General features: G+C 36.2%; 1 protein-coding gene and 1 long non-coding RNA gene across 3 annotated transcripts in view; one reads left to right on the top strand and one right to left on the bottom strand.

Annotated features, from left to right (window-relative positions):
- Positions 1 to 3,605, bottom strand: part of CAV2 (caveolin 2) — a 7,509-nt gene extending 3,904 nt beyond the window's left edge. Inside the window, exons 1-2 of one of the 2 annotated variants that reach the window (XM_036931544.2) lie at positions 3,226 to 3,523; positions 2,678 to 2,865 (exon numbers count right to left, since the gene is read on the bottom strand). In XM_036931544.2, the coding sequence (XP_036787439.2) occupies positions 2,678 to 2,865; positions 3,226 to 3,375 (338 nt within the window). In that variant the 5' untranslated portion in view covers positions 3,376 to 3,523. Of the gene's footprint in view, positions 1 to 2,677; positions 2,866 to 3,225 lie in introns of both variants that reach the window. The other variant, XM_036931545.2, reaches the window with a different exon arrangement.
- Positions 3,606 to 53,552: 49,947 nt separating this feature from the next.
- LOC130684304 (uncharacterized) lies at positions 53,553 to 120,759 on the top strand. Its single transcript, XR_008998534.1, has 4 exons — positions 53,553 to 53,694; positions 105,376 to 105,542; positions 110,798 to 110,900; positions 120,235 to 120,759. It is a non-coding gene; the product is annotated as an uncharacterized LOC130684304 (long non-coding RNA).
- The last annotated feature ends 23,420 nt before the right edge of the window (positions 120,760 to 144,179 follow it).

The raw sequence follows: 144,179 nt of genomic DNA, 5'->3' as shown, positions 1-144,179 counted from the left end.
TCTGATATCAAACAAATTGGATTCTCAACATCCTGAATAGTTTCCCTTCTGAAACCCTAGGTAGTTTGAAGTGACCCAAAACTTAATTGAGGCTCAATGTGACCAACCAAACACTTCTTAAATAAATATTATAACTCATGGACTTATATATTCCTCTACTGGAAAACTGAGCCCTTAGGGCAGAGATTTTAACTTTGTATTAACTATAGTGTCATACAGATTGTACTATCATAGCAATTTACTATATTAAAAGCATCTTCTAGAAATGAGGTTTCTACTACTGCATTTCCATCAGTAAGACCATCTATTTGAATTGCATCCCAGCAAAAATTAGTGATAAGGGAGCTCAGGCACCTTTCTTTGGTATGATCCCCTTATGGTTGCCAGCAGAGGCTATCAGTGGTATGGAATCAAGCATATTCACTGATCTCTAATGACCTGTACTTCTAGCATAGGATCCAACATCACCAGACTGAATTCTGGGTGGTTGTGTTCTTATTTGTTTGTTTAAGGAATCTAAATTCAGATCTCTTGTGATGATATGATGTGGTTCGAATATCTATCACTGCATATTTTCAGAGTTTTGGTCACCAACTACTTGATAAAACAATAAACAACCCCTCTAACAAAAAGAACAAAGAAAGAACAGAAGGAAGAGGCTTATTACTCAAATAGGTTTGCTCCTCTATAAAGGTTCTCCTTGATCCAGTCTTATCATGTAGTAGGAATGTAATCCATTAATAATAAATCTATTTCATCAAGGTATAAACTAAGTTAAGCATTTTGTTTGAAGTTACTCCTCTACTTGTAATCACAGCTGCCATTTGACAAATGTATAATGGTTAAATATTAATGTCCCACATGAATGTAATTTGGAAACATGCTGAAGTTAAATCATACCTTTTATGTGGCTGAGAAAGCAGTGGCTTGGTGATCCACCATTGGCAGCATTACACAAAAAATCCCTTCTGTTCTCAGGAGAGCCAGGTGGAAAGAACATCATTGGTTTTACTTATATAATTTCCACTATTTAGTAAATGAAAACCTTTTTGTTTTCAATTCTTCCACAAGCACTTGAGGAAAGCCTAGCTTTGTTGACTATAAATATGGCACTCTGTATTTCTAAATAGCTTCATAGCCAACATTTCATAATATGCTATGTGGTCACTCAGGTTTTTCATTTTTTTGAAAGTGAAACTGACACAGAGGTTAGATAATTAGTTTTAGTTGATTAGGAATAAAAAATCTTATGTGCTTAGGTCTCTTTTAAAAAAATTCATGTGGTAATGTCAGAATATGAGCTAACTGGCCTTTGTGGGTCTATTCCTATATATATAAAGGCAAAGATTTTCATTTTTTTGGCAGTCTTTAGGCACTTCCAACATAGTTTAGTTGTTCACAATTTTTAGTGATCAAATTACATTGGTGTTCTTGGTTTGTTCTTTAGTTATTTAGTGAATTTTTATTCTTTAAGAGCCTATTTAGACACTTCTCTCTCTACAAAGTCTTCCCTGTGGCTCTTCCCTCCTTGAGAGATTTAACTGAGTTTCCCTCGGCATCTATTTCTATACCTAGCCAACTGCCCTGATGTGCTGTAACCTGAAGACAGATCCTACATCTTATTCATCCTGGGCCCAGTGCCCAGCATCAACTAAGCACTCAATAAATTTTCTTGGTTGAACTAATAGGCTAGCTAACTGATGAAATAAATTGATTCACAAGGTAGAGGGGAGTGGAGAATAATTTCCTTACTTCTAACGATGGACACAGCATGTTTTAGGGTGTGGCAATACCATACAAAGTGATTACAACACAGAGGCATCTAGGGTTATACGTTTCACCAGGACTGCCCTAAAGCACAAGCTTGACAACTTGTGATACTGGGGATGATCTGAATGATCTCAGAATAAAGTGGGTATCTTTTAAAACAGCAACAAAACTTCTTGGTAAAACATGCCATTTTCCTTAAAAATTTTTTTAATGCTTAAACATGCCCTCTGAGGTTTGATAATACATTTTGAGTTTGAGTACGGTTACTCAAAACATCCTATCAGTGTCCAGTAGGTTTCCTTCCATATTTACTTTCCCTTTAACTTGATGCCATTCCCAATGGTGCCTCATAGGTGGAAACAGTACTTTGGAGGCATTCTCATTCCATCATCCTGCAGCTTGAATTTTTTCATTCATTTGTGCTGGGGCCCCTCACTTTAACTACACACAGCTCACATCTCTGATCCCAACCTTGCCTTCTGTAGGTGGCAGGATTGGAGCAGCACCTCCATAGTACTGCTTAACTACATCCCTGTCTAATTATAAGCCTGGCCCAGAACCACAGGCACAAGTCCTAACAAGGCCCTATGAGAGAACAGCCTGTGGCAGGAAGTGTGGCCTCCAGGTCTCCACCTCCACAAGTCAGCTGGGCCTTACTTAGCATGAAGGAAAATCACACCTCAGGACAGAGGAACATTACTTCTTTTATGTAAACTCCTCTCTCAACCTATGATTCTTAAGAAAGCACACTGCTCTTCAGGGCCTCCCATACTAGCTAATGCTTCAGCAAGTATGTGCATACCTCCTTCTATAAGCTGGCCTAGGAAAAAGGGAGGGCAGAAGACAGGTGGCAAAGAACATTCCTACGTTTCAGAAAGCCGGTCCGCCCCGGTGTGCCCCCTCTCACCAGATATGCAGACAGCTGAGGGTGGCAAAGAGAATCCCCGCAGCGAAGGCCAGAGGGATGGCCAGGAACACTGTCAGGAACTTGTAGATCACGTATTTGCTGATTTCAAAGAGGGCATGGCTGCAAATCCACACTTTGTCAAAGGAGTGCGAGGACACGGGCTCTGCGATCACATCCTCGAAGCCCACCTGCGGGGGACAAGGCGTGGGATCCCGAGCTGTCCATAGTACTGCTTAACCAGGTCCTACATCCCTGTCTAATTATGAGCCTGGGATCCGAGCTGTCCCCGAGCCAGCTGCCCCGGTAACCCGGCGCGCTCGGGGCGGGGGAAGAGAGAAGGGAAGACGGCTGGGGTGCCCCACCTTCCTTTGGGGTCAGGGTTTGGCTAGGAATCCCTGGCTACGCCGGTGGCTCCGCGGCGGGTGGATTCCGGATCTCGGACCCCGCGGGGTGACCCAGTGGCGAAGGGAGGGTTCGGGTCCTGGATGGGAGAAGGCGACTGGCACCCCCTGGCCATGGCTTGGGCTTGGGCCCGCCCCAAGCTTCACCTTGAGATGCGAGTTGAGCCGGTGGGGATCCCGATCCGAGCCCGAGTCCGCGAACTTCTCGGGGTCGCCGTAGTCGACGCCGCTGTGGCGGCTGTAGGAGTCGTCGTCCATGAAGAGCTGGACGTCTGCCTTCTCGGTCTCCAGTCCCATGGCGGCGCTCGGTGAGCGGCGGCTGCAGCCCGGCTGGCGCGGCGCGGCGCGGGGCCCGCGCGGCCTCCCCTTCCCGTCGCGCCGGCCCCGCCCTGCCTCGCCTCGCCCCACGCTGCCGGGGCGGCCGTCTCTCCGAGCTGCCGGCTCCTGCGCGCCGCCGCGACCCGACCGAGCCCCGCCCCGCGGCCAGGCCTGGAGGGCGGGGGCCGGACGCAGCCGGCGGAGGGGCTCCCGCCTCTCCTCCCAGGCGGGTACCATCCTGCTCCCGGGCCGGGCGCGCAGGAAGTCGTCCCGAGCCAGGCACATCCCGGCCCCTCCCGGGTGGACCAAGCGTGCCGCGGGAACGAGGCCCCGCATTCACCCGGCAGAGGGGCAGGAGGACCTCTGGAGTCACGTCACTGGACGTCTTGAACTGCGATGCTTAAGAACTGGCAGGTTGTCCAGGATCGATGGACTTAGTGGAGGGAGGCAGCTAGGTGGTTAGGAAGGCGCCACAGAATCAGAAGTTCTGTCATCACCTGGCTCTACCAGGTACCGTGTGTGCTCGAACCTCAGCTGCCCTCTTGTAAAATGGGAGCGATGGTACCAGCTTCAGAGTTGTCGTGTGAGAATTAAATGAGTTAATTCACGTAACACTCTTACATGGTCCCTATCACACACATTGAGCTTCCAATCAACGTGTTGCTGTGGCAGTGTGAGATCAGGAGTGCTGGGGAACCTAGCAAGCACAGCTCTTCAGCTATCCCAGCGCTACAGAATGTGTGAGCCTGCTGGAGGCGTGCTGAGTATATGCAACTGGGTTACTTAGCTCCCTCCGCCTTCAGACCCAGAGAAGAAGTCTGTTTTCTTTTTCCTTCTAAATTAAAACTCTTAATTTTCCCTTCAATCAAACGTTATTTCAGAATTTCAGGTACCTCTAAGGTGTGTTCACATCTGCAACTACCTTGCAGGGACCATGTAACAAACCTTAGCATAAAGTCACACTGCAATAGATAAACCAGCCTGCTGACTACTCACTCAAAAGCTTTCAGAATGGAGGAGTTTGCATGTTCTTAAAGGGTTTAAGATCTGGTTGACTTAAGTGTGTTTGGGGAGTAAAGACAGTGAAAATTTGCTAGAAGCAAAATAATGGGTCCTAGACTTGAGGGGGAGCCTGCAGCTTGCTCAGAGCCTAAGACATAGTAGAAACACAGCAAGTACTGCTGAATACAGTGCATTTGGAACTCACTGCCCATATCAAATTCCCTTATGTGAACTGGATTTGAACAATTGCTTCTTCTGAAAGAAAAGGACTACTTTAGAAAAAAATAAAAAGTTTTTAAAGAATCAGGATCTGAATTGGAAAAATATTTTGGAGCCAAAACTCAGCATTATTTCAAATAATTAAATACTAAGTTCACCTGCTACTGTTGCACATGGATGGCAGTGCTGTAGTATGGTAGAGTGTTAGGAGGTTCAACCGCAAGTGCATAGTGCCTTTCCCCTCCCAGGGGTGGTCCTGCATGCCCACTGCCCCCTTTCTTACTTTTCTTCCCCAATTTTATTTATGTTCAGTTAATTCTGAAGTGATGACTTAGACATTCTGCTTACTGTTTTTTTCTGCACTTCTCTATCTCCTGCATTCACCAAGCAGACTGACTTTGAGCGTTGGGACTCTGCTAGAGTTGTTGCCCAACAGCTGTGTATCAGTGTGAATAGGAGACATTGATCCTTAAGGAAATTTTACCAGGAAATGGAAAATAAGTGAGTTTACAGCAAAATAACATTTTGTAAAAAATGAATTTTCTTTAAAATTGTAGTCCCAGATTTCAAGATGCTTCCTTTGAAGAATAGCCATTCCTACGTTGCTAGAGTAGGTTTAAGCAGTGGCTAAAAATCTGGTATTAGAGCTTTCCTCTTTATCATTCTTAAGGATTAGTAAGAGATTTGCAATAGTTATCACAAGCAGTTGACTCATTTTTCAGGCAGGGTGCTAGCAGGCCAAAAAGAAGGAGAAATTAACATGGGACAACTTAGGTTATAGGTTCATATATAAAGTGATAGGTAGTTTAAAAAAGTGCCTCTAAAACCTAAGTTAAAAGAAACCTATCTAGGTTTGTTGTATCTAGCATAGAGCTTTAGAAAGGAGGATTCATTTGTTCATTCAGTGACAAATTGTTACTGAACACCAGCTCCCAACTCCATTGGTTGAGTCTATGTGTGTGGTTCTTATTTTGATGAGAATTTTGAATCCTGTCCATTTCACTATTTTACTACATAAGATTTTTGAGAGGAACAATAAAAATGATTTTGCTTATTCTTTTAGTAAATGCTTAGAAATCTTAGCTACTGTTAGTTCTTAAGGAATTTAAACCAGAGTGATTACCGCAGCAAATGATATCCTATTCTTATCAGGAAAGGGAGAAGAGAGGAGGTGGGTTGGAATTAAATGGCTGAGCACAGTCAAGTATCTCCCAGACCACAGGTTTGCTCTCCAATAATAGCTTAAAAAATTTTTTTTAAATTGCCCTATAGCCAAGGGAACTCAAAAGTTTTGTAATAAATCTATACTGGTACATTCATCTTCTGACTATTATCATAGTTTCTGACAAAAGGGCTGATTTTCAAATGCTATATTAATATATTTCAAAAATAGCAAACTTGATAATAGATTAGGATTTGTGAGTAGGATAATTTGTAACTATTTTGTTTCTCACTTTTATCAGCAGTCTAAAAAGTTTTTTTTTCCTGGTTTATTGAAAACTGTATGTGAATGCTTTTATGAATAAAAATATATAATCTTTTCCTTTCAGTTTTTTTTTCACATCACAAATGTGTTAATTTTTTCCCTGTAAGAATTTATATACAACTTTAGGCAGGGTCTTTTTTTTAAACTGCCTTTGTGCAAATTGGTTATTAAAAATAATGACTTCTTGATTTCACCATTATTGTTTAATAATATTTAGAGCATTTGGATTAGACCAGGATTTCTCAACCTAAAAACTATTGACATTTTGGGCCAGATCATTCTTTGCTGTGAGAGGCTGTTTACATCCCTGGCCTCTATCCATCCACAATAGCACTCCCCAGTGTTGATAACCAAAAATGTTTCCAGCCATTGCCAAATCCCCCTGTGGGCCCAAATCACCTTTTCCCTCCTTTCCTGGGCTAAGACCCATTGGATAAGACATTGTTGAAACGTTCATGTGAACAGAGAAATGTAATCTCTAGTTGTCCATTACAAACCCATGCTTAAGATAAATCTCAGAATTGTAATACCAATTTGTCAGAAACTCCAGGAATTTTTAAAATTAAACTTGAAGATATTTGTTTGGCCTTCAATATTTTCAGAAGAACCCATTATCATTAATTAATTGCAAAATTTCAATACAATGCAGGTAATATTTGAGGGATACAGCTATCAAATGGAGACCAACAAGAAGCAACTGCCAGGGCTTGTCTACCATGCAGCCCCCTACAATTTCCTCACAAAGGGAGGACTGTTTGAATAAATACAAGTGGAAAAATGGAGATTTAGGACTTCTGGTTCCATCTTAGGGCTGCAAAATTTAATCAATTTTGATACTCTTCAGCAATTCAATAGCTTTTACAAGTTTTAGGTGACCTTAACTGAGAAGTCCATGGATTTAGTAGAAGAACCGGGTAGTTGCTTACGAAGTCCTTTAAGCATCCCTTCCCAGGCTTGCTTACTGTCAGCAGGGACAAACCTGAGAAATGTGGGAAGACCTGGTGTCCTGGAAGAGCCATTCACTCTGTGGATGGTAGGCTCTGCATAAAACCTTCCTGGTATGACTCCCCATCTCCTACTCCTCCTTCATCAGTGTATCTTTTCATCTTCTCCCCACTCCATCTCCACCCTTCAGTTATCCCCTCCCCAGTGCCCCGGAGAGCCTCCCACAAAAAAGTTTCTGGTATGACTCCCCATCTCCTACTCCTCCTTCATCAGTGTATCTTTTCATCTTCTCCCCACTCCATCTCCACCCTTCAGTTATCCCCTCCCCAGTGCCCCGGAGAGCCTCCCACAAAAAAGTTTAAAGGATCAGATTTAAAAAATGTCTCTGTTAAAGTTATTCAGTAATCAACTTTTGTGGAGTGGTACCAGATACTTACATGGCATTTCATGAAATCTTGTTCTGTTTTTCCCCTTACCTATCAGTTGTCTTTTTGTACACATTCTGGATAAAATTAGCCTTGTACCAGTGAACCAGGAAATTTTTAGTTTAATATTAAGGCACAGTAGCTTGTTTGTAAGTGATGCCAACTTAATCTTTTGGCAATTTCAAATAGCTCCTCCCCTGGCTAAAAATCCCTTTTTATACACAAGAATTTCCAGAATTAACTTTTGTTTGGGAAAACTTGGCTATTAGAAATAGACAGAGAAGGTGGTATACTCTTGAAAAGTCTATATTTATGATTAGAACTGCTAGGATAGGTCATTCCATTCTCATTCAAAACAATATATAACAATTAATTTAAGATTTATTTTATCCTGCTTTTCATAAGTAAAGGACATTCCTGTTTGTTCTTTTGAGTATCCCATTGATTTTTGCAATACTGTATATATAAATAAGACATCTCCATAGGACTTTGATATTTTATCTTTCCAGAACATGAAATAGGCACTAACTAAATTTTGATGAGTACTAACTTTCAGGTTAAACTCTTAAGTACAACTTCTTCTGCATTAGAATGGGAACGTATTTCTGCAAAGCTACAGTTACGTGTTTTCCAAATACCAACTGAATTGTGCACAACAAGATTACTAGTTACTTAAACAACAGATCTAGAGTTTGTTTTTTTTGACTTGAAGTGTAATTTGGACAAAAAAATTAGTATAGCTCAATCTGAAGCCTTTTTTCTCTGGTAGTTCTTCTTTTCACAAATGTTGTTCTAAGTTCATTTAGAGTAAATGCCAATTAAAAAAGATAACATCGCTAATTTGTATTAGCCAAGAGAAAAAAGGATGGGAAGTTTTGTTTTGTTCTTATAAACTTTTATCTTACTGCATATTTCCAATAGAAGAATAAAGATAAAAACACAGAATGCTTTCCACTTGGTTTTTGTAAATGACTATTTTGGTGTCTGCTAGGTGACCTTCAATGCTTGAGGGAGTTATCTTGGAGTTAAGAGCAACGGGAACCCACCTGCATGGAGCAGATGGAATACTGGGACGGCACCCAGGGGCTGGGCAGAGAATTTTTAGATTGTGTTTTCCTATCAATAAATATCTGGGAAGAATTTGGTTTCCAGAAAGTTTACTGAAAGGACTTTTGTTTCTGTTTCATGGTTACACGAACCTGTAAAGCATATTTCTACACTACTGAAAGACATAAAATAAATTAGACAGTTTAGGTGTCTTTATCCACTCTTTCTGAGTAACTGAAGCCCAGTTAGGCCCTGTTTGCCAACTGTTATTAACTTCTTATTATTAATAACAGTGCCAAACTGCTTATTAACTTCTAGGTTCATTGTTTAGAACAGTAAGAGGACTGAACCTAAAGGTAGATATTACAGCTATTAAAGAATATTAAATTTAAATACATCATAAATGGGACTATTGACATTCTTGTGTGTCTGAATAAGGTAATTCTTCTCTAGTTAAGCAATTGGGATATGAGTAAAAGTTTGATTTCAAAAGTAATTTTAGATGTTTGCATTAAGAAAAAAAGGAATCCTTTACAGCATTCAGAACATTCTCATGCTGACCTCAAGGGAAACAACAAACTTCACATTAAAATATGCTGTTTCCTATAACATCTGTATTTATGTCACCATCTTACTTTTAGGAAATGATAACAATTATTTACCAAATAGAATGACTATTTTCCCCTTAAGTGAATGAATATAAAATTCTGCTTGTCACTTATTATCAACCTATATACATTCACATTAATTATACATTTTACTAACAAATATGCTTTTTTCCTTTCTAAAAATTATTGTGGTTGTTGGATGCTCTTGGATAAACAAGTCACGGAAAATAAACTTAGATAGTAAAACATTCTGGTCCTGAAAAACTGCATGCTGCTTTATTTGGAAATAGTAGACTTTGCAGAATGTTGCTGTAAAGGGCATGCTACTCAAATTACTTGATTCTGAAGACTCTTAGTATGAAAGCATTTTCTGAAGTAGTGGAACATAAATAGCTAAATGTTTGGGCCAAAAAATAGAGTTCTTATTTTATCACTTTGGAAGAGCCTATTCAATTTTACCATGTATGTATTGCGAGCCTTTTTCACTAAAAAAGAAAAAAAGCATAATAGAAGAAGAGAGAGGTGGTGAATGACTGTTAAGCTTAAATTTATAATTTTAGGATGCCAATTATCTATCAGAGTTGGACTGTCCTTTAGAAACAGAATAAAATGCAGGTAAGTTTCTTTTAGGTGTAGGGAGATATTTTAGGATGTTAAACCCTACATGTTTAGAAGCCCACACTCCTGCCATGGAATCTTATTTTCCTTTAAGTTTCTTCAGTGTTTTCTTGTTTGTTTGCTTTTTTCCTGCCAGAGAAAGTGTTTCCTTGATAGAACTATTTCCCTTTTCCTCCTCTTCTTTCTTTCCTCTTTCTTGCTTTCTTGCTCTCTTCCTTTCCAAAATATTATTTTTCCCAGTCACAGTCTTGCTCATTGACAATATCTCAGGGATGGGAAGAACTTTGGAGGTTCTAGACCAATTATCACCCATCACTGAATCTTCCTTGGTGGCCTTACAGGCTCTGTTTGAATATTTAGCAATGGGGAATTTATAAAGCAACCCAAATATGGTTGTTATAAAATTCTTCAGCATTTGTGCCAAAATCATCTATCTATCTGAAATTCTCCCTGTCATTTATCTATTTATCAATCATCTACCTTCTACAGTTTTTAAAAAGTATGAAATGTCAGCCCTTGAAGTGTTGAAAGTATTTTTTAAACACTAACCCCTGCTCTCACTGAATTCCTATTCAAGTCAAACAGATTCGTTTCCTTCAGTGGTTCTTCACATGTCACTGTTTCTAGGTGCTTCTTATAATTTTCTTTTTCTCTAAGTCTGTTCCAGATATCAAAAATCACACTTAAAGAGAAGGGACTAGCAGCTACCAAAGGGGAGGATGGGTGGGGAGGGAGAAGGGGATTAAGGGGCACTATAATTAGCAATCAAAATATAGGTAGGTCACAGGGAAGACAGTACAGCACAGAGAAGACAATTAATGACTCTATAGCATCTGCCTACACTGATAGACAGTGACTGCAATAGGGAGTGAGGACTTGATTATGTGGGTAAATGTTAAAACTACAATGTTGTTCATGTGAAACCATCATAAGATTGTATATCAATGATACTTTAATTTAAAAAATATCACACTTGAAGTATAACCCTTAGTCTGGGGTCTGAGCAGTACAGGGTAAAGCAAGAATGCTACATTACCTTCTTTGTATTGTCTCCACACCATTTGATCCTTTGGCTGCTCTATCCTAGTGCCAATTCAAATTAATCCTATTGTATATGAAAAACTCTGTAAGTCTTCTGTACTCATTTGTAATTTGGTTAGGTCAATCTGCTAGTAAGAACAAATTGATAATTTGAATCTGAGAGGATGATTATATTATTCCTACTAAATTTTATTATGCTTTGATTTTTTTTCTCATTTTTGACAGTTTTCAGAGTGTTATTTTACTGTTAACCTGCAATTTTGTTTATACATTTATCCATAGTCACTGATAATATTTTGAATAAGGGATGAGAACTGAATTATAAAGCATTCCAATTAATGGCTATAAATCCCATCTGTGTGATGGCAATGTAAAGCCTGTTTCTAAGCTTCAAAATTGTATCTCCTGCTGGCAACTTTGACATCTCAAAATTCCTATGTCCAAACAACTAGCTCTTCATTTCTACCACCAAGTCTGAACCTCTGATCATACTTATCACACAATTGTCCTTGGAGTCAATCCTCCATTACCCTCATTGCTTCCTATGCATCAAGCCTGTTAGTTCTGTCTACAAAACCAGTGCTTTCACCTTCCTTTTTCATTTCCCTTCCCCGGTCTAAGATCACATCTCACCTGAACCATCTCAATAGACTCCGTGTTTGATCTGCTTCTGCTTCTCTCCCAGAAATTACTGTCACACAACAGCCAAAGGATCTTTTAGAATGCACAATTTAATGAATATTCTTGTTAAAATGTTTATATATATACATGTCAAAGTGACCAAATCATAAGTATACAGCTCAACAAGTTATCACAAGGAAAACACACCCTATAATCTCTACCCATATCAAGAAACAGAACATTACCAGATGTCAGATGTCTGTCTCATGCCATTCTCTGTACACCCTCATCTCTCCCCAGAAGTAACCATGATCTTGAGGTTTAACATGGTACATTGGACTGGCCTGTTTTAAATTTTTCATAAAGGGCATCACACTCAATACTCTTTTATAAAAAGTCCAATTCATTTCATTAAATATGACTGTGGGATACATCCATGTTGTATAGAGGAGTAGTTCTTTAATATCATTTCATATGATTTCATTGCTGTCTGGCATTTCATTGTATGACTAAGACACAATTTATCCATTCTAAAGTTGATGGGTATGTTGGGTTGTTTCCTGTTAGGAGCTGCTGTGAATAATACTGCTATGAACGTTTCTGAATATATTTTTTGGTGAAGACATAAGCACATTTCTGTTAGGTTTATTTTGAGAGATGATTCACAGAGTTAAAGGGTAAATATGTGTTCAAATATAGTAGATACTTCCATTTTATAAAATAATTCTACTAATTTACACTCCCACCAGCAGTGAATGAGACTTCCAGTTACTCTACATCCTTACCATGAATTTAGATGGTTCAACAATATAAGAAATTATTAAGGTTGACACATCCTTGCTGTTGTTTTTAAATAGATGGGTAGATGAAAAGCAAAATCAAGTACTGGTTTGAGATCGATATTCTTTCCAAGGGGTAGATCACTGGAAAACATACACTCAAAGGAACACAGAATGGCCAACATAATCAATCCAGCTAAAATGTCCTTTTGGGGAATGGAAAATGCATTCTTATTCAGTCTATTTACTGTGGGCAGGGGAAAATAGCAAGTGTTAGAGGAGACATTTTGCTTTTACAAACTGTCTTTTAAAATATCTTGTTAAGAGTGAGTGGATTGTTTTTTTCTTCGTATGTTGATGCATTCAGTTGCACAATACTTCATTTACATACCATGACATCTCTATTTCCCTTATGTTTATTGTCTCTTCAGTCTAATTTCTCATCTGGCTTTATCTTCTCCAGACATATCTTCTCCAGCAAAATAATACATTTTCTTTTAGCTTATGTATACAACTTTTGGAAAGTTTATACATTTTTAGCATATTTTAAAAATCTATGATTTTGATGTCTAGTGATAGACAGTTGATCTAATTCCTTAAAGATTTAGATTAATCTTCCTGGTGTAAAGCCATTGTTAGCATTTCAAGTCCAAACCAAAATGTTTCTGAGAGTGAGAGGACGGCTTTGTCGAGAATTTAATCAGGACAACCAGCATAGAAAGAGACCTTTCTGGGAAAATTGGGACCTATTATCATTGAGCTTGACAACAGTCTTCAGATCATCTTCCCCCATTTCCAGGGCTAAGGAAGGTGGACAGTGTAACTTGGCCTTAAGGGGATCAGAGTTGTTCAGAAGATTGAGGAAAGACTTCCTCCCCAAAAGTATCATGTAGTAGGAAAAACATGACTTCAGAGTTAAGTTTTAATTCTTGTTCTAAAAATTACTAGCTGTGTAGCTTTCTTTGTTATTCACCCTCTCTTTTATCCTTGGGTACTTCATTATAAAATGGTAATGAAATAATGAAACAAAACGCCTAAGGAAATATTTAACTCTGCCATTACAAAAAAAGATACATTTAAGTCTCCTTCGAGGGTCAATGCTTGCTGGTAAAAGGCAGCCAAATGGAGGGGAGGTGACCTCATTCTGAGTAAGGTCCATATCTTTTACTCAACTCATAATTCTAAATATTGTATGTCTTTTATTACTTTTCTCCAAATAGTTCTACATTTGTTATCAGAACTGTCCATGAGTTAGGTAGGGCAATTGTTATACCCATATTAGAGACAAACTTTGGCTCAGAAAAGTTCATAGATTTGACAAAGTTTCTATATTTACTGAATGTTAGGTCCAGGATATAAATCCATCTCTTGAGTCTTGACCCAGGCCCTTTTCCAATATGTCAAGTTCTTCCTGCTTCTTTTAGGTAAATGGATGGGGAATTAATTAACTCTGGTCCTGAGTCTTGCAATATCACCTTGATTTGAAAGGAGCCTTTAAATAAATACATAAGGTGTATTTGTTTGTATGATTCACTCTGCTTAGTTTTTTTGATTCAAGTGAGATGTTGATCACAGTTTTGGAAGCAGCTAAAGGATAAAACCACTAATCTTCCATTATTTGCAAATGTATTACACCTTTTATGGTTATTCTAAAACAAATGTTCAGTTCTGCAGTTGCTTTTCCCAGAATACTAGAAATGCCTCAGATAGTTTTCCTTAAACCCTCTATCCAGTGAGAGAATTATGCTCTGGGAGGGCTGATATTATATCCAAAACTAAATTAGTAGTTTCATCTATGAAAAAAAGCACATAAATTATTTCAAAGGCAAATGAAAAGTAAATTGTGGGCCAACTATTCTTTAGAATATTCTCCATTGCCTTCTTCAGTTGATAGCATTGGGAAGCTAGAATTAACCTTAAAACATTTGGAACATAATAATCAGGATATTGTTAGCTCTTCAACAACAAGGGAAAGGAGGGGGAAACAGGTGGACAATGTTCCAAGTCAGTTGGAGTGGTTTGTGCCTCTCCAAGGGGGTGGGCTGACCCTGCAAGGGATGAGGCCACCCACATGGCTTCAGGTTTGGCCCAGATAGCTCTGAAGTGCCTCAGAAAACACTGAACTGTAAGAGTTGAAAGAATGCATGTAACTTTTCTCTCTTTGGGAGGATGGTCTAATTGGAAAATGGAATTCACAAGGAAAATACTGACATACTTTTAGGTTTCTTTTTTTAAGAACAGCTTTATTCAGTTTTAATTCACATACCATACACTTTACAAATTTAAAGTGCATAATTTGGTGATTTTTGGCATATTCAGAGTTGTGCAATCATCACCACAATCAATTTTAGAACATTTTCACCATCCCCAAAAGAAACTCTTTACACATTAAAATAGCATCCCTAATCCTTCCACCTCCCCAAGACCAAGACAACCATGAAATTACTTTTTATCTCTATAGATTTGCCTGTTCTTGCCTGTTCATTATATTTCATATAAATGAATTCATACAATATGTGTTTTTTTATGATTGGCTTCTTTCACTTAACATAGTTCCAAGGTTATCCATGTTGCTTCATAAATCAGTATTTTATTCCTTTTGATTGATGAATAATATTCACTTTTAATGTTATTTATCCATCAGTTGATAAGCATTTGGGTTGTTTCCAGTTTATAAGTATAATGAATAATACTGCTTGAACATTTATTTACAAGTTTTTATAGAGACATCTTTTCAATTCTCCTCCATTTATGTCTGTACTGGGTGTTGAACTGTTGGATCAACTCTATGTTTGGTCTTCGAGGAGCTGCCAAACTCCTTGAAGTGGTTTGCACCGTTTTACATTCCCACCAGCAGTGTATGAGGATTCTAGTTTCTCCACATCCTCATCAACACTTTTTATTATTTATCTTTGTGACTATAGTCATCCTAGTAGATGTTAAGTGGTATCTCAGTGTCCTTGTTCTTTTGGATGGCTATAGCAAAATAGTATAGACTTGGGTGGCTTATAAGCAACAAATATTTATTTCTCACAATTCTGGAGGCTGGGATGTCCAGCATCATAGTGCTGGCAGATTCAGGATTTGGTGAGCAATATGTTATAAAGGAGCCATTTGCACTACCCATAATCCGTCTTATTCAGATAAACATTTCTAATACATTTTTCTTTTAATATTCAGGGTTAGTTCATAGATATATGATTTTTTGCTATGTCCTCATGTGGTGGAAGGGACTAGGAAACTTTGTGGGGTCTCTTTCATAGGAGCAGTAATCCCATTCGTGAGGGCACAACCCTCATGACCTAAGCACCTCCCAAAGACCCCTTCTAATATCATCACATTGGGCATTAGGATTTCAACATATGATTTTATTTTTGGGTGGAGAAACACAAACATTCAGACTGTAGCACTCATTGATTTGCATTTTTCTGATACCTAATTATAGAATTCACTTTTTCCAGAATGTTAATATATTTGTACTTCAGAAATAGTATCAGACTTCTAAAATGCAAATTTGAATAATTTTATCTGGAAATATTTTCTCTACTGTGGAAGTACTTAGTCCATTTCATGTAATTCATATTCCATGGTTATATTTTCCCCTGGATTTGCCATGTGGCAATTAAGTTATAGTCTATTTATTATATTACACTAAATTGTATTGTATTTACATATTGTATCAAAATATAGTGTAGAGCCTTATTTGCTACATCTTTTCTGGGAAAAATGTATCATTTTCTCTAGAAAGACTGTAACTCTCAGGGGACAAGATCTATGCTTCTTCTTTATTTTGAAACCCTTTCAGGACCTAATACAAAGTTAAGCATGTTATTTGGGTTCAGTAGAATTTGTTTATTTTCTAATTCAGTTAATTGTTAATTTTTGCTAGGCTGTTTTAAATTAAGTTAAAGCTAAAAAGAAAATAACTGAACCAATACACACCATGAAAAAACTTCCAAGTATTGGATAATTGGAATTTTATCAAATTAATTTTTTAAAATACATAGCTTAACATGGGGAGTTTTCCAAGACTATCAATAAAACAAATAGGGTCACAACTATAAATTCTATGGGGAGATATTCAGAGGCTTACTAAATGTTATGTGAGCAAAAGTAATTTTAAGGGAATCAGTTTTCATTTGTTTGACTGCTGTTATGTACTCTACCAAAATCAATTTGCTTGATAACTCATCTGTCACTTTCCTTTCTACCTCCTGATTCAAAATTGCTCTTTTTCTATTTTGTACTGAAGAGGTGTAGAACTCTCATCCATTCTGAACTCAGTGCTGCTGTGCTCAGTGCTGTAAAAGCCTCCAGGAAAGACAGAGTAGGAAAGGATAAATTCAAAATACTAGTGTCGACAAAGTCTTCTTCAATCAAGGAGCCATTTGCACTACCCCTAATCCATCTCATTCAGATAAACATTTCTAATACATTTTTCTTTTTATGTTTAGTAATTAGTCACCAAAATTTGTGAAATACTTGTATTGTCTGATCAATTATGTACTACTAATACTTTTAACAGTAATTATCTTTATTTATTATTATGTACTATTAATAACTGTAACAATATTACACTCCAGAAGGAAGCCTATAATTCTTGGATGTTGAAGCTCATAGGCAATAATAAAAAAGAAAGAAATTCTGCCATTTGTGACAACATGGATGGACCTAGAGAGTATTTTGCTAGGTGAAATAAGCTAGTCGGAGAATGACAAATGCCATAAGATTTAACTTATATTTAGAATCTAAAAACAAAACAACCAAGGCAACAGTAGACTCACAGACACTGACAAGTGACTGGGTTTCCATGAGGGAGGGGGTGGGGAGAGTGAGTGAAATAGGTAAAGGGGATAAAGAGGTACAAAATCTCAATCATAACATAAATTAAGTCATGGGGATGAAAGTACAGCACAGAGAATATAGTCAATAGTTTTATAACATCTTTCTATGTTGACAGACAGTAACTACACTAGTTGGGGTGAGCATTTAATAATGTATGTAACTATCAAATTACTATGTTGTGTACTTGAAACCAATATAATATTGTACATCAACTATTCTTCAATAAAAATATATCAAAAAAGATCACAGGCAATAAAAATTTCAACTTACAGACATATTATTGTTGCAAATAAGTATATTAAGTGATCAAAAATACTTTCAAGCATCAAAAAATTACTTCAAAAGGTAATATTCTATAGATACTGTAGTGGAAGTCACATGAAATAATTGTTTCAAGAACATAAGGGTCCAAGCCAAATTTTCAACGGTTAAAGAAAAGCTTATCATGTATTTGTTCCTATTTAGCAAAATAGATGATGATGGCATCAAACTGACATAATATTTCTATTACATTGGCCACATTAAAAACAGTAATGTTAGTATTTATAATATTCTGGAAATTACATTTTTTGAAGCTATTTAAACTGTGGTAAAGAAGACAGTCTATATGTCAACTTAGAAATTTGTGAAGGGTTACAAATTATATTCCAAACTTTTTCAGGGGTATTGAGAAAAAAAATGAAGTAAAGAATAGTGCTATGGATCAGTAGGGTAGGGTACTTTCCCATTGCACAAGCTTTATTTTTATAACTTACTTTCCCCTCTGATGTCCATAATGTTAATTTTGATCCTGATTTTATCTGAAAAATCTGGTGTTGGGGGAGGGTGGGAGGCAAATGAACAGCAGCTGCCCAGTCTCTGAGTACATTCTGCTTCTGGAAGCCATCCCAGAAGATGTTCCTCAGTGCTTGCAGTGAGATGTGAACCAAACCAGCTTTTCAAGACTTTCTAAGAAGGCTCTTATAATTCCCCTCAGAGCCATTTTCATCATTTTGGGGGTTTTCTTTTTTTTTTTGTCAATATATTAAAAGCACTTAAAAATATTTTCAAGGTAGAAGTTTAGATCTAGTTATGACTAAATTATAGCTCATAAAATTTCAGAAAACTGGTTACATTTAAACATTATAAGACTGTTGCAAGTTGGTAAGTATATTGCAATGTTTGATTTGGCAGCTGAATAGCAAAGCTTTAACTGAGAGTAGGATTTTCATTTTTTCAAGCCAAATATGGTCAATTTTTAACTCTTGACAATGCCCATCCATATATAGGTCTCTGTTTATAGTGTAACTTGGATTTATCACTCATATAGCTCACTCCTCCATGTGGCAGAATGGGGTTTCCCTGCCCTTGATGTTTCTTGTGGTTTGGCACTTACCCTGCTCCCTCTGAGGTCCAGGGTCATGACAAATTAAGCTAATGGGAAAAGATCTTCAGTAAGATTGAGAATGGAGACCGAATCTGTGTGCAGACAGGATCCTGGAAGGAAATGGGTGGGATCATTCAGGAGAATCCAACGAGAGACTGTTTCCAGGTGTGTGAGATGGGAAAGGGGAACTACCAACAACAGTGGGGGCAGGGAGAAAAGGGTTGGTGACCAGAAGCCAGAAACCATCTGACTGTGTGGTCTTTGGAAAATGCATACAGCTTTTGGTGGGTTTGGGGAAACAAAACCCATATTCATTTTCCTGCAATCCTTTGAGCTTCTGCAGGTGCTTCCAAATGGCCAAATCCAGCTAGGAGGCAGAGGGCAGGGGTGCCCTAGATGCAGTCCATAAGGCCAGCCCTCTGGGGTACAGAGCAGGGTAGGGAAGGGTGGAGAGTGGTCTGAAAACACTTGGAGAGTATCTGGCATGGTAAGAAGAACAATACACTAGTGCTGTAAGAGGTTGTCAGTGTAAGAGAAAATTGTGCCTTACAGCTAAATTGTCCCTAGGTTTCTAAAGGAATTGAGAAGTGTTATGAACTGAATGTTTGTGTTCCTTCTCTCTGCTAAATTCATGTTGAACACTTAGCCTCCAAGGTAGTGGAATTAGGAGATGGGGCTTTGGAAGTAATTGGGTTTAGATGAGGTCATGAGGGTGGCACCCATGATGGGTTTAGTGCTCTGACAAGAAGAGAAGACACCAGGAACAGAAACCTCTGCCATGTGAGGACACAGTGAGAAGGCAATTGTCTGCAAGCCAGGAAGAGGGCCCTCACCAGGAACCTGACCATGATGGAACCCTGCTGTTGGACTTCCCAGCCTCCAAAACCGTGAGAAAATAAATGCCTGTTGTTAAAGGTGCCCAGTCTGTGGTGTTTTGTTGTGCCAACCCAAGCCGACTAAGACAAGGGCTCTGGAGTCCTAAAGCTACTGTCCTTACCACAACATATTCACATATTTTTGTTTGAAAGATACAATCTAGGAAGTTACATGGGCAACAAGAACTTTTAAGGAAGACATAGTATGAACTGATAAGGGGATTGACAGAAAAGGAAATGAACTATTTTGTTTTCTTCACTGTGGACTCTACTACTCAATAGCAATATTTTCTTTCTCATTATGGTTTCTTCTTTTCCATCTTTCCAAATATTAGCAGCATAGATAAAAAATTATATATGTTTATATATATATGTATCTATATGTGTGTATATACATATACACACACAAATACATTTATGAATATTGGTTAACTAATTTTATTGAATTTTAACTTAAAAAATAGGTTTTATTTCAGATAATAGAAACAGTTCCTATGTCTATATTACTTTGAAGTTTATTTCAAAGCATCAAATTTATCTAATACAAAACTATATTTAACTTGAGTCAGAAGTCATGTAATTCTGTGAAACTTTTAACACTATTCTAGCATTTGTACATTTATAAATAGATAATTTTAAAAGAAAAAACAAGTAAGGAAATAGATTTCTATAGATAGCATTGAAATAGGGTCAGTGATAATATGATGACTTTATTTGTTCGCTAAAAGATTATTTTGAAACAATTTGCAAATGCAAGTTTGAACATGTACCTTTCTTTGATCGTGACATTTACTACTTTAGGGTTGTGGTAAATGATTTTACAAGGCAAATTCATGTAATCATGACCTGGAGCAGGGCATTTCCTACTTGTGTTCTTGTCCTTCCTGTTCTTTAGTCATCTTAGAGTAATTGTGCGATGACCTTTCTTACCATAACTTTATCTTGTCAATTGAATTTATTTTATTTTTTAGTGTAAATGTAGTCAACTTCCATTTAAGAGGAAATATCATAAATTTCCATTTTCTTGATTTACTTAAATCTGTGGGTGAATAAATGACTACAGATTTTTTTGAATTACTGCCTACTAAATCGTGGCTAATGCTAATAAGAGAAAGTTTAGTAAAAATATTTTTATGATTACAAATTTTCTGTAAACAATATAAATGCTTTGCAAAATAGATGTGAGATGTTCTTCCTCATATTTTACACAGCACAGTAGATTTTGGTATTTATCTACTTTAATTATTGGCATTAAATAATTTATTATATGGTTCTCCCAAAGTTATTTTCTCTGACATATTTTCTACATTTTTGTTGTCCAACTTGCACATTTTGTAACCCATTATAACCACTTATATTAAAATGACATTTTATTGAGCATCTAAATTATTTACTCTCAGTGTCTTAAAATGGTAATAGTTTTAGTATATTTTAGAGTCATTGGGATTTTGACAATGTTAAAGGATTTAAAAGACAAAATACATATGATTTGAAATGTAAAATATATAGGCACCATTTTGATGACCTCTGAATCAATGCCTTATAAAAGGGTATTTTTCACTGCCTGGATTGGGATGGAGGTATTTCTGAAATATGAAACATCCGCAGCCCTCTTCCTGACCCCATTACACACACACACACACACACACACACACACACCAGTGTGTCTATGATCTGGTATGCATGGAGCTTCTGTTTTGCCACCAAGCACTGAATTTTGTTGAAGGAAGTGGTCATAGGAAACGGGGCAAGCAGCAGGATGGAAGGCATGGCATGGTGTACGTTCCCAGCTTGGCTCTTTGTGCCAGAATTGGCCTCTTGGGGTTAGAAGGGAAGAGCTAGAAGCTGAAAGAATTGTTTTCTTGAAAGACTTGTAAAATTCTGGATATATTGGCTGCCTTGGGACCCATTCTCCTTGACTCTATGGATCCAGTCCTGCCCTGGAGTCCCACAGTTTAATGGCTTTGAGAGCTTCAGGATTCCGTGCACTTGGCACAGGTTTTGGGTTGGTGGGCATCATCAGTGGGGGAAATTGTAAGGTTCCTCAGTAAGGCTCAATGAAATGGTGGGGAGAGAGGATGTTGGATGCCACTAGATGGCTTTAGCTAATGAAGATTTTTCAAATGAAAATATTGGTGGTATCCACTTGAGAGTATTAGAAATAATCAGAGAACACTTTGAATAGGTTAGCATTCTTAATGGAACCATCACAGTTTGGGTATGTAGGTACGTATAAATAAACACTTGTGAAAAAAGTGATAATTCATTTATACTATAATAATAACTTTACATGTATGTGTTTATAACCTAAAAATATGAATTTCTTTGGCATAATAAGTTTATTGTAAAATGTTTTAAATTAATTAAAGTGGTCATATTTGTTGTCTAGGATGTGTGGGATTTTAGAGCTTAGTTAGTCACAGAGCTTTCCACAACCAGTTATAACATGACAATAAGTGTCTCTGTTGAAACACTTGGGTTATAATTACAACACACTGCTTTAGGTAGCAATTTCTGAAGTCATCATACAAACTCCACCTCATCTGATTCTATACTCAGGAATATAGTTCCACCCAGGAATAAATCCTATACCAGGGCTATGTTAGAAAACAAAATGTCAAAGACCAGCTCTAACCTCCAGTAGTAAATAATTAGACAACTGAGCAAAATAATGAAACAACTGTTTTTAGTGGTCGGAGAACAAGCAGCATAAGACTGTGAGCCATGTGAGAAAGGAAGTAATTATGAAGTCTACCATCTTCTTGGCTTTCTGCCTCGAGTCAGTTTTCAACTCTGGGCACATAAAGAGGAGCCCCAACAGGTCCTGGAAGCCTTGCTGAATTGAGAAGATGGAGATCTGAGTCTGGGGAGACTGAGGCAGCTGGAAGTTACAGGGTGGGGTTTGGGAAAAGGAGGTACTCCATAAGAAAGGAGCTCCATAAATCTCTAGTCTTCAAGTTCTAGGCTGCCCATGTGTGAAATAAAGCTTCACAAAGATGGAGAGAAAGTGACCATGGAACTGTAAATGGAAATATTCCCATAGCTCACAAAGGGCAGGAAGACATTTGAGCTCCAATCATCCAGAATTGAGTGTCCTGGATGGTCGTCAGAGAAATCTGACGGAGACCCCAGGAGTCCTGACTTAGAAGCAGGAGTGAACAAACAGCGGAGTAAAGGCCAGGTGGTCGTAGAACCACAACCACCCCAGCAAAATATATGAGTAGTCTTCAAAATGATGAAACTGATCTGCATTTAATTATGTAAAGGAAGAAAACGACATCCAAACACTTAAGAACATAACATTCACAACATCCAGTATCCAATAAAAAATAAGACAAGAAGAACAATTGTGACCCATAACCAGGAAACAAATTAGTCAACAGAAAAAGCACAGAAATGACAGTGTTGTTAGAATTAACAAAGATGTTAAAAATATGAACATGGTAAGGAAAGAAATATAAATTAATAAAAAGGATCAAATGAAATTTATAGGAATAAAAAATACTATATAGGAAAAAAAGAAATGGCCCCAAATTTTCCAAATTTGATGAAAATGATAAATCCTCAGGTTCCAAAAGCACAATGGATCCAAGTAGGATGAACACACACACACACTAACACAGATACAAAAAGGTACACCATAATCAATTTTCTGAAAACCACTGAAAAGGAATATTTAAAGGGAACTACAGACAAAAGATACATTATATACAAAGACACAAAGATAAAAATTAGAACAGATTTCTCATCTCATAATGCAATCCAGGACAGTGGAATGACATTTTTAAAGTGCTGAAAGAAAAAGAAGCTTTCAGTTTAAAAGTCAATAAACAGCAGCATTACTCCCCAAATAAAACCAAATGAAGACATTTTCCAGAAAAAATTTTGAAAAAATTTGTTTTCAGGAACTCTCAACTACAAGAGAAGTTGAAGGAAGTTCTTGAGGTGGAGATGAAATGATACCAGATGGAAATATGGATCAATACAAAGGAATGAAGAGCACTGATAATGCTAAATACGTGGTTAAATATAAATACTTTTCCCCTTAAAAATAATGCAGTGTATCTTGAGAGTTTGTAACATATGTAGAGGTAAAATGTAAAACAGTACAAAGAGAAGAGGAAACAGAGAAAGAAGATATACAAGTGACAAATACATGAGAATATGACCAACACCATTAGCTATTAGGGAAATGCAAATTAAAACCACCATGAAATACCACACATCTACTAGATTGTTTAATTTTAAAAGACTGACCATACTAAGTGCTGGCCAAGATGTAGATAGAACAATTGTAACTACCATACATTGATTTTGGCAATATAAATGGTACAATCAATTTGGAAAACACTTTGACAGTTTCCTATAAAGTTAAAATTATACCTACAATGTGATTTAAAAATTCCATTTCTAGGTTTTTACCCAAGAGAAATGAAAAGTTAAGCTCACAGACTTGTACATGAACGTTCATAGCAACTTTACTCATAATAGCCAGAAAATAAAAATAACCCAAGTGTCCATCAAAAGATGATGTATAAACAAATGATCATATATTTATAACATGGAATGTTTTCATCAGTAAAAAGGAACAAAGTACTGGTGTTGCAACAATATAGATGAAATAAAAAACTATTATGCTGAATAAAAGGAACCAGATTCCAAAACAGTATATACTGTATGACTCCATTTATATGAAACTATAGAAAAGGCAACACTAATTTAGAGTAACAAAATAAAGATCAATGGTAATCTGGGAAGAAGGTGCAGGAGAGGAGGATTCATTAACTTAGAAAGGACAAAAGGTATTTTTCAGAGTCAATGAAAATATACTATATCTTGACTGCAGTGGTTATATAATACATATATTTGTCAAAACTCATGGAAATGTGCACTTAAAATGGGCATATTTTACATGTGTAAATTATACCTCAATAAAGTTGATTAAAAATGGTAAACTGATAAAATGATAAAATGATAAAAAGGAAATTAATTTACTTCTATGTGGCTGAAGAGTGGACACATTTTATAGAGTCTGTGGTAGATTTGTTCAGGCCTGCCTTAAGATTTATTGCAAGAAACAGGATGGAAAAATGTGGAACTATGGCAAGAAAGTAATACACTAATTTGTATTCTTGATTTTGTATATTCTGTTAGTACTTGTTTCTGTCTGAAGTGGAAGCATCCTTCTATTAATTTGGCATTGTCATTTTTGTCCATCTTAGAAACAGTTCTGGTCTTTTGTAGTCTGTGATAGACTAAGTGTCTATTGCAATCATTTATATTAAAACAATTATTCTGTGAATTAAAAATAATATATGAATGTAAGAATAGATGTAGTGGGATAATTAAGTAAAATCTTAGTACAGTAAACACCTAGAAATTACTTTTCCCAATGTCTGAGGCCAGGGAGGATGAAATTACTGCCCAACATCATAAAACTAATAAGAGGCCAAGTCTTGAGTTCTAAGCTGAAATTTCTGCTTTTAATTGATACTGAATTTTAAAACAGAATCCCTTTTTTCCCACTTATTATTCTGTTTTTGTCCATTCTGCCGCTGTATCTTTCTAAATGGGGCTGCTTGCCTTTATCATGCTTATTTTTCCCTGGCTCCGTCTCTGTGCCTTTACTCATATTACTCCCTCCTTTGGAAAATCCTTTTGATTTTCAGGCAGTACAGTTGGTGAGGGAAAGTTGCCATGATGTTAGAATATCACAATGTGCTTCTGTTTCTTATGAAAAATAAATAATATACTTAATAAAATACATTCACCTATATCATTTTTACCTCAATCTTTATGTCCACTATTCATGTTATGGACTGATTGTGCTCCTCAAAAATATTTATTTTGAAGTCCTATCCCTCCATGTGATTGTATTTGGAGATGGGATTAAGGTTAAGTGAAGTTGTAAGTGTGTGACCCTAATCCCATAGGACTGGTGTCCTTCTAAGAGGAAGAGATGCCAGGAGTGTGTGCTGCATGGAGCACATCATGTAACTAGGAAGGAGGCCATCTGTGAGCCAGAGAGGGGCCTCAGGAGAAACCAGCCCTGCCAGGACCTTGATCTTGGATTTCTAGCCTCCAGAACCGTGAGAAAATAAATTTCAGTTTAAGCCATCCAGTCTTTGATATTTTGCTATGGCAATCCTACCAGACTAATACAATTCCCTTTGAGTACTCTCATAGAATTCATCTACTCCACAAAAATATTTATAACCCATAGTTAGTGTTTCCTCTATCCTGAGTATTGATATCATAATGTATTATGTTTATTTGTTTTAGTTTTTATAAGCAGTTATGTTATAAACTATACATAAAATAATGCTGTTAGAAAATGCATTATTTAGTGTCTATGAGCACTTCTGTAATAAACTGGAATTGTTTGTTTGACCTGAGGTCTATGAGGCCTGATTATAGGCATTGCTCTGTTATTGTAAGAAAAAGGTACTTAAATTGAATAGCCATGTTTGAATTGTACAATTGATTTATCAAAGACTCATCCTCAGTTAATACCTCCATTAAAAAATTGTCCAGTAAAACATAAGGTCTTAATTAACAAATTGCTCTTTTTCACAGTAAATGGAAATCAAGACCCTAATTGGGACATTTATTTCCCTTTAGATGTCTTTTGTACACAAATTAATTTAGAATTCTTTTACTTACATGGGCATATCTCATCTTCTGTGGAAGAACACAGCACATTTTAAAATTTCTTTTGTATTATATTACTTACTGAAGGGGGGCAGGAAATGATAGCTCCAGCATTCTGTATGGCTTCTTAATAAGTAGGAAAAACATTCCAAATCCAGAGGTATAGGTCAGTGAAAGATCCAGATAACGTGCAGTACTCAGTACAGGGTGATATACTCAATGTTCAGATTGAAGATGAAAGGGAGTAAAATGCTTCCACATGAGGAAGGCTTAGAAGTAGAGAAAATTATCAGAAAAAAAAAAGTGAGGTATGGAGTGAGTGGTAGAAGAAACGAATGGAGAGAGAGGGTGGACAGGTGATTGGGGAGAGAGGAGACAGGCTGAGAGAAGTACCAGTTGCTGGCAGTTGAAGAGTGTGGGAAAGGAGGTACATCTAACAAGTAGTATTTGAGTGAATTGCTTTTCAAAAGCTATTCAAAGTATTTGAAATATCCATGACAACATGAAGGTGCTATTATATGTAGTATATCCTCATACTTTACTCTCAAGAAACATAGCTTTAGATATTGAATCCGGTTATGTAAGCCCTGAAACTTTGTTCTTTTTCAAAATTGTTTGGGTATCCCACATTCTGTGTTTATATATATGTTCAAGTATTTGTATGTTAGAGTCTAACGTGTGTGTGTTAGAATCAGCTTGTCAGTTTCTATAAAAAAGCCTTTGGAATTGTTGAATGCAATTATCTCGAACTGATAGATCAATTTATGGAGAAAGGGCATCTTAATAATATGGAGTCTCGCAATCAAGACACTTGATCTATCTCTCCATTTATTTAGGTCTTTAAATTTTCTCAGCAGTGTTTTTCAGTTTCAAAGATCCAGCATTGTGCTAAATTTATTCTTGTGTTTTATGTTTTTGATTGATTTTACATGGTAATTTTTAAAGTTTCATTTTTCTAATTATTTGTTTTCAGTATATAGAAATATAACTTATTTTTGTTAATTAACCTTGGATTCTGAAATTTTTATAAGTTTACCATAACTTCTAGTAGTCATTTTGTTGATTCCTTTAGGATATTTTACATAATCAAGGCATCTGCAAATAGCAACATTTCTGGTCCTTCCTTTCAGTCTCTACATCTTTTATTTGTTTTTCTTGTCTTACAGTACTTCTAGTACTATATTAATAGGGGTGGTGAGATTGGTCATTTTGCCTTTTTATCTCCCTATTAGCTATAATGTTAGCTGTGGGTTTTCCTTAGATGCTCTTTATTAAATTGAGGAAGTTCCCTTTTATTCTTAGTTTGAATTCTTAGTTTGATGAATGTTTTTACCAGGAATTGTGTTTAATTTTTGTCAAATGTTTTTTCTTCATCTCTTGAAATAAATGTATGTGTGTGTTTTTTTCTGAATTCTGTTAGTGTGGTTATTTTCCATTAATTTCTGAATTTTGAGTCAACTTTGCATGCTTGGGATAAACCCTACTTGGTTATAATGTATTATCTTCATGTATTTTGCTGCAGTTCACATTTGCTGAAAATTTGTGCTCCTCTATTGATGAGGGATGCTGTTCAGTTATTCTGTTAATTTTGAGATTGAGCTATCATAGTTTACTGTGGCTTCTCTATCTTATTTTGCCTAATTCAAATGCTGATCTGTACCAGATTCTTCAATTTGCTGTTTATCAATTTATAGCTTCAACTCTGGATTCTATGTGCCAGCCTCTAACCAATCCCCACACATGTTTAATGTTGGGATATTGCTTCCCTATTGATTTTGTTTCCTTAATACCAGTTGCAGAAAATCCACAATCTTCATCAATATATTTGCTCAAAATTTACATTAAAATCTAAGATCTTCACTTTACATATCTTAGCCTTTATCATTCCCTGTACCTTTGATCTGGGATTTCTTCAGATATATTATACACGATAACTTTCATATCTGATGTGAGGTATTTTCACTTGGATTATTACACAAATACCTTAATTTAAATGTCTCCCTCCCTTTTCTCAGACCCAACCATCTTCTCCAATAGTTTCTGTTACTGGCAACATCATATATTTTTATTACCCATATTAGAAAAATGTGTTTTTCCCTCTCTGTCATTCTCTATTTTTGATCCATATCCAAATCTTGCCAATTCTGTATCTTAAGAATCCCTCAAATCCACCTTTTGTTTTGTATCCTGTCCATCATTGCCTTCAGATGCTCGCTATTTCTCTCCTGAAATCATCCTCTACCTGGTTCCTTTGCCATTGCCAACCTGTTCTTTACACTGCCACTAGTTTGTTCTTTCTGAAAAGTGGATTTTCTTTTCTAGAACTTAAAATTATTTACTGTCCCTGTACTCTGGCCTTTAGAATAAAACATGAACTTTTTAATATAATACCCAAATTCTTCAAGATCTGGTCCCTATTAAAGAAATGTCCAAAATGGTTTTGAGCTGAAAATGAATTCCACACATCTTAGCAAAGTGAAAAACTATTAACAACTTCTGTACAGTAATTCTAGTCAATATTTCCCCAACTTTGGCACAGTTAAGAATTTTACACTTGGTTCAGCACAGCTAAAATGGTAGGAACTATCTTATTCCCAATCTTGTGTAGGCCAGTAATTATATACTCAATTAAAAAACTGTTAACTTATTCACATTTATTTGGCTCTAAATCCATTTTAGTTTGTGTGAGGTAAAAAGTTCCATGACACTAATGGAAAACTGATCTTAATTATATTCATACAGAAAATTAGACTGCATTTGATGAGATGTCAGTGATTGAAATTAAACAATTATTTTAGCTCAAATGTTTCTCCAATTCTAATTCCTTACCCTGGTTCTAAAGTCAGAAATAATCCAATCTTCTTTTGTGCTCTGAAAGCCCCTTTAAGCTCACTTGCTTTAAAAAATTTGTTTTCTATATATGTTTCCACAAAACATTGATATTTTTGAGGCAAGGACACAATGATATCTTGTGCAGAGTCTGGCTCAAAGATATGATTTAGGAAATGTGAATCAAGTTATGCCAAGACTAAAGTATAGAAGTATAGGCATAGAAGAATTACAAACATGGACATCATAGAAACCTAGCTTTATAAACACTGGAAGGCTTCTCTGTTCCTCCCTGGTCCCCAAACCCAGAGTTTCATGGATTGAGTATGTGCCATTATTAGAAATGCAAATGCAGGAATATAAAAAACAGCTTCTTAGGTATGTATTAGTTAGACTTGATACTTGTTTATATTTAAGTAATTTTTTGCTGAGGTGTTACAGGATAATGTTGTCTTGCCAACAAAACCAATGTATCTTTTGGTTTTTCTATCCCCTTAGATTTTAGGTCTTTTATTTTGATGTGCTATTTTTTTTTATTGTTTGCTATTACTGGCTTAATACTGATGAGAGAAAATAGTTTGTTTTTCCTCATTTTTCATTTTGTCTAACAATAACTGTATGAAGTAAATTAAATCAAGTTTTTTCATATGAGTGGAGAAAAATTTTAATGAGCAATTTAAAATAAATTTTGCATATGGCCACCATATTTAAAATTTCATTTGCTTTTTACTTTAATCTTTCATGTAAGAAAGGCTATCATAAAAGCAGAATCTTAACAGATGTGTGGACTTCACATGTGGTTTATGAGTACAAATCACTAATGACTAATACCAACTTGTTTATTATTTCCATCCCTGTGGAAACTTTGATGAATAGAAAGTTAGATCATGAACCAATTGTAGCTTTCCTGAAAGTAAGCAATTTGTGTCATGGTACAAAAGAAAAATATGAAAATTTATTTAAGTCATATCACTCTTATAGATTTATCTCAAAATCTTAATCTTTCTACATCAAAATAGTCTCTGATAAACTCAATTGTTAAAGCCAGTGAAATGGAACTAGCATATGTAATTGTGGCATATTAATCCAGAATTTAAGTAAGCAAATTAGATAGGTTCAACCCAATATCAGGATGAAACTACAAGAATTAAACTATCTAATAAATTTGGAGAACACAGACACTTATCTCTATGATACTTGGGAAATTGTACTTTTATATCTTTTTTGTTTTAAGATACACTTTTTTAACTGAATGATTTGGGGCAAGTCTCTACATTGTCTCTAAGTGTATTTTTACCTGTGAAATGTGAAAATATGTCTGCCTCATCCACCTTAGTTAATCCAGTGACTATGTAGCTCCTGTTGTGGGGTGTACACTATTCTAGGCAATGAGTAAGGAGATGCACAATAACCACAATAAATAAATAAGCCAACCATAGAGCAAGTTAGAAGAAAGGAAGTGATGTGGAAAAACCAGAGCAGGGTAAAGGCAGAAAGTTCCTGGTGGGAGGGGTAGGTTCATTGCCATTTAAAACAGAGTTGTCAGCACAGGAAACAGAGTCAATAATATTGTATAATCTTTGTCTCTTGACAGACAGCCACTACACTTATCATGGTGAGCATTTAGTAATGTATACAATTGTCAAATCACTGTGTTATGTACCTGGAACCAATATAATACTGTACATCAACTCTGTTTCAATTTAAAAAAGTGAAAAAAATAAAATTAACTTGTCAGGATAGGTTTCATTGAGAAGGTGGCATTGGAGAAAAGACTCCAAAGATATAAGGGAATATTCCAGGTTGAGGGATTTGCTAGGACAAAGGCCATAGGCATGTTTGGTGAGCTGGCAGAACAGCAAGGAGGCCAGTGTGACTAGAATGGGGTGAAGAGGAAAATAATGGAAATCGGAGAGGTAAGGTGGACTGGAGTACATGGGATCATGTGAAGCTTTGTAAGCCTTGGCAAGGACTTTGCTTTGATTCTAGCTGAACATGAGAAGATTTGGGAGGGTCTATGAGAAGTGATAGATTTGAACTGGGTTGTGAAAGGAGCATTCAGACTACTGTCTTGAGGGTATATTATAGAGGGCAAGAGTGGAAGAAAGGAGACCATGTCAAGGCTTCTGGAGTGATCTAAGAGAGGATGTTGGCCAACAGACTGGGTTACTAGGACTGGAGGAAGATTGAAATGCTTGAATTTTAGGTACATTTTGAAGGCAGTGCCAACAGCATCTCCTAATAAGTTGGATGTAGAATGTGAGATGTGAGAGGGAATGAGGTGTCAGTATTGCCTAAATAATTTGACCTGAGCAACAGGAAGGTTGGAATTGACATCACCTCACTTAAGGAACCTTCAGGTGGAGTTAGTTTTGAGGAGGAACCTAAAAAGTTCAGTTTTGGTCATGTTGAGATTGAGATGTCTAATTTAGGATCACCTGAATTATGCTGTAGTTAAAACTAAGTCTCAAAATGTCAGTGGCTTAACACATCCGAGGTTGCTTCTCATTCATGTTATACATAAAACATGGTCAGTGAGGGCTTTGATTCACACATGCATTCAGGGAACAAAGCTGATGGAAACACTGCCCTGGAAACATATGGTTTCCGGGATCATAGAACAGGGGAAAAGAACTAGAGAGTTAATGGTTAGCTTCTAACATATCTGCCCAGATGTGATACCAATCACCTTCTCTTACAACCCATTGACCAAAGCTAGTCACCTAACTGCAAGGCATGGGAAATATAGACTTTGATATATGAGCAGACATTTAGGTGAGAGGTTTGTGCTAGTCATATGAATTACAGAGTGATTGGCCATGTGGGTAGTATTTAATTAAATCCAGGAGATTGTGAAATCAATAGGGATTGAACACAGAGAGAAGAGGAAGAAGGGACTGAATCTTCGGGTGCTCCAATGTTGATAGATCTGAGAGAGCAAGACAAAATAGCAAAGGAGACTGACAAGGACCATACAGTGAGGTGGGAGGAGACTGGGTAGCTTGGAATTCAAGGGAAGGAAGGGTATCAAGAATAGAGAGTGATGGACTGTGACAGATGCCTCTGAGATATCCAGTAAGATGAGAACTGATAATTGACCATTGCATTGGCAAGGCAGAGCTCATGGAGTCCTCCATGTTTTGGAAGTCTTATGAATATCTGAAGAGAATGGATTTAATGGAGAAATGGAGGAAAGGAATTGCAGATGGTAGGTTTCGGCGACTCTTTTGTGAAAATATAATACAGTGGAGTGGCAGTTAAAGAAGGGAGATAAAAAACAATGATTTTTAAAGTGGGAAAGGTAGCAGCACATGTGTATGCTGATGGAAAGAGGGAAAAATTGGTGTAGGAGAGAGGGCTGAAAGGACATGACTCTCTTGAACAAGGGGGAGTAGATGTGTCTGCTGCACAGTGGAAGAATTGATAGGCTTTATCTAGGGGCATGGAGACAAGCAGGAAGGCAGAACTGAAGAGCAAGATGTGGTGATGGGAATCTCTGTACATTTGGTGAAGCTTGTGTGCAGATCTCTTTGGAAATTATGCCTCAGGTTTTGCATGAAACACTAAATGAAATAAGCTCCAAAGTAATAGATGAATTTAAGTTATTTTTAATTGGGTATTAGCTTTTAATAGCTTAGCATTAGTAAAAACTGAAGTTACCAAAAAGAAGTCCAACAGGAATATAGCAGGCTAAGCTTATCTGGAAGAAGACAGTCTATTTAGGGGCTCTTGGCAGGAGAGTACGCAGGCTTTCTGGACCACTCAGCTTTGCAGAGATAATGTTCACCAGAAGAACACAAGGAGAGTGAGGATTACTCTAAATTATTCCTATAGAAAGATGAATAGACCTATACCTCCACTGCTACATTGTATTAGCTCATAAATTAATCTATAGCTAAGAATTACATTAATTGGTTAACTCAGTCACATGGGCCTCATTTTGTATGTGTCACCGACAAGCAAGCAGCAGCCATTCACAAAAGTCAATGCTTCAGGAATCACAGGACTGCATTTAAGAAAACTGCGCCTTATAAATTACATCATTTATTCTTTTACCTGAGAAGATTTACATTTTGTTCTTCTATAATAAAAATACCTTCCTAACATGGGATAAAATGAGCTCTCGGAGGCCCAAAGTGCTACTCAGGGTACTGACAGGTGGTTGACACTTCTGTTGCCCTAGGGGTTATCATTTCTTTTTGGGGCAAAACTGAACAATACAGAGATTTGTTCTGCTGTGTGCGTTTTCCCAATTAATTCAAATTGACAACAACTGACCATATTTGCTCCATGAATCATTGGAACTTTTGTAACTTTTTGGACTTATAAAACCATTTTATTTTAAATTAGTAGATATTATATCATGAAGCTGCTGTGTTCTGGAAAAGCAAGTTACTTTTGCTGCTACAATTCTGACATGTTCAAGAATATTAATAATTATACAATCACAGAATTATCCAGAGCATTTTTATGCTGTAGATTTGTACCTGCAAGATTGAAGGAAGGGATTTTTAGAGGCCACATGGTAGCCCATTGCTATCATCCATACTGCCCAAAGAAGGGAAAGATTGTGAACTGGAATTGCCAGTGGAGCTTCTCTCTTGTCTTGTCAACAAATATTTTATGAAAAACACAATTAATCCATTCTTCCACCCAAACCTTTTAACAGGATAATGGTCGACAAACTGTCAGGCATTATTGGCCAGAATACAAACATATATCACTATGTCATCATAGCTAGTCCTAAACAGGAACTTCTCCATTCTCTAATGCAGCATTTGAAAGCTCTGAATTTTTGGTGCATTTGTCTTACTTTCCCACCTTACTTATTAGACTTAAACTGAACATAAGGAGATATTCAAAACCTTTTACTTTTTTAAACATACATTTAAAATTCTTATAAACTTGCCCATGTTTTAAAATAACATATAGAAGAGCTTATAATTAAAGTCACTAGCTCCATGCCCCATCTTTTCGTACATGTAATTTTGTTTCCCAGAGGCAATAGATATTTTTTCTTTTTTAAGTGTTCCCATCTTAAATGTCTTTGCTAGTTAACTTCATGTATCTACATATCACATATAATATGGCACTATTTCTTAATTTTCCACACATTGTTTATTGACTTTATGATGGATGCACATTTAGCTAGGTTATCTCCTTTACATCCTTGCTGACACCACCACCACTTTCCAGCTTGTCATGGCCCTATTTTATGACTTTTATTGGTTATTTGTGTTATCTACTGATTACAGACAGAATCTCTGGACTCCTCACTTCATAAAGGGACACTAGTGTTCCTACCCATGATTCAAATTTAAGCTCTCTTCTTGTTTTCATCTCCCAAATTACACTGTTTATACCTTCACTTAGATATGTCAAGTTTAAAAACCTTTACATTGTGTTCTGCACCCATAATTAACACTTTTCTGATATATATGTAGGTTGATTATAAAATTGAAAATCACCATATTCTGGACTGTGCCTTGTATTTCTGGCCAACTTCATTAGCTGTCCCGTTTCTTCTACTTTTTATCTCCTGAAAATTCATTGAAAGCCCTTATATCCTGACATTTCATCTCTGGTTCTATTTATTTTCATGTTCTTATAGTTTTATGCATTCTTTAATTTTTTACTTTTAAAGATCTAGAGAAGGAAAGACAATAAACAAATATGCTAGGTCCACCATCTTGCTCCAAAAGCTCCCTTTTAACTTTTTAACCTGATACATATACAAAAAAAGAAGTTTGTACCAGCAATAATCTAGGTAGACTTTAATATTTCCTGCAATGCACTATTGTAACTACATTTTACACATATTATCTTTTTACTTCTGCAGTTAACAATTCATTATTGCTTTGAATTTAGGAAGGACAACATCCTAATCTAAAACACTGTGAGATAGCAAATTAGAAAGGCAAACACATGCTTTGGAAAATTTAGAGAAACATAAAAACAGACTCAATTTTAATTGTCTTTTTACCCTGACATCCTTTAAAAATATTGAAAACTACATGTTTTCTTTTAAAGTATTGGCGTGATACCTTGATTCCTTATTTAGTTGCTTCCAATTAGTTTATAATATGCCTGGCAGGCAGTTGCCCATTTTGATATCTTCATCTGCACTGCAGGGTAAGATAGTAACATGTTTTCCTCTTTCCTTTGCTTTCTGTAAAGCCTGGTTTATAGTTTTAATAAATCCTGGAACAAGTTACTGTACAACATAAACATATATTCCTGTTTATTCAGAGTGACAACTTTGTTATTGCTATATTATGAAAACAATTGTGATTCTAAATAAATATGTTAATAAATTAAAAACCAAGAGATCAATGTAACTATAATATATACACTTCAATTCCCAAGAATTTTGTCTCACAATATTCATGTAGCCTGAAACAGTTGCCTACAATAAAGGTAATATCTGCCTGATTCATATTTTAAAAGTGTCAAATTTATGCTCCCTTTTTTCCTACTGACCCCTAAGAGTACAGTCTTTTTGGATATTTTCATTACCACTTTGTGAGGCTTAGAGCATATCTTGATGTGTCAGCAGGACAGACTGCTCTGTCCTGGACTAAAGGTGGCCTTTGAAAGCCGATTTCAAAAAAAGAGAGGAAGTATGGCTTTATGGTGAAGGGGCTTGGCCTGGAAGCCCCACAGTGGGTGCCTGGCCTGGCTCATCCTTATACTGACTGGGTGACCTTGGACACTTGACTTAGTTTCTCAAAGCTTGTAAAATGGAAACAATAATATTATTTACCTTAGGCAGCTACCAAGAGAATAAAATAAAACAATACATGTAAAACATAGCAAAATGCCCACACTAAATAAGTACACTTAAATGTTATTTTTATTTCTTACTAACTTTACTTGTTAATTATTCAAAAGTATTCATCTTATCTGAGCACACAGAAATATCTACATATGAATTTCTCTTTAAGTTTTTAAGGACCTCAAATACATTCTGAAGATAGCTTTTCATTATTAGCAACTTTTCCTGTTTCCGTTTATGCACATGATTCATATTTTGGGAATTGCTTGTACAGTGTGCAGATGGAAAGATTAAGTTCAATATTTCCCCCATTTAAGAGGTCAAATTTGTATATAGCTTATTTATATCTAAAGCCCTGTTTCCATCAAGGTGACTTCAGTAGCTTAACATGGAGATTAGTTTCATAAAACCAGTTTAACTTTTATTTGGTACAGCAAACAAATCCTTAAATTTCTAAGAGGGAAGTTTGTGTGTCCCTAACTAGCAAAGGAAAGAAGATGAATCATGGGAGGGAGAAGTAAACTAAAGTCTCCATTTAATTCTGGCTCTACCACTGGCTTTCTTTGTGACTTAAGTCTGGACACTTTATTTATTCACCAATTCATGAATGTTTTTCCTGTACTATGTTCCCAGAGCTAGAATAGAGAGACAAGTGAAATCCCTTGTCTTAGGAAACACACAGTTTGGTTTTGAAGACAGACCAAGGACAATAAAATGCATGTGACAATACATACAAGGTGAGAGAATATATACATCTCTGAATGACATTTATGTATATGTGATGTGTGAATGTATCTGGTATAATGTATGTACTATGAACTCTATCTTACTATACTGTTAGCTTTTTCTCATTTTGTGTGTGTGTATATCCTGCTTGATATTTGCTGAGTTACTGGAATCTTTTTTTTCTTTATATCTTTGACCAAATGTGGCAAATTTTCAGCTACTATTTCTTTAACTATTTTTTCTACTCCATTATCCCTCTCCTCTTACTTCTGGGATTATAAATATTTGGTGTACATATGCACACATACAAAGGAATATTTTACTAATTCTCCCACCAATCCTTAAGGCTCTGTTAAATTTTTAAAACATGTTTTTCTCTTTTTCTTTAGTAGATAATTTCTATTATTTTATATTGAGTTCACTGATAAGTATAATTTAAAAAATTAAATAAATCTTAAAGTTAATCCATCATCACTAATCTTCTTATAAGCTGGTCCAATAAAATTTAGACATATACTTTTCAACTGGAATTTCCATTTGGTGTTTTTTTATGGTTATTTGTTGAGATTTATTATATTTGTTCTTTTATTATGAGCATATTGTCTTTTATTGAGCATAGATACAATACCTTCTTTAAAATACTTGTCTGCTACTTCCAAAAGTTAGGGTCATCTCAGTATCTATTTCCATTGATTGCCTTTTTCTTGTGTATATGGGCCATACCATTCTGTTTCTTTATATATATATATATCTAGGATTTGGATTGCATCTGGACTTCACAAATGATATGTTCTAGAGACTCTAGGATCCCCTTATATTCCTCAGAAGAGTGTTCATTTTTTGGTTTTAGCGGGCAATAAACTTGGCCAGACTCACACTCCCAGCTCTGTCTCCCTTTAACGGTTAGCAGTTAAAGTACCTATTTAGTTCTTTTGGCCCTAAGTGGGCTGCTTCTAATATGTCTTATGTGTATAATGCAGGGTTCAGCCAGAAATTTGGGTAGTTTATGTATAGGATTTGGAGCTTCTCTCTCTTGTTCTCTCCTTTTCAAGATTTGCCACTTACTTTGCAGCTTCTGTGGTCACCTGAATCCTGTTGTCTCATTCTTTACAATAGGAAAACCATTGAGTTCTATCAGAATTCTGGACACCCAGCACTGAGTCAACTGGGCCCTATCCTTAGAGAAAAAGCTATAACAAAATGGGAAACTCACCCAGTGCTGACCTTTGTGTAGTCTCCCCCACATCCAGATTCTGCCTGCTTTGGTTTGTTTCGCAGTATTTGTAGATAGCTGTTTTTAGTATTTTACCTATAGAGTGTGTGTGTATCAATCTGCGAGAGGACTGACGAAGTAGGAGCTCCTCAGGAATTACCAGAAATGGAGTCCTCAATTTATACTACCATACATAGAGCTACCATTTATTGGCTCCTGCAATTAGCATTGTATCTCAACAAATACATAGTAAATTCTGTGTTCAGTTTATCCCTTTTTCAAGTATTGAGTGAATCCCACAGGGTCAGGCTGTTGCTTTAGATCTATGAAGTTTAGCCATGCCAAGGTTTAGGATTAGCTAAATGATAACATTTACATATATCTAAGCTGGGTATTGTACTATATTAAGGCTGATAGAAAGTACTTGAATTCACCTTTAAAAAAAATATTTATTTTTAAAATAATGTAGAGCGATGAGAGAAGTTTGTTTTAAATATATGATGTCATATTCTACTTATTTGTATCTCTCTATAGGTGTGCTCTCCAAAATGGTAGCCATACCACATGTGGCTACTTATATTTCTAAGTAAAATAAAAGTTCAGTTCCTCACTTATACTACCCACATACCAATTACTCAATAGCTACATGTGGCTAGAGGCAACTGTATTAGACACAGAATAGAGTATTTCCATCCTCAGAGAAAGTTCTGCTGGATAACGCTGTTCAAGAGAGTGCTGCTCTGTAAAGCAGACAAGTATAATTATAGGGAATTGGATTTGTTCAGTTTGTCATCTGAAATCCACAGGTATTGAATCCATCACCAACTAGAGCCTGATGAACACTGATGTTTACTCTCTTTTGTCACATTAGCTATTTTTTCCCTTCATGGTTTGACAAACTATGTAGATCACTGTTTTGTTCTTGTGAAATAGTTCTGTAATATTAAAGACAGTGATAGTTTTTATGACTCCATTTATTGAAGACTTAACTATATTCTAAGTACTGTGCTCAGCACCTTATGTGCATCATCTCATTTGATCATGTAACAACTTTATGTCAGAGGTGCTGTTAGTCTCTCCATTTTACAAGTGGTGAAGCCAAGATAGAGAGGCTAGGTAACTTGCTCATGGTCATGTAATAGGTGAGGAGGGCAGCCAGTATTTCACTGTGGAAGAAAAAGGAAGGTAGAAGAATTGTATTTTTTATGTAGGAAATTTTCCAAATATTAAAACGTGAAGAAAACTCTGTTTTACTTTTATGAACAGAAATACTGCACAAAAGAATTACACAGATATTAGTCATCTCTTTATACTCATCAGAACTTCAGTTATGTATCATGCCTTAGTCACATAAATTCCTGATTTAGGAGTGTTTGTGGAAAAATATTTATGCTCCTCTCCCTCTTTCAACTCTCCCAAATGCCAAACTTCCTTTCAAATTACCAGCTTTTAAATCACAGAACATCTTTCCAATTCTGACCCACATCACTATCCAGGTCTACGGGCCATCACCCGTCAAGACTGACTGTGGTTTCAATGGGTGTTCAAAGGATTTTATATCCTTTAAACAGTATACTATTTGTTTTTTATTTTCTGTTTAAAGATGATTTACATTTTAATATCACATACCAAATACACATTTCTGTGTTTTAAACTTCTTACTCTACATAGAAGAATTTCTTAGGAAAATACATTTACTTCCATTTAGAGCTTTTCATCTTTTTTATTAGTATGTGCTGATTTTATATTTTCATTGATTGCTCCTCCACCATTAACCTTTCTTATACTCCTTAACATTATATGAAAAATGTTTCAATGGTTTTGAACTCTTCAATTTAACAATGGGGTATAAGTTTCCTTTTCTAGGGAAGTGACCCATCCAGGAAAGGAAGTATGGTGGTCACAGTGCTGAAGCCAGAGCACAGCACCACTTTCTTACTGTTTTTTATCTTGAAATGTGTGCCCCTTCTTGTTACCATAAAATGTGACCTGGTGGTGTCAGCAGCTCAGGCTTCTTTAGCCCTTGTTGGAAGCACAATAGACTAGACTGACCATCTAAAGCCTCCTTAGATCTATATTTGCAATGAAAGAGTAAGATCTGTAAAATACATTTTGCCCAGCAAAGGAAAGCATGACATTATTATTTGTGACATGCTTTCTCTGAGATGTGAATAGAAGAAAAAAGTTCTAAAAGATTCAAAAGATAAAAATAGTACGTATAAGAAATAAGAAATAAGAAAATTTCATGAAATTTCTTTAAAAATATGATTATAATTAGAAATCCAAGCAGAACAAAGATTTTACAGTGGTCTTCAGCCTCAAGTAAATGTAATTAATTTGCCTTTATCCTTATTATATATACCATAATATAAAGGAAGGAAAGTCTGCAGGGAGATCATGTAGGTTCAAATCACTGAACTCAATTTATTTATACTTAGAGACAAAAACAGGAGAGCCCTCATAATTCCATCAAGAACCACAAGAACAATGGCTTTAGAAGCATGCAAATTTCCTTTGATATTCAGCTGCAAGGAGCTCTTTGAAAGAACTTTCCAGTCATAGTTATTTTGGAGATGCAGCTGGATTATTATCCACATGTGGCAGAAGCAGGAAGGCCTCATTTCCTCAACATTTTCCCACTCTGCTCTTCAAAGGGAGTGTTAAAATACTTTAGTAAAAGGATGGGATTCCCTGGGTTTCTTAATAGTTGAAATTAGCAACTCTTCATTAAAATGTTACATTTTTCTTCTGGGGTAGAGTGCCTGTGTTTCTGCTAACTCACTTTTTTTTTTTTCAATTCAAAGAAATTTTTTAGGATTATTTGATGAATGAGCATATTAATATGTGAAGCTGTTGTCGATTTTTGTGAGGCTCACAGCAGATCAACTTATTACTGATTAATAGTCAAGGGAAAAAGTATCTTAAACAGAAAAGTAGAAGAATCAATCATTACTCTACTGAGAAATGAATTTCTACACCAAGGTAACATCACCTAATATAGGGTGATTTATGATTTATTCCTTTTTCTTTTTACTTGTTTGTATTTAAAATATATCAATAGTGAGTATTTGTTATTTGTGTGATAAAGAAGAAAGAGCAAGAAATGAAGCATTTACCATTCTATTTTATGCATGAGACAAGGAAGGTGGATTTAATAACCTGAAGGGCATCAGTCTGGTCTTTAGCACATTATTCTCTTATAGATGTATTTCGCCATTATGAGAACCATCTAGATCAATGTTGTCCAATAGATGTTTTTTGTAATGATGGAGACATTCTTTAGATGCATTGCCTAATACTCTAGCCACATGTGGCTAATGGCTACTGAGCACCTACAACGTATCTATTGTGACTGAGTAACTTAATCTTTAATTATTTAATTTTAATTAATTAAAACTGGTATACATATGTATGGTTAGTGGCTTCCATATTGGGCAATTCAGATTTAGATATATCCAAAATAGTCACAAGCATCTAAAAATATTATAGCATTATTTGTGATTACACAAACCTGCATTTATTTTACATAGTCTTTTTAATGTTTATTTTCTATACAAATGATTAGAGATGTATATAAAATGCTTACCAAAAGTAAACTAGAATTTTGCTGTAACACTATTAGTTATAGGAGGAATTAAGAATAATACAGGTCAGAACTAAAATAAAATGCTTCAAGAATCCTAAAAATCCATAACAGAGTCACAGACCATTGTCATTGACTCTAGTATTTCAGAAAAGCTTGGGTTTATGGTAAAACATGGGTTTATTTATTTCAGAAAAGCTTGGGTTTATGATAAAACATGTTAGACTCTCAACAGCTCTAGTGGTAAGGGAAGGAAATAAGCTAGGAGTAAGTGGGACAGATACTAGTGAAACTCCTAGCTAGAGGACCTGGCCTTTCATGAATAGGAAGAGTTGTATAGCAAGACTGACTGTGTTTTCAATGGGTGTTGTTACGGAAGGAGGTATATGTACATAAAAGCTACTATTATTGAAACAACTGGGCATTTGAGTAGGGAGTCCTTAATTATTATTATTGTTTCTGGTAGGTCTAATGGTTTTTTATAAATCATAAGGCAGAGTCAGAGAGAGACAAGGGGTGAACATTTGGGAGTGGTTGAGGGCTTGAAGAGTAGACCAGGCTATGAATAGAATTCATGCAACTCCCAGAGGGCAATGAACATCATTCCAGGACATATTTTGACATATTTGGCCAGTAGAATAGTTTGCATTTTTTGGCATTGAGAGGAGGGGGGTTGGGGATGGGAAGAGAAATAGTCTAAATTACTAATTGCTAGTCTCTTGATCAACTTTCTTAAATGTAAGTTTCATGAATAAAGAGTCAGTATAGTTAACTGCTTTATCTCTAACACCTAGTGCAGTGCCTTTCACAACATTGGTACTCTACACTTATCCATTGGATTAGTAAATAAAAAGGCTTCTTAAAAGAAGTTAGATGTTGTAGAGAGTATGGACTCATGCATTGGTCTGGATGTCGGACTAGATGACCTTTATGATCTTCCAACTCTGAAATGACATGATTTCATGTATAAACAACATTCAATATTTTAGTTCCAGCCAAAATATCTGTATCTGAAGCTAATGCAATTTCCTAGGACTCTAAGAATTACTTGCAATAGACACATAGGTATTATTTGATCTTTTAAACAATTAACATAAACATGTTAACTGACTTTAATAAGGCATCATGTTTTCAGGATCAAAGTAAGTCAATAAATTCTGGCATTATGCAGTTCAGTGTTTTACTTTTCATTATTTTTCAAAACCCTCTTAGAAATGATTTAGGTATTTCTAGTGTTCTGAATCAGTTAAAAGAAATCAGTAATGGGAAGTTGCTTTGGGATACATTTCATCCTCATTAACCTTCTTTCATCTCTTTACCTACTCTTGTCTATAAGGAAGAACTCAAGGCTCTCAAATTTCCTAACCTACGTGGTAGGTCCAACACTTATTTGACACATGCATTTCATAGCTTCTAACATGTCAGGTCTAAACTTGTTAGTATTTCTTACAGAGCTCTCCAGGTTCTGAGCTCAAAGTCCCTCTGACTTTGCCTGTAGGCAGGGCGAGGAACTTTGTGTTTTCTGAATCTGCGTCACACCTTTTCTTCTGTGTCACACCCCGTCTTCTACACATTAAATCCTTTTTCTCTTCATTGAGAGGTCTTTTTGCCTTCTGCCTAATACCAGTATGCTTGACAAATTCCATTTTATTCTGGAAGCACATCTTTCTCTCTAATCCTAAATCCTCCACTGTTTTTTGCCCCCACTCTGCTATATTTTTCAGTTTCCTGCAGTCTTAAAATTTTTCCTGTATGACTTCAACTCTACTACCAGGCTGTGAATAAGTAAAGGGCAGGGAACATAACTCAGTTACGGAGCTCAGATGCTCACTCCAATGGGAAAGCCATGAGGGTGAGACTGGGTCTGTTTTGCTTTCTACTGTAATCCAAGAATTTAGAACAATTTATGGCCCTCTGTAGTTGTTAAATGAATGTGTCTCTACATCTAGTATCTTTCATAAGGATATATCACACAGTGTCTGCTAATCAGCCCAGTGCAATTTCAGTTCTCTGTTTCATTAAAATTGTATATGCTGTGTTTAAAACTGACTTCAAAGCTAAGTCCAATAGTCATGCATTCATCTGTTCATCTATTCAATGCATTCTTTATTTATTGAGGGCCAAGTACTTGGGGATAGAGTGGTGGTACTTCTAAATTGTATTTGAATTCTCCATGCATTTTCAGGATTTCTTCCCTGAGAGGCTTTCTTCTAATTTGCTCCTTCCTCCCTGACTGAGCCTCCTTATACCCTGCCAGCAGAGCAAATTTCATAAAGATCAAATTCAAGTATACCTTATTTCTGCTTAAATAACTTCAATTTAACTTAGTTAAATTAAATTGAGACCTGTATGAAGATACTTCTTCCTGAGACCTGCAGGAAGATATTTCACAATATATGTGTACATCAAGTCATCACATTATACACATTAAATATATATACAGTTATGTTTGCCAATTATTCCTCAATAAATCTGGAAATACATATTAAAAAAAGACATCTGGACAAAGGAAAGGTCTTATCAAGAAATATAGGGGAAAAAATTAACATTTGTCACTCAGTTTCATCACAGACCATCTGAGCCTCTCTTGAGCTGACAGTTGGCCTACTTGAAGTAGTAGCTCTTCTGTCCCTACATAAAGACACACCATAGCCTACTGTGGAGATCAGCGTTTATGATTCCATCCTGATTCAGACTCAGGCTAAAGGCACATTTGAGACAATCCCATGTAATCTCATTGTGGATGCAGGAAATGTATAGTAATATAGCACAGAAGGTATTAATTTGAGGTGGGGTAACAGGTCAAATACAACTAATGTGAACTTTCTTGTTTTCCTTGTTGAACTGCCACCTTCTTTCTATTGGGCAATGATGGAGGGTGTACCTGTTGCTCAGGGAAGGAAGATCCCATGGGTGAGAACAAAGAACTTCTACATTCTATATTCTATATTCTAAATTATAGTTTAAGCTTTTACAGTCAAAAGGCCTCAGTTTAAGACCAAAAAGGTTTGATGTAGGTCTGTTAACAAGGAAGATTGGTGTGTCTTTCTGCCTTTCATACTAGATAAATGAACTTCATGGAAAGCAGAAAGTTTAGGAAAGTAAGTTACAAGTATTGTTAGGGACCACGTGCTCTGCCACTCCCCCTCATTAGGAGTTTGGTGTGTATGAGTGTGTAGTGTGGGGAGGACATGGTATAATTTACTCTAAGTAGGAATAGAGAATAAATAATCTTGTGCCTCACTACTCATCTAAAACCTTGGATGGCAGCAGCTTCATAGAAGTGGCACATACACAGAGAAATGGTGTATCCGCTTTTGGGAAGGGAGACAAGTTGGCCAAGAGGTCTTGCAACTGGGAATGCAGTAACCAGAGATGTGAGTGGTCCATACCAGCAATGGATAAGAAAGATTGGCAATGCTAAAATACCAGATGACTGACCACTGGCAGTTGCCCTCTGAGTGTACAGTATGCTTCACCCATATTGTTCCATTCCACATGAGTCAAGAAATAATACATCATTAGAAAGGATTTCAGCATAGGCTAGAGAGAAAGGGAGATTGAGAGAAAGACTTACTGTATCCACTATCACTGTTGTTAAGAACTAAGGAGTATGGAATAGGAATAAAAGAGAAGCATATATATACCTTAAATGTAAATGAATACAAACATTGGGATTTGTTAAAGGAATCACTGGATTGAACTGAGAAAACAGAAGTTGACTAAATTGATTTTTTTTATTTCATGCAGATATGGGAGCTTATGCTAGATAATTTTCTTAGAGGAAATAACATTGTATTTTCATCACACTGAGAATTTTGTGGACTATCATGTCTAAAATGTGTACACATATGTAGAACGATAATCAGCTAAAAGCAAGATGGCAGATTATGCATGTGCCTGTGCTTATACATATAGGTATATGTATATTCAGAATAATCGACTCTGGAAAGCAAGGGTTTTGTGAAATTTATGTTAGGAATGCTGTCAGAATTAGATTATATCTGGGCACTTTAAGGTGCATATTTATAAAACTGTATTTGATATAGCCAAGCCAGTTATCTCTTTTCTGTTCTCATGTTTCTGTTGAACTGTGTGGATTTTTTAACAATGTTTTTCCCTGCAATGAAAGATAATGAGCATATGTGTTGGGCCTAGAAGAGAGAGACAGACAGACAGACAGAGACACAGAAAGAGGGAGACAGAGAGATCCTAGGAGCAACAGGAAAACCCCAAACTTGGAACACATGCTGCTAGCACTCTGTGCTTTGCCTGGTAGCATAGGCCACCCTTCATCCATAATGACTGATTGCAAAATCCTGCAATTGCCTGTAACCACAGAGAAGCAAAAAAGGGATTCTAAATACACTAGGAATTACTGAATAATTGAGAGAAATCAAAAGGGTAATAGAACTAATAGAGAAAGCAGAAAACTTAAAACATATCATTATTGTCCTTAAAAGACATTCAAGAAATAGCATATCAATAAAACAAGAGCACAAAGTTCCAAGAAATAAACACAGGATTTCAAAAAATAAAAAATATAAGAACTGAAATATGTATCAGTCAATGTCTAACAAAATATAGTGTAGCAATAGTAATGTCAGGTAAAATATAATCAAAGGAATATGTTTATTTAACATCACTTTCCATTTCATCCTTATTCTAAATTAGTACTTCACACCCTATTGTACACCATGGGACAAAACCTGTATTGTTCTGGCTAATTGTATCCTAGCTAATTGCCTTATACTTAATTAGTACAGGAACTATTTCTTAAATTTAATTGAATTTAACCAAAATCACAGTCTTTTTTTTCACTGAGCTAGATTGAGGAGGCATATAACTTAGTTTTTTTGTGTGTGGGTGATGGGGGATAAATGTTAGTGAAAACTGAAGACTTGTTTGTAGCAATTTCATGTACATAGTGATGTCATTTTTCTAGTTGTATGCCTCATTTATATTTATGCACTTCATAATAGAGTGTCAGCTATCTTCTGGGATGCTATTTTAAATTTTCAATTATTTATTTTTAAAATCTTTACTGAAGTATCATTGATATACAATCTTATATTGGTTTCAATATACAACATAGTAGCTTAACAGTTACCTGTATTATTAGATCCTCACCCCAACAAGTGCAGTTACTATCTATATAGGAAGATGTTACAGAATCATTAGCTGTATTCTCCATGCTGTACTACTATACCCAAGACCAACTTATATTATGTTGGAGAATTTTTGTGCCCCTTTAGCCCCCTTACCCTTCTTACCCACACACCCCAACCCCTTCCCCATGGTAACCACCAGTCAACTTCTCAGTGTCTATGAGTCTACTGCTGTTTAGTTCATTTTGTTTTGTTTTGTCTTTAGATTCCCAAATATGTGAAATTATATGGTATTTGTCTTTCTCTGGCTGGCTTATTTCACTTAGCATAATACCCTCTAGGTTGATCCATGTTGTCACAAATGGCAGGATTTCTTTCTTTTTTATGGCTGAATAATATTCCATTGTATATATATATACCACTGCATTTTATCCATTCATCTGTTGATGGACTCTTAAGTTGCTTCCATAACTTAGGTATTGTAAATAATGGGGCAATAAACATAAGGGTGCATAGATCTTTTCAAATCAGGGATTTTGTTTTCTTCCAGTAAATTCCTAGAAGTGGAATTACTGGGTTGTATGGTATTTCAGCTTTTAGTTTTTGGAGGAACCTCATTATTGCTTTCCATAGTAGCTGCACCAATTTACATTCCCTTGTACAGTTAGGAGGGTTCCCTTTTCTCCACATCCTTGCCAACATTTATTATTTCTTGTCTTTTGGATGGTAGCCATTCTAACTGGTGTGAAGTGATATCTCATCATGGTTTTGATTTGTATTTTCCTGATGATTAACCATGTGGAACATCTTTTCATGTGCCTGTGGCCATCTGTATTTCTTCTTTGAGAAATGTCTCTTCAGGTCCTCCACTCATTTTTTAATCAGATTGTTTGTTTTTTTGGTGTTGAGGTGTATGAACTCTTTATATATTTTGGATGTTAACTGCTTATCAGATGAATCATTTACACATGTATTCTCCCCTACTGTCAGTTGCCTTTTTGTTCTGCTGATGGTGTCCTTTGCTGTACAGAAGATTTTAGTTTGATGTAGTCCCACTTGTTCATTTTTTATTTTGTTTCCCTTGCCCAAGGAGATGTGTCCAGGGAAAAATTGCTCATGCTTATGTTCAAGATATTTTTTTGCCTATGTTTTCTTCTAAGAGTTTTATGGTTTCATGACTCACATTCAAGTCTTTAATCCATTTTGAGTTTACTTTTGTGTATGGAGTTAGACAGTAATCCAGTTCATTCTCTTGCATGTATCTACACAGTTTTCCCAGCACCAGTTATTGAAGAGGCTGTCTTTCCTCCATTGTTTACTCATGGCTCCTTTATCATATATTAATTGACCATATATGCATGGGTTTATATCTGGGTTCTCCATTCTGTGCCATTGATCTGTGGATCACTTGTTGTACCAATCAAAATCACACTGTTTTGATTACTGTACCTTTGTAGCATAGCTTGAAGTCATGAGGCATAATCTCCCCTACTTTGTTCTTCTTTCTCAGGATTGCTTTGGCTATTTGGGGTCTTTCGTGTTTCCATATGAATTTTAGTATTATTTGCTCTAGTTCACTGAAAAATGCTGTTGGCCTTTTGATAGGGATTGCACTGAATCTGTAAATTGCTTTGAGAAGGATGATCATTTTGACAATATTAATTCTTCTTATCCATGAGCACAGGATAGACTTCCGTTTATTTGTGTCTTTTTACATTTCTTTCATGAGTGTCTTATACTTTTCAGAGTACAGGTCTTTACCTCCTTGGCTAGGTTTATTCCTAGGTGTTTTATTCTTTTTTGATGCAATTATAAATGGAATTGTTTTCTTGATTTCTCTTTCTCATAGTTCACTGTTAGTATATAGGAATGCAACAGACTTCTGTGTATTAATTTTGTATCCTACAACTTTGCTGAATTCAGTTCTAATAGTTTTTTGTTGGAATCTTTAGGGTTTTCTATGTATAATATGTCTTCAGCAAATAGTGACAGTTTAACTTCCTCCTTACCAATTTGGATACCTTTTAACTCTTTATCTTGTCTGATTTCTGTGGCTAGGACCTCCAATACTATGTTGAATAAAAGTGGTGGTAAGACTGGATATCCTTTTCTTGTTCCTGATGTTAGAGGAAAACAGTTCAGCTTTTGCCATTGAGTATAATGTTAGCTCTGGGTTTTTCATATGTGGCCTTTACTGTGTTGATGTATGTACCCTCTACACCCATTTTGTTGAAAGTTTTTATCATCAATGGATGTTGAATTTTGTCAAATGCCTTTTCAGCATCTATTGAGAAGATCATGTGGTTTTTATCCTTCTTTTTGTTAATGTGGTATATGACATTGATTGATTTGTGAATATTCTACCATCCTTGAATCCCTGGAATAAATCCCACTTATTCATGATTGATGATCCTTTTGATGTATTTTTGAATTTGGTTTGGTAATATTTAGTTAAGGATTTTTGCATCTATGTTCATCATGGTTATGAGTGTAGCATTTTCTTCCTTTTGTGGTGTCTTTGGTTTTGGTATTAAAGTGATGCTGGTCTCATAGAATGAGTTTGGAAGTATTCCCTCATCTTCTGCCTTTGGAATACTTTAAGAAGGATGGGTGTTAGCTCTTTAAATGTTTGGTGGAATTCAGCTGTGAAGCTATCTGATTCTGGAATTTGTTTTGTTAGGAGTTTTTTGATTACCACCTGAATTTAATTGCTGGTAACTGGTCTGTTCAGATTTTCTGTTTCTTCCTGGGTCAGTCTTGGAAGGCTGTATTTTTCTAGGAGTTTTTCCATTTCTTCTAGGTTGTCCAATTTGATTGGCATATAATTTTTCATAGACTTCTTTACTGATTCTTTGTATTTCTGTGGTATCTGTTGTTACTATCCCTTCTTTGTTTCAGATTTTGTTTATGTGTGTACTCTCTCTTTTTTTCTTGATAAGTCTGGCTAGGGGCTTGTTTATTTTGTTTGTTTCCTCAAAGAAGCAACTCTTAGTTTCTTTGATTTTTCCTATTGTTTTATTCTTCATTATTTTATCTATTTCTGCTCTGATATTTATTATGTCCTTCCTTCTTGCTATTTTAAATTTAACTTTATTATTATACTCCTGAAGTCACATGACTCACAACTATGTTGGGTTCATTAAGGCTCTGGTAACATTGGCTTTAAGCCCAGATAGAAAAAAAAATGCCTTTGACTTCCAGTGAGTAGAATTTCTGAGTCACACATCCTTGCTCTGCTTCATATGCAGATGTATCCTCAGAATATGAGAGCCATTATGAAGAGTCATTTCCCTGTTTTGGTCAAGGGTCTCCAAAACAAGTAAATTATTTAATTTATTCAAAAGGTATTTTTTGTCTTTATGCAATATTATAAGAGGTTCATTTCAAGAGCCTTTGATATATTTTCACATGAGTTTCTAATGAAATTCACATGTATTTAATAAACTATTATTGAGGTCTCAACTTTCTATTCCCTGAGAAGCCAGATGCTACCAACAAGATTGTGGGAGAATACTACAGAGGTTTGCTATGGAATGACTTTATGGTGACAGTGTGCTGACTTATCTGAAAGGCAAATATATTCAGTGAAATTATATCATGTACACAAAAGGGTAATGACTAAAAAAACACATCTACCAAGTGGATGCAGCCAATCTTTGCAATCCAGGTAGACTGTAAAGTTAGAGCTTCCACATGGAGTTCTAAAAGGCTTCTAATAGGACATTTGCAGGTCTCTGCTCTACTGTACTGTATTTATGATTCAATATATCATAGCATCCTAGAACTTTTTCATAGGTTCTCTTTTCCCAAATTTCTCAGACCTTGACATGTCTATTCATTCAATCTATATTTATTGAGTGTCTGCTATGTGCCAAGCATGGCTCTAGGTACCACAGACACAATGATTTTAAAATGCCTTTGTACCAAACAGTCCATATTCTTGAGGGGGGAAAATCATGATCAGATAATTAGAAGCAATCCACTGGTACTGTCATAGAAGTGTGCCCATGGAAATATGGAACTGCCAAGGAAGAAAACCTGGGGATATGGAAAAGACTACCTGTTGGAAATGATAACAGAGATGAATTAGTTAGGTGAATAGTGGGCAAGAGGCCATTCTAGAGAGAGTAGACTGTATGAGTTAGTGTACGGAATCAAGAAAGCATGGTTTATGAGTAACTACATTACAAGTAGTTTGGTGGAATAAGGGAAAGCAGGAAGTAATTAACAATAAGCCTGGAAAATGGGGGGGATCAGATGTGCGGTAGTGGCTTTAACCTTATCTTGTGATTTAGGTGCACTAGCATGGTCATATTTTAATTTTTATTCTTTTGCAGCTGTATCTGTAGAGGCTGGATTTGAAGTGTAATTCTGGAGCCAGGGAAATCATTTAGAAGGCTCTTACAAGGGACAATGAGATGCTAAGCTATGGATGGAGAAGTGGGGGTAGATTGGTGGTATTTTCAAGATGTCAAAAGAGCAGAACTTGGCATTTATTGTGGGATATAATGTAGAATGTGGACTCAAGAGTGACTCTGGAATTTTTAGTGTGGGTGACTGAATAGATTATAAATTAAATATTTGAATATGGGACTCTGAAGATAAATATGAAGTGGAACACTAGTATAAAATTCATAAACATGTAAATCTTAGTACAGTTCATCATTAAGAAAGAAATTGGGGTCCTCCATCTTGTATTCCAATATATTTTCTAAAACTTATATTCCTTGCATCTTGATAATCATCATTTGAGAAAAACAAGGCTATTCTTCTTCCCAATTCTCATACATTGTGGTAGAAATGTACACTGCTACAACCACTTTGGAAAATAATTAGGCAGTTTTTTAAACAGGTAAACAACTTTACCATGTGATTCAGTCTTTCTACTCGTAGGTATACCCAAGTGAAATGAAAGCATATGTTCATACAAAAACTTGTACACTTATGCTAATAGCAAATATACTTATGAAAGTAAAGAACTGGAAACAACCCAAGTGTTCATTAGCTAGTAATAGATAAACAGTGGTATGTCCATGCAATGGAATACTATACAACCAATAGAAATGAACTATATTGATGCATGCTATGACATGAATGAATCTCAAATAATTATGCTGAGTGAAAAAATCCAGACAAAAGAGGACACACAATATAATTTCATTCATGTAAAATTCTATGATGAAATTAAAACCAATATAGAAATAGGAAGCAGATCAGTGGTTGCCTGTGAGGGATGTGCCAACAGGGAGAGGTAACAAAAGGACATAAGGAACCTTTTAGAGGTATAGATATATTTATAATTTTGATTGGGTAATGGTGCCACAGGTTTTTACATATGGCAGATCTCTTCAAATTGTACACTTTAAATGTGCATAATTTATTGTATGTCAAATATACCTCAATAAAATTATAAAAAGAAATAAGAAGAAAATTCCTGTCTGTTTCTCAATGAATGGGTCCTTAAAAAATACTATATTGAATTCCATGAATGAGAGTATATGAATTATTTTCCCAATTTGGCAATTTGCAATTCCTTGACTGAAGTTGAAAGACATTACATTTTGACAAGAACATAGTCTTTGACAACAGTTTTTTTAAAACGTGAAAGATTCAGGTATTATAATAAATTTAAGTGCTTGGGCTGATATATTAGTCATTTTGAAGTAAAATTTAAGTAAGATCTTTTCCACATGGGCTATGGAGTGGGTGACAACAAGATGAGAGAAGGTGTCTTCTGCCTTTCTTCTCATTTTTCAGAAGGAAATTTGGATGAATTTGGCATTTTCTTAACAAACCACACAGATATATTGAACTGGTTAAGAATTTGGGCTTTAGAGTTAGCCTCTTTGACATCAGATTCCCAACTCTATGATTCATCTTTGGCAAGTGAATTAATCTCTCCAAGCTTCAGTTTCCTCATCTTAAAAATGGGGATAATAGTAGCACATGTCACACGGAGTTGTTTTAGGGACCAAATAAGATAAAGCATAAAACACACTTATCATAGTGCCAGTATAACATACAAAAAATGTCAACTATTATCCAAAATCCTTAAAAATGTTTCTATTGACTGTGGGGAAACCTAAACTAAGTAGCCTGACATAGTAGGGGGCAAAGAAGGAAGTTAGCAGAGACCACTATAAAATTATATTTTGGCACATTTCCTTTATTTAGATAGATAATACCACACCACTAGTGTAAAGCCAGAGAAATAAACATGGAGGGAAGTCACAAACATGGTGGGAAATAATAGAGACTAGCTGACATCTGTGCAATTAAATAAGCGAGAAAGATATTGGAAACATCATTATCTGTGCCACTAATGGCTACTTTAAACTTAAGAGAACTTTTCTGGCAGGGGGGAGGTGAAGGTTGTATTCTGAGGATAAACATGGTAGGTGGAGAAAGCAGAAGATCCAGAAATTGATAAACTCTTGTATATTCTTGTATTCTGCACACTCACACAATGCAAGCCCAAGTAGGATCTAATAGAAAATGAAGCAGCCAGATTCATAGGCAACTCCTTTTGCATTTATGTTTTTTCCCTTATCATTTGCTCAGCTACCTTCCATTGCTTCACTTTTAAGTTAAAATAAACTTCCTATATTAATATAATGTGTTTTCTTCATGAAATAGTTTCTCATGAAAACTTTAAAAGGTGAGGCTGAATTCCTTATGTTTCTATTGTCTACACCCTGATTTCTTTGGCATAGCATCAGTTCTTAGGTTTTAGACACTCAAACATATGCTCATAATCATTTGTTAGACTAATCTGGCAAAATTGCCAAAAGATGTCTAACCTCTCTGGACTGGATTGATGATGAACAAATACAGGAAATGCCTAGCATCTTTCCTTCTAATATGAAGTGAAATATATTTTGACAGTTACTCTAATCTTTCCCAATGATAGGATATATGATTAGATTTTTCAATTCTTCCTCCCTTCATTTCATATTTACATTTTTTAATGATGTAATTAGTTTGGCTTGAGATTTTCATTTGGAAATTTTCACAAGCCCTCTCTGGGTTTGTCCCTCTGGAGAACTATGTTGGTAACATATTCTCTGATGATATTACTCTGGTCTGCCAGTGTCATAGTTAAATGTGGATAGCTCAGTTTAGTCATCTCACTTAAACACATGGATTATTTCCTTTTCATGAGTACTTAAAATGTGCCAAGTGCTAGGTGAAATATTTTCTTTTCAATTTTTTTCTTCATGAATGTCTTCTCTATGAGCTTGTCAGCAGCATCTGATTTGGAGGAAGTTTTTTTTTTAATGGGTATTTGCTTCCTGGGATGATGGTGTTTTTAGTGGCACTCTGCCAGAATCCTTGGCAATGATAAACCAGGGAATCATTTTGTATTAACCTGTAGAAGTAGTTTGTGGAGAGGAAGGGGAATGGATTGGGCAATAGTATCCATTGGGGACTGTGTAAAATATACTTTTCTCTGGCCTCACATAGCTTGTGGCTTAAGACATATTAGTAGTTTTACTGAAGGCACACTGGAAGGAAAAACAATAACCAAAACATGCGGTAAGTGCATTTGTAATTGCATATACAATTTTATTGTTCACTTAATTTGTCTGTAAACTAATTACACACGGACCTATATAGTAATACATGGCTTTCTTTTTCACTTCAATTCCCCATCATTTGGTAGGATGGAATATAGACTTATTAGCGAAATGAAATAAGAGTTCCCAGTTATGGTACAAGGCAGTAATATTTACAAGAGGAAGATCTGTTTCTTGTCCATGTGTCACGCTGAAGATCATGTGGTCGTAAAATCTCTTCAGGGATGTGCAGGTTCTGCAGAATATGATTCTACTTCTCCAAGTTGGAGCCAGGGCCGTAGGAGGAGAGCAGAGGGGAGTAATACAGGCATTGATGCTACTAGGTGGATAATTATTGCACATGGAGACACATATTTAATAAAGTTCATGTGTTCTTTTGTATGTGTATTATGCTAACAAAGTCTCTTTCTCTTTAATCTATTTTATTGAAGACTAGGAGTCGTACTGGGGTTGGAGAGATAGAGGAGAAAACCAAGACCTTCTATATAATTAGTGTACATAAGATATCTTTATCTATGATGGTGAGGAAATTGCTCTGTAGTTTTAAAAAATATGTATTGGTTAATGCTGCCATTTTAACTCTGCAATTTATTTAAGTGCTGTCCTTAACTGGGAATAGGTCTTATGTAACATGATACATGCTTCAAGTAAGTGCATACACTCTGAACTGGTATACCCTGAATACACTCCATTCTTTCATGGCCAGCTCTTTTAGGAGAGTTTTTGATTTATCATTCAAGATAATAAAGGGAATTGCTTTTCTAATATAAAACATTGAAATTGTTTGCTCTGAACACAAACACAGTAACATTTCAAACTGGCAAAATGAATATTTACAAACACTTAAAAAGAAAGATTTCATGTTTTCTGGGTCTTCATTACATGAAAAAAGCCATCTCTTTATAGCAAATATTGGCAATGATTAAGTTGTTTGGCATATAGCAGGTAGTCCCTAAATTTGATGACTGAGTGGATGAGTAAGAATGTAGAAACACTAAGGAGTAGACTAAGTCAAAAAAGGATTTTTCTTTCAGAATAAGCATCTGTCTAAAAGAGCTGTTAGCTATGCTACTGATACAAATCCTTTAAAATGTTTTTCAGCTGCAGTTGCTGTGGGACTAATGTTTTCCTTTCCCCCTTCCACCTCACCACGTTTTAAAATTAACAGTATCTGCAAGACAATTGGTCAACATGCTTTAAACCAATTAATGAGGGAAACAATATGCTAACTACAATTAACCCCTCCCAGGCAATGTTTGCCTAATTTCCTGATCCCAAGAGAGATCTGTCTTTGGAAGTGACCCCTTCCTACCTTTAGGACCTGCAGCCTTTTTGTTGCTACCCTTGCCCTGGGCTGGTTCAGTGAATGTGGAGAATTAGATCCCAGGGTCCCACCATCCCAAAGTTAGCAGGTCCACATTCCTGGGCTCATCTCTACTCCCTCTTTTCATTTCTTACCCATCACCCAATACTTAGTTCCTGATATGGCCCTGCCAAGCAGCTGCTTCTCTGTCTGGTCCTTTTATCACATGACCCACCAGATCCGGGGACAATATTTGTAGCTGCTTATCATAGGGGCAAGTCCTTGAGCGGTAAGTGATTGTGAAATAGCACAGAATGGGTTCAGGAACCTGGTTTACAGTCCTGGTTTGCCACTCACAAACCATAAACCTTTGGGCAGGTTATTAAGCTTCTTATTAGTCTTCCACATCCTCATCCGTAAAATAAGATTTAATGCTAGGTAACTACTAAACTCCCTTTTGCATCTAATTTTCTCTGTTAACATAAAATAGTTATTAATGCAATAACATTTCAAGGAAAAGAAATATAAGAGGAAAATTTTTGATGCATGAATTGGAAACATTTACTTGTGTTCATTTTGCATAAATTTTATGAAAAATGTTCTGTGAAAAATAAGCTATTGTTAAATAGTACTGCTGCCTTGCTTAAAAAGAAAACCCACTTTTTAAAGACAAACTTGTGCTTTGTAACCTTGCCTAGTATATTCTCTCATTTTCAGTAAAGGGTTTCAGGACTTCGTATAATTAGCAAATCATTTCAAATTAATGAAAGCCCACCTCAGTGTAAATTAGGAGAAATGAATGTCCTGATTTATTTTGTTCCAGACTAAAGACTGAAGTCTGAAGAATTCATAAATAAGCAAGCAAAATAGACCCCATTGGAAAATCACATCTGTCCACCATCATCAGACAAAAAGGCACATTGTGTGGTCTTGGGAAAGATTACACGGCATCCAAGGGAGGAAGCTTTTTCTTTAAGAGAGAGATGAATAACTAGAAAAGCAAAGGGTTCTGTGGGAAGAATCAAAGATTGGGTGGGTAGAGCCAGATTTAGAGGAAGAATTGAGGCAAGAGGGAAAAATCAAGGACAAAATAGAATTTTTAACTAGATATTCAGGCTTGCAGGCAACATCTGAAATTGAAAAATAAAAAGGATTGAGCCTAGGATATGATTAAGATAGTCATATTGTATGTGTTGAACAAAATACAGTGAAAGAATGAGCATGAAGATTTAAGAGAGAGTATATTACTATTTTTTTCATTCAGTTTCTTTATCTGCCATTGAGCATTTGAATTTGATTATAGAGTATAAGCTCTATATTTGGATCATACCAAGCAGGGTGGCTAGGGCCATCTAAAGATAAACCTGCAGGCTCCCAGACAGCAGAATGCGCAAATTCTATGGAGCAAGGAGGAACTCCCTAACTTAGAAGTGGAAAGTGATATTAGAATTTATGTGTCACTTAGCAAGTGTGATATGCTTCCTGGGTATTTCCAAGAAAAATAAAAACAAATGGGTGAGTTTGAGCCTGGGATCCCTTCTGTGGCAGACACTATGGGTTGCCTTGCCCAGCACTTAATCTCAACTGTTTCTTCCTTTCCAGTGAAATATTTGCTTTCCCAGCCTCCCTTAGAACTGAGGTGGTCATGTAACATGCTATCTAATGACAGATAAGCAGACATCAGCTGGAATCTCCCCTTGCTCTCCTGTTCTTTTTGTCCAAGTGAGGATATATTCCCTATAGCTGTGGCAGTTATCTTGTGACCATGAGGGGAAGGGTGAACGGATCAGACAACAATCATCACATCACTGAACCACTGAACCCATACCATCCAGCACTTACCTTTAAACTTCTACTAAAAATAATTTCCTATTTGTTTCAGCTCCTGTTAACCAAATTTACTCTTTCTTGTAGATAAATGTGCCTTAGTATACCCTCCAGAGAAGCAAATTCTATGCTATGCTTCCACGTTATGTACTCTGATTCCACAGCAAGGTGAGGCATTTTGCTTCGGGCCTCTTAACCTGCTTTCCATGAGCAGATAGAGTCCTTTCCCAGGGCATCTTGGCAGGCAGACATGGGTGCTTACCGAGATCACTCTGACATCCTGTGTGATGAAGGAATAAGGGTAAAGGCTGGCCTCAAAAGCGTAAGTTATCTGCCTCGAGCAGGATTCTAGAACTTGGCTTGTTCCTTCCTCTGCATCTCCCTTCTTCCCTCATCAGTCAGAAAGACAAATAGTTCAGGGTCTCTGCCTAAGGAACTGTGTGTGTGTAGTGTGTGTGTGTGTGTGTGTGTGTGTGTGTGTGTGTGTGTGTGTGTGTGTGTGTGTGTATGTATGTGTGTAAATGTGCACGCGCTTCTATGTTTCTTCTGCTTCCAGTGAGTAAGGCAGAGAAGGTGGGAATGGAGTTCAGCATCACACCAAGAAAGAACAAAACTCACCTTGATATCAGCAATGGAAAGGGGACCTCCCAGCTTGCTGTGACAGAATTAGTGAAGGAAAAGGCTGGTTGTGGCTTACATGAGCTACAGAGTAGCTTAAATATAGTGGGTGATTCAAAAAATAAGTTATGAAATTTATACAGAATAATAATTTCTGTGAGAAAATAGGGGATGCTTACAACAGAGAGAAGCAAGTGTGAAAGATTCTTCTGGTCTCATTTTATTTTCTAGTCATTCAGATTATATTAGCAATGAAAGTAACTGGTCATACATATATATAAGTGAAATTGGAGCCACTTGGGATATGGAGTTAATCCATGTAAGGCTTAACCGGTAGAATCCCCAAATCTGTAAGAGACCTTTCAAATATTAATGGAGAATAACTGGACTACTAGTTCCACCCTCCAAAGGAAGCTTAGTAAATTTGAGCGGAAGATAGCACTCACAGGAGACATCTGACTACCATAATGTCCACACCTAGTCTTAACAGGGTAAGAAAACATTTACCACAGCCTTCTGAGGTGTTGTTCAGTAAAAACTATACAGGGGCCATGATCACTATAGGACAAGCTGAGCTATTTAGGTATCAAGTCATTTTAATTAGTAATAATAATATTATAAGTTTAAATATTAAATTGTAACCTGACATATTATTTGTGCTGAAATAAGATGGTGTCTAATGCTATTATATAGAACATCTGATTTACTTCATTTAACTCAAACACAGTTAAGATGAACTTTTGAAATTGGGGTACATATGACAAAATGCACAAATCTTAGTGTACACTTTAATGAATTTTGACATGTGTATATATACTCATGTAACCATTACCCTCATCAAGATACCAAACATTCTCACTATTTTTTTTCCTTCACCTATTTTACCTATCCCTTACCGTCTCTTCCTATGGTAACCATCAGTCTGTTCTCTGTGTTTATGAGCCTTTCAGTTTTGTTTGTTTTGTTTTTTAAATTCCATATGTAAGTGAAATCATATGGTATTCATCTTTCTCTGACTTATTTCACTGGGCATAATAATCATAAAGGAAATGTTACCTCACTTGTAAAGAACTAAGAGTTCCTATGATCTGAGCTGGAGATCAGATTTCTGATGCTAATTAATAAAACTAACTGATCTATGCATTCTAGACATTTGAGACAATTACATACATGAATTGTCTTTCTGCCAAAGAAATTGTAGCCTTAATGGTATTTTGGGAATTATTTACAAATCATTTATTAACCATCAATATGCTTTTCTGAGAAAATTAAGTGGATTAATATTCCATTTACATGGGATTTAGAGTTGGGTATTTCTCTGTTCCACTTTGGCTACCTTTCATCTTTACCAGTTCTTCCTAGATGTCACTGACTGTTGACGAAGGAGGAGTTTATAAAGAAAATAACCCCAAACCTGAAGAGCTCTGCTGATGAGGACAGCACACAAATTTTCCCAGAGTGCAAAGTTGAGAAGTAGAAATACAAAGCTTGGTCAATATTCTGAACAGTACAGTTTCGTATGACTTAATTGATAGATTTCCCATTGACTCTTTAGAGACTGTCAGGAAACTTTTCTGTGTTTATTCTTCAATTTTCCTTTTCATACTTTCCAATCATCATTCCTTTTTACATCTCTCTATGGACCACCTCCAGCGGTTCTTCATTTTAATGGCATTCATGCTTTTTTTCTATTTCCTGCTTAGTTGCCATCCTGCCAAATTATACCTTTTCTTAATCTTCACTCATAGCTTACTACCACCCACAAAATTTTAATGCTTATCAAACATTTCTTTAAATATGCTTTGTTTTTAAACTACCAGACATGAATGGAGCAGTGCCACTGGCATTACCTAGAAAGTTCTAATTTATGGAAATCATACTACAATGATAAAATCTAGAATTCCACATGACTTTTCCCTGTTGTATTTAACCATGGATTTGTATTTAAGCTCATCATTTGTTCGTAAAGGTCCTTCAATGGAATTCCCCCTGAACAAATACTTTGTCTTTACATTCTTTAAAATAACTCTTTTTCCCTGACGAAAGTTTGAATTGTTCATTTAACATTGTGTGGTATGTGCTGTCTGTATCCAAAATAGTAAAATGAACACACCCTGTACCCTTAGCATTTCTGATATATTTTGTACTGTTTCAGGCACATAGTTTCTGGGATTTCCTCCCAACCTATGCAAGGATAATCTTGGGGCAGTTCTTTGGGGAGTACTTGTGATTCTTATTTTAAGATGACCCTAAGAGTCTTGTATACAAGAAAAATCGCTCATGGAGGGAGATTTAGACTGTTCACTTGAATGTCTAGTCTCTGATAGAGGAATTCAGTGATTGGTGTATTAGGCAGTTTAGCAGAGAAAATACAGGACTCCTTAAATAGCTGGGTAATCCCTTTGGTCATCAGTTTTATTGAGAAATATTATGACTCATTTTAAAAGGAGTTTGTCAATAATAATGTCATGTACAAGGGGTTTGAATAAAATATACAACTGTACATATTCTCTTATCTTCATTTTCTAGTCAGAAGTATCTTAGTCTTGTACTTGAGCATTTAAGTCTTATACTTCAGCATTTAAGTGAGATTTGGGGAGGAAAAAAAGATTAAGATAAAATAGACCTTACTTCAGAAAGCGTAAAATTAGTTTTCTTCACAGGTATTTGTTATCTCTCTTCTCCTTACTCCATCAGTATGGTGAATAAGCCTTCCAACCAGGATGAACAAGGGCTGATTGTGCCTCTGTTCAAGGCGTCCCTTCTAAGCCTTGACTAGCACAGTAGCTGCTATCAGCTGTGAGGGGCTTTGGAGGCCCCCTTGAGGATGTCACCCGTGGCCTCTTGACATCTTTCACAATGCCTTAAGATACTAATTCATTTGGCTTATAAATGGTGAAAAGAGATCATACATTTTAAAACTAGATAATACCTAAATTATATAACTACAGAACTTAAAGAAAAAAAATAACATAATAGAGATCTTTAAAAAGATTGTGGCATGGGACTTAGTTTACTATATCTGTATTATTTTACTATATCTGGGAGTTCTACAGAATTAAGCTTTATAAACCTAAAAAAATGATCAAAGCCCAAGGAAAAGCTTTCTTTAGTTTCCAAGCATTTTACAAATCTAGGGTGTCTCTGTATAAAGTATCATTTGCTTACTTATTGCGTGTTTCCCTAAATGACTGTTGTCCTCTCCCAATGGTTATTAAATTCTCCAAAGTTTCCATTGGTCACAAATGGTGAAAAGTGATCCACTGTAAATAGGGTAAGGTATTTTCATTGGTTTCTGTGATCTACCATGGCTTGCTGCTGTTCCCAAGGGGAGACAAGTTCTGTTCAGCACAGTTGGAAAGTTTCTAGCCTCCAAGTGTCAAACCAGGAGCAGAAATGCTGCAGTTTTCAAAGGAAGACAAAACAAACAGCTGACATATCTATCTACTTTTCTCTTCTAGTGCATATTCTACCACTTCCCCATTTAAATTTCACTCTCACCTCTGTTTGAGCTAAAGCTTGTGTTCATTTCCAGCCAATAAAAACTACAAGAAGGAAACATCTGTATTAAGTAACTGATCCTACTATGATAGTCTAGCAAAGTGAAAATCTAATTAAAGATCATATGGGTAAGATTTCAGTGAATGATGTTTTCAAGGGAGAATAAAATTTGGCACTACAACTATAAATTTCACATATTTCAAATTAGATTCATACCTAATCTATATTTGTATTGTCTTATATATTATAACATTTTGAATGTGTGCTATTCCATGACATTTGATCCTTGAAATAAATTGAAGGATAGGTATGTTACTTAAACTTAGTTTAAGACATATGAATAATTAGTAGCACAGCTGATATGAGACCCCAGCAAATTACTTACAAAAGTTACCTGCTTGTGTTAGAAAACATTGTTGAATTGTAAGTAAGTTATTGAAGAAATTCTCATTGATTTAGTGTTAGGTGTTTTAAATGATATACAGGCTTTCTGGAAGGAAATTTTATAAACTTTAAGCTTTCATACACTTTGAGGAATTCTACTTCTAATACTCTAAGTAAGTAATTACACGTTTGCACAGAGACTTAGCTATAAAAGTTTTCTCCAAAGTACTGGTCATGTACTATTTAGAGTAAGTAACAATAGCTGTATTGTTATTTTTATATAACTATAACAATGAAGCCAAAACATTTTATGATGCAACATACTGAAAAATATTTTTCTTGCTTACATAGATTCCAAAATTTACATCCTTGGTAAGTACACATCCATATTGTTATTCAGACACTCAAACCCCTTCTACCTTGTGATTCAACCGTATCCTAAGGCTTTTGAGTCCTCTGAAGGAGATCCTTTGCCCTTGACTGACCTACATGGAAACATGAATATGGAGGTCACATGGAAGATGCTTTATGCTGAGCCTGCAAGTGGCATAGGTTACTTCCGCTCATGCTTCACTGTCTGGACACTGTCTATTGCTGTCCAATGGTATGGGAGGCTGGGAAATGCACTCCAGCTCTGTTCCTAGGCAATAGAGGAAATAGATTTTGGTGAACATGTAATAGTTTTTTTTCAGCTTATAATTGTGAATACACTTTAAAATAAATTATACATACACAGAAGAATACTGCGCTTTTATGAAGAAATTTTTAACATTGAATACAATGAGAAGGTATCTTGATGTATTGAGTGAAAAGCACTTATTAGAAACAGTGCTTTTGGCACAAGTGTTATTGTTGTTCACATGGTCATTATGACTTATGGAAGACCCTTTAGGTATTGAAAGCTGACAGAGCAAAACTTATAAAATGATTATCATCTCAGTAATGTCATAATTTTTGCTTTACAGAGCTTTCCTTGTTTTTCTTCTCCCCTCTAACCCCACATGTGTTTTGTAATGAAAATATGACAGGGTAGAAAGATTTCACACTGTGGAATCTGATGGATATAGGTTCAAATATCGATTTTGTCATTTATTAGCTGGTTATCTCAAGCCAGTTAATCATTTCCATGAGGTTCCATTTCTTTTTTTTTGTGAAATGAGAAAAATAATAATAATCCACTTTCTAGGGTAATTATGAAAACCAAGTCAAATTTCATATGGAACACACTTAGCAAAGTGACAGCACATAGAATGGAATTTTAAAAATCCTACAAATGATAGAGTGATATCAATTGTTATTTTTGATACCATGTAGCAAGTCTGGTGTTTCCAGGTAGATTTGAAAATATCATATTCAAATGGACTATATTTACCACTGTTCTTTTATCCTTAGCTTACAATAATTTAATGTACTTTAAATGAAAGTTTCCTTGTCTTAAAACCTAGCTTTTTATCACAAAACTTCCAAAATATACATCACAGTCTCAGAATATTTATTCCTAGTTTTTTTAAATAAATATTTTGTTCATATTTTAATTATATTTAACATTGGTAGTCCTTCTCTTCTTGACTAAATACTAGAACTAGAACTGCCTTCTCAAATTAAGGTAAGAGATTGTACAATTTGGCAGATGTTGTGCATTGTCTACCAAACAGCCATTTCCTCTGTTTTCTTCTTCAGAATTACACAAAGTTAGCTTGCCACTAGGGAACCTGAAATGTCGTACTCTGGCTGTCCCAGGCATTTTTGTGGCTAGGACTTAGGCCCATGATCTGATCCTATCAGAAAGGTGTCCCTCGTGTAGTGAATTGCCTGTGGTGTCAGCTACCAAAAACTTCCTTGTACCCAAACCCTTTGCACTGTGACTTCGTTGTTTCCCATAGGAGGTGGAGTCTGGTTCTCCACTTCTTAAATTTTTATCAGTCTTGTGACCTAATTTCAGCAGCAGAGTAAAGCAGAAGTAATGGTGTACATTTTGAAACCTAGCTGCAAAAACTCTTGAAAGGTGATACTTACAGAATAACAGAATAAGGAGCTTGATGGACTTTTCTCCCAGCAAAATAACAATTTAACTGGTAAAATTAAGAAAACAAATAGTCTGAAAATTGTTCTAAGAGCATACAGCACATGGAGAAACATTCATTCAATAAAACCTACTCTGCTGGTGAAAGCAGTAGGAGTCTGTGGAACTGCTGAGGTCACTTTGGAACTATGAGGGGAAACACAGGCAGCACCCTGATGAGAGAATGGAAATAGAGAAAAGGGGTCCTTGATAACATCACTGAATTCTTGAACTGGCTAACTCCTCAACTGTCTACTTACCGATTTCCTTTTATGTGAGAAAGTAAATTTCCTATTGTTTAAGAAATTTTAGTCTGAATATTTAATTACTGCAAACCAATTAATATTCACATGATTCTTTGAACAAGAGAGATCCTTGGCAAAATCATGTCAAGTATAAAGATTGCACTTGGGTGTATTCATTCTAAAATGCTGTGTCCCTACCTCCACTTGCCTGAAAAGGGCTTTATCCTTCCTGGTCCAGTACTCATGCATGTCTGCATGCTCCTACCGTTAGTATTCATGACTCATTCAGATCCCAGGTGTTGAATAACACGCTGTCATCCATTCAAGTAGGATTACTTGTATTTAACATGTTCATTTTAGTTTTTGCATCCTGGGTTTTATTAAAATGTATAGTCAGGTATCATGAGACAAACATGGGGCTCATTAGAGTCCTTAGATAAATGCTGAATGCTGGCTTATTTTCAGAGCTTGTTTTTATTGACCTAGGTGTATGCACAGCAGATTTCTTTGTAGAAGCATCTCCAAGTCATGACACAGCCTATACAAAAGTGAATAATCTAAGAATATAAGAAGCTGTCTGACTCCAAAATGAGTGCTTTCATTGGGTACGGTTGTAGCCTGTAGGTTGGCCACCTGGAGTCCACTTAGACTCTATCCTGGAGGAGAAGTCACCTCTAAGAAGCATTTTAAAATTCCTGCCTTTACATGGTCATAATTACTTCAAAATTTATTGTTCTGTTTACCGTGTTTCTCTTTTCTTTGCAAGAAAAACTTACCATCAAAAGAATATGGACTACAATGGGTAAATAAATATTTAGCAATCAGGCTTTTATCTTTAGTTTTAGTAACCTTATCAATCTATTTTTGGTATTTGAAATACAGATAAAAAGAAACTATATATACATGAAATAAAACAGCTCCCTTGAAAAAAAAACAGTGACATACTGGCTTTTCATTTTTAGTTAATGTAGCTTTTCTAAGTGCGATTTCAGTTTGTTCCTCAATTAAAAAGAAAAAAAATAAAGCTCATGATTGTATGTAGTACCATGTCAGGGACTTGAAAGAAAATAGAGCCTTCTACAAATGTAGCTGAGTAAGTTTGAAACTTTATGTCAGTTTGTGGTCTTTCTATGGGATGCTTGCTCATAGTTTATCACTTCCCTTGTGTTGAATCTTTTGCAGTATCTGGTTTCAGAAATTGCCTCCTAAAGTCTTTGAACTTGGCTGTTGGCCTTCCTTCCTCTCTGTGACTGCTTAGGATTCAGGCAATCTTAAATATTATCTGCTGTTGTTTTTTTAGGGGAATTGTTCTTCATGGGTTGTATTTCACTAATAAAAGAATGCTGACAGCAAAAGCCTTGTATGGTAGGAGAAAACTAGGAGCCAGCAATTTCACAAGCAACTTATGAACCAGAGTTAAGGGTATAACGCCTCACATACCTCTATTTATAAGAAAAGAGATCATTTTCAGATTGAAAATACCTTGCATTTTTCTGTGTACTATTATTCCTCTAGTCATGTCTAGATGTTTGGCACACAGTCCCTACAATATCCTAAAAATTGGCACTAAACTAGGGTTGGAAAAATCCAGGTTCAAGTCTTTTGCTCAGTTGGGGTGATAATGGGACTGATTATAAAGGGAAGACAAAGTGATTGAGAAATCTCTCTTAAAGTCAATGGTAGCATTTTATTCAATAAGGAATTATTTTTCATAATTTTTCTTTGTGGCTTTGAAAAAATAAGCCTTATTTAGTGAGATTCTACTATGCCAAGGATAACTGGTAAATTATTCAACGAAGGAGTTGCTTCATTTTACTAAATTTCCTTTTGGATGATTAAGTTTCTACCTTTGAGTTGTGCACTTGCATTTTTTCACAATCATTGTTATCATCATCAAAACCACTATGGTCATTCTTCTCGTCTAACCAAACTGAGTATGTCTGGCACCCAGAGGCTTCCCCTGGCCTGTACAAGTCACTGCTGTTTGGAATTTAGCCTTACTGTGATGGTGTCAGTTCCCAAATGATGACAGCCATCTATGACTAAGAAACTATTTGATTTCACAGTATCTAGTCTTGCTATGGGAGCATAGGAACAAGTTGGAAGTAAAGAGCAAGCAGGTTATTTGTCTTTGTTTGCATGGGGAGGAGCAGCCTTCATTATGGCCAAAGCATATTATTCATGCTTTGAATAATTTCATCTATAAACCAATTCCCTCTACCTTCATACAAATTTAAAATCATGACCTAATTATTAAAATAAGTACAGAACAATGCTCACTAAAAACATTTGTTAGACTAAACAGAGCAGGCAAATATGAGCTAATTGATCTTGGATGGTTAATAAAGTGAAGGTTTTCAGGCCAACAATAGCAAAAATGAAGTGGTTAGTGCTAAATGGCTAGATGTATAGAAGACTGTAACAAGTATAGAAATGGATACTTGGTTACAATCCAGGCAAAGTGCAAACAGGATTTTAAAATGTCTAATCTTGTACTTCAATGAGCAGCAAAATGATGCACACTTTTGGAGGAGGAATGTGATACAGTAATTTATTTCTTTAATGACCATGTCAGTCTTTGTTATTTGCCTAGCCAATAAGAGATTTCTCCCTTATCCCCCTTCTACCACCTTTCCTCCATGTTATTGGAATCCCAGTTTTCAAATGTCAGGCCATCAATTCCTTCTGACCCCTTCCCTATATCAGGATGAATTTTGATTAATCTAAGCTAGGGGATGGTAACCAACTGCCTGCAGGTTGCACACCTGTTTTGTAAATAAAGTTTATTGAAACACACCACATCCAGTTATTTAGTTATCAGCTATGGATTCTTTCTGGCTACAATGGCTGAATAGTTGCGGCAGAGATTGCGTGTCCCACAAAGCCCAAAATATTTGTTTTCTGGCTCTTTAATAAAAAATTTTCAGGTCTCTGGCTAAGGCAATCATGACAATTCCATTTTTCTTTCAAGCGATTGATTTAGCTTGGGCATGTAACAGAATTTGGCCAATGAGATATGGTGGGATATCAGCTGAAACACACAAAGCACAAAAAGAATATTTTCACTTTAGATGTCATGTGAAGATGTGGTAATGGAAGCTGCTACAACCGTCTTGCAATGGTGAGAAGACAAACTTGAGGACAAAGATAACATTAGGAAGGTGGTAAAGAAGTTAGGTCTTTGATGTTATCCCTGAGCTGTTAAATGAGCCAGCTGAAATGTTCATATCTCAGGAATTCACATGTTGTGAAATAAGAAATGTTTTTGTTGCTGAGGTTATTGTGAGTTGTGTCCTTTGTTAATTGTTGCTAAGAAAATCCTGACCATCACATATAACTGAGAAGTCAACAAAATTATAAATATTGGTATCTTAAGACAAGAGATTGAATAAAGAATAAAAATCATTAGCAAGATATCAAACTGGAAAAGAAAACAACTAAGGAATGTTAAGTAGGAATGACATAAATGCACTGTTATTAGCAGGCTTGTGGATTATAGGATAAAAATTCTGGAGAAATTTAGATTTTTAAATATTAAACTATTACATATGTGCAAGAATGATTATTATGGTATAATTATAATTGAAAAAATTGGACACAACTTAGAAACTAAGCAACGGAATATGTCATGGTTGGATTGTTTCATTGTACAAATATTTGACTAAATAATGGTGTTTCATATGCAGGATACAATGTAAATTAAAGTTCAAAATACACTGCAAAATGTAATGGAAATGCAAAAATACAGTGCAAACTCCCTGTGGAATTGTGCAACACAGTACCCCTGGAAGTAAATGATGGTATATGACAATAAGACTTAATCCAATAAAGTGACATCATAATAGACTAATGACATAAAAGAATCTCATCACAAAGGTTACAAAGCAAATATACACTGCAATTATATTTGTGTAGAAAATACACAGAAAAAGAAAAGGGAAGCAAATACCCTGAAATATTTGTGTAATTATGAATGATTATAATTCTCTTGGTGGTGGAATTATGCATGTTTTTTTTTATTATTACAATTTTTATTAAGATATTATTGATATACACTCTTATGAAGGTTTCACATGAAAAACAATGTGGTTACTACATTCACCCATAATATCGAGTCCCCCCCGATACCCCATTGCAGTCACTGTCCATCAGTGTAGTAAGATGCCACATAGTCACTACTTGTCTTCTCTGTGCTACACTGTCTTCTCCATGATCCCCCTCCCCCATGTGTACTAATCATAATACCTTTCAATCCCCTTCTTCCTCCATCCCCACCTGTCCTCTTCCACCCCTCCCCTTTGGTAACCACTAGTCCCTTCTTGGAGTTTGTGAGCCTGCTGCTGTTTTGCTCTTTCAGTTTTGCTTTGTTGTTATACTCCACATATGAGGGACATCATTTGGTAGTTGTCTTTCTTTGCCTGGCTTATTTCACTGAGCATAATACCCTCCAGCTCCATCCATGTTGTTACAAATGGTAGGATTTGTTTCTTTCTTATGGCTGAATAGTATTCCATTGTGTATATGTACCACAGCTTCTTTATTCATCTACTGATGGACACTTAGGTTGCTTCCATATCTTGGCTATTATAAATAGTGCTGCAGTAAACATAGGGGTGCATATGTCTTTTTGAATCTGAGAACTTGTATTCTTTGTTAAATTCCTAGGAGTGGAATTCCCAGGTCAAATGGTATTTCTATTTTTAGTTTTTTGAGGAACCTCCATGTTGCTTTCCACAGTGGTTTTCCCACCAGCAGTGTAGGAGAGTTCCCCTTTCTCTGCATCCTTGCCAGCATTTGTTGTTCTTAGACTTTTGGATGTTGGCCATCCTAACTGGTGTGAGGTGATATCTCACTGTGGTTTTAATTTGCATTTCCCTGATAATTAGTGATGTAGAGCATCTTTTCATGTTATCTGTTGGTCATCTGAATTTCTTCTTTGGAGAATTGTCTGTTCATATCCTCCACCCATTTTTTAATTGGGTTATTTGATTTTTGGTTGTTGAGGTGTGTGAGTTCTTTATATATGTTGGCTGTTAACCCCTTGTCAGATATGTTGTTTATAAATATATAATCCCATACTGTAGGATGCCTTTTGTTCTGCTGATGGTGTCCTTTGCCATACAGAACTTTTTAGCTTGATGTAGTCCCATTTGTTCATTTTTGCTTTTGTTTCCCTTGCCTGAGGAGATGCATTCAAGAAAAGGTTACTCATGTTTATATTCAGAAGATTTTTGCCTATGCTGTCTTCTAAGAGTTTTATGGTTTCATGACTTACATTCAGGTCTTTGATCCATTTTGAGTTTACTTTTGTGTATGAGGTTAGATAATAATCCAGTTTCATTCTCTGTTATGTAGCTGTCCAGTTTTGCCAACACCAGTTGTTGAAGAGGCTGTCATTTCCCCAAGGTATGTCCATGGCTCCTTTATCGTATATTAATTGACCATGTATGCTTGAGTTTGTATCTGGACTCTCTAGTCTGTTCCATTGGTCTATGGGTCTGTTCTTATGCCAGTACCAACTTGTCTTGATTACTGTGCCTTTGGAGTAAAGTTTGAAGTTGGGGAGCGTAATCTCCCCCACTTTATTCTTCCTTCTCAGGATTGCTTTGGCTATTTGGGGTCTTTTGTGGTTCCATATGCATTTTAGGACTATTTGCTCTAGTTCGTTGAAGAATGCTATTGGTATTTTGATAGGGATTATGCATGATTTTAATAGACTTCTCTACAATCTGTATTTTCCATTTTTGTACACTGAAAAAATATTACTTTTATGATCAGGAAAAGAAGTCCTCTTTTAAATTTTATGGATCACTGGCATGGTACTAAATAGAAATAAAAAAATGGATTCAGTTCTTCTTACTTCTACTCTAATCCTATAAGTGTGACCATATTATTCAATAACACCTCTGTTATATTTGACAAACAATATTCTTCCTGTTTTTTCTCTTGCTCCTAAAATAGTGTCTTTCAGAAGAATCATACCTTTGACTTATTTGGTCTCTATTTCATGTAAAATGCTCTGCTTTCAACAAAACCAAATGCAAAGGTTCTCCAGATATTGGATTCCCAGCAAGAGAAAGTCTCCACATTTAGGAAGTGTGAAACACACAGACCTCAGGTGGCCACCGTGTCCTTCTGAGAGGTCCATTCCCATAGGTATATCATTGCTCACATTTTTGGAAAGGGTGAAAGGAGTTCCATACTCTTCAATGTAAACTCCTTGGTTTGCATCTTCCCAAATGTGAAGTAAACCTTAAAAATGACAGGCAAAAGTTTTTTTTGAAAGAAATACTTATATTGGTGAGCCACTGCTCCATTCTTTATTAAGAAAAAAGAACATTTGGTTATGTATTAGCATTCAGTAATCCAATGGTCCTTTTGTTTTTCTTATCTATGAGAAGTCATCAGCACATTTTAAGGAAGCAGTGTATCATTATCTTTAATCAAGTACTTTGGTATGGAGAATCAAGTCATTGATTTAAGAAAATTGTCCATGAGATTTCTCTAGGAGATCATATTGCTTGGGAGAGCTCAACATTTGTGGAAACTTGGAGAACCTCCTCCTAATCTTTAGGGCCGATCTCACAACACACTATGGAACTATCAAGCATTTCAAAGGAATTAGAGCCACTTGAAGGCAATATAATGTGAATCTTAGGAACTCAGTCTGTTTATCAACGCTGAAAATTTGATAGCTCCAGGAAAAAAAATAGGAAATATAACTAAGAGGTTTCATCTTGTATACCATAAAGAAGAGAACATTTCTGTTTTTAATTAACTATTCATTTCCTTTGGAGAATATGGCTTCAGACAATCAGTGAAATTATATTTAACAATGTCTATGGTTTACTAGCTTATTTCATTAAAGAATCATGATTTTTAAGTCCAAGATTCAGATTCATCCCCAAGTGAGCCAAAAAAATTACTCTAGTTTAGAACCAACAGCTCAACTCCACCCAGATTCAGCCAGCCATCTTGCAAAACTTTTCCTTAGGACTGGTTGACTATGGGAGGCTGGTTCAGTACAAACCCATTCTCATCACCCCCTAGAAAATCCACTCAATACCCTTCATAAAGAAACAGTAGCTTCTTGGTATAAGTGTTGGAAAGCCCAGTGGTTGAGCATATAGACTTTGAAGACAATCTATTTGGGTTTACATCCTGGCTCCAGACGCACTAGACATGTGACTTGGCAAATTATTTAACCCCATCTGCCTTAATTTCTTCATCTGAGAAGCAAGTCAGATAGTAGGCTGTAATTATTGGGTAGTTGAGAGGATTAACTATGGTGACATATTTAAAGTTCTTAGTGTAGCCTTCCTGCACATAGTAACTGCTCAGAAAATGTTACTACAGTAGGTAGTAACATCTTATTTTAGAAAGCAGCTTCTCAACACTCAAGATGGTTGCAGAATTCAAAGGATCATAGATATTGTTCTTGTGGCCCCATTTGGGTTCAATGTAAAGAGTTATCACTATAGATTCAACATGGCCAGTGTTCTCTGGCAGGCTTGGATCTACATTCTTTGTGGAATGTAATGAGTTGGATGTGACCTGCCACCAGCTTATTGCCTTTTAAATGAATGCAAATAGAAACCTAGACTTCTATCCCATGGCTGAGTGAGTCAGGGATTCCAACCCAGCAAATTGCCGGTTTGTGGAATAAATCATTGAAAGCTTTCTCTGTGTGGTATTTTCCAGGTTTACCTGAAATCTGTTCCTGAAGCCAGTGGTAGTCTGACAGAGAGGGTGTATATGAGGCATTTAACCATGAAAAATCTTATCTTAATCTTTTTCAAAAGTGTTCTGTGTCTTGACTACCTCAGGAATTTAATTGGCAGGTTGTCATGAGCCTTCTGTTGCCGAGATTGGAATGTGCCACTGTATGAGACAAACAGATGGTGTGGATCAGTTTTTCCACTTTCTACTGAGAAATTTGAAAAGATGGGGGAAAATTAGAATCACCATTCAATGAGAGAAAACTTCCAGATTCCTTATCAGTTAAAATCATTTTCTGAAGCAAAAGTCACTCCTCAAACACAATTTATGTTTTGTGTAAAATAATTTATTTTCACTTCTGTATTGTTCAAAATTTCACCTAAGGATTAAAGTGAAATCATGTGGTATAACTGCTGTAATTTTGTTGTGTGGAGTATAGCATTTTCCTTACAGTAGTCATTTGATCTATTTCTAAGTAGTTTGTCTGAAATGTGATTTTATTTGCTAGTTTTCATTTATAGCTCAAACATTTCCACAACTGTTTTTATGCTCACATTCTTTTTTTCTTAATGTATTTTTGCTCCATTTGGAAATGTCCACATCAAACCATCTTTCCACTTTTAAAAAATTGAGGTATGGTTGACATATAACTTTGTATTAGTTTCAGGTATACAAGGTAATATTCGGTATTTGTGTATATTGCAAAATGATCACCACAATAAGTCTAGTTAACATCTATTATACATAGTTACAGATCTTTTTCCTGTGATGAGAACTTTTAAGGTTTATTCTCTAAGCAAATATTCAGTAAAGCATAGCCACAATGCTGCATATTATAGTCCCATGACTTACTGGGAAATTTTACCCTTTGACCCCCTTCATCCATTTTATCCATCCTGCTACTCCTACTACATCTGTTTTTTGTATTTATTTGTTATTTTGTGTTTTTCTAGATTCCACATATAAGTGAGATGGTATGGTATTTGTCTTTCTCTGACTTAATTATCTTAGCATAATGCCCTCAAGGTCCATTCATGTTGTCACAAATGGCAAGATTTCATTCTTTTTTATGGATGAATAATATTCCATTGTATATATGTTATATATGTGTGTGTGTGTGTGTGTGTGTATACACACACATGCATTTTCTTTATGCATTCATTGGTCAGTGGACACTTTGCTTGTTTCAAGGTCTTGGCTATTGTAAATAATGCTGCAGTGAACATGGGGGTGCTTATGTATCTTTTCAATTTTGGTTTTGTTTTCTCCAGGTAGATGTCCAGAAGTGGAATTGCTGGATCATATGGTAGTTCTATTTTTCTAATCTTTTGAGGTACCTCAATACTGTTTCCCATAGTGGCTACACCAATTACATTCCCATTAATGGTGCCTAAGGGTTCCCTTTTCGGCACATCCTCACCAACACTTATTTCTTGTCTTTTTGATAATAGCCATTCTAATAGGTTTAAGGAGATACCTATCTCTTTGTGGTTTTGATTTACATTTCCCTGATGATTAGAGGTGTTAAGTATCTTTTCATGTATCTCTTGGTCATCTGTCTGTCTTCTTTGGAAAAATGTCTATTCAGATCCTCTGCCCATTTTTAAATCAGATTTCTAAAAATTAATTGTATGAGTTATTTATATATTTTGAATATCAATCCCTTATCAGGATATATGATTTGCAAATATTTTCTTCCATTCAGTAGGCTGTCTTTTCATTTTGTTGATCATTTCTTTTGTTGTGCAGAAGTTTTTTAGTTTGATATAGCCCCATTTGTTTATTTTTATTTTTGTTACCTTTGCTCTTGGTATCAAAACCAAAAAATCATCACTAAGACAAGTCAAGGAGATCACTGTTTTGCTTTCTTCTAGGAGTTTTATGGTTTCAGGTCTTAGATTCAAGTCTTTAAGAGTTAATTTTTGTGTAAGGTAGCAGTCCAGTTTCCTTCTTTTGCATGTAGCTGTCCAATTTCCCCAACACCATTTAATGAAGAGACTGCCCTTTCCCTATTGTATATTCTTGGCTCCTTTGTTGCAAATTAATTAACCCATACATGTGTGGGTTTATTTCTGGGCACCCTATTCTGTTCCACTGATCTGTGTGTCTGTTTTTATGCCAATATATTACTGTTGTCATTACTATAGCTTTGTAATATAGTTTGAAATCAGGGAGTGTGTTGCCTCCAACTTCACTCTTCTTTGAAATGTGATATTTTTAATTACATTTGTAAACCTTTCCAAACAGCACTATTGATATAAAGACTTGAAGTCCCCATGTAGCTTTTGTCAAATAGTTGAGTCCCAAAATTTTCAGAGTCTGTCTTGTTTTGTATAATAGAAATGATGCATTGGGGCTAAGGGAAAAGATAGCACTGTAATTGTTTTTAAATTTTACTTGTTTGAAGTGCAGTGGCATTATTCTTGAAGACAGTATCTTTCAGGTCCTCCTTTCTTTTTGGTGACAGGGTAATAATGGGAGGCTAGTCTGCAGGACTAGGTGCAGTATTGTTCAAGATGAATAATTGGTCAAGTAGGAACTGGTAAGGTGTGGTAGGTAGAATAATGACCCCCCCCCAAAGATGATCACATCCTAATCCCCAGAATCTGTGAATGTTATCTTGCATGGCAAAAGAGACTTTGCAGAAGTGATTTCATTTTTATCAGCTTTATTGAGGTATAACTGACAAATAAAATTGTAATATATTTAAACTATATAATGTAATGACTTGATATACATATACATTGTGAAAGGATCCTCACCATTTTGTTAGTTAACACAACAATCAGTTCACTATTTAATGTGGGTTGTTTAGTTTTGTTTGTGAGAACATTTAACCTCTACTTTCTTAGCAAATGTCAATGATACCAGACAGGATTATCAACTACAGTCACTATTACATTAAATCCTTAGAATTTATTCATCCCATAGGCCTGCCCCAGTCCCTGGCAAACACCATTCTACTGGGTTTCTATTAGTTTGAATTTCCCTTCTTCTTCTTCTTCTTCTATTTTTTAGATTCCACATATAGGTGATACCGTACATTGCTTGTCTTTGTCTGGTTTTTCACTTTATATAGTGCACTTCAGATTTATCCATGCTGTAAATGGCAAGATATCCTTCTTTTTTTAAGGCTGATTAATATTCCATTTAAGATTGATTGTGTGTATATATGTACCACATTTCCTTTATCATTGATCCAACGATGGATGTTGATGGAATCCAATAAACATGGGAGTACAGATATCTCATTGCTATAGTGATTTTGTTTTCCTTGGATATACACCCAGAAGTGGGATTACTGCATCATATGGTAGTTCTATTGTTAATTTCTCCAAGGACCTCCATACTGTTTGTCATAGTGGTTGCACTAGTTTACATTTCCATCAACAATGTAGTGGAGTTCCCTTTCTCTACATCCTCTCTGGTACGTGTTATCTTTCGTCTTTTTGATAATAGACATCCTAGCAGGTGTGAGGGTAGAGCTCAGGGAGAGAGCCTTTGATGTAGATGTGATTTAAATCAGTGCAAATGGAAGTTAAAGATCTTGACATGGGGTGATTATCCTGGATTTCCTGGGTGGACGCAATGTAATTACAAGGGGCCTTATAAATAAAAAAGGGAGGTGGGAGAGTCAAAGTCAGAGAAAGAGATGTGAGTATGGAAGAATAGGTTAGAGTGATGTGACTGCTTGCTTAAGGATAGAAGGGGGACTTCAAAATGGAAGGCAGCCACTGGCTACAGGACCGAGCTGGCCTCTAGAGGCTGGAAAAGTTAACAAAAAGATTCTCTCCTACAACCTACAGAAGGAACACAGCTCAAGTTGGCACCTTAATTTTAACCCTTATAAAAACCCAATTTGGACTTCTGACCTCTAGCACTATAAGATAATACATTTGTGCTGTTTTAAGCAATTTTGTTTGTGGAAATTGGTTACAATAGTGATAGGAACCCAAACATACAGGAAACAGCTCACAAACTGCACTATTGAGAACCCAGAGTTCTGAGAATATAGAAGAATTTGGCATCTATTGCCACTTAGTGGCCATTAATATTCCCAGCCAAATGGGTCTGTTTTCTGATATCCCAGGGTCTCTGCTGCATCTTTCTGCCTCTACACTAGTGCTCTTACTGTCCCTTCCTCTTGAAATGTCCTACTGTTATTCTGCTCAGATTCTTTTCCAGTCAGTAGGTTCATACCCTTGTCTCTTTGTTCCACATTACAGTCCTTTAGCTTAGAGAAAAATCACTGTGAAAAACCACATACCGCTGTGTGAGGAAAAATTGTAAGCACAAATGTGTCCCATATCTAGTTTCTGCCTAGAGCTGAGATGAGAAAGTTCAATTTCAACTCAATAAACATTTGTTGAACAATCACTATCTTCAAGTCAGTGGGATTGTCTAAGAGGAAATAGGAAGAATAAAGCCTGCCCCTAGGGAACTCACAGTCCTATGAGTAGGAGAGGTTAGGGCATAAGTAAGTGTACAGGCAGTGTGTGATAAGGACTGCAGGTGATGCTAACTGGAGAGAATAGGGACTTTGCCATTAGGACCTGGATTATTTATGTCACTTACTAGTTCTCTGTTGTCCTTGATTTCCTCATATTAATTTTTTATCTGGAAAAACATGAGAGTTGATTCTATTTCACAAAATGCTGTGAGGATTAAATGAGAGGATAGATTGGTTGGTTTACCGATTAATTCAACAAATATATGGTTAGTGCCTGTATGTATTGGACACTCTTTGAAGTTGTGGGAATATAGTTGTGAATGAAATAAAGTCCAAGTGTTTATGGAGCTTGTTTTGTGGCAGGAGGAGGCAGTGCAATAAACAAATAAATGGATAAATGCAAAATCACTTAATTAAAAATGTTATGCAGTTAAAAAATAAAAAGCAAGGTAAAAGTTAGAGAATGACCGGGGTCGGAGGGGGAGTGCACAAGAAGATATCCTCAGCATCAAAGCAAAGTTTCTGACATCGTGTGTTGACCAAATAGATGTAAGTTCCTGTCCTTGAGGAAAGGATTCCAGTTTGTGAATTTAGCGAAATTTGATAGAGGAGGTAGTGTTTGGATTTTAAGGTTGAGGAAGATTTCAGCAGGAAGGGATGGCAGGGAAAGGTACTGAAGCTGGGAGGAGACTACACATCAGCACAGAGATTCTAACGTGTGTGTTATTTCTGAGAGAGTGTGTTATTTCCCATGCTCATCAGGTCCCATTTCACACCATATTTGGGTTCTGTTTTTGAGTAAGGGGCATTAAGGTCAACTGGGGCTTTGGCCTCAGATTGGAAAGCTTCCTATCCTCCAGTGATTCAGTTGATTGCCTCTGCTGCTTTCTACTTCAGCCAGCTCTGCAAGCTTTGGCCAACTTGTTGACCCAAGAAACTGGACCACCAGGCAGGCTCTCAGTAATCAAATTTTATCTTCTCTCCCTCTGTAACTTTCCTTCTTTCTTTCTCTCTCTCTTTTTTTTAAATTTGGCTGCTGTTTCTAGTAGAATGAATCCTTCCTTGATTGCCAGAGGTATTTGCCTAGCTTGTTTTAATAATCTTAATTTGCTAGGTTTAGAATTTCTAAGACAAACTTAGCTTGAGAAGAAAAAAGGGAGAGGTGGGGTGAGGGTGTGGGGTGCCTGAGGGAAGAGAGGGCAGGAGAGGGCAGGGATGTCTCTGGTTTACCACAGGATGTTCAGACTCTCACCAAAGGAAAAGCAAACAAATAGCAAACTGCCTGAATCGTGGTCTTAATAAGAAGCCCACGGCTTTTTCAGAAGGACAGGGAATTCCTAAAGGCTGACTGGTATGGCCTACGTGAGTGTGCTAAATAACAGCTCAATTTTAATTTTCAGTTCTTTGGTATTTTAATTTGTTTTCATAGATTTTTTTGTTTCCTTGAGGAGGATAAAGGATCCTCATCCATCCATCCTATCTCTGTTCAAATTCCCACCACGTGAGCACTTGAGCTTTCCTTTTACAAGAGTAAGATGCTGCCCCCCAGCTTTCTCCCCTCTCAAAGCTGTCTTCCTTTTCCCCATTATTTTTTTGAAGGGCTTATCTATTCATGCCTCCCCCATTGCCTTACCACTTAGTCTAGTTTGCAATCTGGCTCTAGTTTCTGCTCTCATCAGTCTATTGAAATTGTTTCTTCAAATGTCAAAGCTTTGCCAATTTGCTGGTTTTGATGACTCTCTCCAAGTGCTTTTCCCTATTGACCTCTGGGCCACCTGAGTTGTGGTCCCTTCTCTGCCTCTGAGTTTATTATATTCTTTTGGTTTTTCTTTTTATCTAGGTATATATTCAGTAAATATTTGTTCTCTCTTTCTTTGTCCTCCAATATAAGCATTTTTTTTTCTTTTTGAGGCTTTGTTTTCAATTTTCTTATCTTTTTTCTCCTTTGGCATTTTCCCCATTTCAGTAACCCTGACCTTTCCAACTCTAGATCCAAATCCCTAACTACCTGATAGGCATTTCCAACCATGTTTTTCCATTAGCTGCTTAATTTTAGCACATCAAAGATGTTCATTTCCTTCCTCTGATGTCTGTAATCAGATGTCTAAGTAAAAATCTTATATTCAATGCATTTCTTTTAAGCAATATAGATGAAAAATGATACATGAAAACAAGAGAATCAGTTCTTCAATTGCTGGTGTTTTTCATTTTAAGTGTTCCCCTGGCCAATGTTTTAAGGCAGTTTGGTACCCATTTTTAAAAACAATTTTCAGAATGGCATCCAACAGACTCTTTGGAACCTGAGCATAAGAATTAAAGCTTTGAAACCTTTTTCTAGAAGATTCTTTAGAAGAGCTGCTCCATTTTAATACATTTACCATTCTATTATGGAGCCTCACCACATCTTTTAACATGATGAATTTCTAAGTTCCCAGTTGTCTTAGAGTGAAAATTATTTTATTTTGTACTTTCTGCAAGTTCTTTTGTAATTATCACAATTCTCTATATAGCCAAGGGGAAGAACGACGGTGATACAAATATTTTTAAAAAATCACCATTATCCTTTCCATCTCACCACCACCTGATACTTTATTGCACAAACACCACGTTTGGAAATTGTTTTTCTTCCCAAGTCTCCAGCTGCTACCCTGCCAAGCACTAAGCAAGGCTCGTGCGGCTTGTCACAGGCAGGGTTTCCTGTCAATAGGAGAGAGGAAGCAGTACTTCTGGATGAACCCACATTGTCCCGGCTGGAATGGTGATCACCAGGCAGTGATAAGGACCTGTTTAACTTATACCATCTGTGCAAGGCTGACTAACATTGTTAGGGAGAAGAGGAAAAAGGGGGCGGCCACAAATGGTGCTGGGAATACTCCTTCCATGGCCCCTTATATGCCAGAAACCAAAAGAATCTAAAACACACTGATTAAGATGATTCTTTTAAATATTCAGAGTGTTTATGTTGCCAATGCTTTGGATCTTGCTGCTTGCAAAGTGAATATAAAATTACATCATGACATTGATAAGCAAAAAGACAAGTTATTAATAGACTTAATTTTTAATCAAAAATTGGATATTGCAGTGTGTTCTAGTTTGTGTTTGATTTACTTTTATTCCTTTATTTAGCGTAATTCATGAGTTTAGCATCTTCCAGTAAAGAAGGCCATGCCACAAAGTCTCCTTTTGCTTCACCTTTATGTACTCCTCTCCTTCCATCTCATTCTTGTTCCCCTCAAATGGGCCTTACATCTAAAAGATGCTTCTTAACTCTTTGTTGAAAAAATACTTGATACAACAGAACACATATCATGTCTCTCCTCCATCCAAAACTTGACATAAGTATGATATTTTCTGTTATTTTTAAAATTGCTTTTAATATGTCAAACCAAAACCACTATTCCCATTTTCCAGATGACAAAACTGAACCTACAGGAGATTTTGTATGTGTGTGTGCATGTTGGTGAGTCAGTGATCTGGGGAGTGAATTGGTTTGTGGGTAACAACAGTCTCCGACAATGTTGCCAGTGGCCTATGATCCTAAAATACAGTGAAAAGACTCCCATACTTTAAATAATTTTATTTTTAAGGAATATTAACTCAGTGATGAAGCCAAGAGGAAAATTAAAACAGCTAAAAGATGATTTTGGAGTTTCTCTCTTACCCGTAGGAATTTCCAGAAATACACATATATGACCTAACATAACAAATGTAGTATGATACGAATATGGCAGATTTCTTTAAAGTCTTTAAACCTTTCTAAAATTCATTACAAAAAATAAGTAGAACAGCATGTAGGGTAGAATTTTCAGTATGCATCTGGAAAGCATGCTGAATATATTCTATATATGTTCCGCACTTCAGGAGCATGTAATTTCAAATTCATTGAATCTAAGAAATGAAAATGTTGGATCAAATCCTTCAGTTTTAAATGGTTTATAATGATGCTAATACAATGCTATGGAATGTAACACTAAATGGTAGTGTGGTATTTGGGAATATATGTTTGAAAACTATACCGGATGTCTACAGATACCTTCAAATCTCTATGAAGGGTGCCTATAGATGCCTGGCATTATTCCAGATTAGGTACTAAGGTCAGGGGTGCTGGATTGTGTGTGTTTATTGGTCTTCCGCCCCATTTACATCATCTGGCCATCCTCATCATCCTTCCCCAATCCCTTACACATAGAATAGGACCGCTCTGTTGTGCAGCTCAGGAGGGTGACATATATCTGACAGTCTGTGTATGTACATGGTGCCCCTGTAGTTGTGCAGCACTCAGCTTGTTGACCATCGGGAGTAGTCCTATCTGGAAACTGACCAAAACCCAAATACACATCTAAAGGAGTAATGTCAGCTTGGAAGTCCCAACTCATGATGCAAATACTCTCTTCTTAACAAATCTATGTGTTTGTTTAGTAGAGTATACCATTGTGCGCTTTTACACTCTACTCCCAGCTTGCTCGACCTACCTGTACCTCCAGGTGTTAAGTATGGGCATATACATATAAATGTCTTATATCACTGACCGCTTGACGTCTTTAACTATTGCCTTGTTATTTTGTGACATCATTTTGGAAAGTTATTTAATATAGAAAGGTTTTTGGATTGTTTTCTACTTCTTTTTTATTTTAGAGTGGTGAAGAGTATTCTACCTAAAGCTCTTAATATCTCTTGTAATTAAAGATAACTTAATGTATAATCAAAAGAATCACCATTCTTTTGGTTTTGCCAAGACAGATAGAACCGGGGCTTGTAGAAGGGCCTGAATAAACTCCATGCCATCAATCTCAAAAACTAAATGATATACACTAACCTGTTTTACTTTCTGTTCATAGTCCAATTCTCATTTATTATTTATGAGTTGGCTGACATCATTTTATGCTGATGCTTATTTTCCAAAAAGTACAACCAACCAGAGAGATAGACTCTGTAAGTTTTTGATTCATTTCATAAAGTAGATTCAAAATACAATCATCTTGTTTGGTAAAAAAATGTAAGGTCGGTTTTCTGATTTTCTTATTCTTTCTGTACATTGAGATTTACTAGCAGAGTAGTTATTCTTCCAGATAACATGCTATTTTTAGCCAGAAACTACTTGAGGTCAGGGTCACTGCCTTATTTATCTCAGTTTCCTTAAGACCTAGCACAGTGTTTGGCATGTATTAAGCACTGAATGTTGTGTTTGTTGAAATTTAATATCCTTTTTTGGATCTATCCTACTTTTATTATATATTTGGGGCAGAAGAAAAAGATACACAAAGAAGCACTCTGGTTTTAGGTGTCAACTATTTTTGTATGTTTCCAGGGTTATCTCAGTTCTTTTAATTTTGCAGCTAATAGAGTATTATGATAAGATAGCATCATTTTTATTTTTTGAGACAGAATCAAGTCGAGCTAAATTCAAGTAAATATTGAAGTTTCAGTAGGGCAATGTTTTATTGCTACTGAGATATTTTTAACCTTGTTACTTGAAATAATGCATATAGGCTTAAAAATCTAATGTGTTAGTTAGAAGTTATAGCAGCCATGCTTAAATGTGGATAATGATTTACAATTTCTTGCCTACTGTCTCTTTTTATCCAGACAATATTCCAGTGATATAGATACCTTTTACCTCCCTTTTACATAAGAGGGCATTGAAATACACGGAAAATAAATCATTTGTTCATGATTATACAGCTCACAAGGTTATATCTCAGATTATCTGGTACCAAACCAGATATCATTGCTCCTTCCTAGACTTGGGTAAGCATTTATCTTTCTGGATTTCTATTTTTGTATCTGTAACATGGGAATCATAATATTTACCTTTCAGGGTTATTATAAGCAATAGAGATAATGAATGTGAAGTCCTTGGCACTCAACAAATAGTGACTATGCTTTTAATTTGAACATAAAGGACATATGAGCTCAGTCAATGATAATAAAACCAGCCAATCAGAAGTATCTATCTATCCACTTATAGTAGGAATGAGACTGCCAAAAAGAAAAATAGGGGTAGCCTTATAGAGAGATAAAAGATAACATATACTCAAACGAATGCGATACAAAATAATATGCAATCATTGCTAATGCGTTGCCTGGAAGGTACATGCAGTGCTAAATGCAGATGATGGAAACCACACTGCTGTTACCTGGAGAGCTAGAGGACTGGGGCTGCCTTGCATGATGTAAACTCCCTCAGAGAGGGAGATAACATGACATGGTGGACACCCACTAAACATTGGTGGAATGAATAAAATAATCATGTACTGCAAAGTGACTTCTTTCATAATGCTGTCTTGTGTTAGGTTTATAAATCAGCTTTGTCTTCATGAGATATTTTCTGTAATCATGCTTCATCAGCCCATGTAGTTTTTAAGCACTTATGTTCCATAAGATGCCAAGTATACTCCCTACAACATAACAGATGTTCAGTAAGTATTATTTGCTCAAGTGATTGTCAAGAGAATGTGGCAGAAATGCTCTTGCCTCTCTTGTTTAGGACTGTCTTTTAAAAAGTTAGGTTATGGGGTATGTGGAAATTACCCTTCAGTGGCCCATGTTTTCATTCAGTGTAGGTGCTTTCATCAAAGAATCTGGAAATGTTACTTAACATCTGCCCTAAATAGATGTGTCTTCCATTGATGTGATTCTTGGGTAAGTAGCCCTCTATTTTACCAGTAGCGTCCTATATTACTAGATTACTTATTGACCCACTGTATTCCTAGATTTTCCTTATTGCAGGTATGGGACTGGCCAACACAATGTCTGAGAATCACGCCAAGTAGGAAAATGGAGACAGGAGCAGTGATCAAAAAGGATGAACATTTCACCCCTTTTCTATGGAAATAGATAAGAAAATATGTTTCTATGTTTTATGTTTTGCCATCATAGTGAATTATCACTAAATGTGGGACTCTTCTCAATTAGAAAGACTAAGAACTTTTAAAAGAATAATTGTAACTTTTTCATAATTGCATCCTAAAACTGGGAGAGATTGACTGACAGGGAACAGTGACTCCTCTGTCAACGGGGACAGTCACATACTTCAGAGATGGGATCCATAAGATGGGGTTGTTTTTTGAGTCCAGTCCATGATTCTGTCCCTGTGATTGTGATCATGGTCTCTCACTTTATGTTTCTATGAAAGAACTTACCTAAATTTTTTACTAAGGATGTTATGAGAAATTGATCCAAAGAAAGTCTCATGAGAATTAAAACACTGTAACTCACATTAAAAAAAAGTCTTGTCAAGATTAGAATATTGGAGAAGAATGGATGATTGCAATCTGACCTAAGCCATAGGTGGCTTTCGTTTTTGGTAAAATGGGTGGTGCTAATTCTCAGAAATTTAACTTGAAATCATTGTGGGTGGTGGAGAAGAAAGGAAGGCTTTTGGAATGTCTCACTTTCTTCCCTATTAGGCAAAATATAGGATGAACAATTAAATTTTAAGAGAAGACAATTTGACAGTGGTCCGTTTAAGTCAGTTTATATTTGGGATTGGGAAGTGATTTTAGCAATTGCATCAAGAAACAAATAGCTCAATTTGCCAGGAAGTTGAAGCATTATATTTGTTCTTTTTGCCATGATAAAACACGAAAATTTCATTTAGGAAAGGTGATTTACTGTGACCTAGACCCATTAAAGGTCAAGTAAAAAGTAAAACACTTATACAGACTCAACCAAAGCACATAATTTATGTAAAAACAAGACCCCATATTAGTTTTTTTACTGCTGCATAACAAATCACCACACACTTAGTGGTTTAAAGCAGCACAAGGTTATTATCTCACAGTGTCCATGGGTTAGGAGACTTCCAGGTATGGCTTAGCTGGGTCTTCTCAGTGTCACATAAGACTGCAGTGGAGGTGTTGGCTGGAGCTGGAATTACCTTTGGGCTTTGGGGGACTCTTCTAAACTCACTGATGGTTGGCAGAATTCAGCTCCTTGAGGAACTTGCTCAACTAAGCAAGTGGAGGGAGGATGAGATGCCATTGTGGGAAGAGTCAAGGGGGTAAAGGTGGTCAGCAGAACATTATAGAAAACTTGCAAAGGGCAGGAGAGGAGCTGGCCAAAGGGGCTGAGTGATACAGAGAGCGGAAGTACATGCCCAGGGTCAGTGGGTGTGATGGTTAGGAAGTTATCTGTGATCTTTGAGGTAGCAGTTTACAATTGCTAAGAATTAATAAGCTAATGATATCAGGGAATGAGAATAGAAAACAGAAGAGATTCTTTCCCAGTGTTATCAAGTGTGCTAATCAATTACAGCTATTTTGCACACGTAATACATTTGTCACCTCAGTCACCTTCAAACCAAGACATATGTTGTGGGTATGATATTTTCACAGGTCATAGCTAGCTTCTGCAAAAATTTATTTTTCTATAAATGGAATGTATTTCTACTGTCAGTGCCTCCTTTCTGCCTGGTGGTAGAAAAACTCGGTAAAGGTCTTCAAGTGAATTCAATCCATGTGGTGACTTCTTTCATTTCAGGTCTTTAATTTGCTCAAAGGAAGAGCTCAGTGTTCTGTTCTGGGGTCAGGTGGGTGGGGGGTGGAGGTGGTTCAAATACACATAAGACATCCAGGCTTCTGTATAGGAAGGCTGCATTTGGGCCTCAGGTGTTCTCTGTTATGTGCTGGTATGGGCTGAGATGGAAGTGATCTGGTTTGCTTGTGGGTATAGGTGTATTTCTACTGCATCCACTGAGATGTTGTAGTACCATGGACTTTACCGCCAGTTCCATGGAGGTCCATTTCTACCATACTTCCCTCTGCCATTTTTCTCCCTATATGTCAGACCCATCTGGTATCAATTCACTCTCAGCTCCTTCTAACTTCCCCTCAGGGAGCTCAGAAAAATGTCAGAGGCTTGCCTGAACTGCCAAGGGCCATAGTGAGGTAGATGGGGATAGTACATTTCTGTCTCAGTCCTTCACTGCCCAGACCCATGCCACTGGTCCCTTCTACCTGATGGCCGACAGGCATATGGGAGCAGATGGTATCTCTACAGCATTCATCATCTCCTTGGGTTTTGCCTCTCCCCTCAGATAGCCTCAAACATGTCTGGCTGGATTATCCCAGATTATACCCCAGCCCCAACCTGTTGTACTCAGCCTAGGTTGAGGGTATCAGGCTGAGTATCAGAGTATATCAGGGTATCAGGCCCCTTCTCAGGTCTTAGGAGAGTCCTAAGCTGTCTTCCATCCTCCACAGAACCCCTTCCAATCCCAGGCTACCTTTATCTTGTTTGCAGGGGTAGGGTTATGTAGCTCTTCATATATTTTTCTTTTCAGAATATTTGTAAAATGGTGTGAGATTTATGTTAGACTTAGTCTCCTCTAGAGATTAGTCTTTTGAGTTTCAAAATACCCAGATCTTCTGAATTAGAATCCTTCGCTTTCACAACAATGACCCCTGGTATGAGTTGCAAGAACTTATTTGGAGCTAAAGCCAAGAACTTGCCTCTGAGTCTGCTTGCAGCTGTGTCAGTCATGCCTCAAGCCAGGGTGTGCGGGTGGTGTCAGGGCGATGGTCACAGTAACACTGTGCAGTGGGGTGGGGGTGGGAGGAGGGTTGGATTGGTGATGCCAAGGAGTGGAGAACCTCAGATCTCATATTCTTATCCTTTAACACATTTATGCAATATATGAAGTTGAAATGGCTATTTTAATCTTTTTAAAAACTTGCCTTTGACTCCTCTTATAAGGAATTTTTATTTTTAAAGGACTCAGGCCTTTTAGCCTAGAGAAAATTAGCCTCTGGGAGTTGTCAATTGGTGTTGCTGGGTAGAGGAGACAACAAAAAGGAGGAAAAGAAATCTCATGTACTGAGTCCCTATTTTGTACCAATAATTAAAGGCACTTTGTTTCTGTTTAATTAGATTACTCTTCAAAAACCATGTAAGGGTGAGTATCATCACCGTATTTCTACAGCAGAGAAACAGAGGCTCAGAAAAGCTAAGCAACATATCCTTAGAGAAGCAAAATAGCAAAGTGATCACAAGCACAGTCTCTGGAGTCGACTGGTGCTAAACCTGCCTCTGCCTCTTAGTAGGTGTGATATTAGACAATTTGCTTAACCTGTCTATGCCTTGATTTTCTTAATTGTGAATGGGAAAATGATAATACATACTCTTAGGGCTGCTCTGAGAATTAATATGTTATTATATACAAAGTAATTAGGAGAGTGCCTGGCACACATTCCTATAGTAAATGCTATTGAAAGGTTTTTATACTATTATTTAAAATTATCCTACCCATAAAGATATTCAGTAACAGAGCCTGAATTTGAATATACATCAGTGTGACCGTTTGAAAACAAACATTATATATTACCATGCATAATGTAATACTACATATTCATATGTTATATTTTATAATTTGTTCAAGACTTTCCTTCCATAAATATTTATTAAGCTTTTCCTATATGCTAGGAACTGTGCTACATAACATCAAAGAAACAATCTGTGCACATACAATTACATGTTGAGTGCTACACATTGTGAAAATTGACTAGATGAACTATCTCAAATTTGGAGGTTATGCTTTAGAAAAGCTGATCTAATTCATAGGCTTCATCAGGGGTCTTGGGAGAAGATCTCAGTGTTCAGTTCTCTTTTCAAGAAGCTTTGATTACCAATTGGGAGAAACATAACATATTTAGAAACTTGATGAATTACCCTAAATTAAAACTCACATGAGTACTGCCTCTACAGTGCAGGGTTGATTTATAACCAAGGTACCTCTTACATGAATAATTCTGTATGATAATACAGACTTATTTATTCAATGATGGTGCTATAAGGTCAACTATACATGCAATAATATACAAAAAGATATACAAAAAGAATTGTAATTTCCAATCTTTTGTAACTGAGATATCATGTCCTCTAGCTAATTCAGTGTGAAGGGCAGGAAGTAAACAGGGGATTTTAAACTTACCCATTGTCATTTTCTTAGTCTCTTCTAGTTTAAAATAATATTATTTAGGATTGAAACAGTTTCTTTTTGATAAATACTTCATTTTCAGGGTTTTTCCATTTCTCTTTCATATAGTGGCATCTTATTTTAAGAGGAAACCTCTGTATTTTTATGCCCTGAGGAAAGGGCCTTTGGTCCATACGCTGTCTCCTGGGATAACAAGTCTAGTTTCCAAGTTATCAAAATAAGGAGGGGAATGTTGGGTGCAATTAGATTAATTTCTAAAGTCACATATTGATGAGAGCTTTGGAAAATGTTAGTACATTGATCTGACACTTTTGAGATTTAGACTGTGGCTACTTCTTCATTTATAAGGCCCTAGAACAACAACAAAAAACCAAAAAAAATCCCCTGGTCTATTTTAGTAATCTTGGCTAAGGCCTTAAGACTACTTGTATATATTCAAGTTTACATATCTCATTATTTTAAACATATTATTAAACCTAAATACTTTTGCTTGATACCCAAATTGCCTTTGGGATAACAAAGAAAACTGTTTAAATATGTTGTAACCTATAAGAAAATGTCAAGCCATTCTCATAGAAGCATTTTGCTAATTTTTGGCATTGCTTAGGATAATTAAATGTTAAACATAATAGAATAAATAGAATTTTTCAGTCTCTGTCCTTAAATTTGAGTTAATGAATACCCAAAACAATGAGACATTCCATTATAAGTGACCTAATCTTATAGTGAGTGGTGGGGGAAGGTATCACCTCATAGCATTCTGTTAGAAAATACTGCTGAATTCACTTACTTGTGTGCAAGAGCTAATTATTTTCTCAAAGAGAAATAGGAAACAAATAAGAAATATTTTCAATAAGAAAAAAATGACTGACTGGCTGCTATCCTTAAATACATTGCTGCTTTAACTATACTACATTAGGTGTGAGTACAACTCTACACTGAATCTTGTGAATTCTTTTAGAGAATCTCAAAACCTGGAGTGGTCTTGGGGATCCTAACACACCTTTGCAATATTTTACAATTTTTTAAGGGACAAAACAAACTTTACCTAAATACAGAAAAGTACAAATGTCTTGCCAATGGTTTTCAGCCCCAGGGAAGTTCACTATGGATTCAGTGTGACCAAAGAAATGACAGTATAATGTTCTTGGGGTGAAAGAGTTATACCCAACTTTATTTCCACAATGGCAGGTCAATCACTAAAATCCCATTCACTCAGAGTGAGTCTGCATGCAGCTAGCCGGTCTCTGCCTCTGGGCCTCTCTGCCTGCACAGCTGTCCTCTGGGCCTCTGTTCTCGGCACTGCCACCACCCCAGCCTCTGCTCTGCTCTCCTGCGGCCTTGCAGCGATGCCACCACGTCACCCAGAGCATTGGGCAGGGCTCTTTACATAGAGCCAATAATGACGTATTGCCCACACCAGTGTAGTGAGCTAGCTAACCAGGGCCAAGTGAGAATCTTGACCACAGGAACTTTCATTTTATTCACAAGAAATATACCATAACTGCTGATTTATAGGTTTTTCATCACAAAGTTTGACTGAATTTTATGTCATCATTCTGAAAAGCAAATAGATCAAACTTTATCCCTTTGTCCCGTGTTACAGTAGTAACATTTCATAATCCCAAAATATGACAGGATATCAGAGATATTTGGTTTCAATATAAGTAATGAATAAAGAAAATGAACATGCAAAATCTATTTATTTATTTTATTTTTAAAATTAAGGTATCATTGACATACAATCTTATGAAGGTTTCACATGAGCAACATTGTGATTACATTCCCCCCATTATCAAGTCCCCCCTCCACCCCATTACAGTCACTGTCCATCAGCGTAGTAAGATGCTATAGAGTCACTACTTGTTTTCTCTGTGCTATACTGCCTTCCCTGTGCCCCACCTTAAAAATAAATCCTCTTGTGTGAATGGTGTAAATTTTAATCCAAATAAGGTAAGAGTGTCCCTTTATAACCATTCAACCCAGAGGAGGGAAAAATGTAGCTGGACTGGTTAAATCTGTAACAGCTGGCAAGCCTCTGTTGCCAGCTCTTATTTTAGATTACTCAGAGTTCTGGCTCTATGAAATGTAACTCTGAATCTCAAAGAACCTTCAGAAGGGATTTTTGAAACTTCATTTCTCTTTCATTTTCTTGGGCCCATTAAATTAGTAAATGCAGAAGGAAGTGTGACCTAAAAGAACCCGTGGTACATATGATGAATAGCAAGTCAGAAAAGCAGACAGTTGTAGCTCTTAGTGCGATAAATTGTAAGCTGATGCCTTAACATTGCCAGTTAAACTATTGTGAAAACTTGCCATTGACTAATTGCATGCTGGCTTATTTAGAAGGGAAAGTCTGAAAGCCAATTAAATAAACCTGAAATGTTTATATTCCCTGAGCTTTCTCAAAGTACCTATTTATAAGTATGCTTAGGATACATTTTTAAAATGTTAGTAATGAACTTCAAAATCCCACAAATTTTATTGTTATTTCATTGAAGGGAATGAAGTGCATTGCAGATTTTGCTATAATAGAAAATAGAAATCAAAAGTAAAAACTCAGTACAGGGCCTAAAACAAGAATCATGCTGTCCTTCACAGTACAGGGTTATATCTTATACTAGTCCCATGACTACAAGAAAATGTTATCTTCAATAATGTAACAGTTCTAAGTTGCCCAATGGGCAAGGTCTCAAATAAGTTAGTGCTCAAAATAAGCTAAAACAAAGCAATTGTTATATACACAACTAATTGGAATGCACAGTAACTCATCAGTAGTACTATAAATCTCTAAGAAAAGTTGGTCATCATTAACCATGCAAATCACTGAAATTGTTCTCTAGTATTGTTTTAACTTATCAGCTATTATGTAATTATACTTTAAAATGACACTACTTTAACAAGCATTTAACACAGATAACATAGGTGATATTGAAATTTCATTAAAATGCTGTAGATAAGGTATTTAATTTGATGGGAAAATGAATACTTAATTCATGAGAAATCTGATTAAAGTAATTAATCCCCCCCCCCAAAAAAAAGTAAAAACTCAGTTTGCATAATGCAAAGGGCCGGTTCTCATTGCAGACTGCTTGCTTTCCCAGGCTTCATGTGTCCTATCTCTATTCAGCCCATATTAATATTAATTATTACATTAGCAAAGGACTGGATGACAGTGCTCAAGTAATTTAACATGACAAGTGGAATGGAAAGGTTATTGTGTGACTTTCAGTTATATACTCATGTATACTCTTTAGTATATACATTACATTTTTAGTGTTTTTAAGTGTTATGTATAATTATATGAATCTACTTTATTGCCCTTGTTTCACAATTCATCCAATCAATCAAAATGCACCCACTGATTATTACAAAAATAACCATTTATGATTAATAATTTCCCCACCAACAGGTAGGCTTTCACACATTTTTTTCCTAACCCATGAGAAATCTCACTTTTATTTTCATGCCTTCCTGCATTAAAATTCTTTCCTTCTTTTCTGATTATTTTCCCTTTAAACTTACATCTCCCTGATCTCTACCTAAGTTCCATCTGAGCTTTTCTCCAGGCTTGACAGAAGAGTGTTGTGGATACACTTGACTAAAGATTTGTATTTCATTGAAACAATAGCTTTCTCTTTAATATCTCCCCTCCCTAATTTCCTTTCTACTCTGAGGAAGAGCATCAAAATGCTGAATATTGGCTACTCCTCTGATTTATAAGTATTGTGTGATTCATTGACCATATCCAACTCTCTCCCTTCTGTCCATCTGGAGAACACACTTCATGCTTCCATCAACTTTATGGATCTCTCCTTTACCGGGCTTGTTTCTCATCAATGATTTTATCTCTGTCTATCTCTATCTCTATCTCTATCTCTATCTCTATCTCTATCTCTATCTCTATCTCTATCTCTATCTCTATCTCTATCTCTATCTCTATCTGGCTGCAACAATTATTTCACATAAAAACAAATTCTATTTTTTCCTGCTCAGAAACCAAGAAAATCAAAACCAAATAACATAGATGCATCTTTCCTCTAATTCCCTCCTTCTTGCTTATTTTATCATCCATCCATAGTCCTTTAGACAGGGCCTAATGCTTTAGTGCAGTGAACACCCATCTTTAGTCATTTGAGTAGGGCCTTCATGATTGTTACTTTACCATATTTTTCCTTTATTACCATTTACTTAATGATCTATTTTAAATCAGCCTACTGGTATGGCCTATTTCTAATTCAAATAAGGTCACACCTCTTGTAGCCTTTGATAATATTTGCACAATTATGAAGTTAATATTCTACTTATAATTTTCTAATATACATGGAATTAAATAACATTTGGGATAGAAAACTATTTTATACAGCTCTGGCCACACTACAGCTTGTGTGTGATCTTGTGTGTAAATTACCCATTTCTAAGTTTTAGTCCTCTGATGTTTTATTTTCTTAATTAGAGCTCTTCCTTCCCATCACCCCATTGCAGGGGCTCATTCCTGTCCCTTTGTGCCTTCATGATCTGGCTAAAGCCAAATCCCTTGCCCCTTCTGTTGATTCTTGCAGACATTTTCCTTCTGCACTTCATACTTGTACATTATAATATTCTAAATTTCACTTATTTTTATTTTCCAGTAGTTTAAGTATTTTATGTGCAAGTATTTTTGGGTTTTCACCACTCACTGCTTTCTGGTATATTATATTCTTGCTCACTGTATATTCGCTCTCAAATGTCTGAGCGTCTGGAGGGTACAGATGATTATCTTTTAGTTCTGTGATACCTCTCCCCTACCTAATACAAGGATCTCTACTCCCATAGACTTTCAATAATAAAGATAGGATGATAGCTGTATGATGGATGGGTGGACAAGGCCATAATGTGTGATATTTACATTTTTATTGCTTTGGCTGGGAAAGTAGAATAATCTCTGTGGCATACAAATTAGGACTCCTTAATTGCTCAGAGGAACAGCATAAAGGCTTAAAGGTAAGGGAAAACATGGAGTACTGGAGAAATGAAAAGAAGCTCAGAGGTGTCTGGAGCACAGAGTGTGAGAGAGGAGTGGGGAAAAATATCACTGGGGACATAAACAGAGCATGTGAGATAGGGCCTTGGAAGATATTCTAAAGAATCTGGGTTTGATCCTGAGTCAGTGGTGAGTAATTGAAGTGTGACATGTTATATAGGGGATGGTTAGAAGGTGGCCATAACAAAGAGAAAGAATGAAAACCAGTTAAGAGCCTCAGCAACAATCCAAGCAAGAGATGCTGCTGACTTGAATTAGGGTAATGGCTCTGGGGAGAAATGATGTGGATAGATTTGAGGACTATTTCAGAGGTAGAATCAATAGGAACTTTAGTGATGAGCTAGACTGGCATAGGAGGGAGATGGAGGAGTCTAGGGAAACTGCCAGATTTCTGGTTTGGCAAGGGGTAGATCATTGTACCTTTCACACAGGAAAATCTGCAGGCTTGGAGAAGATGACCAGTTCAATAATGCACATGGTCAAAGCTGATTTGCCATGTAGAGTGAGTTATCCAACAGGGAGTTCAACATGTCAGAAGCTCAGAACAGAGATCTGGGTTTGAAATAAAGATTCAGAAATCGTCAGCATACAAAGGCATTCAAAGCTAAGGCACAAGAATAAGTTTCATAGGCAGAGTTGGTTGGAGGTGTGTGGTAAGGGCTTCAGCTGGACACCAAGGCCCACAGCACTGAGGCACAGGCAGCGAAGGAGGAGATGCCAAGAGCGCAGAGCAACAATGGAGGTGCGATGAGCATGGGGGTGTAGAGTCACAGAGCCAAAGGTGTCCTTCCAGGAGGGAACTCGCAATAAGGAGGTCAAAAAGGAGAGGGACCTAAAGAGACTACTGGTCCTGGCTGCCTTCTGGTTGTTAGTAATTATGGCAAGAGCAGCATCTGTGGGAATTAGACCCCAAACATGGGAAAACATCTACTCCAAGAAAATGGCATGTAAGGATGCTGTCTTAGTCAAGGTTCTCCAGAGAAACAGAACCAATAGGGTGTGTGGTGTAGGTGTGTGTGCATGTGTGTATATGTATGTATAAATAAATAAATGAATGAATACACACACACACGCATGCATATATGTATATGTATAAATATATGTGTGTAATATTATATAAGTAAAATATATCATTGATTACAAAGAATTGGTTCATGCAGTTATGGAGGCTGGTAATTCCCAGTATCTGCAGGGTGAGTCAGCAATCTGAAGACACAGGAAGAGTAAATGTTTCAGTTCAAATCCAAAGCCAGGAAAAAAAATAAACACCAGTATCCCATTTCAAAGGTTGCCAGGCAGGAAGCTGTCTGTCCTACTCAGGTGAGGGTCAGCCTTTTGTTCTGTTCAGATCATCAGCTGGTTGGATGAGGCTCACCCCCATCAGTAGGGGGCACACTCCCTGTCACTCTGTCAATTTAAATGTTGGTCTCCTCTAAAAGCATTCTCAATGAAACACACAGAATAATGTTTGACCAAATATCTAAGCACCCTGTGGCCCAGTCACATTGAACATAAAATTAGCCATCACAGATGCCTTCCTTGCTGTTACGAGATCCCCACTTAAGTGAGCACTTACATGAACATGAGAAACAGCTCAATGCTTTTTAAAAATGTAGAGTTCTGAGCTATACCCTCAGAATTCAGTCAGTTTCAGTAAGGCCAGTTTAACTTCCCTAAATCTGCCAACAACAAACTGCACCACAAAGTGGGCAGCTTAGAACAACAGCAGTTTGTTCTCTCATGGCCTGAAGGCCTGAAGGCTCTTCAGAGCCGTGCTCCCTCCGAAGGCTCTAGGAAAGAACACTTCCTTGCCTCTTGCCTGCTCCTGGAGGCTCCTGGAAATCCTGGGCATTCCTTGGATAGTAGCTGCATTTCCTCTTCTTATGAGGACACCAGTCATTGGATTTAGTGCCCACCCTAATCCAGTATGACCTCCTCTTAGTTAATTACATCTTCAAAGAGCCTATTTCCAGATAAGGTCACATTCTGAGGTTCTGGGTAGACATGAATTTGGGGAGACACTATTCATTTCACCACATCCACCAAATAAGCATCTCTAACCAGTACTCCAGGGGGTTCTGATGCAGGTGGATCACAGATAACACTTTGAGAAACACTGAGCCTACCCAGATTGCCTTTGATGTGAAGATCAGGGCTGATTCAGGTAGGTTGGCAGAGGAATTCCCTGAAAGCTTAAATCCCATACGATTGATTTCAAGGGCCAGACACTGGTAAAATCATTGTTTAGTCTGGATTTTAAAGCAGCATTCTCTCTCTAATCTCCCAAAATCTTAAGTAAAGAAAGATTTCAACCTGATTTAGAGTTCAGCATGATTTCCAGAACTGAAAAGCTGATAGGACCTTCATTGTCCTGAGCCCTTAGAAGGGGTGTAGGCTACAGCACAAAGGAACAAGCCCATACAACTCCTTAGTAAGAAAGAAAGCGTTATCAGAAAATTACACCAAGAACATTGCGGTCTGTCCTCCCATCTTAGTCTAGTCAGGGAGACACATCTTTATTGATAAACTTTGGAAGATATATTATATACCAAAATATCTCAGAGAAAGCACTGATAATACAAAAAAATGACTTTTACAAAATGTTATCATCGCACACGAGTGCAACAAGTCATTTCATAGTGAGCACAACATCAAAGGACAAAGTGCTGTGTGTGTTCAGAAACTGAATTATTTAAAAAGTAAACAGGTTATCTGCAAAAGATGAACGAAGTTAGATTGGTTGAAAAACAGTCCCTGGTGCAGTGGGGATAATGTTTCATAGAAAGTCTTTATTTGTAAAGCATTTATGACAAGTCTATGGAGGCATTCGTGATGAACGAATTTATCTGGACCTAACACTGTTTTAGTTGTAAAAACCTTTTAAGTTGCATTTTTTAACTACATGCACCTATCAATAGGTTTATAAATCAGATATGTAAATAAATGGGTGAATGAGATATCCTTTTAAGCTCTCTCCTAGACCTAGGTTTTATGATATTTACAAAGACGATTATTTTTACCATTCTGGAACAGAGATAACACATTGCTAGCACATTATACTGAAGGAAGGAAGGCAAGGCAAAGGGAGGATGAGGGAGGGAGGAAGACACTGGAGGTGGTGCTGTTACTTGCTTCCTATCCTCATCCCGGGTTATCACACACTGAGAATGTGAAGGCTGAAGTCGAGGACAAAGGAAGCCTTCCTCCCCAGGCCCAAGGCTGAAGATAGCTGTGACCTCTCTGACCACAGAGTCAAAAAGGTGTCTCTGTTACATCTATTTTGTGCCTAAGGCTGATTGTTAATTTCACATTCATGATAGACAGGGATAGCACAGTTTTGCTCTTAATTTTATATCTCACTCAGTATTTGGTTTTGAAATTATCACATTCAGAAATAGTTGAATCTGTTCAAAATGCCAATTGTTGTTTTATTGAATGCAAGGTAAGAAAAAAACAAATTATCCAGGAAATCATTATCTACAAAATCACTGAATTACTCACATTTTATAGTTTTGTATCACTTGGAATTTCCCAGCAAAAACTTCTGGGCATACGGTTGGTACCCCAAAAATACGACAGGACCGAACAGTTTTAAGGGAACAATGAAAACCCTTAATTCAGAAGCCTACTTTATCTCTTTTTCACACATATATTCATATGGTGTATTTTTAATGTTACATAAAAATTTTTAAAGAAATTTCTATTGCTTGCCAGCCTCAGAAGATTTCAAGTCCAAACTTTGCAAAATGCATAAAAATAAATAACTCAGTGATATTAAATGATATTAAAAATTATTTATATGATGTACCCTTGAATTCAGGCTAATGAGGACATAATGTCTCCTTGCAGTATCTTCTTATGGTATTTCTGGATGTCAAATAGTTAATTCTGTGTGTGGCTAATTTCTGAATATAAGCAGCCCCTGTTAGATGGTCCCCTGCATGAAGACTAAAAGGTGCATTTCTGTTGTCTAACATTGTACACAGTGCATTCTCAATACTTAATAAATGAATGGAAAAAGGGAAAGGGAGAGGAACTGTGGCAGGAGAAGAGGATTAACATGCCTTGAGGATATACTATATGCTAAAGCTCACCATGCTCTGAACATGATTCAGCTTTTAAACTAATAATGAAAAATGAAGGTTAAAAAAGTAATATTCTTAATATATTTGTTCTTGCAAGGAAATAAGACTATAATAAAACAAAGCCAATAAAGAGAGTAAAGAAATAATTCTTAAATTTCATTATTGGAGTACATTTATATAATTTTATGCATTTATAAATTTTAATAACCACATTTTCTAGTTTCTGTATGTGGTACTTTGACGTCTTAGGGCCTTGCTGACCCTGGAGGGACTGTGCCTTCAGGACTAGCTAATTCCTAGAGATAGCAAACAACTCACCTTCCTGAGCTGTCTCTCATATGTGAACCAGCCAGCCCAGAGCCTGTATACTGACTGCCTCCTTCAGTGAGTTCACATACTCCAGGCCACTGTTAACCTGCCCTAATCATTTCAGGGCCAGGTACCAGACAATGGGACAGTCCCTCTGCTCCAGACCTGCTGAAATTATTCAAACTAGAGAATTCTAAGCCTGCATACCCTCCCTTGCCTGTTCCTTCCCATGGAAAGCACAACAAAGGCTCTTGTCTGTGCTTTCCTTTGCTCCCTCCGCCTGACCCACTCTGTTGCCTCCTGCTGTGGCCCCACCTGGTGTGGCCGGCCTCCTCCTCTTGGGAACTCTGAAGTATAACTAACTTGTTACTGGAAATTGCCTCTTAATCTGTTGGCCGACATACCTGAATAATAATAAAGCCTACATTTTAAAACATAAACACACTGTAAAAATTCTTGTAAGTGTAATTACTAAAAGAGAAATAATGAACAGATCACAATATATGATATATATAATACCTGTTATTACTTTTGCCTTATGAATTGAGGTTTTCTAAATGATTACAGTGAAAAAGCCTTCTTATTATTCATTTCATTTAATAAGATCATTATACTTAAGCTCTACCATAGTTTGATTTTTTGCCAATTTTTTATCCTTCCAACTAATTTACTCACAACATAAACAAATGCAGATTAATTTACATTTTTATAGGAATAAACATTTGGAAATGAGCTACAATTCACATGATGGACATGAAGAGTATTTTATTCTGTTACTGTCTTTTTAAGAAATAATAATACATTGTTCTAAATCTAGTTTGTAGTGCAAAGAGGCAGAGTTGATGAAGCACCAAATAGATACTGTTATACATGTCCATAATCCCTTATTCATAATTCCAAAATCCAAAAAACCTTGAAAAACCAAAAAAAAGTTCATAAGTTCATGACAAACTCATTTGGCAGCAAAACCTAATCTGAATTGATGAGATCATTTGTGTCTTTATTCTGCTTGAAGGTGAATTCATACTTAGGCTACAGAAATAGTAATGTGGTCTTTTTAGGGATGCTGATCCAGACCATGGTGGGAATATTAAATAATGTGCTGTTTATAGGCTGTTGTTTTCTAAAACTCACTATAAATTTTGCATGTTGAAATACAGCTGTCCACAAGAGTTTCAGACGTAGGACTGTGGACCTAATTGAGGGTACAGGTTTTTCTATTGCTTACATGTTTTGGTCATAGAGGTACTGCTCCTCCTTTATTTAATTTTTAATTTTATTCACTATTATGACTTCTGTGTTAATTTTTCTTCAATTAATTTGAAGGAATGCAATAAAGCTACTGGACAAAGAGTTTAAGACAGATTTTAATGTCTCCCTGTGTAGGGGGAACTTCAGATACAAAGATGACTTAAGAGCCAGTTACTGCAGTCCAGTGAGGATAGATGTGAAATAAGTAATAGTGACACAGTGTGACAAATGCTGTTAAAGCAGTGTTCAGTGTGCTTTTGGTTCAGAGAGAAGGGAACTACTAATTACCTGGGGGAGTTTGGGAATGCTGCAGGGAAGAAGGGATTTTTAGAAGGAAATGAAGGAAAGGCAGTTCACCAGGTAATGAAATTGGAAAGAGCTATTCAATCCCAGTGCTATTGGATCTCAAAACAAAATGGAAATATTAATGTGATCCCTTAAATAAATTGAACATACTGTAACTCTTGCCAACACTCGCTGTTCTTATTAGTATTGCTGTCATCAGTGAGAGACATTTTTAAGCATTTCAGCATCAATAGAAATTGTGGAAGAAAAGCAACCTGGCTTTTGATATGTCACTGCATTGAAGGAGAATATAATGGTATTTGCAGGATTTAATAAAGTACCAGTGCAGTTTGTTTTAACTTCAAGGAGCCATCCTCAATCAAGCACCAAATATTCTTGCCCCACAAGGCAGTTCCTGGGACAGAATGACTATGAAACACAGAGTACATTTACTCATCCATAAAAATCACATTAGTAAGGTAAATATAAGAAACACTTTCTTCCTCATAAATGTACACCATTTGCTGGCAGTTATGTGGTTTTTAAAGCTCAGAATTAGACACTGCTGAAGTTCAACGTGGTTATTTTCAAATGTTCAACTCCCAAGAAGTACCAATAGCAAACATACAATCTGTTGGGTCTCTTTCAAGGGAGGAAGATGACAATGTGATTTTAACCAGTGGTGAGAAAGGAAAAGGTTACAGGCAAAACTATGATAAAATACATTTAAAAATATCTCCATGCTCATTTCCATTCTGCTGAGTTATTATGGGGGAAACTTTAATATAGTGTCCTTAATTTTGCAGCTGGCCCTTTCCACTTTGCATCGTGGCTAACACAAATCATTGAGAATCTGTACAATCAATCATTTGAAAAATACATAGAGGCAATGTGCCAAGAAAGGTGTTTAGCATTTAATCAAAGGTGACCTAATATTTATATTTTCCACTTACCATCTATAAAATGAAATATATACAATTTAGTCACCAAGCAATGTTAGTTCAGAGGGAAAAATGTTGAACCAGGCAACGAGGAAGTGGCTTGGAATAGATTAAAAGAAAAACATACTAAACTAAGAGTTTAGAGGCCTGGTTGAAATTCTTTAACTTCATAGCTGATTCCCCTACTTACTGTAAACTAACTACTGGAAGTTACACATCACTCAAATGTAAAATCTAGGAAGTTTGATTATATGGATTCTAAGATCTTTTTCAACTTTAAATTTTATTTTATTATCTTATTTTGTATTCCATGACTATGTATAGGTCTAATAGTGTGTGCGATATTTGGGCTTTTAAGCTGGATTATTTTGCCTCAGGCTCATTTTTTATGTGATTGTTAATAAAGTAACAATAGCTAATCTTTCATAATTAATGCCATTTAATATAGCTAACATCCCAATTCTTTGCAATTTTTACACAGTGAATGCCTAGCTTGCTGCCAGTACTGTGGGAGGATAATTATAGAATACACTGTGTATATAAAGAAACCATTTATCCGATAAAAAAATAGTAAATAGTAAAGCTCATACATTTTATACTATATTTGAGAAGCCATTATAATAGTAAAAAAATAATCTTTGGTAGCTGTTCACTTGTCATCCAGCCTGTGCCCCTTAGTATACTCTCATGAGACCAATCCTGAAAGATGAAGTGATATTGGAATCTGTGTCAGTTTGACATGTCATGCAAGACATGACTACGCAAAGTCCAGGTGAATCAAAAGATTGAGAGTTGTTAGCACTACACCCTGATTATATCTTTTCCAGTTTTACAAAACAGATCACATTGCTTTATTGTTAATTTATGCTCCTAAATAAAAACCTAGAATACAAAACTTCTGATATCATGGGGTTTTTTCTAATACTTAAATGACCTGTATTGTATGCTTGAAACTCTTTTAAGTGCTTTACATGTATTTACTCATTTATTTATCACATCACCTTCTGAGTAGGCACTATTAGTACCCTCATTATATGTGTGTGGAAACTTAAAGCAGTGATGTTTAAGTAACTTGTTGGGTCACATAACTAGAAAGTTATTAAAGGGATGATAGATTCAAGCCTGGTTGAAATACCATAAACTTAACCAGCATGCTACACTGCTGTGATGAAGAGCTGCTCAGATATATTTTGATCTAATTTTCAGGGTCTCATGTATAAAGAATTATTGTAGCTTTCCTACACATACCATATATTTCACAGCACATTTTTTTTGGAGTGGTAATTTTAAAAATGTAAATTGTCACAAAATGGAATCAGGGAATTTCTTTAAGTCTAAAATCTTTCAGACATATTACATGGTTTTGTTAAATGTTCTAGCAACCAAATGCAGTGTAAGTTAAAAGAAGCACTGGCTTTCTAGTCACTCCAAGAACATTATCTCCAATGAATAAATAGCAAAAACGTACATTCATGATATTGTACTTCAACACATTTTTAATACTTCTGAATATTGGTATACTTCAGGGACATAGTAAAAAATATAGGTATAACTAAACATAATCATTCTAATGAGATATGACAAGACTTTCAATCTTTTATAAATGTTTGACTAGATTGTGGAGACAATTATTTCTTATATTTAAAAAAATCTATTTGTTAATCTGAGCAGAAAAGTCTCTCTCAGGGTCAACAGGTTAGGTCCTTACAGGTGTGGCCAATGGTAAGCAAGTTGTTGGCTAATGGCAAGCAAGTCACACAGTCTAAAAACTCATTTTTTACCCAAGTTTGTTGATGAAGATCTTATTGTTGAGCATCTAGTAAGAAACAATAATAGGCATATTATCACTAGAAGGGGGTACCACTAAATTTCATGGAACCACATTTCAGATGGCTGTTCAATATGGTTTAAAAAGCTGGAAAATTAATAAAAACATGCTACCAATATAAATGTTTATTTCATAGCCCAAATTTCAGTGTGAACTTCTGTGGGAGATAGCTCAAGATGTGTCATAATGGCTTATGGAAGTAAATTGGTAAGGCGATTGTTAGTTAATTTTCCAAGTGAATATTTCTAATGTAATAGACAAGTTGAGTCACAGTAGTGGGTGGTTAGGAGGAATGATTTCTTGCCTGTAAAAGAAGTAAAATATTAGAGATATGTGGATATGGAAAAATAGTGGTTTACATTACATTCTTATGATGTAATATCCCAAACCATAGCTGTACACTTTTTTCTTTTACACAAACTGCAGTTACTGCCAGACTTTCTAGATAATCCTACCCTGAAGGTCAGACTTGTGAGCCTCCAATGCCTATAGGGCTGCACATCACTATTTTCTTGAATGTTTCTCAAATATTTTGCAAAGTCTAACTTTTGGATTGTACTATTCACTTAACTACACAAAACAGAAAACTCATCTTTAAAAAGCAGCGACATTCTTATTATTTCTCAGTTCTTAGCCTCTTAGCATGTTAGAGCTGTGAAAATGAAGTACTCTATTTCTATATGAAAATATCTGGCTCATTCTTTATTGATAATCATATTCCACCCAATATTATATTAAGTTGGATTTCAAAAGTCATAGTGATTAGTAATACTACCGTGCTACTATATGAATGATACATGAATGATATACGTATAAATGATAATGAGGAAAAACACAACTATGTAATAGTGTACTTATGAGATGTAGTGTTTGGGCTTAAGCTCTACTTAATATATAAATTAATATACTCCATGTGTTTAGCATTAAGTCTTCTTAGATTTAAGAGCACTTAACTGTTTAGATTTCTTTGTTGGTCCAAGTTAAAAAAAAAAAACAGTATTTTTTCTTTTATATGTATGATAACTACAAATGAGTAGAACTTCTAAGGTTATATAACCAAGCTCAGAAACAAACAAAGCAATTATATTCAAAGATGGGAAGTGCTTGGCAGGCATCCCTCCACTTTCCCTACTGTGCTCATTGGTCATGGCTAGAGGCAGCCTCAGACTGCTCATCAAAACAAAGCTCTAGGAAGCCAAAAGAAGTCAGTCAAGGATGCTAAGGGAGCAAACCAACACATCATGAACAGACAAATAAAGATAGTGAGTGAAGTGACATCTTATCATTGATCATCTCTCCTATCTGCATCTATAAACCAAAATGGATCCCCTATATGCAAATTAAGTTGAAGGAAATGAACGCTCACCTCTAAGGAAGAAAATGGGAGGACAAGGTCACCTGAAAGTTATTTATCTTAATTCTCCTATATTCTTTTGAATCTACAGAACCAGAGAAAATATGTCCCTGTATGAAGCAATCGGTTTTGGAAAGGGAAGCTAGCAAGGATTTCGCCCTCAGGAATTCCTTCCCACAGGAAACGTGGCCTTGCAGGCTGAAGGGCTGGGCTACACAGAGGAAATCTGCTGCAGTGTTTCCATGGCAGGGAAGCAAACCCTGACCCAGAGGGTGTTCTTCTGTGGAAGACTCAGGCTGGCTAAAAATAGAAATGGGCTGTGTGACAGTGAAGCTGAAAATGATTTCCTCTTGTCCTTATTTATGCAGTTTTAAGGATGCCTCCCCTTTATAATTTAGATATTCTTGACTGTAAGTTTCACTGGTGGCCTACTGACAAACATGAGAAGTTGAAAACAGCTATTAAATTTGAGAATGTTTTTGTATCTTTGTGGGAGAAGTAGGATAAACCTACTAGAAATGAATATAGTACTGGACCTATATCAAAAAATCTAAAACAAAGTAAACCATAATGTCAAAGCATTGAACCTGTAAGTTTCACAAATGAGAGTTATATATTTTTTTCACTGGAGTCTCATTAATAGCTCCACTATGCATAGCCTAACATAAGCTTAGTTAGCTTGGGCTGCCATTAAAAAATGCTATAGACTCAGTGACTTATACAACAGAAATTTATTTTCTCACAGTCTGAGGGCTGGAAGTCTGCAATCAGGGTGTCAATACGGTTGGGTTCTGATGAGAGCTCTTTTCCTGGCTGGCAGATAGATGGCCTCCTTCTTGCTGTGTCCACACATGGTCTTTCCTTGGTACAGATACTGGGAGAGAGCGAGAGATCGCTCTTTCTTCCTCTTATGAAACCACTAATCTTATCATGATCTCATTTCACCTATTACCTTCATAAGTCCCCATCTCCAAAGACTCTCTCATTTAATGGTTAGGGTTTCACCTTGAGTTTGCAGTTTCACTAAAAATCCCTACAACTAATTTGAGAATACAAGGTTTTCTACTGGGAAAGTCAGAGAATGACAAGGAAAACTATTAGAATTTAAGAGAGTACTTTCAGAGTATAGTAAGGTGATCAGATATAAAAGTCAATATACAAAAATCAATAGCTTTCTTCATATTAGCAATAATCAATTAGAAAACACAATGGTAAAAGGGATCTATCGCATTCATATTAGCAACAAAATCCATTTATACTTAGGAATAAATAGGAAATATGCCACACTTTTGTGAAAAGAATATTTTTAAATCTCCATGAAGTCCTATTCTGTATTTCTCAATAGGAAGATTCAACATTGTAAAGATGTGGACAAGCTGGTTCTCAAGTACATATGGAAGAAAGAACAGCAATGCTTATCAAGTTAAATTTTTAAAAAAGAATAATGGGGTTTGACCTACTAATAATTAACTTAAGTAGTGTATTTTGACACAGGAATAGACAAACACATTAATTTTAAAAAATGGAAGCTCAGGAATATATAGGAATATAGTTTACAGTGAAGATGTCCTCTCTAATCCATGTAAAACACAAAAAACCAAGTATAAGGTGGACAAAAGATATAAAGGACCATTCATAGAAGAAATATATAGGACCAAAGCATACATTAATTAGATAATATCCACCAACATTTACAGTAAGTCTAATCTCTGACCTGGCAATACTTTTAGGAATCTGTCCCCCAGAATTACACCCTCATAGTCAGTATAACACATTTACAAGGATATTCTCTTTTATAATAGCAAATAGTAGAAATAAACTGCATAAATTACAGAACTCCCCATTATTATACAGAAAGAACCAGATCTGTATATATTAAATTAGAAAGTTCTTTAAGATCCAAGTAAAATGAAGTTTCCATAGCATAGTAGAATCATATGTAAATGTATATGACCCATCTATGCATACTATGCATAAAAACTTTGTGTCTGTATATTATTTTAATCCGTTTGCTTTTGTGTAGATTGACTCTTTTACTGTGAGAACATAGTCATGTATTTTTTTGTTTAACCAAAAAATCAAAGAGAGGAGAGTTCAGGGAAATCCAGTCATGGGCACAGCTCTTCCTCACGTGATAGAGAGCTGCTTCAGGGAGGGGTGAGAATCACATGTCTGTCACTGTCACAGTTCAAGCCTCTCTGTGTTTATATTTTCTCTTGACCTTGGGCTTTGCTGCCAGTTTTCCTTTTCTATGTTGTGTTAAAATGGACATAAAAGGAAATTCTTAAAGAATGTTAAGAGCCTTGTTATGCAAAAGTTACATGTTGGAAGGGGTTTTAGATATGATCTAATGCAACTCCCAAGCTTTACGTGGAATCCTGATTTCCAAGATGGCCAGGAAACTTTAATGGGAATTCATATTTCTCCTGTTTGAGTCACATCCCTTTATCCAGAAACCTGGGACAGTTTTACCACCAAAAACCCAGATAGGGTAGTACTACTCTTCTCACTTTTAAGCCAACAGTGTAACAAAACAAAAAGTAATTTCATTCCAAGGAATAAAAATTAAAAAGCATTTTTTCAGCTGATAAATTAATACTGTGATGCCATCTGATGACCCAAAACAAGTGTTTTCAGTGTCACTTCAATTCTCTGTTAGGATCTTCTAATCCATGAAGTCATAGTACCTTCCAAACCCATATCCTTGAGACACAGGAGGTTAGGAGAATAATTGCTGCAAAATCTCCTGTCACCTGATATTTGCAGAGCATACATGGGAACACTGGCCTCCTGGCCCAAGGCCAGTGTGATAACTTTGTAACTTCAAAAACATGATTTTCAGTTTTTCAAATTTCATGTGAAAATGAAAGTCGCTGTGATGGACATGTTCTTTCCTTTTTAAGTTCCTTAATGTTATATTATCTTTATATGTTTACAGTGGAAGGAAATGATACTACTGGCTGCCAGTGAATGAGGGAGCAGAGTAGAGCTGAAGAAATTAGAGCTAATATTCAGCACAAGCATCGATGGTCTTCTTTGTTTGATGTGGCTGTCAGGCCTAAGGAATTGCACCTTCTGTTTATGCTTCAAGTGTTCCTTTTATCTTCAGATGAAAGTGTACAGGGGAAGTTGCCAAAATTAGTCTACCTTTTGGGCCCAGGCCACAGTTAAACTCAGATATAGAAGAGATCAAAGCATTTCCATTCTGATCCAGATAGCTTCAACCAAGCTGTGTTGCTGATGGCAGTATGAAATGACAGAACGCTCTCTGATTTGGAACATCTAAGCAATGCAGATTTTTGTCAATTTATTATAGGTTTATGTCCAGATAAACCAATTGTAATCTGGAAATATTGTAAGCTGAAGAGGCATTTAATACACCTAGCCTATTGAATACCATACTTTAGGCCAGCCTATCTTAAACTTGCTCAGAACACTTACATTAGCCTACAATTGGATAAAATCATCTAACACAAGGCCTATTTTATAATAAACTGTTGAATATCTCATTTGATTTAGTGAATGCTGCACTGAAAGTGAAAAACAGAGTGGTTGTATGGGTGCAGAAGATTTTACGTCTATCAGTTGTTTACCCTTGTGATCACATGGCTGACTGGGAATGCAGTTCACTGCCCCTGCCAGCATCACCAGAGAAATAATACAGCATGTCGCTGGCCAGGGAAAAGGTAAAAATGCAAAACTTGAAGTATAGTTCCTACTGAATGTGTATCACTTTCACAGAATTGTAAAGTTAAAAATCCTAAATCAAACTGTCATAAGTCAGGGACTGTCTGCCCATCCTAGGCTGCAAGGCGCAGGAAGAGGCAGCATGCATGTCTGCTTTTGAAATGACTGTACCGTCCAGGGTTTGGCAAAGCAACCCTTGTTTAGACTCTGGTATATAACCTAGTGGGAAATGCCCAGGTACTCCTAAAGACTGCCTCAGGGGTCTGTATGGATGGACAGTTTCTCTCCTCCCCCGAATACAAGAGGAGTTGATTCTGTTCCTGGTCCTTCCATGCATTGCTTTAGGAGAAGCCTAACTGCTGCGGATTCTTATTTGCAAAATGGCCACAACTCCTCCTTCCTCTCCCTTTTAAAATATTGCTTTCAGGTTCTGAGCTTGGCAAAGCCTCAGACGTGTCCTGGAGGATGTAGGAAGAGACAGAAACTCCTGGTCTCTGTGCAGACTTATTTATTATCCAATCCACTTTAGTGAGTGAAAGGGACACTATTGGTAATTGAACCTGGACAACTGGAGTAAACTGAGAGTGTCCTGGCAAATTGGGATGTCAGGTTACTCTGTGCTCAGGGGAATGGGTGACTTCTGGTGCCTAGAGCCTCAATTCTAATACTTTTTTTTTCTATGCAAGGTTGGGCATTTTTTAGTCACTCCCTTAGACTAGTACAGATGATCATTTTCTACTTTTGATAGCAAACATAGCAATAGGAAAAAAATAGGATAATAAATTTCTGTGTGGCTCAGAACACAACCCCCTTGTTAAATAATATAGCTACAGAATGGATTTTGTTGCAAAGAAAATGTTCTGTACAGATTCTTTAAAGAAGGCTTTCAAATACTTTTTTTTTTTTTTTAGGATGCCACCACCCACTATTTACAAAGAAAGTCTTGAAGGGAGCAGTAAACCCCTGAGGCCATTTCTAGCACAGAGATGTACATTCATTACCAACAACACAAAAAAGCTGTTGTAACTATACTCAAACTATTTTTTTGTATTCAACATATTTTTGTCTTCAAACTGCAGTCACATTGCTGTGTTTCCTTTCTGTTTGTTTTACCACTTCCCTTCTAAATATTTTGCATCATCCTGGAGATTTTCCCAAGCTGTGGTCTGCTCGCTGGAGGGCCACATTCCTATGACTTGTGGCATTAAGTTGTGTCACTGTGGCAGGGCTTGTTTATCATAAGGGGATACTTTATGGGATGGGCACCTCTCACAGCTTTTACCTCCTTTCCTCCTCTTCTCCATACGCCCAGAGATTCTGAGACAGCAGCCCAGCTATGGCTTTCTCTAATCATAAACTACATTCCTGGAGTGTGAACTTTACTTTGCTCTGCTTTCAAGATAGGGAAATATTTGGCTCTGTTTATTTCTTTCAAACTGGGCAGTGCCCTCTTGCCTGTATGACTAATCTACTTGTCAGGGCTGGAATCTCCTAACAGTTCTTTACCCCAGGTAAATCATTTCACTCAAACCTGTGAAGCAAAAATGCCACAGAGGCCAAAGGGTGACCTCATGGAGGTCGAAACCCACCAAGAGGACACAGGCCTCTGTTGACCATGAGGATTTTTTCCAAGAGAAGGAAAGCTTAGTCAGAACCTGACAGTTCTTGCTCCCTTACATTCCTGCAGAGGAACCAGCATAGGGAGAGATAAGAGCCCTGGGTTGACACCCTGATTATGCCTACCTTTTTATTTGTTAAATGTGGAAATTGACTTCATCCAATTAATAAGAGCAGGAAGCAGTTTTTGTTTTCTCTTTGTAGGAAAACATGAAGTAACGGTTTTATCTTAATTTGTCAGGCATTGCCCAAGAGACTACAGCCATGTGGGCTGATGGCCAAAAATTGCTCTAAGTCCCAAGTATTAACACCCAGATATAAAAAGAATGCTAATTGGTTTTCCAGCTGAAAAATAATAAGGTATGTAGTGCCAAAAATGTTGTATGGCATGGAAACCCCAAGTTTATACAATAGGGCCTGATTGCAATCTGGGGGCTCCATTTGTACTCATATGTAGAGCTAAACAAAGGGAGGTGTTTCACTCCTCTGCCTTTGTAGAAAGCCTCTGCTCCAGATCTCAGCCTGGTGTTGCACCAGGCTTCCCACAGCCTTCCTGCCAAATCTCCAAGTTTTTTCCTGGCTGCCATTCAGGAAAGTACAGCTCCGTCAGTAGGATGGAAAGTTAAAAAGGCCTTGCTTGGATACACTGAAATATATACAAACATTGCTTGACGTATGGGGCAGGCTGGTTTTGCACCGGCTGCTCCTGCCTGCATTCTAAGGAAAAAGAATGTGAGACGTTTTAAAGTTATTTCAGTTAAGCAATGGAGATGTTAGATGGAAGAAAAAATTATTTTTTTTCAAAAGCACATTCAGCTTCCCCTTAATCTCACCAATTATCCATCTCAGTTTCCTTCCTGGTAAAATATTGGCTAACCTCCAAGAGCCCATCCAGCTTGGGCTGTTTCTCACTTAAGGGCCAGGTGCAGTATATACAGAAGATACTGAATGGAGATACTTCAGCAAGAAGGTCACCGGAAGTGAGCTGGTGGGAGTCACGCTTGGGACCGCGGGCATGGCTCAGGTGGGCTGGTACTCAGCTGTGTATTGGCTGATTGCCAGCCATGCCTGTGGCTTCACACCTTAACTCCAGGCCTACATCACTGGTGGGAAAGTGCTCGAATTGAACCCTATTCTCATTATTTTCCTTTGATGGTAAATACCACAGCAGCACTCACAGCATTTATCTAATATCTAATATTATCCAAATACTTTTATAGTTAACACTAAGCTATACAATTTCCTGTCACCAATAGCTCTGACTGTTATGCTAGTCAAATACTCTTTAAGGGTCATAGGCTCTGACCATTTTGCTAGTCAAGTATGTAAACTAAGTTAAAAATGATTTTTTAAAAAAGAATCACTTTGATAATAGAAGTAAAATATATCCTCAAAATAACCAACTTCTGCCAAAATGTGGAAGGAACAAAACAGGTCATAAGCTTTCATTAATGTGTACAAAATAAACTGTGTTTGACAGAAACTAGCAGGCAACTGTTTCTATCAGCGCTTTTCTTTTCGTTTGTTCCCCTACAGTAGTGAGGCAGAATGGGATATATTTAATAGTTTGGAAAGCATTTATTTAAAAGTCCTGGGCATCAGGACTTTTTACCTGCAGGAGAAACTGAGTAGAAGATCACTGAACTAGTATTGCACACCTTTCATCCTGTTCATCCCTACCAAGCTAAAGTAATTTTCCAGTGTCATCCTTCCTTGTAGGCACCAGGATCCTTTGGTACATTCCTGCCTCTGTGACTTTGTGGCTGCTCTTTTCCTCACCTGGAGTGAGTTCTCCTCTCCTCCCCATCTGCCAGGTTCCAGTTCAGGTTCCACCCGATCAGCATAGCCTCGCAGACCACTCCAGTACCCTTTGGTTTCCTGTTTATCTGAACACTTATTATTCTTATTGTTTTCGTGTGAAGGGTACCCAGATCAGTTGGATATCAAACTGGGACCCAGAATATGAAGAGGAGAAAGGAGCACCCAACTAGCTCAAAATAAGAATCATATATTGTAAATCTACAGAGTCCCAGAAATGGGCCTCCAGGATATAAACTGGAATCTGTCAGAAGCCTAGGCAGCTCTCTCTCCAGTTCTTGGGATCATACAGTACCCCTCTGACTCTCTCCCAGGAATAACTACTTTCACGTTCTTCCCATTTCCCTATGCCAAATCTCCCTGCTTTATCACTTCAGGTCTCTTTCAATACCCCCATTTAATGGAATTAGACTTTTAGGACCTTACAGACTTCCAGAGATTTGGTCATCTCATCGTTTAATCAGTGTGGTGGCAGGGGTGGGGATTTTCAGTACGAATAGCTGCCTGAGCCCATTCCTGTGGCAGCCTGTAGGTGGAGTTTCAGGGAAGGGGGAAATAAGGTAGGTACCAAAAGACATCCACTACCTGCGGAATTGCATTATTCACTCAAGGCAAATTCCTGAAGGGCAGGAATAGATTATGTGTTGTTTACTTACATCTCTGTTTAGTAGAGCTCTTCATCTCCCACAGTGAACTACACCCCTGGCTGTAAGGCAGAATCACCCAGGAACCTTTCAGGAGCATTTCAGTGTCCTCCGTGTTGCCTCCGTCAAAGCCGTGAAAAACACTACTCCTATGGGTGAAGAAGCAATTACCCTTGTAACTGAAAACATGGTGGACATGCAAGAGCCGTTAAACAGCTTAAAATTCTTGCTTGGCTTTTGTAGTACAGTAACTATAATTATATGCATATTGTCTTAGGTGGGGTGAATACAAGTAATATTGGTAACTTTAGACAGAGATATTAAACTTTTTGATTTTACATTTTTTATTTTTCCCCATTCCTGTAGCTGATTTCATTAAATGTGGTAGTCAATGGTTATTTCTCCAAAGACTTTTGATCATGTTGTCAATACATCTTCAAAATACAGCCCTGTTTCTGCATTATTTGAAAACAGTCCTATATAACTAGGAAAATTTGAGATTTAATAGTAAATTCCGAATTGATGATTCAGAGTGCCACTTGATGACAGTTGTTATTTTCCAGTGGTAACTCTGAAATCGACCTTTGATTATTTGGACTGAATTGAGTTTGCCTCCAGAATAGCAAGGAGCTGATTTTTTGCAGACATTGTATAGAGCTATTCTTTCAGCCTACTCTTTATAGTATCCTTGTGGCTCTCACAACTTGTCTTAGGTTTTAGAACCATCAAATGTGGTTGACTAGTTGGAGAATTCCTTGGGAATAGCTTCTGGAGTTCTTTAGTACGGTCAGTGAAGCCAATAGAGACATTCCAAGCCTAAAAGTAAATAGGCTCAATTACAGGTTCCTGAGGGAATAATGCTGCCTTTCTTGCCAAGCGCCAATGAAAACACCTTGGGACATTTGTTAACAACCTCTGAAAGTCAAGTCACCCTAATCTTACAAGCACACTGGGCACTGATTTTTGTATAGAATATAATTCATTCACTTTTACTTTTCCTTCCCCTGTTTCCTTCTCTGAGAAGGAGCCATTTTGCCCAGTCACCTGCAATGCTCTTAAGGAAGGCCTGGTAACATTTACCTCTTTGGCAAAGGGTCTAGAGAGAAAATACTGTGGGAGACACCTTAACAATTTTTGACGAGCATAACCAGACTCAATTTCTTCTTGTGTTACAGTACAGCCCAGGGAAGGAATGACATTTCATTATCCCAGCACACCTTGCCCCAGACCCTCTGGATGTGATGATCCCTTCTTGGACTTACCATCATGAGTCCAAAGGTCAGTAATGTGAATTGTGATGCTAGTTTTTAAGCTTCCTTTGGGGATGATGTGAGTGGCTTACCCTTTTTCTAGCAAGATACTGACTTTGCCTGAGAAGGAGCAGAGATGCCACCCTTGCAGGCCAAACAGGGGTTCATGTGTCTGCACTGAGTGGCAGGTACTGTGGAGTATGCATTCTGGTGCAGCAGACCCTGGTGACCTCTTGGCAAGAAAGCAGTGCTCCTTTACGGGGCACAGCAGTTAAATAAGAAGCTGTATCCTTCCTTACTTACTATGAGTGCCACAATCTCTGTCTCATTTGGCAAGGCTGATTCTTGGTCTTTGTATGTGTCATATTTGATCTCAAATCAAATAGCCCATCAAGAAGTCATTAAAGGTTTCATTGTAAACTCCTTCTATAACCCTATAACCCATTATGCATTATCGAAATAGTCTCTTGGGTACAGCTGTCACAACGCAGCAATACATTTTGCTAGTTCTATATTGAAAATCGAAATCCCCCAAATCTGACCATTGATGAGAAGTATGCTTTCTTTATCCCATGAAGCAATCAGGTATGCTTGTGAAGCAGGAACAAAATCACTTAATGTAAGATCTGTTATGGGTTCCACAGACTCTCAGGAGAACAACATACTTTTTCTTTTAAGGGATTTTGATTCTTCTGTCTCAAGATATGAATTCTTGTCATTACATGTTTCCCAGGGAGCACACTTCCAATGAGGCAACATGCAATATGCCCCTGAGCAGTATTTTAAATGCAGGGTCTACTTGGTATTATAATGGAAGTTGTATTCAGTTGTTTTCCAGAATTTCTTATTGTTGTCCAGTTTAATTTTGAAGAACTCCCACTATTTTCCTCCTTCTTTCTCCCCCTTTCTTCCTTCAACAAACATTTAAAAATTATCTGCTGTATGATAGGCTTCTGCTGAAGATACAAGTATTAAAATATGGTCTTGAGCCTCAGAAAACTTTCTTCTTGTGGTGAGGGAGTGGAGAGGTAAGCATGACAGCCATGCTATCTGGTAAGAATTACATCTGAGGTGCTATGGGAAGACTTAGTGAGATATGTAAGCCACCCTGGGTGGAGGGGACAGTCTGGGACGGGAAGGTGTAATGAAAGGAAAAGTATCCTGGATGCGACAACTCTAAGTCTCTTTGGGCAAGTGGAAGAGAGCCTGCTTCAAGATGTGGGGGTGCAGAAAAGAGGAAGACAAACAATGGGCATAAAGCCAGGAGAATATGGGCCACTGAGGAAGTGGCAAACAGTTCCGCGTTACTGGAATGTAAGGTACATGGGGTGGGGAGTGGCAGATAAAAAGTGACACTAAGGAGGAAGGTGAGGCCAAATAAGGAATACTATTGCATTTTTGTAAAGGATTTGGAATTTTCTTGAAGAAATGTGGAAACATTAAAAAACTTTAATGATCAGATCTTCCTGTAGCCTATCTAGCTCATTGTAGTGATGAGTGGAGCACAGACCAGATGGAGAAACTGAAGACTATTGCAAGAGAGAGATGACGAGGGTCTTCCCTAAGGCAATGGCAGTGTAATGGAGAAGAGAGGATAGATAGATCCCAGAAGGAACAGTTGATGGGACTTGTGCTTAAATACTTTGGTGAAAAAGGAAACACAAATAGGCCTTTGTCAATGAGGTCTTCATTACAGTAAAGACCGACTATTCCAAATGTATCTAAAGTCCCTAGTGATCCTTCTGGAGGAATTAAAACTGAAGAACTATAACCAAAATAACTACTATTGAACTCATGGTACACATGGTATACATATCATACACCGTTGGCTGTATCACATGTTTGCTGAAGACCACGTTTGAGATTCTCTCAAGTTAACTTTTCATTTTTCTCATTCAATATTCTCTCCAAACAACTTTGGAAATCCCACAATCTGTCATCCTAGCATATGGTCCCAGGATTATTTTTCATATACTTTTCTTTCTATAGGTAATTTGTTCTTTTTCCAACTCTGTCCTAAACTATGACTTTTAAACAATTATTGTAATAGCAAAGACACTTGTCTAAGTCACAGCAGCCAGAAAAATCTGACCTACTGATAGAACTTCTCTTTTATAGCTTTTCAGTCAATCAAAGCTAATTAAAACAAAAACTAAAATACTATTTTGGTTTCTAAATTACCAGGCTACCTTTAGTGATTCATTTTCTTCTCATTCTGCAAGAGAAGATGTCCACATTTGGTGGAAAAGTCTGCCACTGAACTGTTAGCTATTCTTGTTGAGCCATGGAACATTTTCATGCTCAGAGTGAGCAGCTGCAGTGTGCAGGAGGGGGAAATAAGCAGGAAAAGTGACTGGACAAAGGACTTTCAGGGTAGAAGCTGAACCAACTGCAAGTCTTCCCTTGGGAGAGTGAATGGTTGCAGTGACTTACCGCCCTCCATTCCAAAACCCAAGTTGAACCCTGTCTAGAGAAATGGAACTATAAGGACGAGGAGGAGGAGGAGAGCTTCTTGCTCATTTGTTAAGGAGTCAGAGTTTGCACAACTTCAGCAAAGCCCTAAACATGGGTGTAAAAGAGAAGAGGCTGCTGCACACCAGAATGGCTGTTGGGATGCTCAGAGGCTAAGTTTAGGCTCTGGTTCTAAATTCTGCTGCCTTGAATCTTATGTATCTTAAATATAACTCTTAGCAGCTCAGTTGTCTGTTTTCCAAGACCAGAAAAGATTAGAAACAAACTAGAGGTAGGCATTCTGCCTGCAGCAGACATATTTGAGAACCGACACCTTGATAGTTAGGGAAAAGCATAAAAATGGAAAGTAGGTGCAGAAGTGTGCTCTGCCTTATAGTATAGTGTAGAAAAGATGGAGGAAATTATGGACAGTTGTTATCAAGGAAGATTAAATTATGACATGTTTTTAATTTGAAATACAGTTGTGTGTTTTCTTTTCCCCAGGAGAATTGCCATCAAGATTTGTTAAACAGAGCTTAGGTATGGAAAGATTTTCATTGCTTGAAGAATTAGTAACATAAGATATGCTTCCTTCTCCTATACTTTCTGCTATTAAGCCTGGCAGAGAAGTCACAGAGGCCATGGAAGACCATGTCTCTCTTATAAGCACTCTCAGAACCGTCCATCTCACTTTTTGGTTACTACCTTACTTCCTTTCTCATATGCTGTCCTCAACCTTTTTATCTTGCCATTTGTATGCATGTTCTTTGCCTTTCCTTAACTCCTGTGGGGACAGTTGAGTACTTAATTGCTATGGTTTGTGTCCTCCCAAAATTCATATTTTGAAACCCTAATTCCCAAGGTGATATTATTAGGAGGTGGGGTCTTTGGGAGGTGCTTAAATCAGGAGGCAAAGCCCTCATAAATAGGATTAATGCCTAATAAAAGAGGCTTCCAAGAGATTCCGCCCCTTTCCACCATGTGAGGATAAAATGAGAAGTCTGTGACTGAAGCAGGGCCCTAACCCAGCCATGTAGGCACTCTTATCTTAGACTTCCAGCCTTCAGAAATGTGAGGAATAAGTTTCTGTTGCTTATAAACAACTGTGGTATTTTTTTGTATAGCAACCTGAAGGGATTAAGACATTAATAATTTTCCAAATGGTCCAAAATGATAAAGGAAATCATTACTATTTATAATTAGTTTTCACTCTGTTCAATATGTAATTGGTTTAGAGTGAATAGTTGCCACAAAAGCCAAAGAATGAAAAACAAACTAATTCCCAAACATTTACAACTTTTGCATAAAGATTAAAAATACTGAGAGAAAATCAAGAGGCCTGAATTTAAAACGTCATGAGAATTATTAATAACTTGGTAAACGAACTCTGCAAGAATTGGTAAAGTTTCATTCTAATACTCAGCTGTGTTAAAAAGCAACCATCATCCCCAAGTTCTCACAAATCATAGCACTCCACTTTCATAGCTGAAATTTCTACTATAGTTTTTATGGCTGAATTTAAAGTGAAAATTAATATATCAGCTTACTCAGAAGTCATGATTCTATAGAAACAAAGGATGTAACTTAGAGTAGCAAGTATACTCTTTGAAATGACTAGTTACTATGGAATGAGTGTTTGTATGAATGACCTTTGTGTTGGGATGCCTGGAGCAGGAGAGACTGCCATTAACTTAAATGGGTTTCATGCTTTTATTGAGTTCCCACTTAAAAGTCTGGGAAAAATCTCTTCACTGATCAGTCCAGAAAGTTGCCATCAGCTTCCAGTTCGGAGGCTTAACCAATGTATCAACATATACAAAGAAAGCCATGTCAGAGAAAAGAAAGCTAACAAATAATATAGTTAATTACTGGTTACTCCTAAGTGACATACTTAATATCTTCTGCAATCTTTATTGAGGGGATTTTCTAATCCCAGTCCAGGGTTTCTCATATGAGCACTCTTGGTATTTTGGGAAGAAAACTCTTTGTACTTTGGGGGCTATCTTATGCATGCTAGGCTGTTTGGCAATATCCCTGGCTTCTCTCCATAGATACCAGCACCATCAGAATCTCCTAGTGTTGATAGCCAAATATGTCCTCCAACATTGCCGAATGTATGTGTGTGTGTGTGTGTGTGTGTGTGTGTGTGTGTATGTGTGTAAGATAAGAGTGGCAAAGGAGTATAAGGGAGGGCAAACTAACCTTACTTGAGGATCATTGCCCTAATCATAACCCACTGATTTAGCAAGTTGTTATTGCTCCTGAAACATAATAACCCAGGAAAGTTTCTGCTGTCTACTAAGAAAGCAAAAAGGATATTGTTATTTGATCTTTTCTCTAAACTGCTCTACTTGATTGTCTTTTTGCTACTGTTCTTGCACCTAGTTAGGCTTATCTGTGTAGGGTGAACATAGATACTGGTTTGTCCAGGTCAGTCCTGGAGTATGCCTGTTAACCAAGCATCCTCATTAATAGCCCACTGTCAGTCTCAAAGTATCTTGATTTGGCTGATAAACCATGATCATCCTTTTATGCCACTCTGGAAAATAAAAGATATATTCCTTTTAATTTTACCAAAAAAGAGAGTGGGATAAAATTAAGTTGAAAATGGAATATGTGAGAAAGTATATTTATCTCTCCTCTCCCATTTCCCCTTTCCAATAATCTAAAAAGAAAATCACTTAGGATAGTAGGATGCTCATGAACAGAGCATTGAACAGAAGTTCAAACACAAAACAGAAGTTTGAACACATACCTGGAAGGCTGAAGAACCTCAATAGTTTGTGACAGACATATCAGAATGGACTGGTGGCAGCCCACAACTTGCGATAGAGAAGATAGTATCAGGGCATTGCCCTTCTTTCCACAGGTAGAGTTTCCATGCACCCTCAGGAGCCAGTTCACCAGAACTGGGAAGAGAGTAATCAATTGAAGGTCTTTTCTTGGAACAGCTAACTGAGTTGCATGTCTTGCAAAATGTAGAAGCAATGGAAGTTTTAACTCTTTCCATTCAGCCCCTATCTAAATCAGAGGACTGACCTTCAAATAAATTAACAATCATCCCATGTACTGCAGCTTCTAACAGAGGTTTTCGAACTTCAGAACAAAACCTGTAGGCTATTAGAGAACCCATCGTACATGATTTTCTCCCTCATTTCTTCCCAAAATAAAGACTTCTTCACTAATCATAAGAAACAAAACTTCAGAAGAAACCCATAGCAGCTACATATATTGATCAAGTTAGACTTTTGTTGGCCAATATGAGTAAATGACCAACACTCATTAAGAAAAATCAACCACACAAAAAAGATAATCAAATAAACAACAAGAATAAATGGTTAAAAAGGAAACAGTAAAAAAAACATAGAAACTATTATTAGTATCTTAAGAAAGATCTAATTATATGTTGCAACCATAAAATAAGCTTAAGCTGCTATAAAATGTGAGCACTTAGAGAGCAAGCAAGAGTTCTTGGAAATGGTAAAATAGTTACCCAAATTTTAAAAAGTAAAAAGAAATAGAAGAAGGTAAAATAAAGTAAATTAAATATCTCAAAATATAGAGTAAAAAGGATATAAAAGTTAAATATGGAGAATCAAGTCAGAATAGTGGGCAACTTTAAGTTCTAGCATGAATGAATAGAGAAAATATCAAAGATGTTATAGAAGAAAATATCCATAATTGAAAAGACAAGTCTGCAACTTGAGAAAGCCCAATGGTGCTAAATGAGATGAATGAGAAACAGCCCCACTTGGACTTACCCTAGTGAAATTTCAGAAACTTAGACTTTAAAAGAATATTCATTTCTATACTGAATAATATTGCTAAAACCATGACATTATGAATGTTGCTTATTACTTTCCAGCTTCAATCACCTATAGACATGGCTTTAAAGATTAATTGTAGCCATACAACAATAAAATGTAAATATAATTGGGGTCTCTACATTAATCCACATGTGTACTTCCCAGCTCTAGGAGGCACCATTCTCAAAAAATGGAAATTTAATCATATCATTCAGTATGGAGACCAAGAAGAAACTACCAGAGCTAAAAACAGAAACTCTGGAAGTGAGATAAGTTATAGGGGATAGGACAGGAAATGTAAAATTTTTAAATACCATTTGAATGTGTTCTTTGGATGTATGTGTTAATTAAACAGAGGTCATTAGACTGAAGTGGCTTTAATGCCATGGCAGCCTATGTAAGCAAACCAAAATCTTAGCCTATAAATGCCTCAAGGTGATGAAATCAAAATGCTAGGGACCACCAGTCATAAACAGTCAACTGTAATCTTTAAGCTATAGTCAATCAATAATTTCCTTTCTTTATTTCCTTCTGAACTTTATATGTCATTTCCCTGGCTTCTAATGAGGGAGTTTTCCTAACCACTTCCAGTTTGGCACTGCCCAACTGGAATCTATTTTTGCTCAAATAACTTAAAATGTTTAATATGTCTCAGTGTATTTTAACAATGTATGATAATAATGATAATAATACTCATTTGAAATAGTAAGCCATTCTGGTTTTTTCACATCATCATTGCACAGTCCACCCAGTTGCCTAGCTAACTTTGTGTGGGGAATATGAAAATCACACAGAAATGTAATAGACCCCAAATCACTTCAGTATTACTATGCCTCATGATTTGTTTCACCCTAATGAAGTTGAGGCATGGGATGCCATTTTATATTATAATTTTGTGGATAAATTATCAATGGATCGTATTTTCCATGGGGTATAGAGCTCTCTTTTTTCTCTTTGAATATTGGTGAATTTATCTAGCTCAGAAAAAATTTACTAACACTTCAGGATCTTTATTACATATTGACTCCTTAAATATAAAACATACTTCTTTTTGAGCATCACTAGAATTCTGTGACAATTTATGGCAGACATTACTTTATCTATTTTATCAATAAAGTTAAATGAAGTTGAGAAGCTTGTCTTAAATCACTGAGAAGAGGAAAGCCAGCACTGGATTGTCTCCCTTCCTCTACCTTATGGGCTTTCTTAAGGGGCAGGGATGATTGAATAATACTAAAGCACATGGGGAGCTTTTTAAAAATGTAAAAAACACACTACCAAGGAGGAAAAAGGAACCACCAAAAACAGGAAATCCTTGTGAATTCCTCAGCTACAATCTTCCTCACCCTGAACTCTTTTTCAAATTGAACAATATTTTTAAATGTGTCCTGCAGAAAAAGCTATTGAAGGACATTAAAGTGAAAAGAAGTAAGTTAGAGGAAGTCAAAACAAGAAGTGTTCCTTAAAGTCTGTAATTCCATTTAAGTTCTGTGCCAGTCTGCAGTATGTCCTATGAGGCACCTTCTGACTTAACATTAAAAATTGGCTGTAACAGAGCTATACAAGATTAATCTACCCACCCAACATTTATTAGCCTTTTATGCCTATGCTCAGTATCTTTATAGAAATGGGGGGTAAGGGTAGAGGGGTAGAAGAGTAGGAAAAGTATAGAATAGGAATGTAACTTATCTTTTCATACCATTTGAATTTCTTTAATATGTGCATGTATGGAGGGAGGTGATTAAACCATGGATAGGAATGTACAAACCACTGATGAATCCTTTTCTGTAGTGCTGATTTCTTTGAAGTTAAAATTTTATGAGGCCACAAAGTTAACCAGGAATTTCAGAGAATAATTCTGTTTCTAGAATTCTATTAGAGATTTGAAGTTCTACCTTCACAACACAGAACCTTTGACTTAAATTGAACATAAAATTCTTTAGCAACTCCATTTGTAGTACATTCTCTTTTTTTTCTGGTTCACCTGGCATCAATGTTAATGTTTGATGAGGTTTGTCCAAATTCTGGCTCTTCCTACATTGACTCAGTTTCTATCCACTAGAACAAGGTGACCTGCCAAGCCAGAAAAGGACAAAATGCAGTGACTCACAGAATTTTTTTTTCTTTTATTTCTAAATAAGTTAAGTACACAGACCATCGATAAGAGAGATTTTAACAACCTTGTTATCAGTTTTTAGTGAGGCAGTCCCTCTTCCTTCCTCCTCTACACACCCTCCTGAAACATAAATCCCTTACCAAAGAGAAACCTTTAAAGATATGCTTGCTGGTTTGAGTGTACATATTTAACCTTGGAGGTACTTTGGATTCGGGGTGCTTAGTCAAATTTTTAGTGAAATACACTCTTTTAAATCTTGACAGTCGCCATTGCAGACAATGTAAAGTATCTCTTTCATGGGTACCTAGCCATAAACAATTCAAATGTACTTTAACTTAAAACCTTCACTGACTATTTTCATCTTAATGACATAAACAAATGTGTTTGGATCAGCAAATAATGAACAGTAGTGTTTACTTGGCATGATAAGATATGTATAATCATCAAGAGTTATGTAACTTTTGTGCATTTACATTTATCAAATATGAGTGAAAATAATGAGGCTTATTTTTTCCATAGATTTCAATGATTTTGAAAAAGTGGACAATCAATAGCTGCTATGATAAAATAGCAAGATTCTATTAGTTTCAAAAGTCTAGAGTGAGATTAATGATATCATTAAAAAAAATCTGGATGTGCCTTTATTAAAGGCCAGAAGAGTATAAATTTAAGGACAGGCAAAAGAAAAAAATAACCCAGTATCTTTCTGAATATTCAGTATGTCAGTATGAATTTCTCTGTCTTTCAGGCAGAGATCTGTCTTCCCTGAATTGGTATATCTTCATAATTTTGAAAAGTAAGTTTCAGACAGTCGAACTCATACCAAACTCACATCATGTTTCCAGTCAAGTTCTGTGTCAATTTATATCTCCAAGGGTTATCTTTTAGAAAGACAAAAATTCCATGACTGGGTATATGTTTATGGTAGAGATGGCTAACAACACCAAAATGAATGCTAACCCTCTTAGTTTTGCCTTGTCGCTGCCCAGCCAAGACCAACTTTTCCACACCTCTTGGGAGCTACAAGTGACTATGTGCCAACAAGAGGATATAACCATTATAAATATCTATGCACCCAACACAGGAGCACCTACATATGTAAAACAAATACTAACAGAATTAAAGGAGGAAATAGAATGCAATTCATTCATTCTAGGAGACTTCAACACACCACTCACTCCAAAGGACAGATCAATCAGACAGAAAATAAGTAAGGACACAGAGGCATTGAACAACACACTATAACAGATGGAACTAACAGAAATCTACAGAGCTCTACACCCAAAAGCAGCAGGATACACATACTTCTCAAGTGCACATGGACATTTTCCAGAATAGACCACATACTAGGCCACAAAAAGAGCCTCAGTAAATTCAAAAAGACTGAAATTCTACCAACCAACTTCTCAGACCACAAAGGTATAAAACTAGAAATAAATTGTACAAAGAAAACAAAAAGGCTCACAAAGAAAAGGAGGCTTAACAACATGCTCCTAAATAATCAATGGATCAATGACCAAATTAAAACAGAGATCAAGAAATATACAGAGACAAATGAAAACAACAGCACAATGCTCCAATGTCTTTAGGACACAGCAGAGGCAGTTCTAAGAGGAAAGTATATAGCAATCCATGACTATTTAAAGAAGGAAGAACAATCCCAAAGGAATAGTCTAAATTCACAACTGTTGAAGCTGGAAAAAGCAGAACAAATGAGGCCAAAGTCAGCAGAAGGTGAGACATAATAAACATCGGAGAAGAAATAAATAAAATTGAGAAGAATAAAACAATAGAAAAAATTAATGAAACCAAGAGCTGGTTCTTTGAGAAAATAAACAAAATAGATAAACCCCTAGCCAGACTTATTAAGAGAAAGAGAATCTATACACGTAAACACAATCAGAAATGAGAAAGGAAAAATCACGACGGATATCACAGAAATACAAAGAATTATTAGAGAATATTATGAGAATCTATATGCTGACAAACTGGATAACCTAGAAATGGACAACTTCCTAGAAAAATACTTCCAAGAATGACCAAGGAAGAAACAGAAAATCTAAACAGACCAATTACCAGCAACAAAATTGAATTGGTAATCAAAAAACTACCCAAGAACAAAACCCCTGGACCAGATGGATTCACCGCTGAATTTTATCAGACATTTAGAGAAGGCATAATATGCATTCTCCTTAAAGTTTTCCAAAAAACAGAAGAGGAGGGAACACTCCCAAACTCATTCTATGAAGCCAGCATCACTCTAGTACCAAACCAGGCAAAGACACCACAAAAAAAGGAAACTACAGACCAATATCCCTGATGAACATAGATGCAAAAATACTCAACAAAATATTAGCAAACTGAATTCAAAAATACATCAAGGGGATCATACACCATGATCAAGTGGAATTCATCTCAGGGATGCAAAGATGGTACAATATTCGAAAATCCATCAACATCATCCACCACATCAACAAAAAGAAGGACAAAAAAACACATGATCATCTCCATAGATGCTGAAAAAGCATTCGACAAAATTCAACATCCATTCATGATAAAAACTCTCAAGAAAATGGATATAGAGGGCAAGTACCTCAACATAATAAAGGCCATATATGACAAACCTACAGCCAACATCATACTTAACAGCAAGAAGCTGAAAGCTTTTCCTCTAAGATCAGGAACATGACAGGGATGCCCACTCTCCCCACTGCTATTCAACACAGTATTGGAGTTCCTAGCCACAGCAATCAGACAGAACAAAGAAATACAAGGCATCCAGATTGGTAAAGAAGAAGTCAAACTGTCACTATTTGCAGATGACATGATACTGTACATAAAAAATCCCTAAAGAATCCACACGAAAACTACTAGAACTGATATCTGAATTCAGCAAAGTTGCAGGATACAAAATTAATACACAGAAATCTGTTGCATTCCTATACACTAACGATGAACTAGCAGAAAGAGAAATCAGGAAAACAACTCCATTCACAACTGCATCAAAAAGACTAAAATAACTAGGAATTAACCTAACAAAGGAAATGAAGGACCTATACCCTGAAAACCATAAGACACTCTTAAGAGAAATTAAAGAGGACACTACTAAATGGAAATTCATCCCATGCTCTTGGCTAGGAAGAATTGATATTGTCAAAATGGCCATCCTGCCTAAAACAATCTACAGATTCAATCCAATCCCTATCAAAATACCAACAGCATTCTTCAACAAACTAGAGCAAATCTTTCTAAAATTCATATGGAACTACGAAAGACCTCAAATAGCCGAATCAATCCTGAGAAGGAATAATAAAGCAGGGGGAATCTCACTTCCCAACTTCAAGCTCTACTACAAAGCCACAGTAATCAGAATAATTTGGTACTGGACAAGAACAGACCCATAGACTAGTGGAACAGAATAGGGAGTCCAGATATTAACCCAAGCATATACGGTCAATTAATACATGATAAAGGAGCCATCAACATACAGTGGGGAAATGACAGCCTCTTCAACAGCTGGTGTTGGCAAAACTGGAGAGCTACATGTAAGAGAATGAAACTGGTTATTGTCTAACCCCATACACAAAAGTAAATCAAATGGATCAAAGACCTGAACGTAAGTCATGAAACAATAGAACTCTTAGAAAAAAACATAGGCAAAAATCTTTTGGACATAAACATGAGCAACTTCTTCATGAACATATCTCCCCAGGCAAGGGAAACAAAAGCAAAAATAACAAGTGGGACTATATCAAACTAAAAAGCTTCTGTACAGCATAGGACACCATCAATAAAACAAAAAGGCATCCTACAGTATGGGAGAATATATTCATAAATGACATATCCGATAAGGGATTGACATCCAAAATATATAAAGAGCTCATGCACCTCAACAAACAAAAAGCAAATAATCCAATTAAAAAATGGGCAGAGGATCTGAACAGACACTTCTCCAAAGAAGAAATTCAGATGGCCAACAGACACATGAAAAGATGCTCCACATCGCTAATCATCAGAGAAATGCAAATTGAAGCCACAATGAGATATTACCTCACACCAATTAAGATGGCCAACATCCAAAAGACAAACAACAATAAATGTTGGCAAGGATGTGGAGAAAGGGGAACCCTCCTATACTGCTGGTGGGAATGTAAATTAGTTCAACCATCCTTGAAAACAGTATGGAGGTTCCTCAAAAAACTCAAAATAGAAATACCATTTGACTCAGAAATTCCACTTCTAGGAATAGTTACTGTCACCCTAACTAATATACTGTCCATTCTCCAATGCTCTTTTAAATCATTTGTTAAGAAAAATATTTAGTTATATTCTTTTTAAACACTACTAAAAATGTCAAGATGTCTATTTCCTAGTGTACTACTCTTGTACCTCTAGTTAGAATGCCATTTATTTTTATCAGTCATGAACATGGCTTCTTCTTACCAACTCTTAGAATCATGAGTCTCAATTAAATAGCATATCTCAACATCATAAAAAATCTTGTAGATTTGCATTGTTCACATCTGCCTCAATAGAGCTAACATGTAAAATCACATTGAAATCCTGTTGAGGTGGGCTGTATATTTGCTTTTTTAATAAAATTTCATGAAACACATCCTTTGACTAGAGCTAGGCCCAGGGTCCCACATCAAGCTGCTCTCTTTATCAGATTTATCTCAAACAATTTAAATAATATAGCTAAAATTTTGGCTGATATTCTAGGCAATACAGTTTACTTATCAAGTTGATTCAGAGATTCAATTTTTTTATAGTCACAAATATAGACCTTCTTATTCATTTTTTTTAAAAGGTTAAGAGTAATTAATGAAACATATTATTATTTTCTTCTTTCTTTGGTAATATTTTCTCAGCAGCATGTGTTACTCAGATGATGCTGGACCCTCCTGCTGGGCAGAATTTTAAGCACCACAGATCAAGGCTTTCATAATATTATCAGGAACCATGAAAGTTTTGAAGCTTTACTTTTACATTAGTAAGTTAGCCTGTCACAGTTTCATGGATGCTGGCAGAGGACATAAGATGCCTGGTTCAGAGATAAAGGATATTATTACAGCACAGAAGGCAGCATGAGTTTCATGTTTACATTTTTTTCTCCCTGCCTTTATAAACATCCCACAGGGTTAATAGGAGAGGCCAGGTGGATGCTTCAAATGCAGTGGTTTCCTGTCACAAGTGAAAAGCCCCAAGCTTAGCACACTTGGATATTTTATTGGGAAGTAAACAAACCTGCCTGGCTTTTGCTCCAGAAGGAGACAATGTCTTTAACAGACAATAGCAAAGGAACCCTATGACCCAGAGGGAGACCTAGCTCTATCTTCCAAAGCTGTTTACTATACAAACCTTCTTAAAAAGATAAAGCTGGTTAGTTAGTGCCACTGCTCACAAGATAAATGGAAAATTGAGAGACCAATGGAGAATTGTCTCCCAACACTGGTGATTGCCATTGTGGTATGATTTCATAGGACTGGATGTTGTACAAAAGACTTCTACCCACCTTAGCTTCATCCCTTCAGCAGATAATTTTTATACACACCCTGCATTTTCCTTGCAGCACCCTCCCTCCAACACATTACCTAGAGTTATGTGGTGTCGCTACCAGTGTCCCTAAATCACTGTTCCCAGCAACCATGGTGACTTGGCACCTACCAGTTTTTATTCTTGCACTCTCTTTGTTCCCATTTTCTTATTTGATGAAATGTACTATGTAATGAAGTTTAAAAACATTCTGACACTTTACTCAAGTTTTTCTTTTCTCTTTGTCATATGATATGAAATACTTGAGGACATGAGTTATGTTAGCATCCATGTTTCTTTTTTCTCTCTTTAAATAATGAACTTAGATTCATTTTATGTTCTTCTCCTATATCAGGGTAAATTATTATAGAGGAAACAAGATCTAAGAGCAGGTGAAGGAGACAAAGTTGAGGGTGTAGGTACAAAAGTAGTAACCTTGGAAATAGGAAAAAATCCAACTGCATCTTTAGTCTCTTTTTCAATATTGGCTTTCCAATATCTCTAAACACACACACACACACACACACACACACACACACACACACACACACACACACACATTTGTCCATTGTCTGTTGTCTTACTGAGTTTACTTGATTACAGTAGTAGGAATTAAATGTATTCTTTCTAACCTATATGTGCAAAATATTTTGTAACTTCCATTATTTTATTTAAAGGACTTCATCTTGCTCACAAGATTCAATTCCAGGTAAAGATTTAATTTTAGGTACAGCTTTTTCAAGTTAAGATAACAGTCTTTTGTGAGGAAATAGGTTAATTTTCAACAAGTTAGAACCCTATTTTGAAAGCTTCCCTTCCCCATACTTCTTCCAATATTCAGGTGGAAATTGTACTCATCTTCACACGGCAGGGGCCATTGTCTTCCATGTTCTTGATGTCTGTTGCTGCAGAGGAATTGCTCTGTTCCTCAAGGGCCCTGTGCTGGTGACTTCTGAGATGTGTCTGGTTCTACACGAACTTGTCAAACATTTTGCTAATACTAACTTGTAATGTCCTGATTCCTGCCAGTTGTCTCAAGTTGTGAGCTGCCTATTCTATGTGGTCTCCTTATTCCAATCCAGAGTCCCTTCAAAATTCTTGTGACATCTATACATTCATCTACTGGCCACAGAGGAGCTTCTGGGTCTCTGATCGGTTGTGGGAAGACTGGAGCATTCTTTGGGATATGTTGTTGAATGCCTCCCTCTGCAGTTCCTGCTGTAGAGCTCTTTGGCCTGTTGACAGAGAAGCAGAGAGTCAACCACTCAATCTGTTTCAGTTTCCTGAGGGCATTTGGAATTAACTTGCTCTCTGCCTTTGGCTGAGGCACAGGGATGGCAGTGTGGCTCTTCTAGTTCTGACAAGAGAACCAGGTACCTCATGAACTTAATTGTATCCTGAGATGTGTGCCTGCTTCCTTCCTTCTTTGTACTGAGCATATCCCTTGCATCATATTCTTTGCCATCTCTCTAGAGTTGTAGTAAAACTCAAGGACCAAAGTCTACCAGGTCTATATGCTTATATGAGAATTGGACTTTAGGGGATTTAGAAAAACTTTATCCTTTTAAACAAAGCTTCAGTATCAGGAATCTCACTGGGAATTAAAAAATCTAACTTTAGAAATAAAAAGCTGAGCATGGACACCTTGTCATCTTGTATTCCTGCTTTAATTCTAGGCCTCCCTAACAAAATGGCCAAGGTTCCACTAGCTGAAGGGAGGACAGCACTGTATATATGGAAATGTGAAGAAGAAAAGTGCCTGTTATTATATTTTAAAATATTCCCATAAAATGTGCTGGCTATCTTGATCAAAGGGAATAGTTTGAAAGGCTATTGGGGTCCCAGAAAACCAGTGGGAGGGAAGCTGAGGGCTAATGCGGGAATAAGCAGGAGCACAGGGTGATGCATAGTCCCGAATGCAGAGAGCATGTGGTGTGGATAGGGCGCCGCTATTCAAGGTTCAAAGGCCGGGCAGGGGGCATTGGAGGGAGAGCTCGGGTGGGACTCCACCCGCTGCCTTTACCGGAGGTGAGAGAACTGGCTTCTGGCAGCTTCAGCTTCCACAGTGAGTTACGTGCACCTGGGCTACCTCTCACCAGCACAGCTAGTGCTGATGGCGGGTTTGGGAGGTTGACCAGTGTCCAAAGGAAGAATTTGGGTGTTATTAGGAAGTTCTTCTTGGGAACTGCTAAATGATAAATGTGTACAACACCTAAATGAAAACCAGGGAAAGGTGAGAGGACGGGCTAAGAAATAGAAAGTCAGGTTCTTCAGAAATAAGCTTCTTCTACAATTCTGGGTTTTGATGCTTGACTTTGGCCCTAGCACACACCCCACAATGTTCCTTTCCTTGGTTTTTCCCCTTGTTGCCCTGCTTCATTCTTTTCTATCTTTCCTTCTCTGTGTAAACAGTTCCTCTATTGCAGCTGAGTTCACAGGTCTTCCAGTTAAGTAAAGTGCAGATTTACCAGAGCCTCTTAATTGCAGGACAGAACATTTTATTGGGCTAGTTTGATCTAATGCTATGGATTCAGGGGAAAGGGGTGGGTGCAAAGTGGAATGTGCCTGTATGTGGTGTGAGGCTGGATGGTTACCAGGGAGGAAACAATGGGGCATAGAGTGGAAAAATAGGTTAAACATGTCTATTGCAGACTAATAGTATTTTAAAGTGTGACTATACAATAATTAATTTTACTAATCCCTTATTATTGAATATTCTTTTATCCCCATTTTCTCCTATTATAAGCAAACCATGATAAAAATTCTTGGAGCTAAGTCACATTTCCCCCTGTTAACAGTAGTTCCTAGAAGTGGAATTGCTGTTGAAAGAATCATTACACTTTGACTTTTTGATATTTTTTATATTGAAATTGTCTTCCAGAAAGCTTGTGCCAATTCATGCCATCTCTAGTTACTTAAAAGTACTAATTTTTATGCATTTCCACCTGGGTAGAGTAATTTTCTTATTAGATAGTTTAAAGTAGTTCATTGATTTAATTCACATGTCTTTAATTCTAAATTTGTACTTTTTTCCAGAAGTATATTAGCCATTGAATTTCTTCATGTCTTTTATATATTCTTCTACTATTATTGTTTTAACCCTATGTTACTGATTTTAAAGGGTCCTCAGTTATAAAAGAAAACAATCCTTTGTCATATATGTCCCAAATATTTCCCCAGGTTATGATGTGACTTTTGAGGTTTTTTATCTAGATTTAAAAAATATGGCTATGAAGTAACTTTTTAAAGTCTATGGTTATGTAACGTAACTAATACAAAATTTGAGCAGAAGGAAATTCTTCTTTACAGAGTTATTGGATTTATTTTTTTCTATGTGGAATAAGATGAACTTTTGTTCTACTTTCGGCCTTTAGGGAATGGAGTGGCTATTGGCCAAAGCCACCATAAGTGAAAAACAGGGAGAGTAAAACTGTAGCTTTATGCACAAGTGATGATACTGATTTGTTGGTAGATTTGGCCACATAAATCCAAGATGTAGTTGATCTACACTCATTTTATTTATTCACCTAGGGATAGAAGATGGAAACGAAAGGAGTAAATGGTTATGCAGCATCAATTTTTAGCATATTGCCTTGTTTCTAAATCTCCCTTCAATTTTCCAAATGATATTCAAAGGTCAAGATTTTGAGAGCTGACCAGAGTTAACTTTTGTGTGTTAGATGGAAATTGGCTCAAAAGGTAAAGTGTAGTGGGAGGTATTACTTCTTTTCCAAGAGATATTTGGCTGAGAGTCTGCCAATTTATGTGCTATGATGCTTTACAGATAAGAAAATTAAATAATTTTATCTTTGGCCTTAAAGGATAAACATCTATCTCTATACTTTCTAGCCCTATCTGAGTGATGTCATTATATGTATCTTTCTATATTTTATTTTTGTTACCACCTAACAAATACTATTTCATTTTTTTATTGCCAAAGTAAGGTTTACTCCTCTATCTAGCACAAGCTGGCTAAAGAAATATTATGAGGATGAAGTAGCTTAATTCAAATTGTTTTCAAGAGTTCACTAAGGACAAAACTTTCTAGTTCTGCACTGTCGAGTTTATAGCTGCTGGTGACTTGTACACTAAAAGGCTTCTCTCTAGCATCTCAAACACAACACATCCAGCCTGGGGCAGAACACCCTAAGGTGACCTCCAATGAGTCCTGCTCTTTTAAAATCCTCTCTTTTTGAATGTTGGCAGAACCTGTGACTTGCTTTTAACCAATAAAATATGGCAAAAGCGATGGGATTTCACTCCCTTGGATAGGTTATACTGGATGGCAAAGGTGACAGAATGTCACTGCCTTCATTAAATTATGTTATAGAAGACTATCTTTGTATACTTCAGCTAGAGATTCTCCCATTGCCCTTTATGAAGCAAAAGGCCATGTTGGAAACTCTTTGTGAAGGCCACATGTCAAGGAACTACCTCTGAGACATGTAGATGGACTCCAGCCAAAAACCAGTCATAGGCTGGAACCTTCAGGCACATAGCCACAAAGAAATGAACATTGCCAGAAACCTGAAAAGACGTGGACCTTCCCCATTCAGGATTCTAGATGAGATCGCAGCCTGGTCAACAGCTTGGTTACAGCCTTGTGAGCTCCTGAGCAGGGATCCAGCTAAGCCATGCCCAAACTGCTGTTCCACAGGAAGTGTGAGATAATAAAGGTAGACTGTTCTGAACTGCTAAGTTTATAGGAATCTGTGACACAACACATAAAACTAACACACAAATATAAACTCATTACCATCTTTCCCAAGCCTCTTATATTTTCTTTGTAACAGCACAACTATTTTTCCCAGTGAAATTCATCTTTGATTGCCAAAGTAAAGCAGCTACCAGGTCCTGTTTTTTTAATATCTAAACTATCTTGTGTGTGATTCCCCTTTCCATTTCTTCTTCCATTTTTCTGGTTCATACCCTCCTTACTTCCTACCTTGACTCTTTAACAGCGTTTCCTCCCTCGGATCTTCACTGTGTCTTTATCCTGTGGAATACAGGCATGTTACTTCACCCAAATGAAACGGAAACACCTCCTGCAGATTAGATGCCAGTCCCATGAAATGTCCACACAAGCTCCATGAGGGGAAGGAGGGTGGCTGTTCTGCCCACCTCTCTGTGCCTGATGTGTAGTAAGCCTGTACCTCAGAAAATAAGGAGCACACAGCTCAGAACATTTCTGATGGAAAACTGAGAGTATCATAAAATAGAAAGCCTGTCAATTTTTTTCTTCAGGTTACAAGAAGGGGTGTAATAAATTATTTTCTTACTACAAGAGTTTTCAGAGCCCATCAGAGACTCAGATATGGGATAGAAGTAGAAGGACCATATACTTCACTCTAGGCTCTTCTTTTAACTCAAAATCATGGTGGTTGAGATGATAAGATTGTGAGTGGTGGATGGGGTGCTAGTGCAGGAGGACACTAGAGCAGATAACCAGGCAGTTTTCCAAACTGGGGCTTCCAGCACGTGCTTCCCTTTTACATATAAGTGAATTGGGAAGAAATCTAAAGACTTGGGAGGCTGCATATTCTTGACTTCTTTGCTCTTGTTAAACCATTGCAGTCTGCCCAGTCCTTTCACCTTGACTGTAAATCTCAGAGGGAATTCAATCCATGTTTCTGATCAGCTTGCACTCAAACTATCCAAAAATTTTGTAAGAACCATTTGAAGTACAAAAACCTTAATAGAGCTTTATATTTATTTATTTAGCCTGTTGTTGGGGAGAGGGTGTTAGGAGCATAGTAAAGAAGAGTGATGAGAAGAAGGTATTTTGAGTTAGAATCAGGATCATGAAGAAATCTCCTTAAAGTGGTATAATTCATGAAATAATCAATGTTATTTCTACCAGTATTGAGTATGGCACAGTAAAATTGCCTCATCTTTTGAAATTAATTTCTGCCTGTAATATATACCCACATATTTTCATGAATCTAGCTTTTTAGCTAGATTGAGATGAGATGAGAAAAGCCAACTCTAAAGCAAACTGTAAAGTTCCCTATCCTCTATTCTCTATGGCTGCCCTTCTCCTGTGTGGCATCCCTCCTCAAACCTCCTCAAACTGAAACAGAATATTATATTTCAAAATGTCTCTGTTTTATTTCTATATTAGAGTAGAAATTATTTTAAATGCTTTATTATATATACTGAATATTCATGTAATCTTTTCTCCTTTAAATGAGTCATGGAAAACTTCCAAAAGCAGAAAGAACAATATATAGATTACCAAGGTTATCACTTTTTGTATAAATGACTGAAAGGTTATATGTCAAATTTTGATATGTGTGCAGTCATATCATCTACTGAATAAATTTGAAATTTAATGACTATGTATAGAAATAAAATAAAAGTTTATAACATTGTTTCATTTTAAGAAGTATTACAAGTGTATTATACCATACAGAAATGCACACAGATTAGTACACAGTGCTCAAAAACTCTTTTTTCAGTCCAATTTGTTTACTAAGTTCACCACCCCATTGACTCTGTCTGTGAAAGGGTATTTTTGGTCCAAATTTACTCCATTGAATATTGTGTCTATTTAAGTTTAATGACATATTTCTTGTGTAATAAGTACAATAACAAAATTATGAAATGAAACTGCCTTATGAAACATCATTTCTTCACTTTCTGAAATTCGATGCTGTCCAGGTTTGGAGCATACATCTCTCAGTTCACAACTTTCTGCCCTTGTTTCAATCCATCACCAGCTATATTATTCAATATCTCTTGTTCTGGCACAAAGGACCTCACCACCATCATAATAGAGTTAACTTGCAGTGAAATTCTTGCTTACTACAGGCCTGGATTTTATGGAGCATACTTGATTCCTTTAGAAAACGTTTATTTTTGGCTTTCTGAGCAGATGCACTTCTAGAGTTGAACAGCAGCTTGCCAAGAAATTTCTGAAATTTTGCTGTTTTAACAAGAAAAACCAAAATAGTGGTATGAGTTGTTGACCATCTGTTAGTGCTCTTATAGAGAAGATCGCTGCCTTGGGTGGGAGCAAAGAACATACAGTAAATTCTTAGGTGCTGACCAGTTCTGTGATTCTATTATTCAGGCACCTCAGATTCATTTACTAATTCATGTGGTTTATTACAGTTCATTTTGGGACTAGCTACACATAGACGTGTGTTATTTGGGTTGCATAAATAGGTTTCTTAAGGTGAGTCCTCTACCTTCACTGATATCTCTTCTTAATCTCTGACGTTCAATGTTTTTAAAGGAGGAGGATAGTGCTTTCCAAATCATGTTATAAAAAAAGACTTAAAATAAAAATTCTGTAAGGACAGAATATACTATACAGCAGTTTTAATTTTCACTAAGGTCAAAATGACTGATATCAGAGCCTATTTAAGTAAACAAATTGTGATAGCAGACCCTAGACACCCCTGAAGGTTTGAGGAGGGATGCCCCACAGGAGAAGGGCAGCCATAGAAAATAGAGCACAGGGAACTTTACAGTTTGCTTTAGAGTTGGCTTTTCTCATCTCATGCATCCTACAGTAGAAAAATATTACGTTCACTCTATAACTTTAGACTTGATAGTTAAGTACCCCAAAGTGTAGGAGAACACCCATAAGTGGTTAGAGTGCTATGTTATTTCTCTCTTCAAGTGTTGGAATTCTTTTAATTAGGTAAGAAGGGCCAGTTGATCAACAAATATTTAAGTTAGCACTGAATTACATGCTACCAGGAATGTAAAGAAGTACAAAAAGTAACAACCGCTTTTAAATAACGCAGAAGGAAAGGAAGAGCTAATTTTAGAAATAAATTGCCATCCTAATGAGTTAAAACCAAAAAAAGCATTTTTGCCTCAAGTTTAAAGACTAATCCTTATCAAAGTCATTTTTCATATCTACACTTATTGGCCAAAGTAGGCTTTGTTTAGTTAGAACAAAATTAATAGAAGTAAATACTGATTTCTCATGTAAAATAATATCATAGGCATAGGAGCAAATTGGTTTCTGTTCATTTTAACAGGCCATTTATGACCCTATTAGGAGATGTTTTAAGAGTGTTTCTTAGCATTTTGAACAAAATATTTGTACTGCCTACTGAAAATAGCTTGATATGAAGTCCCAGAGGAATCCTGTCTGCCTCATAAAGTTCTTTTAGAGTTCTGAGTTTTTGGTCTCCTCCTTCCAAATGCACAGGGGATATATTCTAACTCCAAACTTAAGTTTTGGAGGAATAGTATATTTCTTTTCCTCAATAGCAGATTTTTGCCCAATTCTTTCAACAGGGGGCAATTTACTACATTGAAACACTTAATCTCTTAATCCATATTTTCATGGTGCAACGTAAATTAATTACTTGCTCTATGATTCCCAATACACTCAACCTAACTTCCCTTTTCATACACAAAGGCATATGTTCATATACTAATCGGAGGGGCTACCTTTGTCCATATACTAGCCCAAGAGGCCATGTACTATGACTGTTGAAAGCATGACCTCACGTTCTAGCTCCACCACTCACCAGCCATGTAACCTTCAGCAAGTTACTTACCTACTTTTATGTTTTGACTTCCTGGTCTGTAAAACAGGATCATTGTGGCAACCATCCAGACACAATTGCTGTGAGAAGTAAATGAGATAATGAACATCAAGTCTGAAGCATAGCACCTTGCATGTGGAGTACTCTCCATAACTGTTAGTGATTTTTTTTTCCATCCCAGGAAAATGGCATCTATTGTTCTGTTCATTTTGACAAAAACAAAACAAAAAAGCTTTGGAGTCATCCTTGTATTTCCTTTTCCCTCATGCTCTAAATCCAATTCATCAGTAAATTCTTTGGCTCTACCTTGTACATATTTCTGAAATTAACTTTCTCACCATCTCCACCACTGCTACCGGAATCCATGCTACTATCATCTCTCACCTGGATTATATAAATACCTTATTTGTCCTCCCTGAACCTGTCTTGCCCTCCTGCATTTTATGTGTAGACAGTTGCCAGAATGACCTACATAAAATGAAAGTCATATTATGTTACCTCTTTTCTAAAACTTTCCAAAGATTTCCCATCTTACCATAAAAAGCCAAAATTCCTTGTGGTATTCTTAATTTTGTCTGCCAGCATTACCACAAGAAGGAAAATCCTTCAGAGAGCAGGATAGAAAAATCAAAATTTCCAAGTTGGGTTAGTAGAAACATAATATGATAATCTAGTGACTTTAGGAGGACATGTATAGGTCACGAAGCCATTGTGGAATAACAGATGAGATAAAGGAGAGAAAACTGCAAATTTATATTCTTGTATGAATAAGAAGCACCAATAAATGAATGAGTTTGATTGAGTGAAGCATGTAGTAATAATAAGATTGAAAGACATACTCATCATTCCTGATTACCTTGGTTACAGGCCCCTAATATTCATTATATCATAATGAGAAATGCTACATGTAAGTAATAAATAGCTGAATAACAGGAAGTCTTTCGAGTTTCATCTTTCTTTTGCTAATTTCTTAAGATGGAAGCTTAGTTCATTCACTTAAGAACGTTTTTTCTTATAAAGAACAGTTTTAGTTCATCCCACATATTTTAATATATTGTATTTTCATTTCCACTCAGTTCAAAGTGCTTTCTAATCTTTCTATTCCTGTGTTAATGTTGACATGTTTTAAAATTTTCAAATAATTGAGTATTTTCCAGACATGTTTCCATCACTGATTTGTAATTTAATTTTTTTGTAGTCAGAGAATATATTTTGTATAACTTAAATTTCTTCAAAGTTTATTGAGACTTATTTATGCCTAGTCTATTGGTATCTTGATAAATGTTCTGTGTGCACTTGAAAAGAATGTGTTTTCTGCTATTTTGGAGTGGAGTGTTATTTAAATATCAACCAAGTCAACTTAGTTAATACTGTTGTTCATGTTTTTTATATCCTTGCTGATTTTATGATTTTCTGATCTTTTGGTATCAAGAGAGTTTTGTTGCAATCTTTGTTTATAATTATGGATTTGTCTATCACTCTTTTCAGTTCTATCAATTTTTGCTTTACATATTTTAAAGCTCTGTTATTATGTGCATAACATTTTATTTTATGTGCTTTTGATGAATTCACCTTGTTATAATTATAAAATGAGTTTCTTTATTAATGATAATATTTTTACCTTGAATTCTATTTGGACTATTAGTACTATAATCACTCCAGTCTTCTTTTGATTAGTGCTAGTATAGTATATTATTTTTTTAATTAAGATTTTATTTGTTTAAGGCAGCTTTAGGTTCACAGTGAAACTGAAGGGAAAGTACAAAGATTTTCCAAATATTTTCCCTACTCCCACATATACATAGACTTCCTCATTATCAACATCCCCCACTGGAGTGATATATTTGTTAAAATTAATGAACCTACATTGACAGATCATAATCACCAAAGATCCATAGTTTATATTACAGTTGCCTCGTGGTGGTGTACATTCTATGGGTTTGTACAAATATATAATGATGTGTACCCATTATTATGATATCATACAGGGTATTTCCACTGCCCTAAAAATCCACCCTGTTCCATCTATTCATTCCTTCCCCTTCCAGCTCCTGGTAACCACTGATCTTGTTACTCTCCCATACTCTGTACACAACCTTACATGGCATCATTGGAGAGCAGGCATTGCCAAAACTTTCTGAAGTAGTCTTCATCAGGAACATTTTACAGCAGAAAAAAGTCTAAGGCAGTAGTGGAGTCACTGTACTTCTTAGTAATCTGTCAGACTGCCATTGAGAAGCAAGTTCCTTTAGAAGTAAATAATCTAGAGTTCTTGGAAAGATTTTGTGAGGAGGAGGAATTGGAAGGGTAAAATGTAAGAGCAGGGAGAGGATGTGGTTTTTCAAGAGTGTAATACTGAACTTCTTTCTGATTACAGTGGTTGAGATCAGGCTATTAAACTGAAAAAGTAAAAGAGACATGACTGCATTTGCCCCCATACAGGACTCACAGAACATTTGTTTAAATTTTGATTTAAAAAAAGATAAGTGTGTCTTAAGCCTAGTTTTAAACTTGTTATTTTTACTTAATAAAATACAAATTATATTTATGCTATTAAATAATTTTCTATAATATGTTTTTCTATGGATCCATAACTGTCCATTGTATGGATATACCATAACATATATAACAATCTCTCCTTGGTAGGCATTTAAGACATTTTTTTCTATTTTTCTATTTAATGAAAAGATCCCTGCTATATGTTTAAAATTATATTTTTGTATGCATTCAGCATTATTTCTTGTGGATAACATCATAGAAGCAAAATATGAAGTTCCTGAAATATTTATTGAATACAGGTTACTTTTATCTGAGCATGAGAAATCAAAAGGAAACCAATGAAATTTAGTATAAGAACTACAGCAGGTAGATCTTTGAAGTTTTCTGTCTCTGGGTCTGTAATTTGCCTGATAGTAGATAGATATTCCTTTTTTAAAATATATGATCCTAGGCCATAAGTTTTCTGTTTTCTTTTTTCATGATCTCTGTGTCATAGATGAATTTCTCTTTTTATGGACCTCTCAAACCTTGGTAATTACCAGGCTTTGAAACTTGTCTTACTGTTCTTACTTTATACATTCACTGTGGTTTAACTTTCACACTCATTGAAATAGACACATATAAAGAGTCCTGAGGACTCCCGAGGTTAGCTATCTGGATATTCCCACATGGGTGTCTCACAGACAAACTGAGCTCATTATTTTCTCATATTTTGTAATTTGTACCTAATTAATAATGCATCACTCAATCAAATAACTACACCAGAACTTGAGCCATTGTGGAATCTATATCCTGCTTGACTATTCACACCCAATCTTAAATTCTGAACTTTCTTTCTAAATATTGGCCCTAACTCATCCCCTACTACTCATTTGGCTAATTCTCTGATTCAGGCTCTCATGACCTCTTGCCCAGGATTCTGAAATGGCTTCCTAAGTGGTCTCTTTGCCTCCATTTTAATCTCCTGCACAGAGCAGCCAATGTGGTGCATTTCAAAGTGTGAAGGTTCTCTATGTGCCCTCCTTTAAAAGTCTTCTATGCTTTATTGTAATCTTAAAAGGATGTTCAACTATAGCCTGCATTTTTCTTATTTGTAAAATATAACATGAATAAACTTAAGCCAGCAGAGAAACAAGGTGTTCCTTATCACCCCCCCTTACTTATTATTGTCCAGAAAATTTTAGCCAATTTAGTAAAACAGAAAAATAAACATGAGATATGTAATCAGTTGAGTTCTCCAGAAAAATAAAGCCAATAGGATATATATATACACACACACACATATATATACATATGTATATATTTCAATATATGTAATATACATAAAATATATTCTTTATATAGAATTATTATAAAATGCATAGAATATTTTAAGGAATTACTCATTCAGTTGCTGAGGATGGCAAGTCTGAAATCTGTAGGTCAAGCTAGCAGTCTGTAAACTCAGAAAGGGGTTGATGCTCCAGCCATGAGGCAAAATTTCTTCACCATAGAAACTTAATTTTTGTTCTTAAGGCCTTTCAATTGACTGCATGTGAGCTATCCACTTTATCAAGTGTATTCTCCTTTATTTGAAGTTAACTGATCACAGGTGTCAGCTTCATCTATAAAATACCTTTATAGCAACCCTAGATTTATTTTTTATTAAATAACTGAGTACTCTAAGATAGCCAAGTTTACGCATAAAACAAACCATAACAAGGTGTAAATACTGAATAGGAAGAAAAAAAATTACTTGTACAAAAATGATTATATGTTTATGAAAAAAACAAAGTCAGTATTTTTTTAGTGACAAAATAAATACACAAAACGTAATAGCTTTTTAAAAATATATATTAGCAATTTCCAGTTAGTGAAAGTAATGGAAAATTAGATTCATTTTAAAGTAACAATAAAAAAAATACCCAGAAATACATTTTAAGAAATATGCAAGGTTTTTATGGGAACAACTATAGAACTTTACTGAAGCTCATAAAAGAATAATTGAAAAATGGTGTATCTATTACAAATATAAAAATTGGAAGATTGAATTTAATGAAATGTATGAGTTGTTTCCTAACTAATTCAGGTTTAATCAAATCTAGGCTCAATCTCAAATAAAATTCTAGTGGGAAGGGAGAATTTGACAAAGTGAGTCTAATGCTAATATTTAACAAAGAATGAATGACAAAAAGAGAAAGTTTTAAAGAAAAGAGATAAAAGGAAATACCATACTGGATATTAAATTAAATGCAGTTCTGGATTATCAGTTGTCAAGGTTTCATCGCTACCACCCCCTTCTAAGTCACCTCTACACCACAGGTCAGAAGCTAGGGATTGTTTCCCAGAAGTTCCTTCCCTGAATAGTTTTGAGTTCTTACCATGAACTCCCACTTCATAGTTGTGACTGTCAGATATGACCTCTCAGACTTCTCTGTAAGCTCAAGCTTCTCAATTATGTGCTAGGATTTTGGGTTGAAGTCATAACTGAGTCTCTGACCCTTGGGCTGCAGTCTCCAGACTTTCCCACCTCCAGTACCTTCCACATTTGTGTAAGCCCTAATTTCTATATTAAATTATATTTATTAAGGTAATGATATAGTGGCTGTGATTTTTCCTAGACTGCTGCATATGCTAAAATTCAACAGTTATTCAGTGGATTACTTAAGCCAAAATGGGTAGATTAAAGCTATAGAATAAACAATCCACAAACAACTCTGAATAGGTAAAAAAATTTAGTATATAGCAAAGCTAGCAGTTCAAATCAGAAAATAAAGACAATATTATTTAATAAATGATTATAGAATATTTGGTTAATATTTGGAAAAATGACAAGCATTTTATAACTTCCATCAAAATAAATTTGCAATGAATTAAACAGTTAAATTAAAAAATTGAAGCTTGCAGAAATTAGGAATAAATGTTTATTTTGTCTTGGGGGAAAGAAATGCTTGTATAACATCAAAACAAAGGAAAATACATGAAGGAAAAGACAAACAAGGTTAACAATATGAAATTTAAAAATTTTAAGGGTCAAAAATACACTTAAAGGAAATTTAAAAACATCTCCTGAAAAATTTTAAACACATGCATCAAGAATTATGGCTTTACAAATCTGTAACTGCATGAGTAAGTGGCATTGCCAATTTAGAAAGAAAAATGCATGGTTAAAAACTTCCTTAACATCACTGAGAATACAATAAATAAAAATCAAAATAGTAAAATCTGATTTTTTTTGCCTCTCAAGTTAAACGAGGCTTTTATACACATTTGCCAACAAGGTTGTGGTTAAATACTGGTAGCGGAATATTAAACTAACACAAATTTTCCAAAGGACTATTTGGTGATTAGTAAAAGGTACTTAAAAGTATATATATAATTAGATTAATTATTACTCTAGTATTTTGTATCAGTGAAACATTTTTTATATATGCAAAAAAATATTTGCTCACTAGAAAAGTAATCAAAATACTATTTATAATAGGACAAAGTGGAAATTTCCTAAATAATCAGTATTATTATATACAATATCTTCTTATAATATTTAATGATATAAAATGTTCAAGGCATAGTGTTAAAAACTAAGGTATAAAAAATACATTAAGATGAAAATTTGTAGAAGTGTGGGAGTAGGTTACTGTGTAATTATGCATAGGAAGGAAAGAGATTGAAGGAAATGCTGAACATCTTAATACCACTAAGAGTTATTGAGTATGAAAGAGAAGAATTTTATTATTTGTTATAATTGCCTATATATATATATATATATATACATACATACACACATATATTTGTGTGTGTGAAACAACAAAGGTTAACTATATAAAGCATGGGCTCTGGATTTAGACAGATATGCATTTGAATCCTGCATTTACTCATTTATTATTTATATGCTACTCCATCTAAATGTTTGCCATGCTTTGATTATTGTTTTATACTCTACTTAAGAATCAGCAAAATTTTTCTGAAAAAGGCAGTAAGGTAAATATTTTAGGCATTTCAAGCCAAGAGGCAAAATTGAGGATATTATATAGGGAAGTATGTAATGAGAAAAACAAATTTCCACAATTTTTTACTTGCAAAGCTAAAAATACAATAAGAATAATTGAGTCCAATTATTTTTTGTACTTCGGTCCACTAATGAGAACACACTGGAATTATTTTTCCTTTGAATAACACTTCATTTAATTGGGGTTCAAAGTTAGTGTTCTCTGTCATAAGAACTGATCACAAGTGTACATCTGTTAATGTTGATCTCTAATGAGACTTCATGTATCTCACTTTGAAAATGTGATTTTACACATATAGGCATTGCCAAATGCTGATACCTATCTATGAGTATATAATTTTAATTATAGTTATAATTTGGAAAGCATTTATAGAATTCTCTTAGATTCTTTTCTGTATTTGTTTTTTTTATCATACTATATTGTGGATCAATCATTTCTGATTGAAGGTTAGGTGGAAGCTACTCAATTGCACAGTTCAACAGCTTTTGAAATATGGAACTTTCCTTCTCATTTGCATTTAGGTGTGAAAAATGCTTCTGGAACAATCTGTAGTTTGGGGTCAAACACACATCTACTGTAAATTTGTATTGGGCTGGATATCACCCTTCTTGTTTTAACTTTTCACACCATAGAAGTACATAAATAAGACTGACATTTCTTATGGTTCAAATATTAGTTGTCATTGAAATTACTAAAGTATAAATTTCATGTATAAGTCTTAATTTACCTTGTAATTTAAGATTTAATTAATTAGGGAATCTATTCAAGTCTTTAGCAAAAGCTTACTTCCAAAACTATTTTGTGTTTAATAATAGTGCCTCAGTATGTTATTTTTCATTCAGAAAAACTTCAATCTTGGCCCTGAGTTCAAGAAATTTCAGTAAATTTTACCGTTGCTAATCTATCAGGCTTCAACCTGGTAGGACTAGGACAACTCAGGTTACTCAACTTCTATTTCTATCAAAAATTCATGGGAATGATGGTTAAGTCCATGAAAATGAATACAGTTCACCACTGATACTACTGTATCAATCACACATGATACATTCAACTATTTTATGCAAAGCATTTGTTGATGAATAGTAAAATGAATAAACACTTGACAGTTTCACAAGTTTTATAAATGTATCCAAATAAGCCTTTTTCTTTCATACATATTTTTACTACTATCATAGTTTTACTGCTACATCTTAGCAGATTCCACTTCAGGTTGTATTGAATTAGTACTTTCTCAACCTCTTTGAAAATACTCTCATCTGTAGTTGTTCCAAAGCAGACTATCCATAGAAGCTAATTCTTTAGTTACTTTAAACTCAATATTAACTCTGAGGCCATCAAAAGCCAAGGAAAAACATTTGACATTATTTGCCTTGTTTTTCAATTGACTGTTGATGTTGCTCCTAAATACTTCAACTCTTCAAGCAACTGTTCTTGTGGAAAGACTAATAGTTTTAAACAAGTTTATTTTCTATGGTCATGTTTCTTCAGTTGCTGCATTCTAATAACTCACCTTTGGTAAATGACTTTCCTTGCTTGGCTAACAAATGAGCTCAGAAGCTCAATTTGGTTGCAACTTCATTTTTGCTTTTTAAATTTTTATGTAGAAATTCTGCTGTATGAGAAATCCCATTTTAAGTTTCCTAATCTTTCTATTACTTTCCTGTGAGTTGAGAATATTGTGACAAGTTCTTAATCTGGGAATATTAATATATATTGTATTACATTAGCACAGCTACAATGTTATTACATTACAAACACAATGCTTTGCCATTAACTCAAAAACTCGTTAACTTAAAATTATTCACACTCCACTGTGTCTGAAATGTATAGTCTTGCATTTGAAGTCCACATTTATATTCTTGTTTTAACATGATAGGTATGTGCTAGTAATAATAATTATAATAAAATAACATTTGCAATATAGTGATATGCATGGAAATCAAAACACTGTCAAGTTCTAACTGCTTCACTATGATTTGTAATGTATCATATAGCACTGCAAAGCAAGAATACCACATTTAGCCTCTGTCACAACTTGTCAACTTTGCATTGTAGCAGGCAAGCAGCTGTAGACAATACTAAATGAATGAGCATGTCTGTGTTCCAATAAAATTTTATTTATGGACACTGAAATTTGATTTTCATATAATTTTAATGCAAAATATATTAAATAATACTCTTGATTTTTAAATACCATTTAAAAATGCAAAAAACATTCTTAGATCATAAGCCATACAAAAACAGGTAGCAGGCTGGACTTGGCCCACATCCCTCAGTTTGCCTCCCCTACTCTACCTGAGTCAAACTATTTTTGTTCTCCATACATTTCATGCTGTTTCTTTCCTAGTTGCCTTTTTTGACTTATGCTGTCTCTACCTGGAAATCCCTCCATTCACTGCCCCACCCCTTCCTCTACCTTTACAAGATTAACTGCTACAAGTCTTGTCAGATCAGCTCACTTCTCATTTTCCCAAAGCTTTCTCTGTTATGCTTCCCTCCTAACAACCTGTGCATATTGATCTTTTCTTACTATATTAGAATTTCTGTTTATGTGTAAATTCTTCCTTAACAGATTATATAGTTGACAAGAAGAACTGCATCTATTTTTTACTATCATATTGTTGGTATCTATTCAAAGAAAACATTGGATTTACATATATATGTACATATATTAGACACTTATATAATTTATATATATGTACTATGTGTGCATATACTTGTATATCTGTTTATATTATGTATATATGTATATTTATATTATATGTATGTATATACATCATGTAAAAGTCAGTTTGTTTTCATCATTTCCACAAAACAAAAATATTCAGCATCATAATTTATTGAAGTCACTGCCCATGCTTAACCTTATGAGATAGAAAACATTTGGAAAAATTTTTTGAGCCTGTGAAGTTAACTCTAAGAAGGAAAGACAGGCTGAGAGCTGTGCCATTTCCATATTTTCTAGGAGTTGATTAAAAGACTATATAGAGATATTTATCAAGCTAATTGTGATTATTGGGCCATCTATATTATTCATTTAGAAGTATCTAGTTTTCTTCCATATGTCTTTGTGTCTCTGTTATTATTTTCCTTTCTAAAAGTAGGCTATGTTACTGGGCACATTTTAACACTACAATTAGTCATGGATATGGTGATTCATCAGGTTGGCTTAAAAAGTGAAAGCAGCCTTGCCCTTCCTAAGCGTTGACGGCTGGCAACTCTCTTTTCCCCCTTCTGAATCAGACATGTATTTGAGTAATCAAGAAAGAACTGTCTGTCTTGTGACCATAAAGGCTAGTGAAAGGAAGCAACTGAGTGCTTTTGGCATAGCAAAGTTAGCAGAACAATGCAAATCTGTAGACCAGAGAGTGCTCTGCTTGCTTGGCCACGTACCCTGGGCAGGCTTGAATGTCACACAATACGCTGATTGCTGGTAGGATTTTTCATCCTGTGCAGAAAACCATTTGAGTATAAGCAAAATGTATTTCAAATCTTACAAAAACAATCCTTAAGCTTTCTCTGTGTGCATTTTATTGAATTTCCCCCCTTCTATGAAAAACTGCTGTCTTTCCAAAATGAGCATTCTGAATCCTACTGTGATCAGATCTGGTAACAGACAGCTTTACACCATGGATGCCACTGGGGAAAAAGCACATCAAATAGACTTGCTAAGGAATAAATGAATCCGCTTCATGCAAATTTAGGTGAGGCAATTGGACTACACAGAGGGGATCTTGAAACTATTTCAAAGATGAATTAAAGGGGTGATAGCCAGTGAGTCCAAGAACTTTGAATGAAATGATAGATCTGATGATAATGAAGCTGAAAGAGTCTGGCGGAAGCAAAAGATTCACTTCTTATAATGAATTAACTCATCCTATTTGCCTGTTAATCAATGGATGTTTTAAAGACACCAGTTGGAGGAAGTTCAAATATCTGATTTTTAGGATCATTTTAGACTAGTTACATGGAAGTGTCTCCTGTCTCTCTCTGTCTCTCATTTTTTCTCTTGTTAGGGTTATGTGGGAGAAAGCCAGATAGAGGTACAAACTACAATGTAGCAAGCCGTCCTAGTGGACTCCTCCCTGCCCTATGTTTCACCTTCTTAAAATCTATGCCCTATGTCTTGAGGTCTTTAAACAATCTGCAATGTTCTTTTGCTTGCTGGGGAAATCTATTTCAATAGCAGAGCTGTGCTGGTTACACACTTTTTTGACTCATGTTCCCAAGTGATCTTACTCCAGATATGATTTGGGAACAGTTACATTCTGATATTTTCCTGCAAGGAAATTATTTTGGAAGTAAAGTCACTGATAAAATCAACCCAGGAAATGTGAAAATATGGGCATTATTAAAGGCCACACTGTAAAAATACCAATTATTTTTACTGGAGAGCAGTTA

This window comes from Manis pentadactyla, chromosome 7 (genome assembly GCF_030020395.1).
Source record: "Manis pentadactyla isolate mManPen7 chromosome 7, mManPen7.hap1, whole genome shotgun sequence".
NCBI classification, from domain to species: Eukaryota; Metazoa; Chordata; class Mammalia; order Pholidota; family Manidae; genus Manis; species Manis pentadactyla.
Note: the sequence above shows the minus strand (reverse complement) of the source record. Positions and strands in the feature narration are given on the sequence as shown.